The 126,635-nt window shown below is 40.3% G+C and overlaps 3 protein-coding genes across 8 annotated transcripts; all 3 read left to right on the forward strand.

Moving 5' to 3' along the window:
* The first annotated feature begins 329 nt into the window (after positions 1 to 329).
* htr2aa (5-hydroxytryptamine (serotonin) receptor 2A, genome duplicate a) lies at positions 330 to 78,102 on the forward strand. 2 transcript variants are annotated; one of them, XM_047601328.1, is made up of 5 exons: positions 332 to 855; positions 1,534 to 1,644; positions 1,926 to 2,405; positions 52,796 to 52,996; positions 75,369 to 78,102. In XM_047601328.1, the coding sequence occupies exons 3-5, from the start codon at positions 1,973 to 1,975 to the stop codon at positions 76,226 to 76,228; spliced, it is 1,494 nt and encodes a 497-aa protein (XP_047457284.1). In that variant the 5' UTR covers positions 332 to 855; positions 1,534 to 1,644; positions 1,926 to 1,972; the 3' UTR covers positions 76,229 to 78,102. The 2 variants fall into 2 exon arrangements, with proteins under 2 accessions (XP_047457283.1, XP_047457284.1); XM_047601327.1 differs by lacking the exon at positions 1,534 to 1,644 and having other exon boundaries at positions 330 to 855.
* Positions 78,103 to 108,809: 30,707 nt separating this feature from the next.
* Positions 108,810 to 114,603, forward strand: LOC125017742 (interferon-induced protein 44-like). The gene is made up of 10 exons (XM_047601211.1): positions 108,810 to 108,816; positions 109,099 to 109,135; positions 109,765 to 109,782; positions 110,022 to 110,063; positions 110,179 to 110,212; positions 111,323 to 111,524; positions 112,120 to 112,272; positions 112,576 to 112,744; positions 113,239 to 113,339; positions 113,427 to 114,603. Exons 2-10 carry the CDS (start codon positions 109,117 to 109,119, stop codon positions 113,586 to 113,588), a joined length of 900 nt encoding a protein of 299 aa, XP_047457167.1. The 5' UTR covers positions 108,810 to 108,816; positions 109,099 to 109,116; the 3' UTR covers positions 113,589 to 114,603.
* Positions 114,604 to 116,332: 1,729 nt separating this feature from the next.
* Positions 116,333 to 120,161, forward strand: LOC125017696. 5 transcript variants are annotated; one of them, XM_047601129.1, is made up of 8 exons: positions 116,333 to 116,567; positions 116,875 to 116,901; positions 117,073 to 117,116; positions 117,778 to 117,817; positions 118,201 to 118,308; positions 118,503 to 118,541; positions 118,632 to 118,817; positions 119,312 to 120,161. In XM_047601129.1, exons 2-8 carry the CDS (start codon positions 116,883 to 116,885, stop codon positions 119,581 to 119,583), a joined length of 708 nt encoding a protein of 235 aa, XP_047457085.1. In that variant the 5' UTR covers positions 116,333 to 116,567; positions 116,875 to 116,882; the 3' UTR covers positions 119,584 to 120,161. The 5 variants fall into 5 exon arrangements, with proteins under 5 accessions (XP_047457085.1, XP_047457086.1, XP_047457084.1 ...); XM_047601130.1 differs by having other exon boundaries at positions 116,413 to 116,567; positions 117,082 to 117,116; positions 117,781 to 117,817; positions 119,303 to 120,161; XM_047601128.1 differs by having other exon boundaries at positions 116,419 to 116,567; positions 117,082 to 117,116; positions 119,303 to 120,161.
* The last annotated feature ends 6,474 nt before the right edge of the window (positions 120,162 to 126,635 follow it).

Consider the following 126,635-nt stretch of genomic DNA (forward strand, 5'->3'; position numbering starts at 1 on the left):
CTGTAAGCCTGCGTGATGGAAACACCTTTTTAGTAGAAGAACTGACCAGCTTTTAGATTTAATGTTCATCATGACCACTAATGAGTGAAATACTGTGTTCAAATAAATGTTTGTGCATTAAATCATATTTCACTTTTCTGGAGGTTTGGTCAAAATTAGTGTTTTAATTTAGATGAAAAAGCAAACAGAGAGGATCATTTGTTTGATATTTATCTGAGCTATTATTATCATTATCTATTCACCTTTGTGTACATTTTCTTGGATTACTGGTAGTTAAACCAGGCTTTGGTAAATAATGGATCTGAATGCCAAAATAAAAACCCAAAAACAGTAACATTAGGACTGAAGTGAATTGTAGAAAGAAATGCAGTTGTGGACTTGAGCAAAAGAGGCATGAGAGTAAATATCCAGAGAGAACAGCTTCTGCAAAAGGGGAAGGGGGGACCAGTAAAAGGCACGCTAAATGACACAGAGAACAAGAGACTCTTGAGAGCAAGGGAGAGAACCAATACGGTACGACGGAAAGAGACACTGGGTAAAGAGGGAGAGGGAGAGAGAGAAATAAAGAGTAGGAGATCCCTGCGAGAGAGATGCAGAGAGAGAGAGAGAGAGAGAGGCTGCATGTGAGGAGGATCGTGAGGAGTCAAAGCAGAAAAGCATTCAGCTCCTGATCACCACCACCGAAGGCGACTCAACAACTTAACGACACTCTTCTGGAAACCCGAGAAACCACATGAAACCTCTTCAGCCTGCTGATGATTTCCAGAGAGACGAGGGCTTTCTCTCTTCCTCCTCCTCCTGTTTTTTTTCTGAAAGTGGCAAGACACGGAAACACACCAAGAGGCAAAGATGAAGGTTTGTGCAAGAATCTGACTTAGATTCTATTTGGAGAGTGACTGACATTTTCTGATGAGAACTTATGCAAACGGTTACGAGAGAAAACAAAATATGTATATAAATTAAAGGAATACTGTTTTTTCTGATCTGTTTTTTTTTTTTGGTTAAAAAGGGGAACACGAGGAATGTTTTCCTACTGAGAGTCAGCACTTTCTTATCAGCAAACTGAGTGCGTGAAGGGGAAAAGGAGAAGAGAAAGTTATTGACACACATGCACACACACACACGCAAGCACAAGTCAGATATTATCATGTTCATCATCCATCTCTGTCAGCTGCCGGCTCACAGGTGCAGGGACGAGTTGAGAAGAGGTGATGCTCGAGGATTTTCATGCACGTTTGGCAACACACCCACAGAGTAATTTGTGTAGGTATGCAAGTTAAGCCTTTTTTTAGGGTGAACATGCAAAGATTTGTTTCCTCAAAGCTCACAGAGTGGAGGTGATCCTGTACCAACCAGGAGGTGAGATTCTAATGTCCCAAACTTCATATGGACCTTATATTTCTAACATGAGCGCAGCCCCCGACAAGCCCAGAGCTCGAGGATGAGAAACCTTGCATCTGCCATCGCTCCGCTTCAAATGGATTCTATAATCAGAAGATGAGAAGATTTTTTTTCTTTTTTTTTCTCTTTCAGATAACTGAAGACATGTGAATGAAAATCAATTTGGCGTTTGGATGTTTCCAGTGACTGGACCACTTTGTTTGTTCGTCCCACGTGGCACACATTGAAGGCATTGTCCAGACGGTGTGTGCGTTCGCTGTTGTCCTTTGAGATCGAACAGCTGCTCTCTTTTTGTTAGACTGAATTCACCAGTCTGCTATTTCAGTTTCCTCCTTGTGTGGAGATCTTCTCTTGATCCTCTGACAGACAATTCAAACCTTCGATTTCCTCTGAGATGGTGGAATAAATAAGTGAATCACAGTTCCTTCCTTGAGGGGGGGAAAAGTGTTTTATTTATGCAAAGGAAGCATGTGAATGATGACCAGGCTTACATCTTTCTTATTCTACTCTGACCCATTTTTCAGGCAGTAATCCTGAGGCACTTGTTTCTGGCGTTACCAAAGCCGGCGCCATGAATCTACGAGGAGGCAACGTGTCGGAGTTGATCTCTAACACGGTCAGAGCAACTCTGGAGTCTAACCCATGGCCTCCTCAAGGAGTTGAGGAAACCACCTTCAGGATCAATAATGCCACAAACCCGGTGTGCCATGGGAACAGCGCAGTCCGTAATGGAGTCGAAACGCAGCTGGGGAACTGGTCGTACCGCAGCACCGGGTCCTCTCAGTGTCCTCCCTCTGAGCCGCCGGGGGAGAAGAACTGGGCGGCGCTGTTAATTTTAGCCGCCATCGCTGTCACGGTCATGGGCAACATCCTGGTGATCCTGGCGGTGTCGCTGGAGAAGAAGCTGCAGAACGCCACAAACTATTTCCTGATGTCACTGGCAGTCGCCGACATGCTCCTAGGCATCTTGGTCATGCCGGTTTCCATGGTGACCATTCTCTACGGTAAGCGCTGTGTGACAATTGATTTGGGCTTTGTTAAGTTGACATTTGGTGTGTTGCTGATTCAAGTCCAACAGGCAGGGACACTGTTTTTTGTTGTTGTTGTTTTTTTCCCCACACACGGATGAACAGTTGCATGACTAAACACATGGCACCTGCCTGCATGTTGAAGCCTTCATTTATTCTACATGGAGAGGAGAAATTCATTCTTTGCTTTAGGACTCTCTTTGTGTGTGGGGCTCGGATCACTGCTCTGGTCTGAATCATACATGTGGTGTTTAGATTTGAGACAATGCATGTGGCCACTGCTCATGTCAGAATCCATGCATGACTCTGATGGCAGAAGGAGAACAGCATTGTTGGAGGTGTTCAGCGTTGCTGTTGTTAAAAGTGATATATTTATGTGGAGTGATGCTTCAGCGCAAACAAACAAAAAAAAAAAACAACATGGAAAAACCAGCACATGCACAGAGATGAATGAAAAGACCCATTCTACCGTGACTGCAGCGTTAACAGCTCCTCATAAACTTTCATACATACTGTGTACATAAACAGTTGTGCCTGGAGAAGCGAGCTAGATCATGAACACATTTTTTGGGAAACGATTTGCTTTTTCATTGCACGTTTTGACCTTCCCCAATCCCACCACCTCACACTTATTATATGCACCCATTTCTTTCCATGTGCTGCCTTTATCTACAGAGCCACGCAGCACAACACAAACGGCAGCTTCATCATTTGTCTAAAAATCTGAACCAATCCTCCTGTGCAGGACCAACATCTGTGTGAAATTAGTGTGTAATTGCTTGATTCAGTCAGAGGCGCAGTGTTGCAAATGCTCCCCTCTTTGTAGCTCACACAAATACAAACATGCCAAATGCATCAGTGCACTTTCAGAGTAAACTGATGATAGGAGCAAGCTTAGGGTAGACACAAAGTCTGACGAATGATTCTCTTGGTTTAGAACACGCTGTGATGGCTCTACCGTATTATTGCGCATGGTATGCTATCACTAAGCACATGATTAAAAAACATTGATCCAGGTCATCTATTTACATTCTGTTTGATTCCCCAGAAATGTAGCTACACACCAGTTAGTAGCATGTTTCTGCTTCAGTATTTGCGGCTGCATCTCAGCCACCACAACGTTCTGGATCAATAAAGATGGAACACATTGGGGAAAGTTTAACTGAGGAGGTTCAGATATACAAATATTTGTATGACTCGTCTTCTGTGAAATTTCGCCGTAAGTTTCAGTCACCATTGTTGAAAGTGAAGCAGGAAGTAGAATCCAAAATGAACACTGAGTAGTGTCTGGGTGATGTTTTAGCAGAATGGGCTAGACTGTCTAGTGCATAAGTATAAATGACTCTCACCTTTGTAAGCCATGTGCATAGGGTATAGTTTATCTACAGTATATCCCACAGTATAAATCTCTACCTCCACATCTTCAGACAGTCCTCCATATGGCTTCTCTTTGTCATCATATTTTTCATATTCAGTCAGCTTTCAGACCTGGGTTGTAGCTTCTGTCATGTTTTGGATCTTCCTCAGAGATTTTCTCCCTCCCTGTCTCCCTCGAACTAATTTCCTTGCGTGGCCCTCAGGAGATTTGTCATGCGAAACCAGTCTCACGAGGCCGCATGGTTCCTGACAAGAACAAGCAGGAAATGTCAGATATTTCAAATCTATATCAGAATCAATATCCGAGCTTCCAAATGAAGATGGACAGCTGTTATTGGTTGATTTGAACAAAGGGAATAGATTTTTTAAACCCAGCCTTTTAAAAAGTGCAAGAATATTGTCAGGAGACAGCAGGTTGTACAGAATAAAACTGTTGACAGAGGAAGCAGTGGCATTTGTGTGGCTCAAACTAATAGAGAAAAATGGAGAAATACATGCACTGATCAGGCATAACATTATGACCACCTTCCTAATATTGTGTAGGTCTCCCTTGTGCCTTCAAAACAGTTTTGACTCATCAGAGAATGGACATGGGTCTTCTGAGGGTGTCCTGTGGTGTCTGGAAACAGAATGTTGTTAGTGGGGGCCTTTGGGTGCTACAGGTTGAAGGGAGGGGCCTCTGTGGAATAAAATAAAAGTATTCTTAAAGTACATTTATATATAGTATATATATTCTTTAGCCATTATGATAATTATGGATATATATTAAATATTGCTTGACGTTTTGCATTGCTAACAGAGGTGATTTAGGCTGACTCAAAGGGGAAGAGCATAACGTGATAATATTGGTGACTGTGGCTCAGTAGTGAAAGCAGTTCAATCCCCGGAATGTACCATCTACAACCAGTAGACAATAGTCTGAATAACCAAGCTAACAGACAATTGCTTTCATGAGGAAACCCGAATGCAGACATCTCAATACTAATGTAATGTAATGGAATAATCTTCCAGTCAAACTTTTCATCGTGACACCTGAACGTGGGCGGACACACAAATATTCAGCATGGCCACATGAGGAAAAGCAGCTTTTTGAAAGGATGTTTGTCTTGTTCTCGAATACAAGTTATTTTAAAACTATTTGTTCTAAATAAGTATTTTGGAAAAAACACGTTATTTGTACCTTCCTGAATACCTTCCTGAATACCGTATTCGGGTTTGGCTCCACCCCTATTCTAAGGATCTCAATGGGCGAGTCAATGGGATTTATCGTCTCTAGAACTTGTAGAAAGCTATGTGGACAGTTTCGTTTCATATAATCACCAATATATTTCAATCTTAACAATCGTTTTGTGGCAGTAGTCGTTTGAGATATTTCAGTACGGCACAAATAGGGATGACGCAAATGGTAGTAACCAGACCAAAAAGGAATGCAGATTTCAGTGCTTCATTATGGTGAAACTGAATTTTTAATTACTGTCCCCTAAGCTTTATTTTTTCCCCCAAGATAATTTCCCATATGCCGTCGCGCACATGATGTCAGGTCAGTTTTTCCCCTGCATGGATGGAAGTGAACCTCCAAATTGCCTGAGGTTGAACGATCAAAAGTTTGACTGTACTTCACCTCAAAAGATGCAGAATCAACAACCTGCAACAAGTGCTCGAAGGAGATATTGTGCTAGGACTCTAGGCACAAATTGACCTTGCCATCCCTAAACCCAAATCAATCTCGCATGAGTATGAGATTACAGTTAGCGTGAATGGATGGTTAAACAGTCCTACCAGACTCAGGCCCAGGGGTTTTGAGCCTCTACTTTAAGTGTCTGCCAACACTGTGCATGGTAAATCTGTCAAACTGTCAAAAAAAAAAAGATGCATAGAAACATATAGATATATGAGGTGTATAGATATGTAGAGGTGTGAAACTACCAAACTGACTACAGTGACCCTCTTCAAGTCTGTGCCCAGGGGCCCCGTTCTCTCATAATCCATCTGTGACACTCAGATGGACAGAACCTCCACAGCCCTTTGCCTCTTCTGACTTGTCTCTCTGTGAGTTCTGCTGTCATTTTTTCCTGGCAGTTGCAGGTGGCTGATGTTTAATGCAGCAGTAAGACTGACTTATTTCCTCTCGGTCTGTCACTGTCTGTCCACACTCTCACTCAGATAACCTCTCACATCTTCTGCCATCCTTCACCACTGCACCTTTCCAGCCGATCCAATCCCCCGTTATCTGTGAAGGTTGGGCCACTACATACATAAGAAGCTATAAGCCCTAGGTACCAAATTAATTTGCATTAGAAGGAGCGTGTTAAATTAGTCACAAGGAAGAGCATCTCCAAAAAAGAACGACGCGCAGCGCTTATAACTCGCTTTTCCTCGGTCTTTAATTAGAAGACAAAAGAACTCATTAGCTTCACAGACGCCAAGCACACACAGCACACTTATTTTCTCTTTATGTCTCATGGCCGTGGTGTTTCAGATTCTTTCACTGATTCACAGACCAAACTTGGCATCATTTCGGGGCGAAAGGGAGCAAAGATAATCCCACAGCTGCCAAATAAATGGTTGGAGCAAGATAGTGGTCAAGGGTGGGGTCGCGGGAGGTGCTTAATGATGAAGAGTATAGGTGAAATCAAGAGATAAGGCCGTGAGTGGTTATCACTGAGGTCTTGATTAGTTTGTGCTGCTGAGCTTGTTAAGATCTTATTACTAATGGGGTCATTAATGAGGTTCACATAAATATGCAAAAAATATTACAGGCATGGCTGCACTCGTTAAGGCGCCCCTGAGCAGTGTTCTGCAGATGGGCTCCACTGAAACCTGCCACCAGAACAATTCCATTAAGTCAACACAACAATATGTCTAATGATGCGTTCACGCTAGCAGTGACAAAGCAAGGGGGTGCAAAAAAAACACACAGCTCAAGCTCTAGCTCAAGTTTCCAAGCTGACACATGGACTGCACATGGTAGGTACCAAATATTAGTCAATATGTGTCTTAATGACTCAATAAACACAATTTGTTATATCATTTTTTTCCAATTTCTTTTTATAAGTGTATGGAGCAGCTCATTGTTCCAGAGAGTGTATAGATATACCGATCAGCCACAAATCACTGAGAGGTGAAGTGAATAACATCTTGTGACAATGCATGCCGTTGACCTGGCCTCCACATTTCTAGATCGCTGATAGAGCAGTGGTTTTGGTTTTAGCATGTGTGTTTCAGCCAATCAAAGAAGATCAAGGAAACATTCTCAGGTCAAATCAGGTTAAATGTGGTGAGCTAGGTCCACCTCTGCATTAACACTGAGCATAACTGCTTCATGAGGTACCATGAATAAGTGTCCTGATGTTGTCCAATGTGATAATGTTTTTGTTGACAAGTGCCTGAATCAGCACTTATATTCTAATGGTCTAAATACACATGTTTACATAATTTACCACTTAAAGGCATGGAAACATATATGGTGAATTCATTCATCTTGATTTTCTGCATGAAAATTAATAAATTTGAAAAATTGTAAAAATGTCTTCTTATGCCCTACAATAACTCTAGAGTTACTGTAGGGCATAGAGAACTCTAGAGTTGAAATTTAGAATTCCCAAGGATTTCAATGAGTGCCCTATAAAGGATTGAATGATGTGAAGGATAACCAATGAGCAATCCCAGACTTTTGGAAACTGTGGCTGCCTGCTGTCAGGTTTTAGTAAATGCCAGTGAACGTGCTTGACAGCGTTCTTTTCACATTTTGAACTTCACGGCCAGAATTCGAACTGTTGGTCTGTGAGCTCATCGGTTCCCCACTTTGTTCCAGACTGACATACTGGATGGATTGTCATGAAATGTTACCTCTGTGGACCAGGCTTACATCAGGTGCATCAGTTTGGGATCTAGTGAATTTGAAGGCTAAGTCAACACTTTGTGCTGCTCTTCGTGTTTTACATTTAGTTGTTCCTAAACTATTGTGTGTCTGTGTCAGGCTGCATCCTGCTGGGGGTGGCCGCTGCCATCAATGAGAGTCATTACGATGGGCTGGGGGTGTCTGGTCTGGTCTAGGTGGCAGACCCTCACACCGTAGCCTGGTGTGCACCTGACTACACGTCACAGAGACAGAGACCATAATAGCTGTGACTGGTCATTGTAGCGTGTTTCTGCTTTAGTATTTGCGGCTGCTTCTCCATCTCAGCAATTTTTGAATCGATTGTTTGGATCATTACAGATGAAACACGGGAACAGTTAATGGGGGAGGTTCAGAGATACAAGTATTTATATGACTTGTCTTTGGGATAATTTTGGTTTCGAAAGTATCAGTCGTCATTGTAGACAGCAGCAGAAAAGACACAGCACTGAGTAGCTTCTGCGTGGCGTTTTTACATCGGGAACCAGACTGACGAGCGCAAGTGTAAATGGCACACCCCAGTGTAGGCTATGCCCTGCAGAGACATAAACCGCACTTAAGTAACATCCACACGAATGAATACTGAAAAACCCTGCGCATGTCAGAATGAATTGTCCCAAGATGGACAATGTTATTTACTTTTCTCTCCTGTCAGTGGTCATAATGTCGTGACTGATCAGTGTCCAGAATTTAAAATGTATTTATGCTGTACATTGGTATATTCTTACTTTAGAATCTAATTCTTTCAACGTTTGTTCAGTTTTATTTTATGAAGTCTCAGTGGTTTTCCACCGTGAGGAAGTTCGGTCATTTCCCTGATATGAGGGTAGATAAAGCATGTCGCATACATCTCAGCTTACCGGTCAAGTCCTCATACGTTTTAGCTGTGGCTGACATCTGTGTCATCCTGACATGTTGGCAGGCAGCCCAGCAATGATTTAGACATCCAGCTCCGCTCGACAAACTCTGTTTGGCCAGAACAAACATTTAAAGTCTCCTGGGTAATTTAGGATTTAACCTAGCATTGTGGTCACCGTTGGTTTTCTATTTCACTTGAATTTGCAGAAGACAAATACATTTCTTGCCGCGTAGCTTTGGTTTATGTCGCCTCTTCCCTGCCTCATTTTTTTGCCCCGGAGGAGCTGTCAAAAGAAGCAGACTGATGCGAATTCTCACCTTACACAATCCTCCCGAGGCTCCTTTCAATGCTTTAAAGAGCATGAACAACTCAGGGTTTCGCTTGAATAGAATCTGCACCCATGATAGTTGATGATGTGCAGGTGTCCACCATCTCAAAAATCAAAATAATGATCATCACAGACGCCTCTGAACAGATGGTTCCTACGTGCCTGGGATTGTCTCTGGAGAAAATTCAAAGGCTGTGTTTATTTTCCCTAAAGAGATCGACAAACCGAAAAGAAAAAGAAATAAACTCAGAGTGAAAAGTTTAGGAACCACAGAGCTGGCAGAATCCTTCAGAGACAAACTTGGCTAATTGGTAAACTTGAATACTGAACAGAGAACTCATAAATAGAAAGGGTTGTGATGTTATTCTTTATTCGCTGTGTTGGAAGGACAGTGGGCTGAAGTGTGAATCCTGCATTGAGGGTGGAGCGGCATCGTCTTTTTATCTCAACATGACTTGATTACGGAACCAGCCTGGTGTTTCAGCAGTGCGTGAACATGTGTCAACACATCTCTAGACAACAGTTGTGTGGTTTTCAGGGGCAAAACGATCATCTGGACTTTCTGTCAAGGAACAGAACAGCCTGTTGACCAAATGGCGACCACATTTACTGACTGGCAGCTAAACCGAAATCCTAATCAACATCTGTGTTGACATGGATGAGTGTTTCAAGTAGTCTTTGTAACTTGCGGGGGTAGAACAGAGTGCAGTATTAATTACATGGAAATGTGAGTGAGTTCAGAGAAAGCGTGGGCGGCTCATCGATATCGCAACTTCACGTGGCTCCACTCTAGCAACATACTGATCAGACTCTAGCTCCAAAGTTGTTAGATGGTACTGCCCGTATAACATCAGTTTGGTTAATGCAAGGAAGTGAGGATGTGTTGTCCATATTTATATACAGCCTATGAGCGATACACATTTTTTTCATCTGCCTGTGACCTTCATGTTCTGAGCTTACAGAAGTAAATTATTTAGAGATATTGTGCCACTGCCAGTTATGATAACACTTAACGGAGTAGGAATAAATCAGTAATAACATGATAACCTGTGTCTGTGTATCTGTGGAATGATCCACAGAGGCTCATCCCCTCAACCCATAGGACCCAAAGACCCCCACTAACAACATTCTGTTACCAGACACCACAGGACACCCTCAGAAGGCCCATGTTAATTTTCTGATGAGTCACAACTGTTTTGGAGGCACAATATCTGTGTATGTTGTAATTTAGTGACCTTGTTTTCATAGAAAATATTGACAGTACCAGTGGCTTCATTTTTTAATTTTACCTTTACATTGCTCCTAGTAGCACCGTTCTCACAACTTGCAGGGGATGCTACTCATTAACCCCCGTACATAATATGCATAAAGTCTAAGTCTGTCTTATGTGAAATCTTAAACATTGCATGGCTGACATTGATCCATTGACGTGGATGTCATTAATCAGTCTTTAACACGAGTTTTTCAATTTTATTTTCAATCAACCGTTTCTGCCATCAGATTAAAAATGAAGCTGTGAAATTAACAGATGGCTGAGATAGAAGGGGGATGTTAGCGGCTTAAGTGACTTAAACTTAAGTGTATCCTGTTTGATTTGCTCTTAGAGACCTCTCAAGCAGCCTCTCCAATGAAAGCAGAGTTTTGGTGGAGCATAGGGCTACCCCATCTTTCCACTCAGGTCCTGGCTTTTGTAGTTCAGCTGCTTAGAAATCAATCCTTCTTGAGCTAAAGCCTCACTCAGCCTTTAGTACTTTCTGGTCACCAGAGGCAACAGTGACAAACAGAGGACCTGTGGGAAAAGCCTGAGCTCAGTGGATGCTTGCCGAGTCCTCCAGCTTGCCAGCTTCGATCCCCGCTCCTGTCACAGTCTCTCTGCTGCTCTTTAGAGCCACATCACCTAATCTCATATTGATTTGTCTGAATTTTAGGGTCGAATGCTCACTTTCTCCGTACTCTACCTCCCTCTGGTCTTTTGACGTCTATCACACTGTTAATATGTTTCCTCTCACTTTCTCAGACATTAACTCCACTATTCGTCCATCACTCCAGCCTTCCTTATCCTCTGTTTCCGTTTTTGATAGCTATCCTCTCAGGAGTCTGACAGAAAGAAAACAAACACTTGTGTTTCGTAGCCTCTGGGTTTTGTCCTCTTTCTGTTGTTATGGTCCGGCTCATAGACCATCACAAATTTAAGAAGCACATTGGGATTTAAATGAAAACAAGTAGTTTATTTTAACAAAATGAATTCAAAAGTAAACAATATCACTCAGTCTTACTAAATTGAACCAAAGAAGCTAGCAGAAAACATACTGCCAGTTCAACTTAAAATAGAAAACTAAACAAAGAGAACTCAAACAAAGATGATCAGCTCCTCATGACTCCAGGGGAAAGAACAGAGACCGAACCCCTCAGGAAGGCGGGTTTTATAGGGCTGGAGACAGTGGCCAGCTGCCTCCAATCCGGTACAATCAGCACCCTGAAACATAAACACACACACACACCACAACAACAACACCACCAAACCCGGGTGGGGCCCTGGGGCCGTCACCCCCCCATAAAGACAGGGTCCCAACCCTGGACTGTTACGATCTGTCAACAAACTAAACATTTAATTTACACAACTACTTATTATGTTTCTGTTCTGTTTTTAAATCATCTTATTCTACATCAATGTATATATTTGAAATCACACAATCACAAAAATTACACTTCTCAAAATACAGATTCACCTTAAAATTTGTTCACTTGTCCGCCATCATGTAGTTCCCATTTCATCCCAGCTACTGGTACCTTGAAGCAATTTAAGAGAGACACAGAAACATCCACAATGAAGAAACACGAAACAATTACTGGCATGGGGCTCTAGACAGAGCATCCGCAACTATGTTGTCTTTTCCTTTAATATGTCGAATCTCCAACGAATGAGACTGGAGAAACAACGACCATCTCACAAGCCTCTGATTTGGACAGCGTAAGGAATTTAAAAATGTTAAAGGGTTGTGGTACGTGTAAAAAACCACAGGCCCTGAACCCACATAAACTTCAAATTGTTGTAACGACCAAATCAGAGCTAAAGCTTCTTTTTAGCCTACCTGTTAACACCGCCGAATCATGATTTGGCAAACCATCCTCACACAATGCTTCACCACACGTTGGAAGTGTGTTACAAACACACACTGGATGCACAACACCCAACGACATTTGACAGGCATAACAATCTGGTAAATCGGATCACCAATACCACCATCGCCATGCGGTACCCACTTCCTTACCAGTAACTCATTTTGAATGAGATACCCATGTGCCCGATTTTTTACCTCATCGGCTGGGAGATCAGACTGGAGTAGTTATTCCAGCGTGGGATCGGTTCTCTGCTCATGCACCAATTCACGCTATCCTCCGTTGATAATGAGGAAAAAGCCTCCTGCGCGCGTCCCGTTAATACGCACTGCAGCAAGACCGTGCGGTCTGCATCATCCCAGCCCCGTGCATCTGCAACTCGCTCAAACAACGTAAAAAAAAACCTCAACCCCCTCTCATTAAACTTCGGTACCAACCGTAAACTACTCACAATATCACGCGAGTAATCCCCAGTCCGAGTCGACTCATTCATTGATTCAGACAACTTTCGCTCCTTAAGCAAATTCAGCTTCACAGCTTCCAACTCAAGTTTAGCTTTTTCTGTTTGCTGCCGTATTTGTTCCAGAGTCACCGCTTTATCAAACTCTGCCTTTTGTCGTAATTTTTCCAATTCCAACTCTTTTTCTGTCTCCAACTGCATCCGCAATCTTATCAATTCCTTCTGTTGCTCAAAACTCAAAGCCAGCTCAGGGCCAGGCTCCCCGAGTGAGCCCTGTGACACATCAGCCCCAGCCAGATTAGTTAAAACAGGTGAATTCTGCAATGGTTTAAGAACATTCATCTCATACAAATTTGCCTTAATAATAGCCCGAATATTATCTTTTACTCTTTTGTCACCTACCGACATTTTAAAATGCTCGGCTATTTTCAACAGCTGATCTCTGTTACACTGATCCAATAACGCCTCCGACGGAGCGCGCACAAAATCTTCCACTGATGCCATGATTTAACCACACCAGACAGTCTCGGGAAACAACAAGATGTACAACACTGCCTCCACTCATGCGCAACCCAGGGCTACAAACCTCAAAGTTGAGCGTCCCCTCTAACTGCCTAACCCGATCTACCTAACTCAACCCTAGTCTTCAGGGGTTACTGGCGGCGGGTACTTACGCACTAAAAACCAGTAATGTGGACAAAGGCGACCAGCACGCTGGCAACCCCGCCAACACTACGGACGTGCTCCCGAGACAACCGCTCCAACCACTTTCACCCCACACTACACATAAAGCACACGAATCCCAAGAGGGATCCGCGCTACGCCTACAGGGGAGTCATCTCAACAGGTGCATTGTACGCATAACAACGTGCAGTGCTCACTTCCCGTTGTCCCATGACTGTCCCACAAAAAGGCAAAATCTGCACTACATGCTTTACTTCCCCGGACCACATAGACAAGAAAAGTAATTAAACGCACTCCAAGTCCTAACATGAGCTTCCTAAACTGAGCGCTAGAAAGGGAATCCCAAGGATGACGTCACTTCCTGGGGAAACCATCAATCCAGCCACTTCCCTGCTGGCACAAAGAAAACGCGCGAACCCACAACAAAGCGCCCCAAAAAACATACATCACCGCGACCAAACACATGAATTAACACCACTCACAACCTATCCTCCTTTTAGACGAGCCCCCAATTTGTTATGGTCCGGCTCATAGACCATCACAAATTTAAGAAGCACATTGGGATTTAAATGAAAACAAGTAGTTTATTTTAACAAAATGAATTCAAAAGTAAACAATATCACTCAGTCTTACTAAATTGAACCAAAGAAGCTAGCAGAAAACATACTGCCAGTTCAACTTAAAATAGAAAACTAAACAAAGAGAACTCAAACAAAGATGATCAGCTCCTCATGACTCCAGGGGAAAGAACAGAGACCGAACCCCTCAGGAAGGTGGGTTTTATAGGGCTGGAGACAGTGGCCAGCTGCCTCCAATCCGGTACAATCAGCACCCTGAAACATAAACACACACGCACCACAACAACAACAACAACAACAAACCCGGGTGGGGCCCTGGGGCCGTCACACTGTGGACAGACAGCTGTGCAGGATGAGATTTACTAGAAACACTAGGCTCTGTCTCTTCTGTGATTCACTACCTAAACCAAATCCACATCTTTAAACCCTGTGCATGTCCGAATATTCAGCGACATAAAATAAGCCAAAAAACAGGAAATCCTTTTTTAATTGCTAACTAGGTCAGTTTTTCTTTAAAGCTCTCTCTCACCTGAGATCACGTTCTTTGTCCTTTATTTCTTTGTGTATGTGAAACAGTTATTTCTGCGGTACTCTGCATCCACATTTTGTCTTCTGAAGAATATCTAAACTCCTGTATGAACTCTTGTTGTAGGACACACCATCTGCAACCTCAAGAAAATCTCGCCAAGTACTTTTATCAGTCCTTCTGCTGCTACATTGTCCAGCTATGTCAAAACTAAAATGGAGTATAATACTTGTTGAGTTTGAATCAGAAGCAGAGAGTTGTTCATTTGTCTGTGTGATCATTTTGAATGACGACACAAGAAACACCTGATTGCCTCTCTGTCATGTTTTCAAAGTGATTTCATTGATCCATGGTACAGTACTTCCTTTGGTGCAGTGCTACGTGTTCCAATCCATAGCCTGTAAACAAGATGGACTTCACTTTGGAGGAACAGCTCCTCCAAAGTGAAGCCAAAGTACATAGAGCTCCCCCTGGCCAGTATAGGCCTAAAACATTATAACACAAATACATTATTTTTCAGTAATGATTTTCTCATTTTAGGTAATGTAATACTAATCCATACTCAAGTACCCATTGTTCTGATAAGTTTAGTTTTAGTTTATTATTTGACGCTCTAGAAACACAATGTGACATCATGATGACTACCAGTTGCCATGCCAACTGCTCTGTCCTGTAGGACTGTGAGAGTTGAACATTATAAGAGGTTGCAGATGCCTAGCCAAAAAGAAGTTGCCACATGGATTAAACTAATTTAGTTGGTACCAGTCACCTATTGGATAATTGAGCAATTGTGTTTCAGCTGGCAACAAGTTATTTAACACCAACTGATGCAATGAGTAGCTTCTCATTTCAAAAACAACCATGTCATACACACATCCCGTGGTTGTGGCAAAGATGTTGGTCTCTTTGAGAAGGGTCATATCATTGGCATGCAACAAGAAGAGAAACCATCAAAGGAGATTTAAGCAGAAACTACTCAAACTGGGTTAAGAACTGTCCAACACATTATTAAAAACTGGTAGGATAGTGGGGAACCATCATCTTCCAGGAAGAAATGTGGTTGGAAAAAAATCCTGATTGATGGTGATGGGCGATCACTTTTGGTGAAATTAAATTGAAATTAAATCGAAGAAAAACAACAGTAGAACTAGTGTAGGAGGTAAGAGAATTTCCACATGTACAATGTGAAAGGAACTCAAGGTATTGGGACTGAACAGCTCTATAGCCTTAAGAAAACCACTAATTGATGAGGTTAACTGGGAAAAAAAGACTTTCTGGCTGACTCTGGAGGGAGAATGGTGAGGTCATCGATAACATGGTTGCACCTGGCTCCACGCTTGGGCCGTACTGATCAGGCACTCACTGACCTGCACAGACACTTGAGAAAAGATATAAGATATTTTTTTAATTTAATGTTTCGTTTAACGTATCAATATCAGTTCAGAAACAGATATGCAAACAGACAATCAATAAGGACCAGTCAAGATGAGAGAGGTGTGATCACATCTGAGCCTGGAAGCAGACCAATGTCCTCACCCACTAATTCTCTTGAGGAGGGACATTGGTCTGGATTCCCTCTGTTGAGAATTGATTATGTATGTATGTATGTATGTATGTATGTATATGTATGTATGTATGTATGTATGTATGTATGGCCCAAGAGAAACCAAAGAGTCAAAGCGGCTTAGTGATACACGCCATTGCAATGGAATTGAATTTTCTTATGACAAAATAGCTCTGACTGGTTGTACGCCTATGCTCTCTATGACTACATTATTTCCCTTCTGGTTAGGAGCCAGCTGCCGTCCCAAGTGTAGTGCTTCAAGTGTGTTAGTGTTCTTGTTCACAATGAGAGTGAAATGGAATAGGAGAGTGAGATGTGGATTTATGCTGTGTCAGCAGCCTCGTAGCCTCAAGCCAGAAGGCAGGGTTTGATTTAAAAGTCAGGCTATGTTCACCTCTCCCTTGGTCAGGAACTTCAAGAAATGAGATCACAAATGTGAGAGGTTGAAATGAGTTTCATCTGTGGAGGGGAGAGGAGCTCCATCCAGAGCAGAGCTGCCAGGGCTTCAGGCCTCTGATCCTCATGGTCCACTAGTGAGTACGTTTTCTGGCTGGTTCTAACTAAGATCCTGGAGTAGAAACCAATAAAAGGATCATATCAGTCAAGTAGTCTGGGAAGCCTCAGGATGCCCCATCTTGACTACCAACTTTATCTCCTTGAACTGGGACCCCATTTCAATTCAGTTATTTCATTTTTATTGTATTTAACAGAGATATAACTATACGCAGACCAGGCATAACAGTATGACCACCTGCGTATTGTGTAGGTTCTCCTTTTCCTTTTGCTGCCTTTGTTATCGGGTAGGGGTGGTCTGGTCCAGGTGGGTGGTTCATGTCTAACTAACATCCACATGAATGAATACCAAGTCCAAAAGTTTCCCAGCAGAACATTGAACTGTTACACGATGATTACAGTTGTTTACTTCTCCTGTGTGTGGTGTTAGTTTTGTGGCTGATCAGTGTATAAACTATCAACAAATCAAACAATTATCAAGGAACGGGAAATAAGTGATCATATTTGTCAAAGAAGTCAAAAAAATACTGGATTAAAAACTCAAAGTTCAACCAAATCTCTCACCAAATCTCTCTCTCTCTCTCTCTCTCTATATATATATATATATATATATATATATATCCCAAAATATGTGGCTGCATCACAGTTTGCAGGAGTTTTCTACTTTGATGTATGTCTGGGATTTGCCTGCGTTACAACCAGGAAAGGTTAAACAGATCAAATGCAGTGTGATGGTGCTCTGGAGATAAGACTGTCTGACTGCCTCTGGACACATCTTAGTCTTTAACAGTGAGCCTGCGTTTTACCCTGAGAAGTAGGGCGAGTGTAACAAGTCTTACACAACTGTGAAAAAACTCCTCTGATGCTGGCTTGAGGGTCGCCTTGATGAGGCGGTTGATCGCCCTGAGCAAAAATAACCTCTAATTCTCCTCCGAAGAGTAGAAAGAATGAGGAAGAGATGTAAGCAAAGTGACTGAGAGAAGTGAGATAGAGAATCCTAAGCGGAAAATGGCCTGTGCTGCTCATCCATTTGTGTTCAACCGCAGTGAGATAGGAGATTTCTTTTTTGTTCTTTTTGTATGTGTGTGTGTGTGTCTGAGCTGCAAAGCGTAGCACAAAGCAGCCCGGACAAAAACAGAGCAGCGGCAGCAGCAGGCAAGCGTTCAAATCGTTAGCCTTCCTCCTTGTCTTCATCTCTTGCGTGACCACACGGAACAAAACCAAACAGATGCGAACAAAAGGACAAAGCTATTATCAGGCTCTGCTGGCCAGATGTGAGACAGCAGGGCAAAAAAGGTCAAGATGTGAAAAACGAAATGCCAAAATAAGAGCTTGGTGGCTAGGGGATGGGGTGGGGTAAGCAGGAGGAGGGGAGGCATGAGATGAATGCAAGAGATAAAAAGTTAAAAGCTTTAAATCGATATGGGATTAAAACTTACAAAATTTAATTAAAAGTCATCATGATGAAATTTCAGGATAAACTCAAAGATAATTTGATTAAAAAAAATACATGTGGTGTTCTGACATAAAAATGCGCCATAAAGTGAAAATGTGGTATTAAAAAAAAGTCAAAATATATGACTTTGTGCCCTACTTCCTGCTTTTAGTATGTTGTTGAGCCTTTAAGTATCTTGAAATATTATAATTAACCCATCACAAAAGCGAACTCTGCCTTTATAATGAAATATAATAATAGTAATATCTGAATAGAATCAGAAACTCCCTCATCAGATGTGGACGTCCACTTATGAAAACGTTTCTACTTGAGATCAGTGTATAATTAATGCAGAATATTCAGGTTGTATGATGACATACTGCTGTGGCAAGCTGTAATTTAGAATGTTTGCTTCAGTGTCAGGTCAGGGGAGGAAACTGAACTTTTCTATCCAAGCCCAGTGAAGTCAGCAACTTTCTTAGCTTCATGTGAATGGAAATGTGTGCAGACATGTTCCTCCAGGTGTCTCTTGTCTTCTCGGGCCTGGTGCAACTCAGCTAACTAGTTTTGTTTTCATTGGAGCATTGAACGCAGCTCCTCCACTCTGTCACGTATTCACTTCAGTGCTCTTTTGCCTGATAAATCATTTATTTATCTTTTTTTAAAATGGTTGGGTTTTGTTTTTCAAAGTTTTATTGTGGGAAAATGTTCTGCTAAATCAGTGACATCTTGAATGTATCTATTAGTGATTGAGATAGCACTTATGGTTACTTCATATGTCAGCCTGAAAGCTGAGGTCACACAGTTCAACTGGTTTCCCTCACAGAGTTAATTAGTATAGAGTCTGATGTATGAAGGCTGAATTTAGACTGTTTTGAGTTTTAAAATCCTCTTTTTCTAAATCTGAGAAATCTGAACATACTAGGCATGAGATGAACGACTCCAGGTAAAATACAGTGGTACGACAACTTGTATATCTTTAACAAATTGAGAAGAACAATTAAAAATACTGATCACTGCAGAAGGGCTCATTCCTTCGGTCACAACTGAGGCTCTCACAGTCAGTTTCAGCTACATAAAGTACTGCAGTGTGGAAGCCTAACAGCCTAACCATATCAGCTGCTCAGTAGTCATTCTAATAGGTATCAAACATGTTTTGCAGCATACTGGGGACCTATGGAAGAGTGGTTAGTGAAAGTCACAGGTCACATCCTCCCATGTCCATGGATGAAGTATCTGGAGCAAGCTCTTCCAAACCACCTCCAAACCTCCCCCTAAACAAATGAGTGCTCTGAGCATGCACGCTGCTGTGTGAGTGAATGAATGAATGAATGGGTTACATGCAGTAAAAAACTTTCCCTCAAGGGACCAAAAAAGACAAAAATATTATTATCATTATTATTAATAAATAAGGCCCAGAGGACTCTTTGCATTGTGCAAATCTGTAAGCAGGAGCTTCTGTGGGCAGCTGTTTTTTAAGGAGTCAGCCAATAAATTCGGTTTGTACGCGAACATCGCAACTCTTTGCCCCATTATAAAAGGCTAATTCTGGGGATAAATAAAATAAATCAAACTCCTGCAGCCTAATCCAAGCATAATAAATAACAGCATTCTGTGATTATATCATTTATTTAGAAGCACCCAGGCTCTGATTCGATGGAAACTGTTATGTTGCTTTTAACCTTTTGGAGTTCACGGCTGTTTCAGTTTATATTGGAGGAGAACAGAAAAAAATCAATTCAAATTAACAGTAGACATTCTTCTAAGATTCCAAGTGCGTGGTTCACTAACAGAGTGTTTTATGTAACCGCCAACATTCACAAGCTTCACAGTTCACAACAACTTTGAGCCAGAAACAACATGTCCTTGCTCTGGAGTGTGGAGTGGAGTATGTGCACTTGACGTATAAATAGATGCAATATGTCTGCAAACATTTTACAACAAAGAGACAAAAAAGAGTTTTAAAATACCTTTACCTACAGGGGTTTCAGATATATAGTACGTTATTTTTTGTCATATAAAAAGTAATGCATTAGAAATGACTTACCATCATAATTATGTGAGCCAGTTATGGATACTCAGTAGACAAAGAAATAAAATGTTTTCTTATTTAGGTTTAAGAAACCACAGGACACGTTTTCTACAGGTTCAAACCATATGGTGTATATAAATATGAACAACGCATCCCCACTTCCTTCCGTTGGCCAAACACCATCTTGTGTGTTTGGAGCCAGAGTCTGATCAGTACGGTCTGAGAGTGGAGCCACGTGGAGCCCTGATATCAATGACCTGACCACACTGCCACCTGACTCACAACACGCAATTTGCATTTTTGATCTGTTCTACCTGGGCTCAGTTCTACCTATGGCTCAGTAGGTAGAGTGGGTTGTCTCTGAACGGGTTAGCGGTTCGATCCCCCAAGTGTGCCATATGCCGAAGTGTCCTTGAGGAAGACGCTGAACCCCCAGTTGCTCCCAGTGCAACTGGCACTGGTGTGTGAATGTGTGTGTGCTTGTGTGAGCAAATGGGTGGATGTGTCTCTGACTGTAAAAGCGCTTTGAGTACCTTTGAGTAGGTAGAAAAGCGCTATATAAGAACAAGACCAATTACCTCCACTAGTTACAAAAATATTTTATCATACAGTATATTTAGTTATTTTTACAACTCTCATGGTACCACAGGACCACTTTACATAGAGCAGATGGTATGGCATCTGGCAACCATGTCACATCCTGTTTCTATAGCTAAAAATTAAAACTAGGCTAAAATTAGGACAAAAAAATGGACACTTGAACATGCATCAGCATCTATTAGCTACCTAAAATTACAGAAAAAATGACAGAAACCATGTATTTTAGTTTGGTGCAAGTCCCATTCACTAAAATGGCAGAGGATTAGCTTATGGCCTATACTGCAGCCAGTCACCAGGGGGAGCTCTACTTACTTTGGTTAACCTTGGAGGAACTGTTCCACTGTCTATATTCATACAGTTTATGGTACAAACCCAAACACAGTTGCAGTAAATTCGAGTCAAAGTCAAAATATAGTTCCCTTCTTTTTGTAACACAGAGGATCATACAGAAGAGTTTTAGGGCCATCCATGAGAAAAAAAAATTAGAGGAGGTAGATGTTTTTTCTGTTGAATTTTCAAGAAAAAAGTCTAAAGTAGAAAGTAGAGCTTTAAACAAGCAGTACCGTATGTGTATGGCACCGCAGGCTTAATTAATAAATATTAAGAATTTAACATTGTATTGTGATTATTTTTTCAGTTATATTGCTGATATATTATATTGGACTGATGGACATGCAACAGTGGCGTTGATATTGTCACACACTGTTGCCTTGTCCGCTGAGGGAGGTCTCAGGAGCATGTCCTTATCCGCCCATAGAGCCCTGAAGCCAGGCACGGACACAGTGTTGTCCGGGAAGTCGCAACATGCACACAGTTTATACCATCCGTACTCATGGGAGAATGTGAGGTCTTTGGCAGGATAGATAAACTGTGTGCGCTTATTGGGACCCAGAGGGAGTGGCCTTGAGCAGTGTTTGTGTTTTGTGGAGACCTGGCTGCATGCGACTTCCCAGATCACAGCGCGTCGGTGCCCGGCCCTATATGACACGTAGGAGCATTATAAAGAAACGTTGGAAAACGGCAGATAATGAGATTTAGGAGATGCAGCTGAAAGAACTTATTCACAGAGATCACTTTGTAAAAGACAAGCCAGAGACTCATTATGGCTAAAAAAAATCGTAACATTTTTGTATTTTTCACTTTTAATTGACCCAACTGGTTCTTGGCGTGTCTTAGAAGGGAAGTTCTTTTTATTTTTGTTATCACTGAGGAAGAAAAATGTCTCTTTCCCTAATAAACAAACACAATCAAAGCAGAAAGAAACAAACAAATCTAATTGAAATGAATTGGATTGTCAAACTTTGGCAAGTCGTGATTAATCTAACGGCTTAGTATCATGTGGCATGCATGTTGGGTGAAATGCGTTAAACAAAAGTAAGTACAGCTGGGTTTAAAGAGACACAAGTGCAGCTTTAGAACTCCCAACAAAAACACAAAATCAGAAGAATGCTTTAAATACACTGAATCCAGATAAGGTGCCAAAATTAAGTGTTTCCACCTCGCTGTCCACATTATCCCAGTCACGTCTGTGTGGACAGAGGACCAGAGGACCAGAGCATGCTGGAAGGATTATATATATCCCATCTGGCCTCTAAATCTTGCAGGAGGGATGGCAGCTTGACCTGGTTTGACTTACAGACTTTAAATCTGACTGTGTGTCAGAAAAAGCGAAAAGAGAAGAATGAAACCTGGATAATAGCAGGGAGCTGGATAATGAGGTTTCACTAGGAAGCTTCCAAGTGAGATAAGTGGGACTGTATGAATGTAAATAAAAACGCTGTGAAACGACGGAGTCAAGTTCAGTTTGTATTTCAGGTGATCATCGCTCTTTAAAGACGTTTAGCCTCTCTTCCTCTCTCTGTCTTATTTATTTAGTCATTAGGTGCCAGTTTAATGGAGCAGCATCACCTGTCAGTGAATTGTTCTTGAATGTAAATGATCCTTTATCTTTGTTTTCATGAGGCAGTGTTTAAATGTGTGTACATGTGGCGCTCTGTCTGATCCCGCTGTGTGCTCATTGTCAGACCCTTTTTCATGTGCAAAACAGACTCTCTCCCGGCTAATTAATTGTTTGTTTAATCCTTTATTCTCTCCTGCACTCTCTCTCTCTCTTTTTTACTCTGAACTGTTGCACAACAAAGACAATTAAGACTGCTGTGATAACAAAGTTCCCCACAGCAACAGAGTCACCCGCAGACTGATGAACACCAGTGGAAGCAGATGCACACAGGGAGGCGGTCAAGGCTGGATGAATAAAACTGAAGATGGAGGTGGAGGGGTCCTGCTGCTCCATTTACTGTACATGTGTTACCTTGTTAGCTCGAGAGGTTAGCTTTTGCTGACAGTGATAAAGATATTAAAGGTGTGTTTTTAAAGGACCTGCCTAAATGAGCTGCTGCAGGGGAGGTCACAATAGGAAATCTTCAGCTTACAAAACTACAACTACAAAGAGCCAAAACTGAAAGCTTTAATAATCTACCAGCCTGTTGGTGTAATGACTGAGTATATGAATACCTTTATGCCTTAATATTGTTACCTGGTCAGGATTTTGGGTTACTCTTACATTCATACGTGTCCTGACTTATTTTCTGTGAATAAACTGTGAGAAACTAGAATTCCCATACCTCTTGATGAAGCAGGATCACATTTTGCTGTTGTTTGTTTGAAGGAAATATAGACCAGGTACAGCGCTTCCAGACTCATCAGAGAATGGACATGTGTCTTCTGAGCGTGTCCTGTGGTGTCTGGTGACAGAATGTAGTTAGTTGGGGTCTTTGGGTCCTATGGGTTGAGGGGAGGGGCCTCTGTGGATCATCCCACAGATACTTGATTAATTTGGGATCTAGTGAATATGGAGGCCAGGTCAACACCTTGTGCTCATGTTATTTGAGTTGTTCCTAAAGTGTTTGTGTGTGTTTGTGTGTGTCATGTTGCATCCTGCTGGGGATGGCTGCTGCCATCAAGGAGTGTCCTTATTATGGGGTGGTAGTGTCTAGTCTGGTCTAGGTGGGTGGTACATGTCTGAGTAACATGGCAGATGTTTTACACATCTTATTTATCTATTTCTATTTTGTTATTATTTATCTATTTCTCAGCTGTCTGAGATATGGTGGCAATGTGATACAATGGATGGATTCTTCTGATGAAAAATAAAAAAAAAAAATAAAAAATATATATATTACGCTCTAATGAGACAGAGACTTGAAATATCAATAGTGATACCTGATGAATTACTGTATGTTTCCCTTAAGTGACTTTGAATTCGTCTTCCCCATCTGTGCTCCAACACAGCCGGAGGAAACTGATGTGATTAGATGAGACAGCTCCTTGAAAGAAAAATGACTCTGTCGTTTATCGAGACAGTGTTGCCGTAATCAAAGGAACACATTAAGTGCTGTTCACAGCATCACAGGGGCAGAAACACAGGGGCGCAAGCCAAAGACAGAAATGTAGCTCCTCTCTGTAGTAAGCACGGAGCCAGAGATAGTTTAAAAAAATAAATAAATAAAAAATCAGGGTTTATTCACAGTCACCTGTGAAAACTGAAGAAAAACAAAATAAGGAAATAATAATGAATAAATAAATACGCCAATGCACGGGTTGTAGCTTAATGCAATTAAACAAATACACCAAACACACCTCGTAGGCTGCACACTACCATGCTCATCTCAACCGCTCAAACATTTCCCAGTCTGCACTGAGTTTGTATACACTGCAAAAGGGACAAATTTGTGATGCATGAAACAACAACGCTAACGCTTGACTCACTATTGTCCATGCTGTCCATTGTTAACCTCGCAGTGTACCTCGCGGCGCACTTAAATGTGTAATGATGACATTGTCAATGCAATGACGTATGAGAGGGAGGGAAAAAAAACAGACAGAGCTCTCACAGCTGGAGGTCAGGCCCACGACTGCTGGCAGTCTGGAAGCCCATCAGCGCCCACCAAGGTGGGTCGATCCTGGTCAGAAAATCACGCAGCAACATGCTATATTCAGTGAGAAAGCGGCATTACTTACAGTCCTGCTCACCATTATTGGCACCCCTTCATTTTTTGCATAACCTCTACAATATCTTCAGAAATAAATGGAAATGTACCAAATTTATATTATCAGGATCTTTTAATTGGAGGTCCAAAGTAATTTAACAAAAAATATTTTTTTCAATTTACATATTGTTATTTCAAAGAAGAAACTGAAAAAAAACAGCATGTGCAGCAATAATGGCACCCCTCTTTAATATTTGGTTGCACACTCTTTAGCAGTGATGACAGCCTGTAAACGTTTCTTGTAGCCATCTATATGCTTCTTGCACTTCTTAGCTGGTATCATTCCCACTCTTTCTTTGCAAATTGTTCAAGCTCTTGAACATTTGCAGATTTCTTTTCCCCAATGGCAGATTTTAGCTCATACCGGATTAAGATCAGGACTCATTGCTGGTCATTTTAAAACAGTCCATTTTTTCCACTTCAACCATTCCTGTGTGCTTTGGGTCTCTGTCTTGCTGGAGGACCCATGATCTTCGACTCAAACCAAGTTTTCTTACACTGGGTAGGACATTTTGCTCTAAAATCTCTTGATAATTCTCTGATTTAATGAGTCCTGTGATATGGTCAAGGCCTCCAGTACCAGATGTAGCAAAGCAGACCCACAGCATTATGGATCCTCCACCATGCTTAACTGTTGGTAGGGTATTCTTTTCCTTGTAGGCTTCATTGTAAACAAACTGTCTGTAAACAAACTGTTGGTGTGCATTGCCAAAAAGCTCTACTTTTGTTTCATCTGTCCACTGAACATTTTCCCAGAAGGATTATGGTTTGTCCAGGTAGTCTTTGGCAAAGATTAGTCGTTCCTTTCTATGTCTTTTCCTCAGCAATGGTGTCTTCCTTGGCCTTCGCCCATGAAGCCCTGTTTGGTTTAGTGTGCGGCGTATAGTGCTTGTTGAAACCATGACCCCAGACTGTTCCAGGTTGGCCTTCAGGTCTGTGGATGTTTGACGTGGTGTTTTTTCCACCATTCGCATCAACCTTTGAAGACTTCTCTCGTCAATTTTTCTCTTCCCCCCACATCCAGGGAGGTTCTTGACAGTTCCATGCTTGGCAAACTTCTTAATAACATTGCGCACTGTTGAAACAGGGATACCAATGTCTTTGGAGATGGTCTTATACCCTTTGGAGGGCTTATGTTTGCTAATTATCGCACTTCTGATATCCTCAGGCAGCTCCTTTGTCTTCACCACTGTGACAAAGGACCAGGGGACAACAGATGGCTTTTTAAAAGACAGAAGTCATTCATTGGCTCATCTCACATGGGCACAGACAATTTATCACAAGTGGTTCTCATTTGCGATTTACCACAGGTGAGTCACAATGTGTTTCCATACAGATTTACAGCAAAGGGTGTCAATACCAGTCACACAGCAAGCTTCAAGTTTTTCTATTTTTTCCTCCTATTGTTTATTGTTTTAAATTGTTGTTTATCATTTGCTCTTTTGTATCAAACACGAGTTCTCTATAGAAAAGAAATATTTCACATGATTCATTTTTTTCAAAAGATATACCACATGATGTACTTAAACTGCACGGGTGCCAATAATGGTGAGCAGGACTGTATCCCTTGCCACGCACTGCCTGGTGGTGTACTGTTGAAAGAGGTACCGTGTAGAAACAAAAACAATGAGCCCTGCCTCAACTGAAACAGGTAGGTAGGAAGGGCTGCCATCAAGGAGTGTCATTACTATGGGGTGGGGGTGTCTGGTCTGGTCTAGGTGGGTGCTACATGTCTATGTAACATCCACAGGAAAAAACACTGAATTGTCACTTCTCCGTCAGTGGTTTTAATGTTGTTGCTGATTGGTGTATTTATATGTGTATAAATGTAATTGAAGTGCATCCTGTTAAACATAGTATGCAATAAAGGTTATATTTTCCCATGGACTGTGTTTAGTCAGTGGTCACTGTGGGTGGGAAACATCAATCACAGGCTCACAGCTCTCATCTTGGTGTTGTTACCAAGTCTGTGTTGTGTGTAGATTACAGTCATCAGAGTTGTTATTTACAATACATTAATACGTAGAGAGTGAGTAGTGAACTTTTAACATGCAAGAGTTTGAATTTCACTGGACAACATGATTAACCCTTTGCCCTTTCACTTTTTACGTGTCTCAGGAGAAGGAGCATCATCTTTTCTCTTTCATTTCATTTTATGATAAATACCATTTATATCACGGATGCTTTTTATTTTAATTTTTTGCACAAGGCGTTGACCTGGCCTGCAAATTTCTCTAGATCCCAAACTAGTCCCCACTAACAACATTCTGTTGTCAGATACCACTCGGGGAGTGACACATTTTCAGCATGCGGACAACTCACTTGGAATACCACACAGGGTAACACACACGTTAACAACAATAGAGTTACCTTTAAAAACAAGTAATCAGTTAAGTAATTAGATAGAATGCCTTTATTGTCCCTTAAGGGAAATTCATTTTCACACACTGTCACTGAGCAGCATCACCAACACTGAGCCACATGAATACATAATCAAAAAACAAAAACATCACCAACACTGAGCCAAAACGCAACAAAACACTAAGCAACATATATGTATACACACACCAGACACACACCAGGGGGTGCGTGAAGTGTAGATGACTTTTTGATTTTGTCTTGGCTACATTTAGCTCCAAAAACTTGTCGGTGCACCACTGAGTGAAGTGAAAGATGGATTGTTGTCCCTGAGCAGACCTAGGATTGCGGTGTCATCTGAATACTTGTAGCATGTAGTGATGGAAGAGGAGCTGATGCAAAAATTTGTGTAGAGGCTGTAGAGGAAAGGGCTGAGGACACAACCTTGCAGGGCTCCGTTGTTGGTAATGATGGTTGATGAGGTGACTGTGCCTGTCCTTACAGCTTGTGGTGTGTTGGTGAGGAAGTTGTGAACCCAATGTATGAGGAGTGGAGGGATGTTGAGGCAACAGAGTTTCTTGATCGTCTGGTGATGTTGTGTTGCGTTAAAGGCTGGGCTGAAGTCTCTGAAGAGGATGGATGCGAAGGTGCCAGGTGATTCAAGGTGTTGAAGGAGGGGGTGGAGGAGGCATGCTATCGCATCTTCCATCCCCCTGCTGGCCCTGTAGGCAAACTGATGTAGGTCGAGCAGTGGACTGACTACTGGTAGGATGATGTGGAGGATCAGCATTTCCAGACATTTCAGAGAGGTTCAGAGAGGCGTGGTTTCTTGGGTACCGGGCTGAAGTTTTCCAGATGTTGGGTATGGATGCTGACCTATATGAATCCCAGAAGATGGAGTGAAGGCTGAATTTTTGAAATGATTGTTTTGGATCGATAATGATGGAACACATGGAGGAAAGGTTAACTGAGGAGGTTCAGATTTCTGGGAAAGTTTCAGTTGTCATTGTTGAAAGTGAAGCAGGAAGTGAAAAAAAAAATTAACCTGACTGGTAAAAAAGACACAACGCTCACTAGTGTTTGGGTGCAGTGGTTACAGAGTGAGCCAGACTGACAAGTGCACATGTCCTGCAGTACCCTAAATGAGACTTTACGTCTATTTTTTTCTTTTGTTTTACTGGTAGTCTTCAAGAGTGCTTGATGTGCAATTGAGCAAGCAATGGGGATGAATGGATCTAAGTTTGAGTTCCTAAATCCTTGAAGGCACGCAGGAACAGTGTCTGTTAATTGGCGTGAGCACCATTCTCCTGTTCATGTCTCTGTCCTCTTGCTGCTGTGTCTCTTCGCGCCCTTAGTGCACATCAGGTTCACCTCTCACTGTTTCGTTGCATACCCAGCTGTGTTGCCACTTCACATAGCGTTTTTAAAAGTTCCACCTCCTCTCCAGTGGCTGTCTTTAGACTCAGAGCCTATATAATTATCATCACCTCCTGCTGTGATTAGCCTGGTGCTTCCTCCTAGAGAGACATAAGGTGACAGACTGAATGCCAAATGTCAGCACTGAACATATTTCATATTTATCCACAGCGGGATGTGATCTGGCTGACTGAAATACAGAATAGATCACTACATGCTTTCTTACTGGGGTAGCATTAAGTTACAAGTACTAACAGTTGTAATACCTTTTATTTGAGAATTTATCAACAAAACATTGATGCCCGTTACGCTGATATGTTGAATATAATGTTCAGAGGGACATGGTCAGTGATTCACTGTTTCTACACCTGACACGTCTAATATTCACTCTCTTTTAGCTCTGTTTTTGGTAGCTACCACCTCCTGAGGGACATGTCAGCCACTGCAGCTGCTAAATTCTCCAATGCATTCACCGGCTTGTTTCAAACTGTTCCTGCTTCTGCCATTTGGTCCTGGAAAGGTTGTATTTGTTGGCTTGGAACCTTTTCCATTTTGAAGGTGTCTCACATCGTTGGACATTATGGGTGGGACCTATGACCAACCCTAATGTACATACACAAGAACATCTGGAGCAGTGGCATTGAACCCACCACCACAGTATGTCCTCAGAAGTCCCATGCCATTCTCTGATGTGTCACTACTGTCTTGGAGGCACAAGGGAGACCTACACAATATTAGGAAGGTGGTCATAATGTTATGCTTGATCATGTATAATGTAAACACATACAGTACAAGGATTTTAATTATCAACCCATTCATTTCATTTGTACACACAGATTAGTGAGCACACATGGAGCAGTGGGCAGCCATACTTGGCATGCTGGACTAAGTTTTAGGTGTAAGATGTCTTTCTCAGGGGCACTTTGAACCAGTGATTATATCATTCCTATTCCAGTTTCACAAGTGTGAACACATGTATAATGGTATAAAGTCATTACATTCATCCTCAGTCTGTCCTTCGTCTATAAAAATCATTATTTCTTTACTTAGTATTCAGTACCTGCTTGGATCACTGGCTAGGAGCCAGAGTGAACCAGCCCGCTGACCTCCTCTGCCTCCCTCTCACTTTCTAATCACATTCACCTCCATTCTTTGCACCGAAACAGTTGGCGTGACACGTTAACATCAATTCCTGTGGCACAGCTAAGTCAGGCTCTGGATTGTTAAACATTTATCGTGCAGCATGGAGAGGATGCTTTTTAATTAATATAGGCTACAGCCAGGTCCAAAACACTGAGATTGCTAAGCAACATCCTAGAGATAGAGTTTTGCATTCTTTGCAAATGGTCTTGAAAGCTCTGAGGTATGTTTGTGCTCGTTATCCTACTGCAGTGTGAATTCTCCTCCACAAACAAAAGGGTTGAAACACGTCTCCTAACAACAGAGCGCTGCAAGGAATGTTTTCTGCATCTGGATATTGCGTCTTGCATATTTCCAGGAGCATGTTCCACTGTGGCTTCAGAGACGGTTCTCGTCCTCCGAGACTATTACAAAGCCTTCTTTTGACATTGCCTTTCTGCAGAATGTGTCAGGCAACAGAGATCGATGTATTGATCTTCTGATGGTGCTCTGGGTCCATCTGACCCGGTTAACACAAAGTGTGAAACCTTCAGTCTGAATGGTTTAATGTTGAGGAAGACCCCCTCTTTGCTCCTGGTAACAATCTGACTCCGGACTCTAAAGTTCTAATGTCATGTTTCCCTCTATTACAAGTACACTTAATCAGAAAACTGAAAACTGGAAGTACATCCATATTTATAACAGGTGAACAATGGCTGCCGGTTGAATCAGCTGAAGGAGCCTCTGGCGAATCGGTCAAAGTCATGGTGGCTGCCATCTGAGTCCTTAAGAAGGTTTGATTTATAACCTTGAAGTAGTGCTGAATTCAATTCAATTCAATTCAATTCAGTTTTATTTATATAGCGCCAATAACAATACAAATCGTCTCAAGAGGGCTTCACAAAAACCAGCCTGCAACCTCCAGAGCAAGCCTGAGGGCGACGGTGGCAAGGAAAAACTCCCTTTTAACAGGAAGAAACCTTGAGCAGAACCCAGCTCATATGGAGGGACCCATCTGCCGAAGGCCAGCCGGTTAGAAACAGAGAAGATAAAGAGAAAAGAAGAGCAGGAGAAACACGATAAACAAACTTCTGTCATAGATACATACATCAAGCGGAAGGAAACATGTAGGGTCTAGTAATATAACACATAGCTGATGATCTGTGACAGTTTGTGAGTATAACAGGAATTATGGGCAGGTTGGTGAATTATTCATCTAGGTAGGAGTGGACAACTGGAGGAGGCCATGATGACTGGGGCAGATGCAGTTTAGGAGCTTCACAGGTCTGATACACAGCACTCCAGACCATGAAGACTGGGCTGGTTGATGAGGCCACGGCAGCAGATGTAGCTTAGAACTCCACAGGTCAGATATTCAGCACTCCGGACCAGAGACCCTCACAAGATGATGGAGGGGGAGGGGAGCGGAGGGGAGAGAGTAAGACACAGTGGTTAGTAAATTATAAGAGATAAAATGATGAGATATTAGAGGACAGGAGCCAGAGAAGAAAGAGGAGAGGACATGTCCTCAGTGCATCGTCCCCCTGCAGCCTAGGCCTATAGCAGCATAACTAAGGGATGGTTAAGTCCAGCCCTAGCTATAAGCTTTTTCAAAAAGGAAAGTCTTAAGCCTGACCTTAAACGTAGAGACTGTGTCTGCCTCCCGAACCCAAACTGGGAGCTGGTTCCATAGGAGAGGAGCCTGATAGCTGAAGGCTCTACCTCCCATTCTACTTTTAGAAACTCTAGGAACCACAAGTAGAACTGCACTTAGAGATCGTAGTGATCTGTTGGGACAGTATGGTACTATGAGGTCTTTCAAATATGATGGAGCTAGGCCTTTCAGGGCCTTGTATGTAAGGAGGAGGATTTTAAATTCAATTCTAGATTTTAAAGGGAGCCAATGAAGAGAAGCTAATACTGGAGTAATATGATCTCTCTTGCTAATTCCTGTCAGTGCTCTTGCTGCAGCGTTTTGAATCAATTGGAGGCTTTTTAAAGAGCTACTTGGACAGCCAGACAGTAACGAGTTACAATAATCCAGCCTGGAAGACACAAATGCATGAACTAGTTTTTCCGCATCACTCTGAGAAAGGATGTTCCTAATTTTGATGATATTACGAAGGTGGAAGAAAGCAGTCCTGGTCACCTGCTTTATGTGAGAATTAAAGGACATATCCTGGTCAAATATAACACCAAGGTTTTTCACAGTAGTACTGGAGGCCAAGGTAATGCCATCCAACAAAAGCAGGTGATTAGATAATGAATCTCTGACATGTTTAGAGCCAAATACGATAACTTCAGTTTTGTCTGAGTTTAAAAGTAGAAAATTACAGGTCATCCAAGCCTTTATGTCTTTAAGGGACACTGGTTGGAGTTTAACCAGCGGATTAGTTTCATCTGGTTTCATGGATAAATATAGCTGGGTATCATCTGCGTAGCAATGGAAGTTTATGCTGTGCTTTCTAATAATATTGCCTAAGGGAAGCATGTATAATGTGAATAATATTGGTCCTAGCACAGAACCCTGAATCTTTTCTTCATGTCAAGAACTCTTCTTTCTCAATGTAGCATTCCTCTGATCCTCAGTTAGTTTTTTTTTATCTATTTTGCAAGTTAAAAAACAAAGAGCACAAACAATTCAATGTTCCACTGGGAAACTGGATCTGACATTCATGTGGCCACCCCCACCCCATAGTAATGACACTCCTTGATGGCAGCAGCCATCCCCAGCAGGATGCGGGCTGACACACACACACACACACACACACACACACAAAAAAAAAACTTAGGAACAACTCTAAAAACATGAAGAACAGCTCTAGGTGTTGACCTGGCCTCCAAGTTTACTGCATCTCAAACTAATCAAGTACAGGTGCTGGCCAGTAAATTAGAATATCATCAAAAAGTTGAATTATTTCAGTAATTCAATTCAAAAGGTGAAACTTGTATACTGTATACTTTCCTTCCACACATAGTGATATATTTCAAGTGTTTATTCATTTTCATTTTTATTATTACAACTGACAGCTAATGAAAACACCAAATTCAGTATCTCAGAAAATTAGAATATTCTGAAAAGGCTCAATATAGAAGACACCTGGTGCCACACTAATCAGCTGATTAACTCAAAACACCTGCAAAGGCCTTTAAAAGGTTCCTCAGTCTTGTTCTGAAGGCTCCACAATCATGGGGAAGACTTCTGACTTAACAGTTGTCCAAAAGACGACCATTGACACCTTGTACAAGGAGGGCAAGACACAAAAGTTGATTGCTAAAGAAGCTGGCTGTTCGCAGAGCTCTGTGTCCAAGCACATTAACAGACAGGCGAAGGGACGGAAAAAATGTGGTAGAAAAAAGTGTACAAGCTCTAGGGATAACCGCACCCTGCAGAGAATTGTGACGACAAACCCATTCAAAAATGTGGGAGAGATCCACAAAGAGTGGACTGCAGCTGGAGTCAGCGCTTCAAGAACACCACGAAGAGACGCATGAAAGACATGGGATTCAGCTGTTGCATTCCGTGTGTCAAGCCACTCTTGGACCAGAAACAGCGTAAGAAGCGTCTCGCCAGGGCCAAGGATAAAAAGGACTGGACTGCTGCTGAGTGGTCCAAAGTTATGTTTTCTGATGAAAGCAAATTTTGCATTTCCTTTGGAAATCAAGGACCCAGAGTCTGGAGGAAGAGCGGAGAAGCACAGAATCCACGTTGCATGAGGTCCAGTGTAAAGTTTCCACCGTCAGTGATGGTGTGGGGTGCCATGTCATCTGCCGGTGTTGGCCCACTCTGTTTCCTGAGGTCCAAGGTCAATGCAGCTGTCTACCAGGAAGTTTTAGAGCACTTCATGCTTCCTGCTGCTGACCAACTTTATGGAGATGCAGATTTCACTTTTCAACAGGACTTGGCACCTGCACACAGTGCCAAAACCACCAGTACCTGGTTCAAGGACCATGGTATCCCTGTCCTTGATTGGCCAGCAAACTCGCCTGACCTTAACCCCATAGAAAATCTATGGGGTATTGTGAAGCGGAAGATGCAATGCGCTAGACCCAACAATGCAGAGGAGCTGAAGACGACTATCAGAGCAACCTGGGCTCTCATAACACCTGAGCAGTGCCACAGACTGATCGAGTCCATGCCACGCCGCATTGATGCAGTGATTGAGGCAAAAGGAGCCCCGACTAAGTATTGAGTGCTATACATGCGCATGCTTTTCATGTTCATTCTTTTCAGTTGGCCAACATTTCTAAAAAAAAAACATTTTTTTCATTGGCCTTTTCAATATTCTAATTTTTTGAGATGCCAAATTTGGAGTTTTCATTAGTTGTCACTTATAAATATCAAAATTAAAAGAAATAAACATTGGAAATACATCGGTCTGTGTGCATTGCATGAATATAATGTACAAATTTCACCTTTTGAATGGAATTACTGAAATAATTCAACTTTTTGATGATATTCTAATTTACTGGCCAGCACCTGTATCTGTGGGATGATCTGCAGAGGCCCCTCCCCTCAACACATAGGACCCAAAGACCCCCACTAACAACATTGTGTTACCAGACACGTCTGTCTGTTCTCTGATGAGTCACAACTGGTTTGGAGACACAGGGGAGACCTACACAATATTAGGAAGCTGGTCATAATGTTATGCCTTATCGGTGTATATAAGAAAGAACAAACATTCTATATAATTTAGTCAACTGGCTCGACTAACACCTGAATCTGCAGTTCCAGGTCAGGCGCTGAGCAGTTTTCCTCACATTGTCACTTTTAATTTTATCCACGCCTCACTTAATTTATTTGCCATACTTTATCTGCTGTTTTACTTTTTTTTATTTTTACTCATTGCCCTTTATATTATTTTCCACAATTCATCTCACCCTTTTGTTACTGGCAGCAGGCCTGCCATTGTACATTGTACATAATACGCTGCTTTTTGCCCACCCACTTTTGTGATTTTATTATTTTTGTGATTTTATTCTCTTGCTCTTATTTTAATGTAACGCTCTTCGCCCTTGTAATTGCCCTTCGGGGATGAACAAAGATTTTTCTGATTCTGATTGTAGCTTTTTTTGAAGTTTGACAGACTTAAACAAATTGTTAAATTTATGGGACTTGTCTTGCATTGGTATTATCTCCCGTTTTAAAATGAATTCAACACAGGAGTAGTTAGCATTCAGCAACAACAGCTCACACTGCTGGGGTTGACAGTCACTAAATACAAATTGGGCTTTGGGTAAAAAGAGACTTTCCAGCTTGAAAAAAAAAAAAAAAAAACAGCTGACAAATGAAGACACCAGGTCACAGAATTGAAAAAGCCATCATCATTCATCACTGAGGAGAATGAAAGAGAGACAACAATAAGAAAGTAACAAAAGTCTGACAGACTCATCTGGGTGTACTGGAGTACCGTATTGTAAGAGAGCTTGTGTTGACATGGAAATGATGTGTCTAGTTCATGTTGTTTCTTGTTATGGCAAATACCAACCAATAGTAAATAATGTTTGTCTATTCATTCAGTGTAATGATTCCAACAAGTATAGAATCTAGGACGTTCATGATTATAGGATGATCCCTGAAGAAGCATATTTTTGCGACGGGGAAACATTTTGAAACTGTTCCTTTCCAGAACATTTCTTTGAGACACCTTTAATCTAAAAAGAAGAGGTTTTCCTCTTGTTGAAGGGAAACATTATCATATGCCGATCAGGCAAACATTATGACCACCCTTATATTGTGTAGGGCCTTTGGGTGCTGTGGGTTGAGTGAATTTGGATTGAATTTGGCAAAGTCAACACCTTGTGCTCATGTTATTTGAGTTGTTCCTAAACTGAATTTTGTGTGTGTGTGTGTGTGTGTGTGTCTGTGTCAGGCTGCATCCTGCTGGGGATGGCTGCTGCCATCAAGGAGTGGCATTGTTATGAGGTGGGGGTGTCTGGTCTGGTCTGGGTGGGTGGAACATGGTCTGAAAGTTTCCCAGCAGAGCATTGTATTGTCACAAGATGGTCAAAGTTATTTACTTTACTGTCAGCGGTTTTAATGTTGTGGCTGATCAGTTTACATGTTAGTGGTTAGTAGTGGTGAGAGTGATCAGACTTCAAGCAGAAACTGCACCTTTTTCTAAAAACAGTGAGCCTGAAGCTTGTGGAAATTATTGAGAGGCGTTGTTCAGTGTTTTTATTTGATCGTTTGTCTTCACAGTACAAAATACAGAAGTGGCTCATTTTCTTTGGTGAGGTCACAAAGAGGGAGGGCAGCAATCAAAATAACACGGTGAAATCTGACAAAAAATGTCACCCACACTGAATTGGACAGGTGGGAGTGAGAGTCAGGTGACTCAGAACAGTATAAGAACTGGTGTGAATGGAAGATGAGGTGAAGAAGTGAAAACCAGACCGAGCTCTGGGAACTGCGATGCAGAATAACACCAGACTTCACTAATAATAACACTAATCTTCTGAGGCCAAACTGGTCCTGTTGTTAGCAGTCCTCTCAGCTATGCTCCCACTCTAGAAGGAACTACTTCTGCATTTGTGTCATTCAATTTATGAATTTACTGTTCTCTTCATTCCTCACCCTCTTCTCTTCAGCTCTCACTTTGTTTTAATCATCTGCATTGTTTCGTCCTTTTCTTTCTGCCAACATCATCTTGTTATTTGGATTTTGACTCCAGCTTTTACGGAAGCATATGAACATAGAGATGATAGCACTCTGCCTGGCAATCTGCCTGCCTTCTCTCACTCTCTCTTCCTCTTGCGCTCAGCTCTCCATTGTTCGACTGCCAGCTTCTGTCCCGTCTTGTCTCCCGTGCTCCTCATCCCGCCACCTCAGGAGCCGGAGCGCCCATGAAAATGAATACAATCAACTTATTTTATCACCACAGACACACTTTGGATGGGGCTGAGGAATAATTGCGGTACTTCCCATCCAGCTGAGGCTGTCTTTCAGCTCAGCCGGTTGCTGTGGCTGTCTGGGACGGGACAATTAGAAAATATATTTGCAGATATATTTGCAGCAGAGCCTCTTCTGGGGAAAAAAAGAAAAAAAAAAGAAAAAAAGGACGCATCTGAATGTAAAGCTGTTTGACAGCTGAGTCAGCGTCCGGGAGGGTAGTGATGGAGGGATAGTCCAAACAGAAGAACCCATGGCTCCAGTGTGGAGAAGTCCCTGAAAAGTGAACAATTAAAAGTTTATTTGAGTTTGCAATTTTGACATTTACTAAACAAGATTTTACAGAATGCGGTTTGTCTGTGGAAGAAAATTACAGGAGATCAGCTCAGTCTTTGTCCACTCCTGCAGTACAGAAAAAAAGAACAGAACAAGGTATTTACATCACTTCAGATGAGAACAAGCTAACAAATATCAGTAGCGTGATAGGCAGCTGTCACAGTGACGTGCCTTTGGTGTGATCAGTATAATAAGTTAAATAATCAAGCTAACAACACTGACTTCAGTTTGAGAAACAGCCACAACTGCAGTAAGATGAAAGTGATTTAAAGCTGTCACTTACAATCACAGACTATAATAAAAGATAAACATAGATGATGCATCACCTCATTGTGTTCAAGTAAAGTTGAAATATGACAATAAAAAACAACTTTTTACTAGAGACCTGGTGGTGACGTGGTGCTGAGATATTTTCTTTTGTACCAGTGTGAACCCGCACTTCTTGAACTGTTATTAGCTCCCTGAACATTTCACAAAAAACTGCATGTTGCCCAGCTAGCAATTCTAAAGAGCTGTCAATCACAACCTCCAATTATATATATATATATATTTTTTTTCAACACAAGTGTTGGAGAAAAAAAAATCACTCTTCTCTATGACAAGAACTGCTCAACGTGAAAATACAGCTTTTTTAACGCGAAAGGGGCAGGACTTACGACTTATACTGTGAACAGCCACCAGGGGGCAAAAAAATATATATTTTGTTTCTTTTCGGTTTGCATAGATGAAAACTCTCAATTGCTGCAGAACTGCATTTATTTTATAAGCTCCCACAGTTATTTATTGACCTCCTCAGTCTGAGATGTTTGGTTCCTACCTGTCTCTGTTGGGACAAATGGGGGCGTTACTATCCTCAGCAGACAGACAGACAGCCCTGTGCAGGTTTGATTACGAAAAAATAAAGTAGTGTGTACTGTTTAGCCGTGTTGGAGGGGATTAAACTGTAAATTGCACAGTTCAGGGTTCTCATATAGGATTAAGTCATATGAATATGACAAACCAGCTTTTTTAACATGATCAGGACTTGTGACACATCCTGCAGACAGCCACTAGGGGGTGAAAGATATTTGGTTCTATTCAGCTACATAGACAAAAAACCTTAGTCGTGTCACACATTACTTTTTATGTTGTACAATATTTTAGGAATTAGTAAGATTGCATTTATTATATAAGCACTTCATTATCAGCTCCTGCACTTTATTTATTATTTGTAACATTTCTGTAGTTATTTTTAACGCGCCTGCTGGTGTTGCAGTCCTGAGCTGACAGACAGACAGACAGGCTTCTGCAGGTGTAACTGGGAAAACAACAGCATGCATTCTCTTGTTGGAGGTGATTAGAGTAGACAGCCTAACGCCAAACTGCATGCAACTTACGTATCACCCACAGTACAGAGAAGGATCATGTTATCCTATATAAGATTGACTCATATTTCAAATATATATTACTTTCAAGTCTTTCAGGGGAAAATAAAAAAACAAACACAAATTTTGTAATTTTTAAAATGTTTACAATTGCACATGAACCCGATGAAACAAACAAACTAAATTTTATTTCCAGTGGGGGTATTTCTCAGTTTAGACAGGCATGTTTGGTGTTATTTTGCCCACAGCCCAGTGTAACTTCTCATAAATGCAAAGTGATACCTCCTTGCACAATAATCATTAATCACAGGTCCGTGTTCGTGATTGCGACAGCTGTGTTATTGTCCCAAGTTTTCACCGCTCGTTGAGTGTTGATGGCGTTGAGCGTGGAGGGACAGATGAATCACCTCCATCTGAACCCGCAATGCTTTGGGACAAACGCAAGATTTTGAGAACATCCATCGGCTTTTGTTGTTCACGGCTCCTTGTTCCTGTTTTTTTTTTTTTTTTGACCACAGTGAACGAAGTTTCCAGGAGAGTTTGTTCTGGCTTCACAAGATGGAAACTTGTCTTGGAAAACTACTGAGCTCAGTGTGCATAGTGTGTGTGTGTGTGTGTGTGTGTGTGTGTGTGTGTGTGTGTGTGTGTGTGTGTAGGGGGTGTTTAGAATAAGTCTCCACAAGTTAATGTAATTCAGTAACTCTGTGTGTGTGTGTGTGTGTGTATGTGTGTGTGTGTGTGTGTGTGTGTTCTTGGCTTCATTTTCTGACATCTGGCAGAATCTCAGACGAAGTAAACAAGTCAGACTTTGGGGGAGACCGGAGAGTCAAACTGAGCCAATGCTGGTTTTGAGAGTTTGGGAATTTGAAGTGTTTTAATCCCGCAGTGTGTTACCGTGACTCTCTGGCAAGTGTGTAGCCTTCACGCATACGTGTGTGGGTTTGTGTGTGATCTGCTGTCTTCGTCTTTGCTCTACCGACTCTCCTCCTCCTTCTGCAGATTTCAGACTCTTCCTTGAGTCTCTTTCATCAGATCGACCTTCCTGTGTGCGACTCTGTGCATGTGGGAGCTCATTTTCCTGCTTTCCACTTCCTTTCGCTCTTCTTCTATCAATTATTTTCAGATTTCTTCGGTTTACGAGAGCACACACACTGAAACTTTGCACTACATTTCACTGCTTTCACTCTGTTGAAATGCTGCCAGTGACAATATTCTTTTTTCTTTTCTTAACTGGGACTCATCATCATCTCATTTCATTTATAAAACAATGAACATTACCCCCTGCTGCTTCATGTCCTGGCAGAAAACTGCATCTGTCTGCAGATTGTGGCTGCAGATTGAATAAAATGTTTGTCTTTTGTCTTTGGAGTGGTCTGTTTTCGGGTCTTGACAGACAGTTATATCTCAGATGCCTGAGCTGTGGCGTCTGGCTCCATCACACCAGGAATCTTCAGATCCATTCATTTCAGGAAACGAACTGATGAAGCAGATTTGTTTCCGTCCTCTCTCTGTGTTTGAGGACTGTGCCAGTGTTTCAGTTAATGGAAAAGAGAACATCCATATTTACTATATACATAAATGCATCCACAGATATATAACAGCAGTCAGTCGTACTGTAGTCTTTCATATAGATTAGAAATGAGTTACAAAACGGGACCATGGAACTCGAGCACAAATCTTGGAATGCAGACATACATTTCAAAAAAGAGAACACAAACAGTGGAAGCAGCATATTATATAACCAAGATGATGCTATACAGACATAAAAATGACTCAAAACTTCAGTGGATTCCCAAAAGTAAACAAAGAGAACCTTTGCTTTTGTTTATTCAAGGTCATCTACATATCTGTGAGGTGTAAAAAAGTGAACCCTTGTTTACAGCAGCAACAGCAACTGAATGTTTCCTGTAACTTCTGATCAGTGTCTACAGCAGTTTGGAGGAATTTAGCCCATTCCTCAGAGCAGAACCACTTCAGGTCTGAGATGTTTGTTGGTTTCCTCACATTAACTGATTGGTTCAGATCCTTCTACAACTTTTCTGTTGGTTTAAGATCAGGACTTTAACTTGGCCATTCCTAAACATTCATCTTGTTCTGCTTTACTCATTCTTTTGTACAACCACTTGTGTTCTTGGGCTCATTGTCTTGCTCCATGGCCAGTTTCTCTTCACATTCAACTCATGGACACATGTCCTGACATTTTCTTTTAGAGTTCATTGGTAGAATTCAGAATTCATTGGTTCTGAAGCTGGAATGCAGTGTTGGTTCATCTCCAAACAGGATGCCTCTCATTTAAACCAGACTTTTCCACTTTAGTGTCATCTGTCCACTGAACATTGTCCCATTAGTCTTCTGGCTTGTCTACTTGATGTTGATTATACTTCAGACAAGCAGAAATGTTCTTGAAGGAGAGCAGTGTCTTTGTCCATCACACCATGGTTGTTCAGTGTTCTCCTGATCAACATTAACATTAGTCAATGTGAGAGAGGCCTTACCTGCTTATAGAAGTTACCTGAGTTCCGTTGGGACCTCTCAGACTAATATTGTTGGTGAACCACTCCTGTGGAGGGTAACAGTTGTCTCCTCCATTTGTTCTCAATCTGCCTGACTGTGGATTTGTCGATTCCAAACTCTCTAGAGATGGCACCTCTTTTTTTGAGCTCCTTAGAAAGCTCCTTTTCTAACTAAATGGCTCACTGAATGGAACCCAAGTCTGGTTACATGATTAGAAACACTTCTGAACTCTTATTTGGCTGTCAACCTATAATTCTAGCGGTGCACTTAAGGATACAGTCAGGTCCATAAATATTGGGACATCGACACAATTCTAATCTTTTTGGCTCTATACACCACCACAATGGATTTGAAATAAAACAAACAAGATGTGCTTTAAATGCAGACTTTCAGCTTTAATTTGAGGGTATTCACATCCAAATCAGGTGAACGCTGTAGAGGAATTACAACAGTTTGTATATGTGCCTCCCACTTTTTAAGGGACCAAAGTAATGGGACAATTGGCTGCTCAGCTGTTCCATGGCCAGGTGTGTGATTCCCTTATTATCCTTATCATTTAGAAGGAGCAGATAAAAGGTCTAGAGTTCATTTCAATTGTGCTATTTGCATTTGGAATCTGTTGCTGTCCACTGTCAATATGAGATCCAAAGAGCTGTCACTATCAGTGAAGCAAGCCAAAACAATCAAAACAAACCCATCAGAGAGACAGCAAAAACATTAGGTGTGGCCAAATCAACTCTTTGGAACATTCTTAAAAAGAAAGAACGCACTGGTGAGCTCAGCAACACCAAAAGACCTGGAAGACCAAGGAAAACAACTGTGGTGGATGACAGAAGAATTCTTTCCCTGGTGAAAAAAAAAACCTTCACAACAGTTGGCCAGATCAAGAACATTCTACAGGAGGTAGGTGTATGTGTGTCAAAGTCAACAATCAAGAGAAGACTTCACCAGAGTGAATACAAAGGGTTCACAACAAGATGTAAACCATTGGTGAGCCTCAAAAACAGAAAGGCCAGATTAGAGTTTGCCAAAAAACATCTAAAAAAGCCTTCACAGTTCTGGAACAACATCCTATGGACAGATGAGACAAAGATCAACTTTTACCAGAGTGATGGGAAGAGAAGAGTATGGAGAAAGAAAGGAAATGCTCATGATCCAAAGCATACCACCTCATCAGTGAAGCATGGTGGTGGTAGTGTCATGGCGTGGGCATGTATGACTGCCAATGGAACTGGTTCCTTTGTATTTATTGATGATATGAATGCTGACAAAAGCAGCAGGATGGATTCTGAAGTGTTTCAGGCAATATTATCTGCTCATAATCCTCCAAATGCTTCAGAACTCATTGGACGGCACTTCACAGTGCAGATGGACAATGACCGGAAGCATACTGTGGAAGCAACCAAAGAGTTTGTTAAGGCAAAGAAGTGGAATGTTATGCAATGGCCAAGTCAATCACCTGACCTGAGTCCGATTGAGCATGCATTTCACTTGCTAAAGGCAAAACTGAAGGGAAAATGCCCCAAGAACAAGCAGGAGCTGAAGACATTTGCAGTAGAGTCCTGGCAGAGCATCACCAGGGATGAAACCCAGCGTCTGGTGATGTCTATGTGTTCCAGACTTCAGGCTGTAATTAACTGCAAAGGATTTACAACCAAGTATTAAAGAGTGAAAGTTTGATTTTTTAATTTGTCCTATTACTTTTGGTCCCTTAAAAAGTGGGAGGCACATTTACAAACTGTTGTAATTCCTACACCGTTCACTTGATTTGGAAGTAAATACTCTCAAATTAAAGCTGAAAGTCTGCAGTTAAAGCACATCTTGTTTGTTTTATTTCAAATCCATTGTGGTGGTGTATAGAGCCAAAAAGATTAGAATTGTGTTGATGTCCCAATATTTATGGACCCGACTGTATGTAATATTGTAATATTGGAATGAACTTGGAATGACTTTTACCTGCATACTAATACTGTCTGCTCTAAAACTTCATCATGCCTCGGCAGAAGCAGCGCTTTAGTGCTAAATTCTGGGAACAAAAGCTTCACACAAATGCAAATATGAAGTCAACAAATCACTTTTATGCAAGTTCATAAGACAAGTAAAACCTCTGCCAGGAGTTAGAGTGATGACTACTGTGAGGTAAATGATAAAATTTGCAGCAGTTGCAGAAGGACGCACTGATGAGCAGCAGAGACATTATTATATGATTCCACTTAGAGCAGAAAAGTTGAAATATTTAATAATTTGTCTCTTGATTTTCCATTTTCTCTTGCCATATTGCCACACATGCTATGCTACAGACTACGAGAAACATTAGTCACCTAAATTTTCTTGTAGGCTAAAAACTTAATACGATTAAAAATGCATGAGTTCAGTTTTTGTGTCTGTCAAAGAGGCGTTAATAAACCAGCAGCTGGCATGCAGCATATTTCAGGTAAAATTAACTGTAACTGAGAAAAAAACTTCCTTCAGCAATTAAAGAAAACCAACTCCAGACACATGAGACATGTGGTCAGCACAGAGCCGCAGCTACAGGAGCTTTCACTTGTTGTTGTTTCTGAGTCACAGAAGACCTTGAACTCGACAGCCATAGAGTAATGTCACATGAAGGCCTACATTGTCTGCAGCGTTCAGTCCACACAGTCACCCAGATTTCACCTCCCCTAGAGATGCTTGAAGTGATCGAGCTTTTCGTGTCTGCATCCATCAGCAAATCGATACTCTGCTCTTGGTTCTCCTGCTGTTCCCACTCTCTCGACAAACCACATCAAGAAGCTCAAGAAGGGCTTAGAAGCCTGACCCACCGTTCACCTTGATAGTTACACAGTGAAAACATCCAAAATTATCCTGCTGTCCCGCCTGGGGCCTCAGGCTCCACGTTTCATATTTTCTATATTTTTGCAGCAAATCTCTGACAAAGCCTCTTCCTAAAGTAAAGTGAATGACTGCTGATATTTCACTGATCTCCATAGCCACTTCTGTTGGGTGAGTTTGTTGACTTAGAGCATAGATCTTCAACAGAGAGTCCGTGACACCCAGGGGGTTCACGGAAGTACTGCAGAGGGGTCGCAAAATCATTTGTTGATTAGATATTTTTATATATATAATTAAAAAATAATAATAATAAAGCTTCATTATATACGTGTAAAAATAAATCCAACATATTTTAGTAAAGGGATAAATGGAGACAAAAGACGTTATCTATCAGTCAGCACTTCACTCATCCAGCAACACAGGAGATGTCTCACTAGGTGAGACATTTCCTATAACAGGAGCTAACAGTGCAGTTTGCTCCCATCAGTCAACTTCTGAGGCCAAAATGGATCACTAGAACAAAGGATAGAAATAATAATAAAAAAATAATATTTGAACCTGTGTATTATTTGAATAGCTTAATATTGAATTCAGAATGATAATAATATATATTTATAATTTGCACTAGGCTGAGTTTAATATAGGACACAAATAGTAGGTAAGGGCTCCATCGGATAGGGTCATTGGCCTGAAAAATGTTGAAGACCCCTGCTATCGAGGGAGGATTGATAGCATGAGAAATCAGAAAAATTACCTTGGAACATGTGATCTGCGGGATGATCCACAGAGGCCCCTCCCCTCAACCCACAGGATCCAAACTACTAAGAACATTGTGTTATCAGACACCACAGGACACCCTCAGAAGACCCATGTCCATTCTCTGATGAGTCACAACTGCTTTGGAGGCACAGGGGAGACCTAGACAATATTGGGAAAGTAATGTTATGTTATGACATAATGTTATGCCTGATCTAATCTGGTACCATGCACATCCTGCAGTGCTGAAAAAGTTTTCAATATGTCCAGTCTTTGCTGGAGGGTGGAAGTTCTACTTTATCACTGAGGGATGTAAATGTGTCACTAGCAGGGGCTGCGTATCAAATTAGTTGAGAGTATGTCATTTTGCAAACAAATGGTTTGGGAGATTCGTGGTATTTCCACTTGTCACATCTTGCAAAGGTTTCGCTTTTCTCTAGCGCTCTCAGTTTTCAGACCTGAGCGAGGTGTATCTCCTGTACACGTGACATAATCTTGTTGTCTTGTGAGATATAGCAATATCTGATTATTCATTGTTTTACTGCTGCAGGCCACAGAATATTGGTCATTTTGCTCTTGTTTCATTGACTTTAGAGGACTTGACTTTAACAGCATCACTGCATTTTCACACATCCCCGTGCATCATCACTATCTTGTGATCATTGATGTCTGCAAGAAAACGGTGTGAATGAAACAATCAGTATTCATATGTTGCCAGCCTGGAGCCTGATTGATATCAGAAGTCACTTTAACAGACTTAGTCCACATCTGTTCACCATAATGGGATATTACTTAAGTCCCTCTGAGGAGAAGACCTCAGTATCCTGAGTAGACCAACTGATCTGTCTATATTTAACCTTAGGTTTGAAGCTATTTACAGTAAATCAGATTAAATTATCTTGTGTCACCTAAAACAGAAGAAACTCCAATGTCTCCTCGTGGATTGATCTGTGGTGCTGACCTGACTACATCTAATTGGTGTCATTTACTGAGAAATATTGTCACAGTCTGAGCTTCTCCGCTGTGGTCAGACTTTTTCTGAAATTGCTGCGATTACAAGCTGGGGGCATCTGTAACATCAAACTCCCGTTGGCTCTTTGAGAGAAACAAGGCAGAGGTGACAACGCCAGAATGCGTTGAGTATAAAAAAAGTACAGTAAGAGTTTCATGACGACAGCTCTCTCTCTGCAGCAGCAAACGTGGGAGCAAATAAGCACATCTCAGCAGGTCCTGAGGGATTCTTTTTTGTATTTTATTTATAATTTCTTTTGTGTGTGTGTCTGTGTGTGTGTGTGAAGTGGGTTCATGGGGGAAATCTCTCAGCTAGTGATAATTCACTGTGGTTCCAGGTCACTGCCATCAAAAGTTGCAGAGCCAGTAATAATGTGATAGTTTATCAGTCCCTGAGGGGTAGTTGTCTTTTCTCTTTGTGGTTCTCAATGGGAAAGTGAGAGCGGAAAACCAGCCGCTGAGCAACATCCTGGTTTTATTTATTTATTTTTTTAAGGTAAAAACTAACTAGGGGGTTGGGCACAGAAACCCACCCACCACCCGCCTTGGTGGATGTTTTATGTGTCCAAGACCAACCAATTCATGCAACTACATCGATCAGGCATAACATTATGACCAATTTCCTAATATCGTGTAGATCTCCCTTGTGCCTCTAAAATAGCACAACTATTTTGGAGGCACAGATTCTCATCAGAGAATGGACATGGGTCTTCTGAGGGTGTCCTCTGGTGGGAACAGAATATTGTTAGTGGGGGCCTTTGGGTCCTATGGGTTGAGGGGAGGTGCCTCTGTGGATCATCCCACAGATACTTGATCAGTTTGGGACTGATTTAGAGGCCAGGTCAACACATTGTACAATGTTCAAGTTTTTTTTTTTTTTGTTTTTTGTTTTTTAAGTTGTTCTTGTTGTTATTTTTGTGTGTGTGAGTATGCGTCAGAATGTATCCTCTTGGGGATGGCTGCTGCCACCAAAGAGTGTCGTTGTTATAGGGTGGGGGTGTCTGGTCTGGTCTAGGTGGGCGCTACATGTCTAAGTAACATTCATATGAATGAATACCAGGTCCAAAGGTTTCCCAACAGAACACTGAATTGTCACAAGATGGTTAATGTTATTTACTTCTCTTGTCAGTGGTTTTAATGTTGTGGCGGATCAGCGTATTGCACTTTACATATTTAATTTCATGTAGAAATCGTGGTTCAAATATAAAATAAACCAATTTTCCAATTTGTTTATTATTATTGTAATTGGGAATATTTATGTCTGTAAAGAACTTTGAGAGCTGAGCTATGTTCAGTAAATCATTCATTCATTGGACATTCATTCATTAATTTAGTAATCTAGAAGCTTAAGCTTATTTATGCTCACTTCTTAGCATACATTACATCAAAGGTGAATTCTCCCAGAATCTATTTCTAATTTAAAATAATAAGAGGATGTAGGATGTCTCTGTAGACATGATGTGTCACAGAGGAGCCAGACTTTCTCTGATCAAAAGTAAAACATTGTGAAGCAGTGAGTGCAATGACAGGCGGCTCTACACTCCAGCAATTAATAGCATATGAGAAAATCATAGTTTTTAAATGTGTGAAATGGTTTGGTTACACAGTAATTAGCTTTGTTCTGACACCCAGTTTGAAAAAAGTCCCATTTTTCCCATCACTTTCTCATTAGCAAAGTTTGGAGTACAGAAGAGTCAGCTTCTCAGTTTAGCTTGGCGCTTTCACCATTTCAAAATGACAAATGTAGCCGCTGGCAGCTCATATCAGCTGTCTGGTAGAGTTAAGACTGCAGACAGACACCAACCTTGGAATTCTTATAAGGTCAAGGAAGTAGCTCTCTGCAATGCTGCTGTAATCATAAGGATTCACATCCCTTTGGTCTTCCTGTTCTAACTAGGGAGGACATCAAAACCTAGCCAGAACAGTTGAATGTAATGAATCTAACAGACTGTGATGCTGTCAAGGGGATAAGATGAGTTTTAATGCATGAAGATGGTTGGACTGGTGAGGACAGTGGAGGATCCTGTCAAATCTCTCAGAGGCAAAGTTGGACATTTGTTGCAACACAAAAAGTAACAACAACTTGTAGTGTTTCATTCAAGCTGCTGCAAATCCAGCACACAGAGCAGAGGTCCTGGAGCTGCTAGAGAGGCCAATCAAAAGAAAACACGAGGAAGCGCATTAGAAAGGAAACCAATTAACTTAACAAAATAAAACAGGAAACTCAAAGCACATTCATAAATAAAAGACAGGGACAAAGAACCATGACAGAAATGTTGCTTTCAAATCAGTGTGATGATCTGCGAAACAGTATTGGGACCACCCATCAGAAAAAAATGGGAGGAGGAAGATTTTTGTTCACCGTGCACTTTTAGAAAAAAGTAGAAAGTAGACCTTTAAATTGGCAGTACTGTGTGGTACCGCAGATACTCATGGAATAGTATTGGGGCTTAATTAATAATTAATTTTAAGAATTCCAAATAGTGATTGTTTAGAAAGTTGAAATTTTGAGGAAAAAAAGCCAAAAAGAATTTGGGAGAAAAGTCAAAATTTTGAGAGAAAAAAAAAAAAGAAAAAAGCTTTTTTCTCAAAGTGCATGATGGACAAAAAATACACCTCCTCTCATTTTGTTTCTCATGGGTGGCCCTAATACTCTACTGTAGATGATCAGTTACCTTCTCCTTGGAAACAAACATGTGCCTCACAAGTTTGCTCAATAGAGAAAGCACGGCCAACACATTGAAACGCTCCAAACCCATTGGGTTTTGAGGAATATCTTGAATGGTAGTTTAAAAAAACGGTTACATACTGTAGGTTAGTTCAAGAGTGCTGGGACCCCTTCAAATTTCAAAACTGCTTTAACATCAATGACAACCGATGGAGTTCTGGTGAGGCGCAGCACCAACATGGCTGCATAGCTTTTGGCTCCACTCTGCTAGGCTTCTCTACCCCCATGCCAAAGCCGTCATTTATCGACTAAACTTCACCATATAGTCTTGGAAAGGGCGATTAATTAATTTGTCACAAGACCTAAGACAAAATCATCCTCGTTCCGTGAAACATCTAAAAAAGAATGCAACGGAGTACAGGATGAATGCGCAAGAACACAAACCACACACCATGTCTGAGCTGGAGATCATCAAACATCTGTTGCAAGGGAGAGCAGCTGATGTGAGGAGCATGAAAGCAGGCCTGGAAATGGTACAAACCACTGTGGAACAGCTTACCATAAATACATACATACCCTGTCCAGGCCTTCATTACTCAAACCAGGGATAAGATAACCTATGATAACCCAGCCTTCACTTTCCCACAGGAGACATGGCAGGCCTTGCATAAAATCATGGGCTTAAATCCTAATTTTACACATGAAATTATTATTATTATTTTTTTTTTTTTTTGGCATAATAATAAAAATAAGAGCCTCGGGATAGGAAAAAAATGTTCTCATGTGATGGTTGAGTCAAGTTGGGAATTGTTTATATTAGGGATTTATTTGATGGAGACCAGCTGCTCTCTTTCAACTATTAATCAACTAAGGGGAAAGTACAAACTCTTAAACAAGGATTTTTGGAAATACCTGCAGTCAGTGGAGTTGTATCCTGGCACACCTTAAACAAGTACCACTTAGAACAGAAATACAGACCAGGCTGGAACATGGTGGCCACCTCAAAAGGAAAACATGATGCTCCTACAACCTTCTGAGGAGGTGTCAACCATTCCGTTTTGAGGTGGTTAGGAGATTTTGAGGTTTTGAGAGATGCTGGGAGAGGGATATAGGGAGTAAGATTCTTACATATGTAGTATTCATGCCCCATGATAGCTTTGCCTGAGATTATCTCCGTTATTAACACTGCGATATCCTCTGCAGTGGTACAGCAACCACTGCTTTGTTTATTTGGTTTGCTACCGAAGGGAAGTGGGCTAAATGTCGCATGATCACAATCTCGCATTGTGCAGGACAGCACTTATTACTCGAATCCAATGACCGAATGGGGTTTTTCTGTGTTTAGTTTGCATGTACTCCCTGTGTCTGTGTGGGTTCTCTCCTCCTGTGTCCCATCTTGTTTGGTTTAACTACGCCCAATGTTTCTAAAATCGGTCGTAGATTGTCTATCTCTCTGTCTCAGTCCTGAATAAATGAATGAAAACAATGTCAGCAATTTGTAGCCATATGGAAATTAGTCAGTCCAGCAGTACCTCTTGCAACATGCCTCGCTGACTGGACAATTGGTCCAATCAGCAAGGCATGTTAATGGCGCTGATTGGACAACACATAAATGAATCTTAACCCATTATAGGACACATTTTAAATTGTGTCCCTGTGCCTCTCAGCAGGGGCTTTTCCTCCTCGAAGCCAGGAGAAGCCAGACTTTTACCAGACTGTACCTGACATTAAATAAAAAACACTCTTCTTAACAGTTTTGGCAGTTCTCTGTTCTGTCACTTCTCTCTTCCACATTTCTTTTATCTAATTATTGACGATGTGTTAGCCTTACAGTAACCATTCTTCAAGGTTTTCCAGTGGCTCAGAATTTGTTCCATGCTTCGATCTGTCCTGGCTTCAGTGAATTTTTGATGGACCTTTTTAAACAGTTCAATATTTCTATTTTTCACACACACACACATCTAAGTGTGTGCTAATGTCTAGTTGTTTTTAAAAGAAAGAGTTGTTATTATTCTAAACAAGCTCTCTGCGGTGCTGCAGACCAGTTGAGGAAACGTCACTTAAACATCACTGTGCATTTCTGTCAAGACAGAGCATGCTCAGACAGAGCAAAGCCTGACTTCATTCCAATTCACTGTTTACATGAATTTCGATCGGTTTGGGGCAGTTTATTCCGATTGATCTGTTTATATGGAGTATTTTCACTGGGTTTGGGCTTCTAAATTAATTGTAATCGGAATATTTGGCTCCACCTAAACCCACCTTGTGATTGACTAAGACTGTGCCAAGGGAAGCCAACCACCTGTTGAGATTCATCTGTTTACAGCTAAATGACTTTAAAACCAATTAAAGCAATAAAACCAATTGCATGAAGAGGGTTGGAACACTCCCCATAATGAAATCCAAATGACGTATAATGAATGCTATTTTTATCACTATCAAATCTGCACTGTGCATTAAGTTGCGGTTTAGCATTTGAGTGGGAGGTTCAGTAAATAGATTATTTCAAAGTCAAGTCAAGATGACAATGCATGTGTCCATGTGTGTGAATGAGGGTGAGAGAAAATACGTGTGTTGGTGTTCAAAGTGTCGGTTAGATAACAAGCATGTGTAAGTCCTGGCAAAAGGAAACTGGGCGCTCTAATAACTCATTCCATTACATGGAATAGCGACATACATTTTTGTCTCACTTGGCTTCCCTAAAAAAAAAAACACGCCATGCCACTGCCTCTCAGTGAGGATTACAAGCATGTGGTTTTCACGCAGCCAATCAGAGAAGATCAAGGAAACCTTCTGAGGTCAAATGTGGTCTACAAGGTCCACCTCTGCATGAACACTGAGTGTACCTGCTTCATTAGGTACCATGAAGATGTGTCCTAATGTTGTCTAATGGTACAAAAAAATCTTCTTGTGCCCTACAATAACACTGTGGGGTGGACATTTTGAATTTCCAAATATTTCAATGAGTGCCCAACCTTCCACGCTAGCAAAATGTTTGGAATGACAAGTTGATTCTGCTCCTTCAATGATTTGCTGGGCCAAACAAATTGTTTGGACCGGCTTTAAGCGGCAATGGACGGAAGAGTAACAGCAACACAGTCATAAACATCCTCTTAGCTGTGGAGTTTCATCTGTTTACAACTAAATGACTTTAAAACCAATTAAAGCAATAAAACCAACTGCATGAAGAGGGTTGGAACACTCCCCATAATGAAATCCAAATGACGTATTTTGTCACACTACTTTCAGATTTTCTTCTTAAGTTCTTTTTATTTGCTGATAACCTGATGGACAAGGCCAGACAGAGAAGGAACATGAGACAGAGCTTTTTTTTATTTTTTATTTTTATTTTTTTTCACTTTCCATAAAAACTAAACAGAGACTGAAAGGAAACTCAAGTGCAGGAGAGGTAGAGGCCATGGAGAAGAAGAATGAATACTGTTTATGACCCATTCCTGAACATAATGAGCTGGAGACAAAATGAGAACGGCAAGGGTAAACAATGTGAAAGAGTCAAAGCAGGACAAAGAGAGGGAGATGGAAGACTGAAATACCCTGAGTACAAGCTGACCGTCTGACAAGGACGATGGCATAAATGCTATGAGAATAAAAAGTCTCCCAGTAAAGAGGGAAGCAGAGACTAGGAGTGGTGACAACGGTGAGGAGGAGGAGGAGGAGGAGGAGGAGGAGGAAGAGGAGGCGATAGAGAGTCTGGCGGTGGTCATGGTGACACTGAACGGCATGGATGAGTCATCACCTAAATAATAAAAGCAAGGATCGGATCGTCCCTCACCTGTCGGACAGGGTTGTCAGGAGGGGAGGAGGAGGTAATACTCCATCATGACCTGGAATATGAAGCCGCTCATGATGAACCAGTGTTAAACCTGTCGGCTAAAGGTCTGTATCTGACGACACCTGTCAGGATGGATGCTGAGGCACAATACACTGGCTTTGAAAAATCTCCCTAATGCAAATGGACATTCATTTTTTACATTTACCTTCTAACACAGACTTTAAATTGACTTTTATGAGCATATTCACTGTTATTGGAAGTATAGCCAGCCCAAAACACCAGAATCACAACACAATGTTATGTTTAATGCATAAAATAAGAGATAATGGCACATATAAAGAACTGAAAGTCCTAGTTTCCTTGTTTTCCTGCTTTCTATGCTGTTTGAACTGGCTTGTGTATGAAATGGCCTCCATTCTCACCTTCATGCAACAAATATAAAAAGCTTCCATTCACTTTAATATTATTCCAAATGTTGTATAATGTAATTCCCATCAGCACCTGAATGGTTTCAAGACCAATTTGCTGGCTTATATTTAGAAATAGCTTCAGCAGCAGCAGCATGATGGCCATGAGGGAGACATGCTGTGGGAGTGTGTTTGAAACGTGACAATACGCGCATGTGTGCAGATGTGTAGTCGCAGCCTGTGCACCTGCAGTTCAGACAGTGTTGAGGTCTGAAAGCCTTCAGCCGTGCTCCATCTGTATGGCTCAGTGCATTTGTCACCGTGTGGTCGCTGTGTAATTAGCTTTTCAGGGTCCATGAAAGCCACCACAGACTGCAGTTACATGACAACAAACAGTTTCCAGTCAGCTACAAGAACAAAGATGGTTCATTAGTTTCATTCATCCCTAGAAATAAGAAGCTATATAGCAATATGTACCACGTGCATCCTTTGCACACACCATGCTGCTAGTCAGTCCTACATTTACCATCACCCTAACTCATACCCTGTTAGTCTGCTTATTAGTCGGCGCTTCTCTCTGTTGTTGTGCAGTGTCTGTTCTGTAAGTACATTGTCTCCCAAGTGTTATAAATAGTATGTTGTCTGCACTGTTGCGTGAACTTCCACATATGCCCTTTGTGCGCAGTCCCTTGTATTTTACACTGACCATCTTGTGACAATTCAATGCTCTCTTGAGAAACTCATGTGGATGTTACTTAGACATGTAGCACCCACCTAGACCAGACCAGACCCCCCCTCTTTGATCTTTGACCTAGATAAATCCATCCAATCAAAGCTTACTTCGTTCAACAAATCTTTTACTCAATATCCATCAATGTGTTCTCCTCTGCAGATTATGACTGGCCCCTGCCGTCCGATCTTTGCCCCATCTGGATCTACCTGGATGTCCTGTTCTCCACAGCGTCCATAATGCACCTCTGTGCTATTTCTCTGGATCGATACATTGCCATACGAAACCCCATCCACCACAGCCGCTTCAACTCCCACACCAAGGCCCGCGTCAAGATCATGGCAGTGTGGACCATTTCTGCGGGTGAGTGCAGACACACAGAAAGAAAAGAAAAAGTTACAACATACTTTCTTAGTTTTTCACTGTTTTTTTTTTTTTTTTTGTGAGCAGTGGGAATATTCTGGTCCTTGTGACCATACGGTTGTCTCTCAATGCAATGGATTTACAGTAAGAAAACAGAAAAAGCATGCATTTATAAGTTAGTTGTTTCAGTAAAATGAAAAAAAAATAAATAAAAATAATAATAATAAAACACACAAGTAATTTTCCAGGACAAAGTTATGAAGATAGAAAAATCTAAAAGTAAATAGTATCCATGACACTGAAGGAAGATAAAGGCCCTTAAAGCAGATAAGATATGAACAAAATAGAAACTTGAAATCTACACTGTGAAATTTACATAAAAGAACAACAGTGATATGGTTTATTCACTGACATCAAGGACAAAAAACAACTACAGCAACAATGTCCGCTAATGGAACAGAACAAAGCTGAAAATCTAATAACTTTCAACAATGAAATTCACCAAGAATGGTTGATGTACAGCCTTCTTCTCTCTATTACCACAGGATGTTTGGTGAAATTGTTAACTGACTGCTGTCCAGAGGATTTGGACCATTCCTTTTCTAGCATTAGCGAATGTCTTTTCAAATGAGTGTACATTGCAGTAGTACTAATTGACATCACGTTTCACATTTAGTTAAGTATTTCCACACACTTAATGAAGTGCTGCTAGTTTTCTGAAATGACCCATTGTGCTCATCATCTGTCCTCTAAGTGGCGTCCATGTTGCTGTTGTTATGTGATCACTGACTAGTCATTGACTTCCTGCTTTAAGCATCACAGCTCTGCAGTGAAATCGACTAGTTGACAACTAATATTTACCAGGACTGGGATTAATGCTGTAATCAACAAGATGACAGTGCGTTTACATGCATGTGAAGAAAAAAAAATGATTCCCTTAAACGGACTATAACAGGAGAACTTAAGTGCATGTGAACACGTTACTCCGATTAAAATTGGGGTTCTCATTATCCGATTGAGACACCCAGATAATGCGATTGGAATCGGAGTTTTCATTGGATAATACGTGTGCGCATGCTCCACCACCGCTGCGCTGGCGTGTGACCCCGGAACAAAAACGTCCAAGAAAGCCGGTCGCAGAAGAAGAGAAACGGAGCCGTCTGAGGAATAGTGCAGATCTTATCTGGTTAAAAATGAACTATTATTCGTCTGGTTGTTGTTTGAAATCCACCGCATGAACCACTCTTGTTTATTATGTCACGTAATAGGTCAACCCGGAAATCGGGCCGTATTAACGTGGTATTATCCCGCTGAAAAGACACGTATCGCCACCTAGTGTTGAGGAGGAGAACAGTTATTCGATTTTCTTGCGCTGCATGTAAACTGGGACATTGACATCATGACATTGGGCGCGTGGAGTTGAATTAGTTTACAACATAATTGCTCTGATTAGTTGGAGGACTACACAGGAATTTGTTCTCTTTGTTGAAACAAGCGACATAATGAAATCCTAATGATGTGTTAGCAGGCTCTTATTTAGGATACGACTTCCTAGACTGCCATGCGTCCTTGAGCTATGATTTGGTTAAATAAAATAACAAGAAAGTCCACAAAAAGACTTGAGAGAGGACACGATACTGTGTGAGAGAGAACAATCCACCAGTCATGCTAGTACGAGGGCAGTCAGATCTTCATGAGATGCAATTTTCTACATTAAACAAGTGACGTTTATGAGTCCATCTCATTTTTATGGAGGACAGGGAACAATCAGGTCCTGATAATTGGCTTCTGCTTGCTTGGCCCATCTCCAGCTGTTCAGGTCAATGGACCTAGATGAGCAGGAAATGTAATGATGGACCGGCAGTGATGGAGGTCGTGGGAGAGGGACAAGCAGAGTTATTTGCACTCACTGGGTAAAAAAACAAGAAGAAAAATCAAGACCAGCACAACAGTTGAAGCATTAAAAACCCACCATCGGTTATTGTTTGAATTATTCAGACGCTTTCCTGATTAAACTGATTAAGATGAGGTATTGAAGTAGAAATGTTGATTTTTCTCTTGGTGGCAGTGGTCCCAGTCCTCAGATTGTATCACATTAATAGATGGCAGAAACATTACAACTTGCTGTCAGTACTGTTTGGATTCCTGAATGATTTACAGCAAACTGAATTACTCTAATTTTGGAAGATAAGTCACAAAACAAATGCTGGTCGTTCAGAACCGTGAGTCAAATGCTAAACACAAATACAGAGGTGAGTGATTTCCCCCTCAATAAATGTACTGTGATTTTCTCTTGCAGTTACAAATTAAATAATATTTTGATACAGCATCACCTCCTGAGAGGTCCAGCAGAATATAGTCAATATGCATTTAATAATAAAGAGACACAAAAGTCTTGTTCACCCCTGTCATTAACATGGGCAATCCTAATGCAACTGTCAAGCTTTAAGTACCTGTGGTTACACCTGGCATTTAAGTTCACCTCCACATATGTCACCACCCAGCAATTGAGATCATATCTCACTTTGAAGGTCTGAATCTACCTACCTACTCAAATTAGCAAAACCCTACATATGCAAGGGCCCCCCCAGTCATCTTTGCTGTGACCCTGACATAATAAATGGTTATTAAAATGCTCGTGTAGTTGAGAAGTCAACTACAAGGGAAACAGACTCACTTCCGTGGTGGAAAATTAATGAGACAATATTTCCCTCTCTGTGCACTTTTTAATATTTCTTATTACATTGTTGCTTTTGTTTACTTCTTTGCTCAACTACTATTACTGACTTCATTTTCCATTGTTGTTGTGCTGTTGACATTGTTCATATTGTATGCAATTTTGTCAACAATGCAAACCATTGTAAGTTACGGTATTTCCAAAACCACGTACTTAACACGTAACAGATCGCTCGAGATTCCACTCGATTCTGAGGGTTAATAAAGGTCAGAACGAGGCGCTCATGAATACTGGTAAATTCAGGTAATTCAGACACACACAATATCAGCCTATCTTCTATTTTGGCTTTCTCTCAGCTGACCGCTAAAACAATTGTATTTAGTAAAAGTTAAAAGGGGAATTATTTAAATTTTGCACTGTTAAGTTGTTTTATCCTGCAATTAGTTAAGAAAAACAGTTTGTTTGCCTAAATATTTGTCCTGTATTTTATCATAATCATAATCAACTAATTAAGGGTAAAATTATTCTACTTCACTTAGAGTTTGTGATTTTGCATCGTTTCTGTACTTGAAGCTGTTTTTCTTGAAATGAGAGTTATTGGGTCGTGACCGCCCGTTTGGCCCTTGTCGGCCACCGTATTGTAGTGCTAACAAAACAATCTATTTGTGTTGGAGTTAAATTGTGTTTGCTGTTGTCCACATCACTGACAAAAGGCACAGAGGGAAAGTATATCTAGTTACAGCATCGGTTAAGTGTCTATCATAACGAAATGTCTTTCCAATTTCAGTATAATCTATTGTAAATTATGTATATTGTAATGTATATTGTAATGTATATTGTAAATTATTGTAAATTCAAATGTTATGAGGAAATGATCAGACAAAAGAGGGTTATGAGCAGAGGTGGGTAGAGTGGCCAAAAATTGTACTCAAGTAAAAGTAAAAAGTAGTCATCCAAATAATTACTTGAGTAATAGTAAAAAAGTACTGAGTAACTGTTATGAGTATCGTCTGATTTATTTGTTAACACAAGCATTCAATCAGACAGACAAAAATAGCCATAGACAAAATTGCTTAAATTAAAATATTCCAAGTAAATTCAAGCACTTCAATAAAAAATAAAATCAATAAAATAATAAAAAAATAAATTAAGCGCAAGTAACACAAATTTCCAAACCTTAGTACTGTTTCCCCAGGCTCTGCATGTTTCCTCAAGTTAGATGTTGAGTTTTTGAATACTGACATTTCAGTGAAATGTCCGTTTGTTTAGGTAGACACGGAAGGTACCGCATAATGTAGCTGCTGTTTCGCACTTCTTGTAAGGCAAACATGCTTTCAATATGAGGCCAGGATGTTCCTCTTCGTCTGTGTCTGCATTGCCGACTGTTGATTTTGACATTTTTCATCCGTTTCTCTTTTTTGTTTGCTACCATCGTAAATTGTAAAGCTAACCCGCAACCCGTCCCGCCGCTGAGATTGAGCATCGTCACGTGACGAGACTGCACAGCTACGTTTGATTGGTGAAACACAGTCATGTGGTAGAGCCTTTGACGGAAGTGTCGTTCTCTGTCAAAATAAAACATTAAAATGAGGCGTACATGGGGGAAAAGTAACAAGCTCATTGTAGCCTAATGTAGCGGAGTTTCTCCTTCACAAATCTACTCAAGTAAAAATAAAAAGTGATATAAAACTACCCCTAGAAGTACATTCGTTTCAAAAACGTACTCAAGTAAATGTAACAGAGTAAATGTAACTCGTTACTACCATCTCTGGTTATGAGTAAATACTGTCAAACCATCAGTTTCTATGCCATATGTTAGGACAAGATCTAAGGTGTGATTGAAACTGAGTTGATCTGTTTACATTCTGAGAAAAGCCCATTGAATCTAATGAAGAGCTAAGACTGACACTGCTAATATCAACATGGATGTTAATGTCGCCTACTATAATGACTTTGTTCTAAGCACTAAATCACAAAAACTCAGAGTAAGGAGCAGGTGGGTGATACACCACAACAAAGAGAATTGGTTTTTGTGTTTTCCATACTGGATGAGCAAGACTAAGAGGAAGGCTTTGTTTAGGTCTAGGATTAATGGATAAATCAGAGTGGAAGATTGCTGCCACTCCTTCTCCTGTGCTTTGAGGAATGTGATAGTTACTATGACTGGGTGGCATAAACTCATTTAAACTGACAAAATTATCCTGCAGCCTTGTTTCAGTCAAACTAATCAGCCTAATCACCTAATCAGACCAGGCTTTCCCCAGAAAGACTTCCAGTTATCACGGTAGACCGTCGTTGGCTGGGCACCACCTAGATAACCAGCAGAGGAATGACTAAACATGTCATCACTGGTCAGATTGGGCAGGGGTCCAGAGAAAACTTCAGAATCCGACATTGTTTTTGCAAATTTACACACCGATTCCACATTAAGTTTAATGACCTCCGATTGGCGGAACTCTTGGTTATTACTGCCAACGTGAATTGAAATTGCACCACATTTACCCTTAGCCTTAGCTAGCAGTAGCAAAGCTAACAGACCAAAGTTGATTAAGTGGAGACGAGATGTAAGATTCACAAGGAGTTATAGAAGACAAGTGTTTGAGTAGACTGAAAACAAGAGTTCATCACTTACAGACAAGGACAAGGTGATTTTAAAGAAGCTAAAACTGTCTGCAAACAAACACAGCAGTGCAGAAACAGGAAATGATGCAATATGGTTACTCACATGACGAACGCAGAAGCATGACGACAGAATTAGTGCAAAGAGACAAAATGGTAACAGAATAATGAATAACAACAGAGACATAAATCCTATAAAAGCAACTATTGAAACATGCAAAAGACAAATTACACACAATATGACCACAACAAGGCGCCCAGATAATCCCATCATATTGCTGTACTGTTAATATGTGTTTGCATGGATGTCTGCAGAGTGAGTGGTGAGATTTATTTCCTAATTAGGCTCGTAACTTGGCAGATGCATTTTAGGTAATTTGTCCTGTGAGAGAAACTGGTAGGGATTAGTTGTATGGCTATGGGAAAAAAGAAAAAAAGAAAAGAAAGAAAAAAAATCTTTCCGTATCAGATAGTGGAGGAGGCAATAGCAGCTGCAAGACAGGGAAAGTGAGATTACAACAAACAGATATGAGAACACTTAATATTAACACAAAATTCAGCATTGGGATCGCAATAAATCTGCTGAAGTCTCTCAATAAGTCATACAAGTCAAATTAAACACATTCACAGAAAAAAAACTGAGCATGAATAAGTGAGCAGAAGCTATCCACTGTAGTCAAAGTCAAACCTGGTGCATGTGGAGACGAGGAAGGTATGTATTAAAAAAGTGCAAAACAAGCCAGGAGGGACTTTAGAGCAAACTAAAAACAAGAGGCAGAGTCCCTCTCAAACCCCTTCTGTCAATACACCAAATAACCCACTTGCCGGGTTTCCTCCAAACGTTATTGACCAAAAACAAAGGCACTAATTCATTAAGAGTGAGTTGTCAGGCTTGCCTAATGCCTCCGACCTGGTCTGCAGACCCTGAGGTCTGTGTTTGCTTCCTCTGGCTTTCACTTCATTAGTCCTGTAATTCTGCACGGTGGCTGCTAATGACCGACTCCAACCGGAGCTGCTGATATCTAATTTAGCCTTCCTTCCTGGTCCAGATCACAGCTACGATAGCTGGGAATTATTTGCTCATCATTTACACTATCTTCCACAGTGTATTTCACTTCGCTGGCATCCAGTTTCTTCTTCAGATACATTTGTCTCTCCTAGGCATTGTTGTCTGGCTCCACTGAGACCACTCAGTTGTTTAACTGCATCTACACTGAACAGTGGTACAGAAAAAGCCATAATAATAATAATGAGATGGTTTCATAGCACTCACCTCACTGGAAAGAGACAAACAGATCATGCTCGGGTTCAGACTGGGAAACTGTTTGATAGAGAGAAAGGAAATCTTTTTCAGACATTCATGTTCCCCTCAGGAGAAATGTTAATAACTTCTGTGATCCTCTGACTTCCCCTCAGGTGCCATCAACATTTTAATTTGACCATTAGTTTGGATTATGGCCAAATAGCTGCAAATCAAAGGAACTTCCCATCAGCCTCTGCCTCTTCTGTAGAAGCACATGGCACATTTCACCTTTTTGCCTGACCATTTCTCTTCTTGGTATCCTTCCTTTGCAGTGGCTGATGAATTCCTGACTCTCTCTTCTCCCTCTCTCTTCTCTTATACCTTCATCTTTTTTTTTTGTCTTTCTCTACCCGCCTGGCCTCAAGCAGATGGGTCCACCTCCATATAAGCTGGGTCCTCTTTGTGTCTCCTTGCCTCAGTGCTTACTTCTGGGGGTTTCGGGCTCTTGAGACAGCTTCTAAAAGCTAAAAATGTACAAGATCTGCATATGTACAAATGTACAAGAAACAGGCCTGTGGAAAATCAGCTTAAAAAACAAGGTTCAAAAAGATTGAGTTAGAAAAAAAAGTCAAAAGAACACAGTGTGATAAAAAATATACTGCTGAGGTCGAAAGGAGATCATTTTATTCCGTTAACAGGGTTTTCTCTCCACATAGTTTAGTTTGCTTTATACAATAGTTTTAGTGTCCTCAGTTCTCTTAGAAAACTGCAAACTAAAACAACCCACAACCTGTGGCTGCATGGATGGTGCGCCGCCAGTCTAAAAGCAGAGTTTCTTTGTAAATGCTCAGCAGCAGATAAAGTGCACCTCTGTAGATAATTGCCAAATCCAGCGTTGTGTTCCTCAGATAGCTCCAAGTTCTAGACAAACGTCTTCTCCAATTTGTTGAATTTTGATGTTCTTGGTTCCTTTTAGCAGACTAATCTAGGTCCCTCTGACATGTTCATTTCATTTCCCTTCTTCTTTACTTTCATACAGTTTCTTGGCTGTTTCCTTTTCCTTTTTTCTTATCCATCACACAGCATCATCAGGGAAGAGGAGCTTGATTGCCCCAAATTAATTCTGCAGGCCAGACAGAAAAGTACTGTATGTTCAGCCAAGTACAGCAGCGCATACTCATTTACTTACTGTGTAATTCTGTCTTGCTTTTTTATTTTTGAAAGTGCAATATCCACACTCATGTCATTGTGGTACGATGCTTGGTTTTCCAGACCAATTCCTCCCACTGGAGTTTGTCTGTATTCATGATATTCATGGATGCCATTCTGTGTATTCAGCCTTCTTACCACTTTCATCATTAGTATTAGTGGTAATCTTTGATTAGCTCCTTCAAACCTGACGTTTATTGACATACACTGTAGTTTGTCTTATCTATTTTTTTGTATTTTGCACTGTTGTTCCCTGCCTCTGTAACTCCTTTCCCTATAGTCCTATCTTATTTTATATTAATGTTTCACCAATAATCAAGATAAAACTGCCTCAGGCTTGGATCAGAACAGACTGACCTGATTAGAAGGAATTTTCCATCAGGCTGACGGGGTGGTGAAAATCTGCTCCTATTAACGATGTAAACACACAAACTGATCGAAGTGTTTGAAAGTGAGCCAGCAAGTTTCCCAGCAAACCGACCCAGGCAGGGGTATGATTCAGTCTGGACAGCAGGGACAGAACACGCTGAGAGAACATAATCCACACAAGAACTGTGGCGAGTTCTCCAGGACCTGTAGGAAAAACTGTCTACCTGAACACAGAAGAGAATTGGTGCTGCTTCAGTGTTGTGTATTTGATTTAGATCTGGGCTTTCCTATCTGCTATGCTTTGTATGAATTGTTTTCATAGTTAATCACACTGCAGCTTCAGACAGGTTTAGTTCAGAGGAGCATTTTATGTGATGCTGAAGCACTTTGATTTGACTATTTAGCAGATGAAGATGCACCAAGTCTGCATCAGTGGATCAGATCATTTAAAAGCAAAACTGGAGCATAAGAGAAGAAGCTGATTAGTTTGTTTTTTTTCGGTTTTGGTTTTGTTTTTTTTTGGCATGGCAAAGTGCAAGACAAATGGTCGAAACACGTCCTGTTACAGCCCCCGAGAGAATTTAGGACAGTGAGAATCTCACATGGTTCCTTAGCTGCCTCGACCCTGCCTGCTGGAAACACAGCTCATAGGAGGACAAATTTCCATCTTGGAAAGTCAGTCTTGTGGAAAACCTTGACTTCTAGCAGCTGTGGTCACGGCCGGAGCGAAAAGAAAAGAAAAGAAAAGAAAAGAAAAGAAAAGAAAAGAAAAGAAAAGAAAAGAAAAGAAAAGAAAAGTCATTAGCTTCAAAAGTTGATAGAGGCTCAAAAGCAAGGGTGTCAAACTCATTTTAGGTCAGGGGCCACATATTGCCCAATTTGCACAATTTAATCTCATGCGATCCAGGCCAGTAACGTAACAGCAAAACAGAAAACTATAAACAATGACAATTCCAAATGTTTCTCTTTGTTTCAGTGCAAAAAAAGTACAAGTACATCATGAAAATGTTAATTTAATGAAGTTTCCTTTTACAACATATTTTATGAACAACCACAAATGAAAAATAAAAAGCAATTTGCTTCCATCTGCTATTTAGTTCTCAGTCTCAGTATTGTTGTTATGTCCACGAGTCTGAAGACAAATTGGAATATAGGTCACTTTATTGAAAAGTTGTAGATAATATCTTCGATGTAGTTTCGCACTTTGCAAATTCATCCTGCGGGCCGGATTGGACCCTCTGGTGGGCCTGTTTTGGCCCATTCTCTAAAGGTTTGACCAGGATCAGAACAAATCATCTCTGCCAGTGCATTGTCTCTCCATCAATGTATGCTTCACAGGAGAACAGTGGAGCAGTGCACTGTGGACTGTCCAAAGTCAGATTTAAGAGACTGTGACAACAGATAACTGTGCTTACTGATTCGTGTTTGGGTGTCACTCTATGCAACGTTGCAGCAGCTGTACAAGATCAATGACAACGCAAAATAGACTCTCAGACCTGAGAAACATGTAATGACTAAAATGACAAAAACATAGATTCCGTCTTCTTTATAACTGACTAGCTCCTGGTCAAAGGTGCTAGACGAGTGAGAAAAGTTACTGATCCCCTTAATGGACAAATAAAAGTGTTGCATCATTTTTAAAACCTTCACACAGTTCTCCAAATGCAGTAACATTAAAAAGATCATCCGTTGCATCTGATGTTAATGCCATGGCGGGCAGCAGGTCCTGCCCTCAGGCAGCCTGATCGCACCTCGTTGCAGCGCTACGCTGCCGCCCACGTGCCCAATGAGATCATTTCAGGGTGTAGTTTCCAGACCCCTGATTTAATTTTTATTTACACACACACACAGCGCTGTGGTTTTCTCCACGGATTTGTCAGACGAAGTGGCCCTGTGGTTCCGTCGTGGGAGTGATTGGCGCCCGTTGTCATGTCACGGCTGCTAAAGTCGCGTCGTGGTTACGCTCTGATCTGATTGGACATAACACGCTGATGCGGAGGAAGGGGGTGAACAGGCACACGCTGGCACGCATGAATGCACCTCCAGAATTACATAATCCAGAAATGTTTCACGCGTTTCTTCACACATGGGTAGCTCTACTAACCATCGCAGCACACTCGTTCTCTCACTTCACTTCCCTGATGCACTTTATTAACTTTTCGCAAAGTTTAAGGTCACCCCCGCTACTTTCGAGCATGAAGAATAGTCTATTTTTCATCTAAATCATTTGCACGTCCAGTTAAAATCTTCTTGATAAACCATGAGCTCATTTAGCAGGTTAATTGTGGTTTAGGACAGATCCTTGGGGTCCTGTTGGTTGCAGGTTGGGGTCTCCATGAGTCTCCACAGTTGTTGCAAGCCATCCTGCAGGGTGCATCATGGTGGGCTGTCTTGGACTTCAGCAAGATTTAAGTGGGTGTAATTCACATTAAGTATGAGCAGTACCTGAATTTAAAACCATATCTTGACCTTGTCCATTGTTAAAGCTTTATATTCTGATGATTTGATCCATTTTCAGTACAGACCATGTTCATTAGAATGTCTTCCACTATTTTCCTCTTCGTGTTTTGAATGAAAGACAAAATAAATGCAACATCAGAGCTCCTTTGTGAGGCAGAAGTGCTGGCTGCCTCATCTCGTGCTTTTTCCAATGTGGTTTATTGCCAGATCAACACACCAATCAGCCACAACATTATGACCACTTACAGGGGATTTGAATAACACTAACCATCTAGTGACAATTTAATGTTCTGCTGGGAAACCTTTGGAGCAGGCATTTATGTGGATTACCCCACTACCAACAATGTGTTACCAGACACCACAGGACACCCTGAGAAGGCCCGTGTCCATTCGCTGATGAGCCACAACTGTTTTAGAGGCACAAGGAAGACCTACACAATACATTCATACCTAATACATTACCTAGACTATGGAAAGTTAGGACAAGAAATACAAGTGGGTACAAATATTGTATTTCATGATGACAGATGACAACAGACTCTGCTGTTGAAACATTTTGGTCGCTGCTTTAACATAACTTCAGTATAGTCTCCATTTTATGATTTTAGTCCAGGGGTGGCCAAATGAAGAGTTGAGGACCTTCAAAGGGCTACGCGTTACAGTAAATCTGTGGAATAGTGCATTCAATATTTGGGGCTGATACAAGAATCTGTTTGGTAGTTGTTGTTGTTGTTGTTTTAAATTTAGGATTTATTTGGGCTTTGTCTCTGGAACAGTCTTAGCCCATGAACGGTGTAACAGCTGTCGAATGTTGTCTAGTATGGATTATTATAATTTCCCTTTGAAATGTAGCAGAGCAAGTATTAAAATTCTTAATGCATATTCATGCAATAATATAATATTTTGTGTATGATAAATTGTCATTTCATGACAGAAGAGCATTAACCACCTGTGTGTGAGTCATGAAGTAAAGTATTGTTTGTGTGCGTGTCTAATGTAAACATGTGTATTTAGAGTGTGTATATCTGTGTATGTGCAGGCAGAGAGATGAGGCTCAGTGTTTCCCAGAGGGAGTCATACAGTGCTTCATCCAGAAACTGGATAGAGACCAACAGATAAATCAGTCTGTTTGGCCATTTGGCCCCAAATTCTCCGTGTAAAGCAACAAAATGGGCACAGTGTGCATGTGTCTGTTGATCTAATGCACATCTGATAGCACTACATTAAGAATTTGATTCTTTGTTTATCAGTTAGAAAATCCAGGAACCATTGTTGGCCCTGAAGGAACATTTCAAAGCATGTGAAGGATTCCTTATTCTCTCTTTAGTTATACTATAAATATCAGTAACAGAAGCACATCCAAAGACACAAATACATCCTTTCACAGAACAATAAATGTACTGATTTGAAGCAGCAGAGTACAAAAGACATTTTGCTGCAGTCTGATTAAAAAATAATTAACTGAAAATGACTTATTTATTCCCTGTCGTTGTGTGCCACAGCTCGGTCTACGGTGTTTTTCCCATTTTCTCTCTTGTGATCATTTACTTGAATCAGCACAGGTTAGAATCTCTTCAGCAGGAAGTAAAACAAGTGACGGAGTCACACAGATGTCTCCCATCAGACTTCATGGAGTGGAAAAGTGAAAACAACAGCACTTGTAGGAAATGGTCTGTAATGAATGTGCTTTGTGTCAAAAGGCGTTTCCACTTCGCTGAATCAGTATCTGTCACATTCACATTCAGCACCGTGGAGTCAGACGAGTGTTTAAAGATGTGTTTATCCTGCAGAGACAAACAGAGCAGTGTCACACGTCTCAATAAGGAGTTACAGTTTGTTACTGCTGGTTAGTGGGAGACAGTTATTACCCACAGCATGGCGTCTCTTCTTCATCGTTAGTGGTTACCTTTCTTTCCTCAGACTGAGTGAGATACCGAAACTCAAACTCAAGGTGTTTTCATTTCAACTTTATTTTTTCCTTCAGTTCAGTATCTGTAAACCTATCTGCTTTGGTAACCTCAATGTGGAACACGGATGTACAGAATCAGAAACCTGTCATGCTCAGTTTACCCATTTCAAAATACAAAATACAAAGTAATATGCTCTCTCTTAGCAATTTAACTCTATATTTGGGTGCAACTTCATAGATTACATAGGATGACATCATCTGTATCCTAACCAACAAAGATGGTTGGAGGATTAAGTCACAGTCTATTTTGGTTTCATAGACTTTACGCCATTGACGTGAGCATTGTGCATTGATGTGTTGACATCGTTCTGTAATTACGCTGTTAAAGACCAGTGAGAGTCACATGTGTTGAGTTTCTCTGTGTACTTCAAACAATGGTGACTGGAAATGAGTGAGAAGACAGAAGATGTCTGGGTGGATGGTGCGTAGAAGGAAATTAATTTGTGTCTGCGTCACTGTGTTGTTACAATTCTGAGGAGGTGAACGTCAGCCTACTACGACACAGGATGTGGAGCAACACAGTACAGCATACCTACAGTGTAGAGCTAATATAGAAGCACAGATCTAGCTGTTCACTGCATAAGACGGCAACACAAAACTCTGGAAAATGGTGCAGGACTAAAGTGCTCAGGCACAAAAAGTTTAATGAGCAAAAGTTGACAAGTCTACAGAAGCTGGCGGAAAAATACTAGAGCATAGGCTGCCCCTGTAGTAAAAGGGGGAAGGCAGGTACTTTAGGAATTGTACTTCAAAAGTTGACAAATTGTTGATAGCTGGTTTACAGGTAACTATCACAGAGGTGAAATGAAGAAATGGTGTTGAGTTTCAGAGTCCTTAAGTAGTGTTGCTTGATTGGATGACGAGAAGTACGTTGTTGCACGAATGAACTTCAGGTCTGTTACACTTCCAGCACCCATTATTTTATATATATATATAATAATATATAATAATATAATCTCAGGTAGCTTCCAGGGGTTGTACAGACTAGTCGGTTTGTCAGTTTCACTGCTGTGTCATAAAGCTTGAAGCATCGTGACTAGTCATTGATCACATGACAATAACAACATGGACGCCTCCTAGAAGACAGGTGAGCAGTCCAGTGGGTAAATGCAGCAAACTAGCAGTGATTCATGAAGAGAGAGGAAATAATTCACTAAAGATGAAGTCTATTCTACTATGATATGTCTGTCCTGAAATACAACTACTACTGCAATGTGCACTCATCTAAAACGACATCAGCTAATGCTAACAGAGGTCACAACAGTCATTTAACAACTTCACCAAACGTCCTGTGATAACAGGGAGAAGGAGGCTGTACATCAACTGTTTAATAAAGTTATTAGACCTTTAGCTGAAGTAACCTCGCACCACCCATCTTCCAACACACTGTAAATGTTACCGATGATGCTGAGTTGCAGCCTGTTTTTATACAGGCTATGCACATCTGCAGCTCACAGTATGTAGCACATGAGTTGCCTATTCTCAGTGGATGTGTTCAGGTCAAGAATATAGATTTCATTACTTTCTGCTGTGTTTTTATTAGTGACATCATGAGAGACTAATCTGCGTCAACTTGACTTGCACCACATAACAGTCTAAAAATCTGAATTTGTGCAACCCTGTCATAGTTTCTCTAGTCTCAAGAGCACTCACCAATGTTTAAATTCTAATTGTTCTCCCATAAATCTGAGGGTTGTTGCATCACATCCTCACTTGGTAACCGCGCTGCTATACTTTGGATTTGTTTTCCCCCTTGTAAAATAGTAACCACAGAGAACATTTAGTAACATTCAAGACCCTAATTGTGCATTCACAGATCCACTTTTGAACTTGGCTTCCAGGCAAACTGTTGACAGCAGCTTTTAATATAACATGAAGAAATGAGAGTGGTATCAATCTAGATGGCCAACTCAGCAAGATGTTGATTTCATGCACGTGGATGCATGTGGAGGGAATCCAAGTTAGTAATTTTAAGAACTATTGACACTGACCTGGAAAAAAGCAAAATGATCACAGGGTTCCATTAAAAGGAGTCTAGCAATAAAAAATACAACTTGGATGCTGCAATTTCTTGGAATAATAACAACCAACAGTAAATGCCAGAGCTGGCTCTCTGTCACCAAAAGCACATTTGCCAAATTTGTAGCCACTTGTGATCCAAGTGTCTTTCAGTACTGAGAATCAACACACTCATACAGCAGGAATTAATGCTCCAAACAAACCTTTTGCTCATTCAGCCAGGCAGATAAAGCGCAGAGCACTGAATGAAGGTTGGCATTCATGTCAGAGTAAAATAATAATAAAAAAAATCATTGTGTAAGTTTGCGTGCATAATTTTTTTGTTGCTTGAGTCTCAAGGGTTTATTCTGTTGGTGTGGGATTTGAATTCTCCTTCCTCTCCTCCTCTTTCCTTAACCTCCTGCTTTTCATGACCCAGAAACCAATGTCTTCCTCATCAGAGCGGGAAGACAAGCGAAGTAGTTCAAATTGGGTCAGAGCATGGTTTGGATCTGGATTTAAGATTAATCTGAATTTATCGTAAAAAAAAAAAAAAAAAAGTTATTTTTTTATTTTTTTAATTCTGTGTACTACAAACAATGGCGACTGGAACTGAGTCCAGCCTCTTACTGTCATTAGGATAAATGGTCTTGTATTTTGTGCTTTTCCAGATATCGGTGCTAAAACATGTTACATTCACTCACTCATTTACAGTAGGATTTGGGATGCTCTAGACTAGAAGATGAAAACCTGATCACAGTATGGAAATCACATTTCAGGAACCATTAGGTAGTTCACTTTGGGCCAGTTCACTTTGTTAGCGTTTGGAAGGGTTTACAGTCCATTTTCTCAGTCAAACCTGCATTAGTGGCTTCACTTTATAGAACTTTATAGACATGTGCAAAGTGATTCTGTTGGTTGTGGAGTGTTGAATCTACCAGAAATATAACAGAAGAAGAAGAAGAATTTTAGCTAAACTTAATTTACTTTTTCATCTTCACAAAAACTTGATTGAACAACTGGTTGTTTTTCTACCTTCATCTTTCTGTCCCTCCTGGAAACTCATCACACCAGCTGACATTTATCCCACATGGGACAAACATGATATGACAAGCCTTTAATACCATTATACAAGAATATACAAGGAGGTGAAGAGTCCCAATAACAGTGCGTGGTTTATACATCTGCGTCAAGTCAGAAACATGCTACTACCAACCCTGACACTTGGTAGTAGCATGTTTACGCTTTATTATGAACAGGACCGGTGACAAAGGCCAGCCTTGGTGAGTCTAACCCTCACCAGGAATGGGTCAGACTTACATCCAGCTACATGGACCAAACTCGTGCTCCTTTCGTACAGCAAGGAGTCATTCACCCCATACCTGGAACAGGATGTCTCTGGTAGCACTCCTACGGGATGCCTCTGCCCAAAACATATGTGGACTACAACAATAGCCCCAGTTAGTGTCAGCAGCTCCCCGTCCCCACCAAAAACAGTCTACCACCCCTGAGGTGCCAGATGGTTTGCCAGAATGACAGCTGACCAGTCTTCTTCCATAGTCTCACTGAACTCCTCTCACACTCCAATTCTTTCCTCAGTGACTGCCCTGGCCACGGTACACTTAGCCATCGTTATCCGTCAGTTGGTCTACGGAGACCCATTCTAAAGCCTGACGACTCTCACCACGTTTGGGGTCCACCAGATGGTTCAGGGTTTATCGCCTCGACCTGGCCCCAAGGATCACCCATTTGGACACAATGTCCCCCACTGCTCATGGGAAGCGTTTGAAACTCTGTTGGAGGTGGGAGTTGAAGACTATCTTGACAGATTCTTCCACCAGGCGTTAACCACAGATCCTCACTATATGTTCAGCGTCTGTCCTAGGGTGGGAGCTGCTGTTCGGTGCATAAGAACAAACAACTGTTAGGACTTGTTCCCTGGTCCAACAGGGAACAGGTGCTTGATTTGGGTTGTCCAGTCCAGTTTATTGTCAAGCCACAGCCCTAGGTATTTATACGATAAAGGTACCCAGATTTAGGCATGTAGAGGTGATCAAGACAACTTGCTGAAGTTTGAATGGGGAAGAAAGGGGATTTAAGTGACTATGAATGCAGTATAGTTGTTGGTGCCTGTTGGGCTGGTCTGTGTATTTTAGAAACTGCTGATCTACTGGGATTTTCACACACAACCGTCTCTAGAGTTTACAGAGGATGGTCCGAAAAGAGAAAATATCCACTGAGAAAATGCCTTGTTGATGTGAGAGGTCAGAGGAGACTGAGCAGACTGGTTCAAGATGATAGAAAGGGAACAATAGCTCAAATAACCACTCGTTACCAAAAAATAAACTGGTCTGACAAGTATTGTTGCTGACCATGTCCATCCCTTTATGACCACAGTGTACCCATCTTCTGAAGGCTACTTCCAGCAGGATAATGCACCATGTCACAAAGCTCATATCATCTCAAACTGGTTTCTTGAACATGACAATGAGTTCACTGTACTCCAGTGGCTTCCACAGCCACCAGATCTCAATTCAATAGAGCTCCTTTGGATGTGGTGGAATGGGAGATTGGCAACTACGTTTTACAGAAATTGTGTGATCACCCTAACAGACAGAGAGACACCCCTGCAGGAATAACAGAGATAAAAATGATAATAATGCAACACTTTTCTCACAATATTAGCCATTGTTACATTATGAGTTATTATTACATAAAGAGCAGTACCAGTAAGGCTCATTATGTAATAAGTTACTACATTATTACATTATGAGCAAAGCCGTTATTACATTATGAGCTAATAATTTTATTACATTATGAGTCAATTATTATGTTATGAACTTTTATTACATTTAAATTATTACATTATGAGCCATTATTACATTATGAGTTGCTACACACGCTTAATGGTGTAGCCTGATGATCTGCTTGGTGGTAGCGTATTTCTGCTAGTGTATTTCCGAATAAACTGATAAATTTCTTTTGGTAGTCTTTTCATTGAACAACCATCGGTGCATTAATACTTTTTTATTCTTCTTTGAGCAGGAGGAAAACTTTTTCTCTTGCACATTCCTCCTAAATGGCATCATAGTTACTCCAGGCACAGTCAATTGAAAGAAATCACTGCATTTACTACAGGACTGCTGTGTAACAAAAATCTATTTAACAGTGTGTGAGTCATTTTTTTGCACTCAAGGTACAGGTTGATCCCTGTCCCTCTGAAATGCTGTCTGAGTGTTTCTCCTTATTTCCTCTGTTAGCATTTGTAAGGCAAGTTTCACCTCTCCCCTTCATCTCCTATGTGTTTCCCTCCGCTCTGATTTCTACCTCTTGATGTTATTTTACCTTCTCTCCTACTTCTGTCAAGTTTTATTCCTTCTTCCTTGTCGTTGTGTGTCTCTTGGGAGAGGCAGAAGAAGAAGACCAAAAAAAAAAAAGAAAAAAACTGACAAAATCTACAGCTTGAATTCCATGATTCTTTGTGATGGATGCTCGAGGATCTTAACTGAAGAGCATGGAGAATATCAACAATGTCACCTCGACAAACAGTCTTTGATCACCTGGATATGAATGCAGACAGCAGTTTAAGGCTTCTAATTATATTTTCTGTCTCATCTGTCTCTATTTTTATTTGTGCGTTTCTTCTCTCACACCTTCAGTCCGTCACCCAGTGACAGGACTGTTCGACTGCAATGATGAAAAACACATTGGAGCTGTGACAGAAAGACTAATCACCTGCATCTACAAACCCACATATTCACAGCATACGGCCTGTATTCATCCTCATTCATTTTATAATGAAGAGCCGGATAGCACCTCCCAGCATATTATCATCACGGAGCTTAAGAACAGCCCAGCAGAAGACAAAAGAGTGTTTGTCCTAAGGTTCAAGGTCTACTCGTCACCTATGAGCCATCCCTTGAGTTTCTTTCAAAAGTGTCAAGAGACCCCTGGGACCCCTACAGACCACAGCTACCTGCAGCTTGCTGAAGAAAATCAAATAAAGGCAGTAGATGCTACAAAATTTTATAAACAACTTTAACACCGATGGTTATTCCCTGTTAAGTCTTTCAGGGAGGACAATGTTGTGACAATCTTGCAATCTTTCGGGTCGCAATACCACTAGTAACCATTAGGTGGCAAAACGTCATCTCATCTAATCTCATCTCATCTCTGACTACCACTTATCCTCACTAGGTTTGCGAGGATTTCAACTAACAAACATGTCTTTAGAGGAAACCAGAGTACCTGGAGTAGACCCATGGAAACACAGGGAGAACATGCAAACTCCACACAGAAAGGCCCAAGCCAGACTAATTACAGAGCCAACATTATTAACATAAAATAAAAGTATTCCTTATAGTTGTGTCATTGAGTTCATTGGTGTTTATTTAAAGTGCAACAGATCCAGCAGATCCAGAATAAATCCAGAATATAGAGCAGTGGCTTTGGATGTGATGCTGTGCAATGAATTCAAACATTTACTGTTCTTTACACTACGTCTTTACACAGAATGTAATGTTTCCAATGTTGATCATCTCCCTTTCAAAGCAGTAAAATGATTTAATCCTCACTTACTGAAATCAGACTCATTACTTATTGGTTCCCTCTTCATGGAAAGCATGGCAGGTCCATTCAGATGTTCCTGATCCATGTTGTTTTGTCTTGAATATCTTGATCAATAACTATTTGACTGCCTCGATGTACACAGGCAGCATGAGAGGCCAGTATGAAGCCAAAGGCTAAAATGTGGCACATATTACATGTAGCAGATATATCTCACTCACTTTGGGGGTTCTCTGCCTTTTTGCTCTATTGCCACCTACACCCATCAGCCACAATATTAAAATCGTACAAAACAAAGTACACAACTTTGAGCATCTTGTGACAATTCTCGTGTTCTGCTGGGAAACTTTTGGACCTGGCATTCATTCATGTGGATGTTACTTAGACACCCACCTAGACCAGACCAGACACCCCCACCTCATAGTAAGGACACTCCTTGATGGCAGCAGCTATCCCCAGCAGGATGCAGCCTGACACAGGAGCACAGTAAAACTGTTTAGGAAAACCGCAACTTTTTGGGACTGAAATATATATTTTCAGTAAGATGACAGAAAAATTGTAAGTAAACAATTCAAAGTCTGTCAATTTTCCTTGTTGGATGACATTCTCGTACTTGGTACAGAACCAACTTTAGAACCAGAAGTTCTTTGTGTTGTAGAGGAGCAACTGTTTTTCTCCAAAGTGGTGCAGTAGGTGATGAATTCCCACACATGGAGAAAATAAATGGTACAGGATTTGTTTTTCTATTTATTGTCTTAATTGCTAGATGGCTGATCCCTTTAAAGTGGGAGGATGACAATGTGGCTTCCCACACTCTCTCATTTATCACAGTTCTGTCCCATATGTTCCAGAAATCTGTTTAAAAATTACCAGATTTACAGTATGTAGCACATGAGCTGAAATTACAAATGTTGTGAGCACATTCATCAACACATTAATCATTTCTATACTTTCTTTCGGTTGAATGTGAGGCTGACTGGGATGGAAAGTGATGATCTGTGTAATAAAGTGTACAAGGCTTCATACTGCATCACTGTCAGCACGTCCAGATTTAATGAGAATTATCAGTTTTGACCGCACTGCCTCCACCATGCAGCAACAATTTCAGTCTGCCCTCACTATTCATGTCGATCTCCAGCCCTCTCACCCTCTTCCTCCGCCAGTTCTATCTCCGTCTTTTTATCTCACTTTCCTGCTACTTGTTATGAGTTGGTAATGAGAACACCGCGTGAGGAAGATTGCTCAGTTTATCTCCTCCCACCCAAGCCCCGCTGATATCATGGATGGGTACCTTACCCTTTTCCAAAATAGTTTTTGCACATTTATTTTTAGATTTGAATCATGTGTCTGCCAGAGCTACTGCAAACATTTTATTTAAAAAAAAAAAAAGAAAAATGAAAAACAACAAGAATGGGAGGAAACCAATTTATAGAAAGGTTATTTTGCCATCACTCACAGCTCAAGAGCGGACTTTTTCTTGTACCCTCTACTTTTAGGAAAATGATATAGGCACAGAATTGGACGTAATAAATTGGTGAAAAGAGTACAGAAATGCAAGCTGAACCACTGTAGTGAAGTGAGAAAAGGAAATGCTGTCAGGCCTCAGTCCACACAGGAGAGGTGAAGGCAACATTCTCACAACATACTCACACAAATAGTTTTATTTTTACTCATAAGAATTTCAGCTCCCGCCGTCATGCAAAATTTGACACATTTAGAAGTGAGTTGATACTGTTAAATTGCTGTGTCTGCCTGGTGATATATTTGACACTGCTGGACACCAGTGGGACAAAACCCACGCCAATAATTTACATATAACCAAATTGAACTACATGTTAACAAAAAAATGTTGGTCTTTTGAGGACAAATTTAAGTTGAATCATGAAAAAAAAACACTCTCAAAACTGAAATTCTCTTCATCTATTCATGTCCCTCAAAGGATGCAACTTAACCAGTATTTCCATCATAGACTACAGGAAAAATGGTCACCATGACAGCTTCTCAAAAGAGATAGATAAACAGACAGATAGGATAAAGGACGGTTTAAGTTAATGTAATGTTGATGCGTGTTCAAGTGACCATTTTTCTGAGAATTTTTTTTCACACAATAGAAACAGGATGTGACATCATGATGATTGGCAGCTGACATGAACAACCATTCTGTGAAGCAATCCCATAGGACTGTGAGAGCAGGAAATAAACTAAAAAACAAATAAGTGTATATCCAACATTTCTTTGTAACTGGTGGAGGAAGAGCAGGGCGTAGTATTAATTAAACACAAACACCAGTGGGTCACTGATAATGTGGCTCCACTCTTGGACTGTTCTGATCAGACTCTGGCACCAAAGTCACAAGGTTTTGCTCCCTGTATCTCCAGGCAAAAAACGTCAGTTTGGCCAATGCAAGGAAGTGAGGACACACCGCCCTTTTTTCTAAAGTCTATGTGGAGATCCAGTTGGGGAGGTTAAATATTTGTTTATATTCCAATATATTAGCCATGTTCTCATTTGAGAAATCATCCTCGACCCCACTTTGAGTTGAGTTTGCCAAACCACATTAATCAAAATAAATATTTGAACAACTCTCGATCATAGATTTCATATCAGTCATCTCTGTTTCAAACCTGCACAAGGACAATGAGCTCATAAAGAACTGCCTTTATCCACAAGAAGAACAGGGGGTCCTGCAAATTCTTTAAACTATGCATAAATAGTATAAACCCTCCTGACCTCCCTGTTGTTACATGACTAACGAAGAACATTTGCACCGCATTATTGCTAAAATTAAATTAGTCAAATCAGAGCAGTTAACATTGTTAATTAGTCACAGATTTTTGTCTGCTGCTTGGAAATGAGCATTTATATTCACACGGAGCTGATTAAATGCCAGCGTGTTTTAACATGAGGTGACACAACAGGGAAGGGGGGTTTGCATTTGCAGCAATTAACATTGTTTGTTGTTGCTTTGATGTGTAATTGTCATTCTGTCTGTAATCTGTGTGAACTGATGGCTAAAGATCTGTTTGTGTTCTCCTCTCCCTTTCTGACTGTTGAATATAGGACCTTATTGATGGATTGCTTCTTTTAGGTATCTGAACCTTTTTCACCATTGCACAAAGTCATCCAATTTTCCTCTCACCAGCTGGACCCAATCTCCTCTCATAGAGGGTCAAACAAACACTAATATTTACATGATTCACAGGGATTGTTCTCAGTTTGCAATTCTCTTCTCATCTCTCTACTGTTTCCGTCCTCTCCTCAGGGATCTCGATGCCAATACCCGTGTTGGGGCTCAGAGACTACTCCAAGGTCTTCAAAGACGGCAGCTGCCTGCTGACGGATAACAACTTTGTGCTGGTGGGCTCCTTTGTGGCCTTCTTCGTGCCCCTCACAATCATGGTCGTCACCTACTTCCTGACCATCAATGCCCTGCAGAACGAGGCCACTCTCTGCTTGGACCAACTGGTGCCGCGACCCAAATGGAGCACGACGTTCACCTTGAGCTTCTTGCCACAGACCTCGTTGTCCTCGGAGAAACTCTTCCGGCGCTCAATAAGCCGCGAGGCTGGGGGCAGAGGAAGCAGCGGTGGACTAGGCACGGCACGTGGTAGTGTCTCCGGCTCACTGTTTGGGCGCCGCACCATGCAGTCGATCAGCAATGAGCAGAAGGCATCCAAGGTCCTTGGGGTGGTGTTTTTTCTCTTCGTTGTAATGTGGTGCCCATTTTTCATTACCAACGTGTTGGTGGTTGTGTGCGACCCGGCCGTGTGTGACGCAGCAGTCATGGGAGGACTCCTGAATGTTTTTGTCTGGGTTGGATACTTGTCGTCTGCAGTCAATCCGCTGGTCTACACACTATTCAATAAAACATACCGCGCAGCATTCCTGCGATATGTCCGCTGCCAGTACCAGCCGGAGAAGAAACCGCTGCAGCTCATACTAGTGAACACTATTCCACCGCTAGCTTACAACTCCACGCAGCTACCTCTCTGCGAAGTTGGAAAGTTACGAAATGGGGTGGTGCCCTCTTGTGAAGAGGTGAAGGAATTCTCTTCACCTGGGCAGGAAAAAGGGTGCAGACAGCACAAAAGCCACGGAGACAAAGATGAGAGCTGTGTGTAAGAAACTGATCCAAAATGTCAAAACCTTTCACCTCTCTGGTCACACTGTTGGTGCGGGCAAAGAGTTTGAGAATTAAAGTGCCAAAGACAAAGTGCCTCAGAGTCCGAATTTTATAAAATACTAAGGTAATCAGTTCTCCTGCCTGGGAAGCAAATTGAAAATATAGTACAAGCCTTTGTACTCCCAATTGCAATTCTAGTCACCCCATCGATTCAGCTACCGGCTCATCCACTGGGTCTGAATCAGCTGAATGAAAACACTTTTTGAAAACACCATTTACCGAAAAATAATATAAATAAGCATTTATTACTTGGATTAAAACCCATGGTTTTGGTCTCATAGCTCCTTCTGCACACTGCCAGAAAATTAAACTGTCTTGGAAAACATATCATTTTCTTTTTAACCTAACAATATTAAAAAATATGTTGAACCTGTCGACACATTGTCAATACTATTTACACATGGCAGCAACAAAAAGTGATATATTTCGTAACAGCACTATCGGAGAAATTTACCATGCGTGCGCAGCTGCTGTGACCTCAGCTACGCTTTCATTCTGCCAGCTTCTTGGCATCAGTCAGCTGGCTTCTACCTCCCTTCCATACCTTTGGGTGGATCAGCATGGATTAAACTGGATTTTCTGCCCCCTTAACAGATGATAGTCCTGGGGAGGGAGATCCGGGATGAGCCTGACTCATCGAGAATACAGACACTTGCAGAGGCCAGATAAAGCTGCCAAAAAAAAGTGGAAGAATATCCTCCCACTTCTGGTATTTTCTGCTGAAAATAACAATGGAGGAGAGCAGATGCAGGGATGTTAAAGAGAGACAAAGTAAACAAATCTATATTTGAATTTTGTGCAGATATATGTGAATAAGTGTATATGACTGCTGAGGTTGAAAACAGTTTAGTCACAACTGAGACGATTGTACCTGATATGATGCAGTATGATAACTGTAAAACAAAATGACATAGGGTGGAAATGAAGAGGATATAAGTACACAGTTATCGGTGTAAAAGTCCAAATTTTTATTGTGTTCCAGATAAATGATCAGTACATAACAACACGTGTTTTCCCAGGTGACCTGTCCAGAAACATAATGCTGTTTCTGTGATCTTTACCAATGGTGACAAATGGTCTGGTGCTTGGCTGACATATGGTCAATTATCTTAAAACCTGTTAATACAGAGAATACAGAAGGCGAATCAGTGCACAAAGGGTCATCTCGTAGCATGGATTTCAGACCAGAACTGTACACTCAACACTTGTCGTATGCTTGTTCTCAAGGCTTTACAATGTGCAAACAGGCCTGTTAATATGACATGGACTGTCAATTCATTGACTGTTGAATTTGTGTCATTTAACGCTGCCCTGTGGAGTATTTGACAAGTTGTAATTGCATACAGGTTTTTAAATGTGTTTTCAACTTTGCTTTTTACCGCCCTTTCAGACACATCGCAACGTTTGTTGGAAAGTGTGAAACCAGCAAAGAGATGTGAAACACAATGTTGTAACACCAAAGATCACAGTACTTTCAGCTACTTTTGTGTTACTTTACATAAGCAGTTAGTGGTTAAAAACTCCATAGGGCACCTTTAAGCGGGTCGCTGTCTTTTAATATTTCACCCCACCAATGTTGCTTGGTATTCATTTGGATTATGGACCTGGAGATGTGCAGTGCCACTGTAGTAAATAAGATAAAAGGCAGTGTCATCGGCAAAGAAAAATGATAAAAAGTAAATTAAAGTCCAACATTGGCAGTGTTGTCTGCCAATAAACAATCCTGATTTATTGAATACATATTTCCTGTGTGTGTATTTGTTGTTGCTATGTTGTTGACCTCAATAAAAATGACAGGGTTTTTATACACAAAGATGATGTCAAAAACATAGGTGTTTTTTTTTGTTTTTTTTTTTACTTTCATGACCATTACAAAAAATGCATAAAACTAATTCACACATCACTTTTATAATAGTGTTCTACAGGGAAAATGCTTTTGAGTCACAACAGGTTTTTTTTTTTTTTTTTTGGTTTTTTTTTGTTTTTTTGCAGTACCTCAGGTCTGACCCCAAAACAGCTCTGGCTCTGTTAATCCACCGTGACCACAGTGACCACAGATCACAGTTAACTAGATTTTAAGATCTTACCTTTTATATAATTATCACAGTATAATTCTGAATCAAATATATCATTCAATTATTTATCTCCAACCAAACCCAAAAAACAATGTCATATTTTTATAGTGATTTTACAGTGTATATTTGAACAGTAAAAGAAAAGACGAAAATTGGTTTTAAATGTCTTTATATAGACTTAATTGGGGCTGGGGTAAAAAAACAAAACAACAACAACAACATATTTTCGTGCATTTTGCAAATTATTTGGGAAAATGTGCATTAAATAATGTGAAAATGCCTGCATCCACACAGCAGGAGACGCTGCAGAAAGAGGCTGACAGGAGGCAACAAGAAGTACATCTTAAATGAATGAATAAAATTGAATGTCAAGCAGAAATATCCTATTCTGCCTAACTTTACAACAAAGTTACAAAGTAACATGGTTTTGAAATGTGCAATGTAACACGAAGTTCTCTTCTAAAATGCTGAATAACCATTTACAGGTTGGAGTAAAAAATTATGAATTTTACAGGCAAACAATCTTCTCCTAAAAAAAAAAATTGTTAAATTCCCCTACTGTTAATCAGGAGGAGTTTGAAGCATTTTAAATCAATGGCCGTTTCATTGTGGAGCTGAACTCTTCACATATAAGGAGAGAGCTAAAGGTTGCTCCGCTTATATTAAGAGTTAAACAAAGATACTTGTTGCACTAAATGTCAAACAGACTGAGAGTCTACTTGAAGCTTATTTACTGAGGCCACAGCTGGTATTTACGAGACTCAGAAAGAGGAAATACATTAGCAGGGTTGCTGTGTCTGCTTAAATGAATGCCCAACTGAATGCCAGGTAGTAAAAACGAAACAGGATGGAGGGTTTACTGCCAGATTAAGATTGATCCTAACCATAACCCCCATACTCAAAACAAAAACCTTTTTAATGTTAACTGTGTCGATCGCTAAAGATGTGTCCCATATACAAATTATTAAAACCACATGAAGGTGAATGTAAAAGTGAGCGTATACCTTAATGCTGGCTGTAGCCTTCATCACTTAGGAAATCTGGTCCACTCTATAAAACAATAGAATAAAATAAATAAAAATCATTATTTGGACATAGCATTGATCCAGATTTCAGAGTCATGCCCCAGATGTTTTTCAGAAATTCACAAATTGATATGCTACACTGATCTGGGATATTGTGTAGGTCTCCCTTGTGCCTCCAAGACAGTTGTGACTCATCAGAGAATGGACATGGGTCTTCTGAGGGTGTCCTGTGGTGTTTGGTAACACAGTGTTGTTAGTGGGGGGCTTTGGGTTGAGGGGAGGGGCCTCTGTGGATCATCCCACAGATACTTGATCAGTTTGGGATCTAGTGAATTTGGAGGCCAGTTCAACACCTTGCGCTGTTCTTCTTGATTTTTTGAGATATTCTTATAGTGTTGTGTGTGTGTGTCTGTGTCAGGCTGCATCCTGCTGGGGATGTCTGCTGCCAGCAAGGAGTCTCGTTTCCAACGGATGGGGGTGTCTGGTCTGGTCTAGGTGGGTGCTACATAAACGCCAGGTCTAAGGGTTTCCAAACAGGACATTGAATTGTCACAAGATAGTCACTGTTATTTACTTCTCTGCCGTGGTTTTAATGTTGTGACTGATAGATGTATTTCACTATGAATAATGTTAAACAACAAATTTGACATTTTGGGAGACCTGCTTTTCACTTTCTTGAGAGAGAGTTTCTGTAGATCGTACTTCCTGGCACTTTCACCACTGAACTGATGCTTACATGAACGCCAATCAGATTATGTTATTTCTCACTGTTTGTTGGCGACGATATAGTTCAAGAAATTACAAAAGGATACAAAAAAAGTCTTTAAATGTGTAGCCATGTTGATGACCAGCTCTGCTGTGTAATGCATAACTATTCCACTATTCTAACTAATATAAATTAAGAGTATAAACAATGATGAAATGCAGGATTGTCAAAACCGAAGTCTCCTTCAAAGTCAAATGTTTCAGAGGTGTGTTTCTTTGTAAATGCCGCCATGGTGAGTAGAGGACTGGTCTGACCATCTTGATTGGCTTTATTCTGTTGCTCCTCCTGGAAGCTTACAGGTCCAGTTTGGCTCATTAATGGATCTGGGGCCACTCAGATGACATACCAGGCCTCTGGTTAGTCCTGCAGGTGCTGCAGTGATGTGAAGACCTTAACATCTTTCTGATGACGTCCGTAATGTAGCTCTGGTTTGGAGGTGTTTCCTTTTTTCTTTCCTTTTCTTTTAAACTAGTGTCTATTTTGGAATTCGATGTTTAATGGTGACAGTCATGTTCATTTTTTATGTCAGCTGTATGGAACAGTTTTTAAATCACCTCCTTGTTTTGAAAATCAAAGTAAAACTGGAGGAAAACTGGAGATAAAGTGTGGTAATTTTTATTCGTCAAAGACTCCATCCATTCATCCACCCACACTGCATCACCTCATACCGACATATCCCTCAGACATACTTTAAAGTGAATAAATATTCACCCTCACAGCTTAGGTGTCCTGCCGTGGCTTGTTGTGATGCGATGTAATGTGATGCTGCATCACACACCTGACAGCCAAACACTCACCATATTCGCATCCACAAAATAAACTGGGTCAGGGAAAGAGAAATTTGAGACTGTTCATGTGTAATGCTGCAGTGTCGTTACTGTAAAGGCCCTGTTCACAGTCATTTCTCAGCAAATTTATTTTACTATTGCTGGTTGCTTCAGCCATGAAGAGTATTTTTTCTTTCTATCTATTTGTTTTTATGTTTTCCTTGGAGCATTTGAACCAAACAGTGACAGAACAGAAAAAAAATCTCCTGATGTGTGCAGAATATGCGACCATGTAACAAACAAGAGTCGATTAATTGATAAAAAAAAAAAAAGAAAAGAAAAAGAAAACAGGGAGAAAAATGGAAATGAACATTTTAGTGTGCAAGAACATCTGGTCACATTATGAATAAAGAATAAATACCAAATCACTAGAAAGGGTTTTAAACTTAAAGTTTGAATTTTAAACATTGTTTAAATATTCTTTAAAATTCACCAGAAACATGAAATTATCTACAACAATTAAACCCTAAACACTGTACACTGTAATGTATTACTTTTTTATCACTTTACCACTGGGAATTTGAAGTGAAAGCTGTCTGGCTTCTACAGTGAAACAAATTACTTTCTATCGAATTTATTACTATTTACTGTATGTTAGTGTCTGATGCACGTAGTAAGATGATAAAATGAACTTGGGATTTCTTATATTCACCAATCAGTCACAACATTAAAACCAATGATGTAATGTTCTGCTGGGAAACTTTTGGACCTGGCATTCATTCAAGTAGATGTTACTTAGACATGTAGCACCCACCTAGAGCAGACCTGACACCCCCACCCCATAGTGATGACACTTGATGGCAGCAGCCATCCCCAGCAGGATGCAGCCTGACACAGACACACACACACACACACACACACACACACACACACACACACACACACACACACACACAGACAAAAACTGTTTAGAAACAACCCAAAAAACATGAAGAACAGCACAAAGTGTTGACCTGGCCTCCAAATTCACTAGATCCCAAACTGATCAAGTATCAGTGGGATGATCCACAGAGGACCCTCCCCTCAACCCATAGGACTCAAAGGACCTCACTAACAACATCCTGTTACAGGACACACTCAGAAGACCCATGTCCATTCTCTGATGAGTCACAACAGTTTTGGAGGCACAAGGGAGACCCACACAATGTTAGGAATGCCTGATGTGTGCCTGATCGGTGTAGCATACAGACTGTTTGTGCTGTCCAGCAGTGGGCTACATGTTTTAACTTTTGGAGACAGCTGCATATACAAATATATGAAAACAGGGCCACAGCCGAGGGGCCAGTTAAAATTTCTTGACTTTAGCTGTTTATTTCACATGCAGCCCTGACATCAGAGATACTGTACTCTTGTACTGTTCCTTTGATTCATCCCTAATGATTCTTTCACAAGCAAAAAGAGGAAAAGAGAGAAAGAGAGAGAGAGTCTAATACTGTACTAATGTGCTTCGCCCCCAGCAAGAACAGTCCAACCATCCAACTTATCTTTGTGAAGAATTTATCGTTGCCCCATCTGTCTTCTGCTCTTTAAAATAGCACCAGCCAAGAGCAATTCAGAGCATGTGCACCCACACACACACACTTGGGCTTATAGTGCAGATTCTGAGGATGTTCACATGTAAATTTTAGGGAAAGTTGTATATACAGTGCTTGGACAGCTGACTCGAACGCTGTTTCATCGAGGTCAGGGAAATTCCATCATTATTTCTTCATCAGTTGAGCCAGAAAAACATCCGGTGGTGTTTCCTGGTCTTGCACGTCAAAAGAGCCCTCAGTGCAAACGAAGCAGGTCATCCTCAGTCTGCAAAAACAAAATGAATTCTTGATAAACTTAATAACAATGCTGAGCTTGGCAACATATAAAAGTCTGGACAAACAACAACTGAAGTAAAACAAAGACAGCAACAATGTGACAAATGTGAATGTTTGTGATGATAAATGTAGTAAGAAATAAGTAAGTAAATTATGCCAGCGACACAGCCATGCTGGGGACATTGTGAAGCACTTAATGTAGATCATTCACATATGTGTTGCTTCTGCCTTGTTATTGTACAGTTTTTTGGTGACAGCTCATTTAATTACAATTCAAAAAATTCTGGGATATGCTACACCTAAATCATGTCATTTTGTTAGGAGCTTGCAAAAAATGAATCATAAAGAGGTCATACAAACCAAACCCACCATTATGTTGTAATATTTCACAACCCATTAAAAACTTAGCTTTAAAAATAGGCCTGATTGTCAACAAATAAACACAGTGGAGGATAATCTCAATATTCTTTCCATAGTAAAGAAAACCCCCAACATCCAGCCAAGTGGCGACGACTCACGAGAAGGTAAGAAAGTCATTATCCATGTCAACCATAAGGAGGAGATCCAGGTTTTGGTCAGTGTCCATAAATACATGGACCCAGGAATATAACAGGCATGGTGTTTACCGTGCTTTTTATTGCAGGATGAACTCTATAGGATTTATGAAAGCTCTAAAGTGTCTCGTAGTTGTAACGTCTGGTTCAAACCAAACTCCTTCGTATCTAACTTCTTTAATTATACACCCCAGCACAAACTCTCAGATCCTCCTCAGGCGCAAAACTTATTGCATGGTTATGTTGAACATGGTAAAAAAGAGCAAGGATCTCAGGGCTCATGGCAAGAGTTGATTAGAAAACATAGGTCATGATTTTTCATATGTCATGATGGCAATTCATAATAGAGAAAGTAATAAAAGAAGGGAAAGTAATTCATTTGTGTAGGTTAAAAATGTTAAAATGACGACTGATCATCTGTTCTGTGTTCAACTGCTTTGGCCTTGCAGATATGGAAATGACAACAGTAACAGCGACCACAGTTACAGCGCTGTCTGTTTGTGCCGGGGAGCTGATGAAGGCTATGAATCTATAATCCTCTGGGCGGGTCGTAATCTATCAACCTGCATTCTGTGTGTGTGCAAATTCACGGTCTGTGAAATGTCAGTCAGCATGAATGCTCTGCTTGGTGCACCTGCTTCTCCACACACACACACACACACACACACACACACACACACACACACACACACACACACACACACACACACACACACACATCGCTAGCTTTAAATACACACTTATATCCTCCTTTTAAGCTTGCTCCATTTCGGACATAAATTATTCAAACAGGCGATCACTTAAATATTCTGCACACTCTGGCTTACACTCCTGAAAACCTGAGAAGAGGCAGCCATGCAGGGAAACATGCAGTAAATACTTCAGTTAGGAACCCTTGGTGCCTAAAAACATCAGCCAACTAATGTTAACTGAGCGGATGAAGAAGTCCAAAGCACAAAATCATAAACGCGCTTCCAGGGGTTCATTCTGGAGGTACAGCCACTTTCTGAGAGGTTGTTATCGGCTGTAGAAAGTTGAGTTTTTAAGTGGTTTTGGTGAGCGCGGGGTAATTAAAGGATTCCTCTCAAATCCCCCCGGAGATAGGCGTAGGCAGAAGAGGGGATTAATCACAAATCAGAGGGGAAAGGGGGAGGAGAGGGAACAGGAAGAGGGAGAGATGAAAAATAGAGGGGGAGGGGGGGTTGGAAGAAGGCAAAATGTACCGTAACAAAAAACACCAAAGGAGTTGTCAGAACACAGAGAGGAAAGGAGTGACAGTAGGAAAAGAAAAAGAGCAGAGAGGGGGCGAGGGAAAGGAGAAACAAATAAGGCCACATGATAAAAGGAGGACAGTAAAAAGGTTTGAAGAAATAAAAGCAGAGAGAAGGACGAATGAGGGGGGAAGGTGGAAGACATAAACAACAGAAATGATGTCTGACAGCTTTTTAAGCCTCCCTCCATCTTTAACACGTCTTTCACCTCGTTCATCCCCTCGTCCTTCTGTCACTCCTCTCTCCTCTCCCACAGCGTGAGCTGTCAAGCGGGGAAAAACAAACTTTATGTCGTTGCTTGAAGTATCGAGCAGATGTATAAATCAGTCTCACTGTCTCCATGTGTGAAAGTAAGAAGAAGGAAAAGTAACACACGCTGCTACGTTTGCTTTACTTCAGTGTTACGACCAAACTGCTCAACAAATTTATTGTCAGCGAGTCGGAGGTGACCAGAAGCAAAAGAAAAGCAGCGCCTGCATTGCCTAGCTTATGGTTTGATGGTTTTACTATTGTAAATTGACATATTGCTTCCAAAGCAGGCTAATACAGTCAGCCACAACATTATGACCACTGACAGTAATGTGAACAACATTGACCATCTTGTGACAATTCAGTGTTCTGCTGGGAAACCTTTGGACCTGGCATTCATGCGATGTTACTTAGACATGTAGCACCCATCTAGACCAGACCAGACACAAACGCTTTAGGAACAACAATAAATTCAACATGACATTAGCATGCATGTAAAACTGCAGACATTTATTTTATAGATCCTTTGAGTTTGTTTCCTTCTTGCCTGCTGCATGTGAGGGACACACAGGTATTCGTGGTACCTGAGGACATCGGCCCTGGATCGCAAATAATAATATGAAAAAGTTAGTGGTCTATCAGTCAGTGTGGTTTAATACATTACATCTCTGAGTCAGACATCTATGTATATTGGCTGTTAGTCTTTGTCTGTATTTTACTCCTGCGACTACAGTGCTATTATCAGATCAAACGTATTGAAAGTTAACGTAAAACTGACTAAATACTGTACTGAAAAGATGGATTGCTTTTAATCCATAGAGGTCTTGACATCAGTTGTTTTTCTCTCAGTCTTCCGGTCTTTGTGTCCACTGCCTTTCTGACGCTCTGTGAGAGGCCTCTATTACATCTTGAAGTCACAAAGTTGGCAATTTAACGTGAAGGCTTATCTCTCAGCTCTTTCTAACCTAAACAATGAGCGCTTGCACAGCTTTTACACTGATGACAGATAAATTTCATTTCAATGCTCCTGCAGGCAAAAAAACAATCTCCAAATGAATTTAACTTGGCTGAACACAGCAGAGCGTGGTAACACCATTGGCATTGTACCTAGGATTAGGAATTTATCAAAAGCTTTTTTAGGTTAAATACTGACTTTCAGGATCTTGCCACACTTTCAAGGAATCCCTAGAGGCCATGTTTTGTAAGTGGGTAAACAACAAAACTAGAGCAGCAGATATCAGAGCAAACCAGGGTGGTTTGTTGGCAGGGGAAGATACCGCAGAATTGATCCTGGACGTTTCACTCATCTACTGCCTCTTGATCCTCCCATCGCTGCCTCCTGCCAAGGAGATAAAGCAGAGATTATATTTTATCTCTGCCACGGCCTGCAGGCCTGGCAGGTTTCAAATTGATCGTCATCTGCATGTGTGGTTTTACTTGATGCTTCACTCAGTGTTTATTTACAGCAGCGTCAGCCCTCTGCAGCTTTCCATTCAAACTGCGTTTGGTTGAGTGTTTTTTGTTTTTATCAAGACATATTGAATAAATTTCACGGGGGAGATACAAATTGATTCTGACCTTGTTGCTCATTGACTATGTCAAATTAAATAAAACATCTTACAAAAAGTCAGAATTATAAAATAGAAAAAGTCCCAAATATGAAATACAGAGTTAGAAACACATGAAAGGTCAGAGTTAAAAGTTACATGTGATACCAGGTTCCTCAGAGTGACACCAATCAAACCCAGTCAGTTTGATCCAGTAACCATTAAACACTTGCAGTAATTAAAAACTGGTTATCACAAAAAATGTGGATGGCGTTGTGACTGTAAGTCATACTCTAAACTTCTATTATTACATATCTCAGAACACACATTCCATACTTATATGAGTAGCCTCTTCTGTAGAGTTGAGCGCGTGGTGAAATCAAAACTGGGCAATGGTGCTGGGTAAACTCTTTTTTCTTTTCCTGGAAGAAGCTCAAAGACATTTTTGTGTTTTAATTATCACATTTTCATGTCATTTTCAAAATTTTACACCTCCCCAGAGGGACCTCCACGCCAAAGAATGCTGCTTTTATTATCTGAGCAACAAAAATAGTGAGCGGCACAAGGGAGGAGGAGGAGGAGGTGGAGGAGGAGGAGAACAGAATGACATTAATACAACTCTAAAACACAAAAGAAAAAAGAGGCAGCATGGAAGCATGGAAATTGCGTGTGTCTTAAAAGTACTTTTAGTTTTAAAAAGTTTACTTTAATTCAAGCTCCACTATACACAATAAGACCACTGCTGCAAGGCGGTACCAATGCAATAATATTTAACAGATTTACAGTATGTTTATTGCTCATACCATATGTTTTGCTTATGTTATTTTATTTCATTTTACTACAGTTTTACTTTTATTTTATTAATTTTTATTTTTTAATTTTACTCCTAGCTACTTGGTTGCTAGTGGAAATGCCATGGTCTGGTTGTCTACGTAACCCCCCTTATGTTTAATTTACACCCCAAATATTGCAGAACATGAAAATCATTGATAGTATACAAACGGAGCTCGCTCTTCTTGTCATCACTGCTCTCTATTCGAAAAGAAAGTACAAGAAAAAGAAAGTACAGTTGGTGGGAATCAAAGACGTGCGTATGGTGAACATCCGGTGCATTGGTCAGTTTGGAATTTTATTTTACAGGTTAGAGTAGAGTTGGGTGGGTGAACAAAAACTGGGCAAGTTTGGGACAATATTGCCCGTTGCTTATGTTTTAAAACTGATTTGAAACAAAACTGAAGTGCATTTACCAAGACAGTGTGTGTGCACAGAATGTGTTTGTGTTGCCTTCTAAAGAGTAGACAATGAGTAAACTGACTTACGTGACATCAAATGGCTCCGTAGTAGCCAGATGTGAGTAGCTGTGGTGCAATTTCTTCTTCAGTTCACTGCTGGACGATTCCTATGCTTCAACTGGATTCATGTTAGGCTAAGTATATGATATTTTGGGAGGTTTTGTTGCGTTTTGATTTTATACAGCTTCTGGACTCGAAACCAACACCTGTACTTTGCAAAAATGTCAGTATCAGTCGTTCCCAGTAGTCCTTCACTAGATCAACTTGTCGCTTCACATTTTTTTTCCTTCTGTCATCTCCACAGCTCACTGCATTTCATTAACATTTTAAGGTCTCTTGTTGTCACATCGCTTCACATCTCCTTCTGTGTGTGTACACCCCAGTAAACAGAGTGTTGCATTGCTGTCAGCTTCAGTTTATTTCAGTCCCTTATAATGTATGTTGGTACTGATTAACCCTTTATAGGATGAGGAACCAAGGCAACATGCTCAGGTCACGTGTGGTCTTCAAGGTCCACCTCTGCATGAACAATGAGTATAACTGCTTTAGTAGGTACCATGAAGAAGTGTCTTAATGTTGTCTAATGTGATTATGTGTATGTTGATAAGTTCCTGAATCAGCGCTTCTAATGGTCTAAATACATTAAAAACTGAGCCTGAACATGCTTTGTAGCCTAATCGCCTCATCAGTCACGGAGTTCACCCATTGTAGAGAAAAGTTCAAAATTACTCAGGAAAATTGTAAATACTCAGAAATAGTGAAAATTAAACTTGACTTACTTACTTAGTATTTTTCCTATATAAAAGTTTAACAAACGTCAAAGGGAGACATTGACATTTACCTCATAATATGGAGAAATCAGTTGACATCCAGTTCTTCCTTTTAATCTGCTGCTCCCACAGCTTTCTCTGTTTTTGTTCACTGGGGAAACGGTGAAGTTTCCGCTGAGTTTTCCCGATCAGCTGTAGTGCTCAGCCTATGGCTGAAGCATATTTTAACTTTTAATCCAGTTTTATTCTCTGTTATTGCCACTTCTCTATGTGAGGATATTGGTTAGATGTAATAACATGGTGCCTATGAAATGGACGTGACCAGCTCAGAACCAATCAGCATAGAGAGATAGCTCGGACAGTCCGTTCTCTAGTTGACCAGACTAGGTAGGAAAATTGTTCATTCAGATAGGAGTGGAAAACTGCAGGCCATGAAGACAAAAAAGTAAATGTTCCTCTTTCCTTCTCAGAGTGCTGTGTTTTTGTCTCACTGCCCAGCGGCACACTGACCATCATCTTCCTCTCGCCTGCAAAGAACCCCCTGCCCCCGATGAGAGAAGGCACGATTACACAAATCCAGTCATTTTTGCTCTTAATTTATCCACAATTCATAATATTATGCACAACGTTCCAGTTCAACTGAATAATGCCTTTTGCAATCCAGCAGGCCCACACACTGGCTTTCTACTAACTACAACAATGTACTGTATTTAATGAAAGAGGAAACAAATAATGAAATGAAACAAAAATAAATTAGGAATGATAGATGGAAGTTAGAAAAACAAGAGATAAGCACAGCAACAAAAGAGCCAACAGTAAAAGCCAGATTTTTGGGACATCTCTGCGGAGTAATGCTGTGCCTTGGCTGTTCACAATACAAAATATATAAGTTAAATTGTTCACCAAGAGTTTCAGTCGACACCAAACCAAAGCACAAATTAAATTAGATAAATGAGTATAAGGCAATTTAGTTTCTTTAATAAAAAACAACGGTGTGTATAGAGCTGAAAATAAAACTAACCCAATATAATGGTAGGGAAACACTAGAATTCAGCTGATGTGACTGCTCCCACAGACAGAAGTTGTCATGGTGACTCTCTTTTGAGTTTTGTTTTCTGCTGCTGGGATACGTGGGATAATTGACTGGCTAAATAATGGGGAACCAAAACACAGGTAACAGGTAAGGAGCACACCAGGAGAAACTAATCCTATAATCAAAGTAGGAAAAAGAGAGGACAGGAAGTAAAGTGAGACACCAAACACCAAGAAAGAAACTTCTAAAATTAAAAAACAAAAAACAAAACAAACTAACAAACAAAAAAACTGATTGAAACACAGCACATTTTAGGCCAGTTCATGGTCTTCATGCTTGCTTCATATACTGTAATGAGTCATCATGCTTGTAGTTCTACATCCGTGGCCCTGCTCTTGGTAAATAGTATGGTAGATGTAGACTGAATTTTAGCACTGAACATCTAGGACTGAACACCACAAAAACAAAAGAAATCATGATGGACTTCAGGAGGAACAGAACTCTGTGGAGAGTGTCCATACGTTCAGGTTCTTGGGAGTCCAGATCTCTGATGACCTCTCCTGGACAGACAACATCTCTGCTCTCACAAAGAAGGCTCAGCAGCATCTCCACTTCCTGAGGGTCCTCAGGAAGAACAGCCTGGACAGGAAGCTGCTGCTGGCCTCCTACCACTCCTCCATAGAGAGCCTTTTGACAGACTGTGTATCCACATGGTACGGGAGCTGCATCGAGGTGGACAGAGCGAGGCTTCAGAAGACAGTCAGGGCAGCACCACCACGCCACCACCACGCAGTGCCTCAGCGGAGCTCACAACATCACCAAGGACAGTTCACACCCCGGTTCTCAGCTCACATACATCAACATAATGTATGTGCATGTATGTGTATGTCTGTATGTGCAATGTAGACTTTCAGTGACACTGATGCTGCTGTTCTCTTTATTCTGTTTTAGCCTATGCAATACATTTCTACCACTGCTGTCTGTCTTCATCAGTAAAATATATTTTTACATTTCTTTTTATATTTCTTTTCATATTTTCTATATATATTCTCAATATTTTTAGTATTTATGCTTATTGTTTATATGTTTGTTTTTGGGACACGGCACACAGCCCTGTGGTGAACTTGTGCTCAGTGTCTGGGTTTAGGAAGGGTGGAGGCCAAGTCTCATAGCCTGGGGTCTGTTGGATAGAAAGTCTTTGATCCAGGAACATGTGAGAATGTCCGGGATGATTGTGTTGAATGCCAAGCTGTAATCAACAAACAACATCCTGGCATCGCTCTGCTGTTGTTCCAGGTGGCTCAGCACAGTGTGTAGCGCGATGTCGATGGTGTCCTCTGTGGATCCGTTCGCCCGGTATGCAAACTAATTGGAGTCGAGTACTGGGGGTAGACAGTCTTTGATGTGCTGGAGAACCAGTCTCTCAAAGCACTTCATAATAACAGGTGTGATGGCAACAGAATGGCAACATTGAGGCTGGTTGTGGGGGACCTTTTTGATACAAGTCATCCCTGGTGGTGGATTTTCATGGCAGATGTTACTTAGACATGTAGCACCCACCTAGACCAGACCAGACCCCCACCCCATAGCAATGACACTCTTTGATGACAGCAGCCATCTCCAGCAGGATGCAGCCTGACACAGACACACACACATGAATGGTTACGGAACAACTCAAAAAAAGAAGAACTGCACAAGGTGTTGACCCCAAACTGATCAAGTATCTGTGGGATGATCCACAGAGGCCCCTCCCCTCAACCCATAGGACCCAAACACCCCTACTAACAACATCCTGTCACCAGACACCACAGGACACCCTCAGGAGACCCATGTCCATTCTCTGATGAGTCACAGCTGAGGGTGGTCATAATGTGACCAGTGTATATGCTGCCTGTTAACCAGTTTATTCTGTTGTATTACCACTGTGAAAATAAGCAGTAAGAAGCCAAGAAGCTTGTGTCATTGTGGAGATGTATAGTGTATATATAGTAGTTAAATCTACTTGGATGTACATTTATGGTATTAACAGTTTGAGGAGAAGATCTCAGAACAGCTGCTTGTTGGGAAAATGTTACGCTTTAGCTGAAGCAGATTTAGATCAAATAAGATTAAAGCGTGAGAGAACAGCAACGACATGTGGGATGTTTTAGACTGTAGATAAATCAAATCAAGGGCATCAGGAGATAAGGCAGTGGGAAAAATAATGGATAAAAAAAGATACCTCCTCCTTTGAGTTCAAGAGTCCCTGCAGCGCTCGTGTGGAACTAACAAACAGCCTGTGTCCTGAATGATATCTCATTCTTCTTTGCCAGAGAGACATTACTTCCCAGAAATTGTTGACACGTTCTTACATAACAGAAAAACACAGGCATGTGCTTGTTTAAAAAAAAAAAGGATTTTTATTTTTTGTTGCAAAAAAAGTTTAAAAAAGAAAAAACAAAGATTTGAAAAAAGTCCGGTAGCGTGCATCAAATATTCCAGTATAAAACATGCAGATTCTTGTAAAGGTAGAAGTTAAATGAAGACATCAAATTGCAGGGGTTTCCATCCAGTGACAGAGGAAGGTTTTCCAGAATTGTTTAATGTGTGTTTTTTAACACATTTTGACTCATTTTGCTGATGTTTCATTGTCCCTTTGCATCCTTTTCACACCAATGAACCGAACAAGCATGTCTTTGGACCCTACCCCTGCACTGTAACACACCCATTACACCCAAGGACTGTCATAAAGACTCACACACTGACTATCTCTCCTGTCCACATTCCCCTCAATGAGCTGAACCCTGTCCACTAGAATGTGGAGCTTCAAGTGATTCATTTACTGGTATTGCTCCACCTCATTCACCGTGTCCTATAACTAGTCTGGCTTATAGTTTGTGTGTTTGTTTTTGTATTTGTTCGCATCTTGACAGTAAAATCAAACTGTAAATTAAGCGTATGTGTTTCTCACATTTCAGATATAAGATGAAGATTAGATAAAAGAGGAAAGTGTGCCACCTTCAGCACAGCACCGTCACACTCCATTAACTTCCAGAGGAATTTTCCACTGAGCTCCTCCTCCTCTCTGGTGTCTGTATGATATGAAATTCAGACACTCTGGCATCCACTCTTTTTCTTTTGGTGATGAATTAACATGGAGAGAGAAAAAAAATTAAAACTAAACACTGAACGGCTCTCATAGTTTAATGGCCTGTGCTGCTGCTGCTGCTGCTGCTGTTATGGAGTTGGAGTTATTTCTTGTGACAAGCAGCGCAAATGATGGATGGGAAATGAAGATAAGCAAATTAGTTTGGAGCAATCCACTTTGTTAAGACAACAGACGGAATCACAGCAGTGTGTGGAGGACACAATTATACTCCCAGTTAACCATGTTACCCCCTGTGACAAAGATCAGAACAGTTTCAGCCCACAGTGTAATGATTTTCTTTATCTGGACATGCACAGGCTTGGAAATGTTGTGAATTAGAAAGTCTAAAATAATGAACACTGGCCACATACTGTTAGATAGTCTTATGAACTCTGTCATTTTGGGTCACTTTCTGTTCCATGTGCCATAATACTGAGTGTTAAATCTTTTCAGCTGTTTTTGGGCATGAAGTTTCAGAATTTCTCTTTCTGTTCCTGTTTCCCCTGTGTTTTTTACTTTTACTGAACTTTTTTGACGTCATATGCTTTACAACTGCTGCATTACCAACATATAAAATACAATAGTTTTACCACACTAGATTTCTGTTAAATTTTGTTCTGTTAAATCTTTTGTTTCTGTTAAACTTTTCATGGGGTGATGGTGACGTAACATGAGAAACATCTTCTGTCCACAGTCAGTGACTCAAATTGAACCACAGACTTAAAATTGAGGACAAATAAGGATTAGCTGATTTAGCTGACTTTGTCTTTCCTACGAGTCACTGCCCACCCAGTAGCCTTGGCTCTGTCTTTATTATATTTTATCCAGACGGTTTTACCTGGTGCATATTTGGGGATGAAGACCACTATTTTACCCCCTTGTAAATGTGAATGTCTTGCTTGGAGGAATATGAAGAGCAATTTCCTCATTTGGTTCAAGATTCAGACTTGATCTTTGGGTGGTCTTTATCCTCAGACAAGTCCTCCTTATTTCACTGTCATGATCTTAAAATGAGTTCCAGAGCCTCCAGGGCTGTCACCCTTCACTGCTGCTGCTCATTTTGTAAAGCGCTGACAGGGAGACAGTATATAAGAAGGGTTAAACAGACTTTTTATTATTCATTCTGCTCTAGTGTGCCTTGCATTAGGGTAGTTCTCTTGTCCTGCTAAATGTGACACCATGCCCCTTTCTGTGTCTGTAATATAGAGTTTTTGATCTAAGAATGAATTCTCTGTAATGAGCAGTGAACAGACTGAACACTGATCTCTCAATATTTTTGTTCAGCATCACAACAGCTAAGCTCCACCTCTTTGGGACACAGATGCCAACCTACGCATATAGCCCATGCCAGTGTGAACCTTTTAACTTGTGTGCTCATCTGTCTTGCTCGCTCTGTAACAAATGTCAGCACTGGGTCTTTTCCTTTTTGGGAAGAAAAGGGGGATGTATATGACTTTAAATACATGTTTTGAGGCGTCATCTAGTAGAAATGATGTGTCGTTTTAAAAAGGTGTTCCTCCTGTAGGTGTGACCGACCTGACGGGGCCACACCCCCGATGGTCTCAGGAGGATAAAGTATAATGTGTGGGAGAGCATGAAAGCTTCCTCATCTCGATTCATGGTCCGGGATAAAAGACAAAATGAGGTTCTGTGCTGGAGAAGTCCTATCTAGCTTCAAAAACACAGCATCAAATTTACAGAAACATTTGCTGAATGTAACTAATAAAGTAAGTGATCTGTAATCCACACTTTTTCAGGGCTAATGTGGCGACACCGGCTGCCACAACATGTTGTTAAATTTCTGGGGAGGTGCAGGTCAGGCTATGGCATTAGGGTCTGCATAGGGTCACTGTGACACAGAAACATAAAGTTAGAAGTTAAAGCTTGACATCAAGCGTCATAGTTTCAGAATCACTTAGGTCACAGGGCTAGGTGTCCTTCCTCCTCCTTGTTCCTGTTTCTTGATATTAATTTCTAACAGTCTCTTCTTATTAATTAAAGTGAGACTCTTAAAATTGTTGCAAAATTACTCAACAATAAACAACACATACATGTGAGCACTGGAGCATTTAGCAGTTAAAAGCAGCGGTGCAGTCTGGGCCACAGGATGAATTTGTTTGAAAGTGTGAAAATCACGTTGAAGACAATTCCTCCAGTTGTTTTTTAAATAATTTGTCATACTGTTTTAGTCAGATTGGTAGTTATAACGCTGAGACCCTAAACTTAACTGTAGACGGTAGCAATGCACTGAACTTGCACTTATTTTCCTTAAGAAAAATTCAAGTTGCGTTTGTTAGTTGTGTGCTTGTTAATGAAAAACTGCATCAACACAGGAACTGTTCCCAAGTGTTGGAAACACTCAACTATTGTCCCTGAACGACCTGCGCCCAGTGGTCCTCTCCTCCTAGGTGATGAAGGCTATGGAGAGGCTCGTGAGGCAACACATTCTCACCCTGACCGATTCACAACTTGACCTGCTTCAATTTAATATCCAAACCCCAAAGGTGTCAATGATGCTAAATTCTTCATCATCAACACTATCCACAGACACCTGGAGCTTCCCAACACCTCCGCCAGACTCCTGTTTGTTGACTTCTCCTCAGCCTTTAACACCCTGAAACCGCACATGCTAGCAGAGAGAATCCACTGGGACTTCAACTTGAGCAGCCAGCTCATCCTCTGGATCCTGGTCCACTGGCTCCCCACAAGGCTGTGTGCTTTTTCCGCTGCTCTTCATTCTGTACACCGACGAGTGCAGATCAGCGCACCCCAACTGTGGTGAAGTTTGCTCATGACACAGTTCTACTACACATTCATTGACACATATGACACAGTTCTCCTGTCCCTCCTGTCCGGTCCCTCCCTCCACCATGGTCCCGCTCTGCAGCAGTTTGTAGAGTGGTGTGACTCTTCCTGTCTGGAGCTGAATGTCAGCAAAACGAAGGAGATGGTGGTGGTGGACCTACCCCAGCAGCCAACAGGAACTGGCGGCGGCTGTCACTACTATGATCCACGGTTCTCCTTTCGAGACAGTCGAGGAATACAGATACCTGGGAACCATCCTGGACTGCCAACTGAGGATCTCTTCCAACACTGAAGGGATCCTGAGGAAGTGCCACCAGAGGATGTACCTACTAGGGAAACTGAACTCTTTTTCTGTTAGTAAGAACATCTTGCTGACATTCTACTACACATTCATTAAAAGTGTTTTAACTTTCTCCATATGTTGCTGGTATCATTCCGTAACTGTTCAGGATAGGAACCGTCTGCATAACGTTGTCAAGATGTGTTCTAAGATTATTGGACTCCCTGCTCACCACCTGAGCACTGTGTACGAGCAGCAGGCTAGCAGCCTGGCTCGTCGAATTCTCAAGGTCTCAACCCGTGCTCTGTTTCCAGCATTTGAGCTGCTGCCGTCTGGACGCAGGTTCCGATGTCTGGCCTGTAAGACCCAGAGGAGGAGAGCAACCTTTGTTCCCAATGTTATTCTCCTCTTTAACTCTAAGAAGTCTAAGACAGTTACAGTAACTTAAGTCCTCCTGTGTTACACCCAAGTGCAATATCACATGTCCTTGAGCAATAATACAATGTCACTTTAACTACAATGTCACTTTAGTTTTATCCATGCCTCACTTTATTTATTTGTCATACTTTATCTGCTGTTTTACATTTTTTACATATTGGCCTTGATATTATTTTCCACAATTCATCTCTCTCTCTCTTCTGTTACTGGCAGTAGGCCTGCCATTGTACATAATGTGCTGTTTTTGCCAACTTTTGTGATTTTGATTTTTACTCTTATTTTACGTACCACTCTTCGCCCTCCTAATTGCCCTTCAGGGATACATTTTTTTTTCTGATTCTGATTCCGATTCTGATCCATCACTCCAAGTGGAGGTGTATGTTATGCTACTGTTTTTCTCTCTCCTCTTCGGTAACCATTGGGACATGTCTTTATAAATACAATTAACTGAGGCTGCCAGCCTCTCAGGGCAGGCTGGCATCAAGAATGCCAACTTAATTTTAACGCTTACTATGCTAAGTATGCAGGATGCTGCAATAAAATCTACTCCATGTCAGCTACCTGTTTTGTCAATATTTAATTGCATTAGAATCTGTCTAAACCATAGACATAAATATGGACGGCAGAACTGCTCCTCAGTAGTGAAGCTTAAGCAAGTGGAGCTCCTCCTGGTGACTGGCTGCTGTATAATTCATAAGCTACTGTGGCACCTGGAATAAGATTTCATTATGCTTATTACAGCCAGTTATCTTATTGTACAATTTGTTCAAACATGTATTATTGCACTCGCCAATAGGTGGCAGTATAAGCTTTGACATAGTAGTAGCAAATCATATAGATGGAGAGTGTGTTGTGATTGAAAAAAAAGATGCTCTTGGTTAGTGTGTGGATGTGTGCGCCAGGTGCTGAAGTACCTGCAGCTTGTTGTAAGTTTTACCTGTCCCACCGGTGAAGTAATAAACTCTATGTTTTTTACACCACATCAATGTGTGCAAGCGGTGTAACACTACTACATCTGTTGTTGAGAATAGATATGGGCCTTCTCTTAGTGGGGGTCTTTAGGTCCTATGGCTTGAGTCTCTGTGGATCATCCTATAGATCCTCGATCAGTTTGTGATCTACCTTGTACTGGTCTTTATGTTTTTTTTTTTTTTTAGATGTTCCTGAAGCGTTTGTGTGTGTGTGTCTATGTAAGGTTGTCTGTGTCATTGCTATAGGGTGGGGGTGTCTGGTCTGGTCTAGGTGGGTGCTACATGTCTAAGTAACATCCACATAAATGCCAGGTCCAACAGTTTCCCAGCAGAACACTGAATTGGCACAAGTTGGTCAATGTTATTTACTTATCCTGTCAGTGGTTTTAATGTAGTGGCTGATCGGTGCATTTGGTAGCTACAGGGAGTTTAGTCTTTTCTCTTGATACACGCTGTTTTGTAAAGCTCTTCATTTTACTGGATCTCTACAGAAAAACAACAGAGGGGGAGGATGCAAAGTTGACGTGACCTATGACCTATTAGAGCATTAATAGTTTTGCCACCATGTGACCTGCAATACGTGGATCAAAAGTCTGTGTACCTATATTCCTATATACTGTATTCCCTCAAGTGACTTGAAAGGAAAATGATAAAGGAAAGAAAAGTAATCTTTCTAAGCTGTGACTCAGCCCCTGGTTTCCACAAATAGTCTTTCTATATCAGCACTCATCACTCATGTTGCCTCGATATTGTGAGTCAGTGGTCGCGGCTGCTTCCGTCCTCCACGCACTGTCTGTCACAACTTTTCGGAGGGCCGGTGCAGGTTCATATTGGACCGTTTTAAAATTCTTGGCCATTTTGGGGAGTTAAAATTAGCTCGCCGGCACTCAACGGCTCCTCATTCAGAACTTATTACGCCCTGAAGCAGAGTGGGAATGTTGACGAATGACGACGACACATTTTCCAGTTAAAAGCATATTCTCACAGCAGCTACAGCAGAAGATGTGAATGTTCTGCGGTCTAACGTACAAAAAATGCTCCTGAAACCAGTATAAACCAGTCTTAACAATAAAACCACTGACAGGATGAATATTTTCACATGAAAAACAACAAAATACCTAACGGAGACGTCTTTTAAAAGCTTTTTGATCATGTCAGATTTTGTTACATTAAAACATTTCCAGCATAAACAGGTGCAGGTCAGAATTAGTTATTTGGTGCTATCGAAACAGGATGTGACATCATGATAAATACCAGTTGCCATGCCAAGTGCTCTGTGAAAACAGTCCTGAGGGACTGTGACAGTATGAAAACATAAACAAAGGAACAAGTACAGTGTGTAATCCAACATTTCCTTGTACCTGGTGGAGGTAGAGCAGAGCGCTCCACTCTTGGACTATTTTGTGCTGACCCTGGCTCCAAAATCACAAGATGGCCTGCCCGTATCCTGGGGAAACAGCGCCAGTTTAGCCAATAACAGGAAGTGGGGACGCATTGTCCATATTTATGTCCAGTCTATGAGTGTGCATCTATTAGCTTATGACAGAGTCTTACACCTTAGCAGGACACATCGCTGTCTCTGTCTCTGAAGGTTAAAATTTAACCAAACTGTCAACCAAAGGAAGTTTCTTGATGAATCGTGAAGTTCCTCTACAGTTGGATTTGTTTCTAGAGAGTGACCTCCTATGGATTTGGACTCATTGTTGATGGTTTAGTCAAGTCAAGTTAAAATGTGCGCACATAGTGAGGTATCAATTAAGAATCTATGTGTTTCAATAGGTGACAACAGTAGTAGCTATATATCAGCCACCGGGGCTGGGTCAACAAGTTTCTGATTACTTGCTCTTTTTGTTTGAACAACCCATTATGTTGGGTGTGTTGTACTGTCCCACCCTACCTGCTTAACTACCTTATCTTATCTTTAATTTTCCCCTTTCTTATCTGTTCTTATCTGTTTTTGTGTTCTTTCAGTTTTACCCCAAGTAATACTGAAAGAATGTCATGTGATTTAGACATGTTTGATGTCTTGAACAGTTGGTAAGAGACAGATTTAAATATAGTCACTACTGAAAGTGTACGATATCATTGGCATCTGAGGACTGTGCTGATGTGTTCTACCTTCTCTTTCTTAATTGCTCTTCTCATTTTTTGTATTTTGGTTTTAACGTCATCATGTGATCATGTGACCACTTATCCTCTAGAGCAGGGGTGTCAGGGGTTCTTTCATTTTCTCTTTTTTTATCTTGTTTATCTGTTATTTTGTTATCTTTGATATATACTTTTGTGTGTTTGGCCCAAGTCCCATACACTAACAAGGAAGAAGTGGAGTTTATGACCTATAGTGCAGATGGACACCATCACTTTTTAACAGCAGTTCAGCCATCCATCTTTATACAGTCTATGCTTCACACTCATTGTCCAAAGGCATCTACAATAATACAGTAGAATTATTTAAAATGTTTTAATATCACAGCCACAGCAAGGTACACCACATACACCCAACCCAAGTTTTTAACGCACCATAACTTAGGCGACTATCCAGGATCGGGCAGGGTGAGTGTGGGGTACAGGACAGTAGTGTGCTGCAGTCCTCTGACCCACCCGACCCTCCTGCTTTCCCCCTTTCCTAATGTACCACACCACATCCAGGGTCACAGGCTCGAGGGACCTAGTCCTCCGCTGGTAGGGGCTCTTGGGCCAGTGGTCTGTGGCCCCAAGGCGGCTGGTTGGGATAGCTACTTAGATTCTCTGTTGTCCTCATGGCTGGGCTTTGTCTCCCGGTGCTATATGGCGACGGGTCTGTGGCGGCTCCCTAGGGGCCTTTGTCAGTCCGCATAGGTCTGCGCCTCCTAAATGATCAACATATACTCTATCAACCTCTTCATATATAACTTTTACTGTAGGTAATACAAACATGAAATAAAAATCTTACTGGCAAAATAGTTAAAACATGACTTTAATTGTAATTAGGTTATTTTTCATTTCACAATAATGTTTTCACATTAACACTGTAAAACAACTGCTGAGACATTGTTTTCACCTATCAATTTTGCTGTGTTTACACAAATGTGATGATCTTTACATTAAACTAAATAGAGTAATTGTCAGCTGCTGTAAGGAAGAACTCCTTCTGCTTGATAACACTATTTACCAGCTACAGACATGTGGATCTATGGATGGAAGGATGATAGATGGAGCCAAATCTGTGCAGCCCTCTGAAAAGAAATGACAAAACTTTAGAAGATTATCACAAATATTTAATTATGCATCAGGATTTATTAAAAAGGAAGAATCATCTCCGAAAGCATGTTTGTTAAAGTGTTTGACAGAAAGAGCTGTGAAAAAGTCTGGAACTCGAGCTCATTGTGTCAAACGTTTCAACAAACGTTTCAACAAACGTGTCTCATCAAGAGAGATACCAAAGAAACACCAAACAAAGACCAAATCTCAGAGTCATAAATCCCCTCATAGCAGTTCTAATGTTCTAATATATTTTATATACTGTATATATTTTTGATGTGATGTGGAGTAGGCTACATAGGCTGACATCTCATTCTCCCAACCCACTGACTTAACTGACTGACCACATTTAGCAACGCCATGACTTACCTTATTCTCCTTATAATCATCTAATCTGTAAATAGTTAAACTGTTTCACTGTAGTTAAACTCAATTCAAGGTCAGACTTCAGTTTTGTTCAGAATACGGTGTTCTCACTTCAGTGTGAGTGACCGCATGATAAAAGATAACAAAAGAAGAGATAAAGAAAAGTGAAAATGAAAGAACATATAAGGCAGCCAAGTGGGGTAAATAAAAAGAGTTACAGCAGCACATGTTATCGCTAAAGTAAAATAAAATACCACAGGTAAATCTGCCACCATGTTTAGTTTAAGATGAACTATTATTCCAAATATTAAGTCACAGGAATCCGTCAGCTTTTCATTTCATCTTGAGGTGATAAAAGTTTTGATGGTGTTCTGTTATAAGTGCTCTTAGAAATGCTGCAGTATGTTGTTTCAGAGAGACATAAAGCAAAACAAAAGGAACTGTTAAAAAGGCAATGTATTCAAACAAGATACTAAGTACTGCAATTGGCATAAATCTCTTCTGAAAGCTGCTGCACCGGTTGAAATTGAAGTGCCCCGTTTTAAATCATAACCTCCTGTTTTTGACGGTAGGGCCGGGACAGGACAGCTTCTGGGTCGGAGTCCAGAACACCTGTTAGTGACGCATGCTCTAAAGCACAGGTATCAAACATATGGCCCGCGGTCCAAAACTGGCCTGGAAGAAGGGTCTAATCTGGCCCACAGCATTAATTTGCAAAGTGTGTAAATTACAGAAAAGACTGAAGTGTTTCAATGAAATGTTCCTTTATTAAATGTAAAAATTCTCATAATTTCCTTGTTTTTCGTTGGATTAAAACAAACGGAAACAATCTGGAGTTGTTGTTACGCATATGTTATCATGCTGTTATGTAACTGGTCTGGTCTCGCCCACTTGAGATCAAATTGAGCTGAATGTGGCCTCCGAACTAAAATCAGTCTGACACCCCTGCTCTAGAGGATGAGTGGTCATTGGTAATAGATGGATGGATGATTCTGTATTGAGGCTGCAAACTTAAAAGAAGGCATTTTCACTTGTTTGAATTATGTAAAAGAAAAGAAGTGGTGTAGTTTTGAATACTACAAAGACCACATCAGGCCTGCCTTAGATCTTGGTATATTCTTCCAACACTCAGACATAAATTTGAACATTCACGTTAAAACCAAATACAGAAAAGCATTTAACACTTCAGTTCAGTTTTTCTACAGTGCATATCTGAACTAACCCTTGCCACAGGGCTCGGACTGAGGTCTCTCACCCAGCTCTTTTAAATAAGCAGTTAAAACTGTTTATGTTTTATGTAGAGCACTTTTTTTGTGAATGATGCTATAACTTCCTCTGGCTTACAGTTAAAGTACATAGATTTTGATTTGAGTCTTACAAACATCAAATTTATACTAAATCGTGCAAATGCCAATGATATCGTACACTTTCAGTAGTGACTATATCCAAATCTGTCTCTTAACAACTGTTTAAGACATCAAACATGTCTAAATCACATTAGACTGACATTCTTTCAGTATTACTTGGGGTAAAACTGAAAGAACACAAAAACAGATAAGAACAGATAAGAAAGGGGAAAATTAAAGATAAAATAAGGTAGTTAAGCAGGTGGGGTGGGACAGTACAACACACCCAACATAATGGGTTGTTCAAACAAAAAGAGCAACTAATCAGAAACTTGTTGACCCAGCCCCGGTGGCTGATATATAGCTACTACTGTTGTCACCTATTGACACACATAGATTCTTAATTGATACCTCACTATGTGCACACATTTTAACTTGACTTGACTAAACCATCAACAATGAGTCCAAATCCATAGGAGGTCACTCTCTAGAACAAATCCAACTGTAGAGGAACTTCACGATTCATCAAGAAACTTCCTTTGGTTGACAGTTTGGTTAAATTTTAACCTTCAGAGACAGAGACAGCGATGTGTCCTGCTGAGGTGTAAGACTCTGTCACAAGCTAATAGATGCACACTCATAGACTGGACATAAATATGGACAATGCGTCCCCACTTCCTGTTATTGGCTAAACTGGCGCTGTTTCCCCAGGATACGGGCAGGCCATCTTGTGATTTTGGAGCCAGGGTCAGCACAAAATAGTCCAAGAGTGGAGCGCTACCTCCACCAGGTACAAGGAAATGTTGGATTACACACTGTACTTGTTCCTTTGTTTATTTTTTCACACTGTCACAGTCCCTCAGGACTGTTTTCACAGAGCACTTGGCATGGCAACTGGTATTTATCATGATGTCACATCCTGTTTCGATAGCACCTAATAACTAATTAAAACAAAACTTCACTTGAATACAGGGGCAGACTGGCCATCTGTGTGATCTGGAGAATCACAGAACGGTCGGTACTCCTTGATGGCATCATCACCTGTTTTTTTCCACCCACTAATCTACTGTTTCACACTCCAGTACAGGAGGTGGTAGCAGTGCACCTTTAAGTTGGATGCCAGCAGCCCGCCGTACCCGCCAATTAAGGAGAAGAAGAAGAAGAAGAAGAAGAAGAAAAAGAAGAAGAAGAAGATGAAGTGGTGTAGTAGTAGCAGCAGCAAAGACATTCAAGCATATTTGACCTATGACCATAGAAACAATATGGATAATGCCGCTAAAAATGGAAAGAAAAGGGTGGGGCTGAGAAGGCGAGGGGAAAAATGCGACATTTAGAGAGAAGCCACTAAATGTCGCAAATTAACTGAAATGTTCAGCAGCACAGCCAGCAGCAGCACCACTGAAGTTCAGTTTAATATTAGCAGCATCCAACATGATAGGGCCACCTGTGATGATGAGCTGGTTCCACAGATTAGGGCTGATGTTAGGAAATGTTATTCAGGCTGTTACATTTTTACCTATTTCCAGTTCTGCTGCTCAGTACAATGCAAAAAATTAAATGAAATGATGATTGGAGTAGTTAAAACAGCTAAACTTAAACATTTTAGCTGTAAAATGTCACATGCAGTAGTATATTAAGGAAAATGTTGTGCTTTCACTTTTTAAAGTTTTGGTAATGTTACAGTTAATGCTTACAAACTTTGAAGACTTTGAATACAGAAGTTACATTTGTAATGGTGTATTTTAATTAAAATGTGGTATTATTATTTGTGGGGTAAGATTAATTACTGCATAAATTAATTAAGATTATTAAGTAATAAATTAATTTTAAGATTGCACAGAATAGATTATAATTAATAATATGTAATATAATTTGGATGCTATAGTATCGTGAGCCACGATTGTTTTGGACTGGGCCTAGTCAAAGTCCAAGGCCATTTTTTAGTCCCAGTCTGTCCCTGCTTGAGTATGCATCAGTGTTATATTAACTACCTAAAATGACGAAAACATATTGCACCATTACTAAGAGCACTTATAACAGAACACCATCAAAACTTTTATCAGCTCAAGATGAAATGAAAAGCTGACAGATTCCTGTGACTTAATATTTGGAATAACAGTTCATCTTAAACTAAACATGGTGGCAGACTAACCTGTGGTATTTTATTTTACTTTAGCGATAACATGTGCTGCTGTAACTCTTTTTATTTACCCCACTTGGCTGCCTTATATGTTCTTTCATTTTCACTTTTCTTTATCTCTTCTTTTGTTATCTTTTATCATGCGGTCACTCACACTGAAGTGAGAACACCGTATTCTGAACAAAACTGAAGTCTGACCTTGAATTGAGTTTAACTACAGTGAAACAGTTTAACTATTTACAGATTAGATGATTATAAGGAGAATAAGGTAAGTCATGGCGTTGCTAAATGTGGTCAGTCAGTTAAGTCAGTGGGTTGGGAGAATGAGATGTCAGCCTATGTAGCCTACTCCACATCACATCAAAAATATATACAGTATATAAAATATATTAGAACATTAGAACTGCTATGAGAGGATTTATGACTCTGAGATATTTTTTAATAAATACTGATGCATAATTAAATATTTGTGATAATCTTCTAAAGTTTTGTCATTTCTTTTCAGAGGGCTGCACAGATTTGGCTTCATCTATCATCCTTCCATCCATAGATCCACATGTCTGTAGCTGGTAAATAGTGTTATCAAGCAGAAGGAGTTCTTCCTTACAGCAGCTGACAATTACTCTATTTAGTTTAATGTAAAGATCATCACATTTGTGTAAACACAGCAAAATTGATAGGTGAAAACAATGTCTCAGCAGTTGTTTTACAGTGTTAATGTGAAAACATTATTGTGAAATGAAAAATAACCTAATTACAATTAAAGTCATGTTTTAACTATTTTGCCAGTAAGATTTTTATTTCATGTTTGTATTACCTACAGTAAAAGTTATATATGAAGAGGTTGATAGAGTATATGTTGATCATTTAGGAGGCGCAGACCTATGCGGACTGACAAAGGCCCCTAGGGAGCCGCCACAGACCCGTCGCCATATAGCACCGGGAGACAAAGCCCAGCCATGAGGACAACAGAGAATCTAAGTAGCTATCCCAACCAGCCGCCTTGGGGCCACAGACCACTGGCCCAAGAGCCCCTACCAGCGGAGGACTAGGTCCCTCGAGCCTGTGACCCTGGATGTGGTGTGGTACATTAGGAAAGGGGGAAAGCAGGAGGGTCGGGTGGGTCAGAGGACTGCAGCACACTACTGTCCTGTACCCCACACTCACCCTGCCCGATCCTGGATAGTCGCCTAAGTTATGGTGCGTTAAAAACTTGGGTTGGGTGTATGTGGTGTACCTTGCTGTGGCTGTGATATTAAAACATTTTAAATAATTCTACTGTATTATTGTAGATGCCTTTGGACAATGAGTGTGAAGCATAGACTGTATAAAGATGGATGGCTGAACTGCTGTTAAAAAGTGATGGTGTCCATCTGCACTATAGGTCATAAACTCCACTTCTTCCTTGTTAGTGTATGGGACTTGGGCCAAACACACAAAAGTATATATCAAAGATAACAAAATAACAGATAAACAAGATAAGAAAAGAGAAAATGAAAGAACCCCTGACACCCCTGCTCTAGAGGATAAGTGGTCACATGATCACATGATGAAATTAAAACCAAAATATAAAGAATGAGAAGAGCAATTAAGAAAGAGAAGGTAGAACACATCAGCACAGTCCTCAGATGCCGATGATATCATACACTTTCAGTAGTGACTATATTTAAATCTGTCTCTTACCAACTGTTCAAGACATCAAACATGTCTAAATCACATGACATTCTTTCAGTATTACTTGGGGTAAAACTGAAAGAACACAAAAACAGATAAGAACAGATAAGAAAGGGGAAAATTAACGATAAGATAAGGTAGTTAAGTGGCATAAATAAAAAGATTTACAGCAGCAGGTAGGGCGGGACAGTACAACACATCGTCTATAAAATAAAATAAAACAAAATAAAATAAAATAAAATAAAATAAAATAAAATAAAATAAAATAAAATAAAATAGCACAGAAACACAAATAATGGGTTGTTCAAACAAAAAGAGCAAGTAATCAGAAACTTGTTGACCCAGCCCCGGTGGCTGATATATAGCTACTACTGTTGTCACCTATTGAAACACATAGATTCTTAATTCTTAATTGATACCAGTCTCCTGGTTTTTTAGACATTCCAATATTCCTCTCTCAGTCTCGTGGTAGAGCACGTCAACATCCAGGACAAGGTTCTCAAAGGTTCCAGACCAGTTCTTCTCAGGAGTTGACTAGTTCACTTTGCGTGTGTGGTGCATCAGAACCAGAATGACTGGTTTATCACCTGCTGATACTAGAAGAAAGGAAATGAAAAGGAGGTGCGGTAAGACCTGATTCCTGTACAGCAACCTTCAGGATGAAGAAACCCCTAAATGTGGTCATACTCTGAAAACTATAAACAAAGCAGTGATGTACTTTCATGTGTCTATGCTGAGATTTATAAATGACAGCTTACACTATGTGACCAAGCTTTGTGTTACCTGATGTACCACTCACAGCTGCATCCACATCTGAACTAACACGACTGCTGATTGGACAGAAAAGAATGATGACGTCACATATCTGCTGGTCTGTTCTTTCCAGCAGTAACTCCTCACAGTTCACTCGTCTCAGCAGAACTTGATCAGCCCCAAACGTTTCCCCTGTAGTGACTGTGTGGACCTTAACTGTGCATGAAACGTGAAACACGTTGGCAGATAGACCATTGGGATCTTTTGGTGACCATAAATAGTCTATACTGGTTGATTGGCTGGTGGTTAACAAACCAAAATCATGGATGCATAGGAAAATCCTATCTTTTTCTACATTGATTCATCCCACGGTCTAAAGACTCAAACTGATATTGTCCACTGGACCAAGCCTTTATGAAACCTGTCTTGCACAACATACTAAGCCTTATTAGACTCTGCAAACTTGAATCACAGTGGTAAACACAATAAATAATAATAACTGATGCTACATTGATCCCCGAGGGGAAATTATGATCCTGTTGTTTGACCCCTCTATTGCAGCCTTTGACCCCCAGGCTGTACCTCTAACCATTACTCCTTCTTACACTTGATATCTTTAGAATCTGAAATGACTTGAAAGCCTCCAGAGGCCTTCATGTTGTTTTTTATATGCAAAAACGTGGAAATAAAACTGAAGGGTGCAAACACATTTAAACAGCACTCACACGGATCAGGCATAACATTATGACCACCTTCCTAATATTGTGTAAGTCTTACTTGTGCCTCCAAAACAGTTGTGATTCCTCAGAGAGCGGACATGGGCCTTCTGAGGGTGTCCTTTGGTTACTGGCAACAGAATGTTGTTAGTGGAGCGAGGGGCTTCTGTGGAGTGTTTTTGTGTGTGTGTCTGTGTCAGGCTGCATCCTGCTAGGGATGGCTGCTGCCATCAAGGAGTGTCATTGCTATGGGGTGGGGGTGTCTGGTCTGGTCCATGTTCAAGTAACAACCACATGAATGAATACCAGGTCTAAAAGTTTCAAAGTAGAACACTGAACTGTCACAAGATGGTCTATGATATTTACTGCTCCTGTAAGTGGTCATAATGTTGTGACTGATCAGTGTATATGGATAGATTAGAGGATGAAGTTTGTGGTGGTATTAAACTGTAATGAATTAAATACAAAATAAATAAATAAATAAATAAATAATCTGTTATATAACCTAGTCCACTGACAAAAATGGGGAGGTCTGTTATGTTACAATACTTTTTTCCCTGCTAGTGCAGCCGTTGAAATGGCTGTATTTAAAAACAGCAACTGACTTAAGTTAAAAGGCACACCTTTTAATTTGTGTTTGAAAGGTGTTTTCTTTATTGTACCCAGAGTTGAACCAGTGTAGCTGTACAGTTTCAAAGATTTGGTTTTACAACATCCTAACTGTAGTTGTAAAAGATTATAGCATTCGTGATAAAGATGTGTAAGAGGCATGTGTAGTCAGTCTAACAAATAGAGATGCTAAGATGTAATTCTCTCCAACTAACTTTAAATGTCCTCCAGTAATGAGCCCTTTGTGACATTTGAGATAAGACAAGATAAGATACGATGACCTGCAGTGTAATTGTCATCCAACTTTCTATTCTGCTACTTTAATGTAAATACATGCTCAAATAAATTACAAGAGATTCCATACACAACATGTTCTAAAATACAAAACTCATGAGCGTAAGGTAAGCAATGTAAGCTGCATTTTTGCTTCCGTTTCAAAGCTGCACTCCAGCAGCGACTGCTTCTGCTGCAGAGGAGAAAGTGAAGTGATGGTAAGTGCCTCTCTTATACAGTGACCTCCCACTTTCACTTGCAGTAATTTTCTGGATTGTAGGGTTTTTATCTAAGTCAGACAGTTGAGATAAATGCAAATGTAAAGTAAATATCAGTCAGGAATCAAGAACTCACTATTTTTGTGTGTCTGTGATATTTCCTCTAAACATCAATCCGATTCCACAGTATTCCTTCATAAACTGCACGTGATTAATCATGTGATTTATAAAAAACCCTCTCATAACTAACCCAGGCTTCTTGTAAATCATGTGGTTTATGACCACACGCAGGCTCTCTATATAAGAACCACCCTCTCCTTTACTGCAGCTTCACTTGAGCTGCATCACCAGGTAGGATTTGTTATCGTCAGTGTTTCTTATCAAAAGTTGCAACAACTAAAGTACAAGTGTGTTTCGTGTGCTGAAGTTCAAATGTCATATGTACATATTTTTTTTTTTTTTTTTTTAAATATGTGTAGATTTTAATCAGTGCTTTATTTTAGTAAATGATTGCACTGCTTTGTTTAAACATTGATTCACTTTTCCATTATTTTCTGATGCCGTGTTTGAGTCTGAGTTTACTTTCAGTTGCTGTCATTGGTGATTATATATTTGTTTTTTTTCTTTTTGAAGTTGCATCTTTATCACACCATGGGGGGAGAACAATCAAGTGAGTTAAAAAAAAAAAAACACCTGCATGACAGTTCATTTTTAACCTACAGCATTCAGTATCAAATGAGGCAGCAGGAGCAATGTTTTTTTTTTCTTTTCTTTTTTTAGCCTCAGAAGTATACTAGAGAAAATATTGCATTAGTGGCTACCAAGGTGCATGGAGGAGGAAAAAGAATTTATAGAAAGATCCAGACTCCAACAGCACTTGTACAATATGCAACAACAATTATTATTTACTTTAATACAGTTGTCGCATATACTGGTAATGCAGCTGGAGTCTTGTCTACTTATTTTAACACTTATTTTTAACACGACTGTTTATAACATATCATTGAATTCTTCTTTAGACCAATGCAAGCCTTGTACATCTTTTGCTTGCATATCATTATGAATATTACCACTTTATTTTATTTTCATCCCTTACACCTGTTTTCTTTTCTCTTTTATTTACTAGTGGTGTATTTTTTATGTCCAATTGAGCTACTATGACCAACCAATCTCCCTTGTAATCTATAAAGTCTAAGTCAAAGTCTAAAACTCTTGTACATGATGGTGAATGTGATGTGACTCCATAAAAACATAGTTCTGTCATATTTATATACTGTTTTTTTCTGTTCTTCTTTGTAGAACCAGAACCTGTCACCAGTAAGTTAGAACAGGAAATCTGTTAATTACGTATTAAAAGCCTATTAATCCTGTATCAAATCAATATATAGACACACAAATTTTAGTACATGAATACTGAAACATGTAGATATCAAATCATCAGCTGTTTTCCCTTTTAAAATCCTGACTCAGATGAATAAATGTCACTTAAAATGAAGAATAAACAAATAATTGAATGAAATCTAAACTTTCATGTTAAACAGTTTTCTGTTTTTCAGGAACGGTGTACGTAGAAAAACCTGCTCCACCTCCACCACCTAGTAAGTTACAACATAAACATAGTTACTTATTCATAGGTTCACACATTATTCAACACTTTTCATCAATTCATTCTATAAAAAATTCTACTCCTTTGAATACATTTGTTCTTCTCAGTGTATGACGAACCATGGAGAGTACTGCCTTGGGGGTGAGTCAATACATCAGATGTATTCTAATTCATGAGTCACACAGCAATCACCAACAAGGACAGATAACTGTAGTGTATGGTGGTCTTCCTGTCCCCCTTCCTTTTTCTGGGTCTGTGGAATGTATTCATTATTTAAAGGTTAAAAGGTTAATTATTCTGTAAAATACTGGCCGTAAGGGGTTAGGGTCTTGTTGTTCATTAATGTGGAGTTTTTGGAGAAAGGATGCCATATGTAAGGAGAGTGTTGGAACTGAACAGCAGGGAATTCTACAATTGGTACCTGAAGGTTCCTTAGATATAGATTTTTGACATTGTTCTTTCATGCAATAAACCTTTTTTAAATGCAAGAGAAGACTTGTCAGCGGTGATCACTTCTTTTCTTCAGCGCATCAATACACAACATAACTCTTTTTGATCTCTGGACTGGACCTTCAGAGTATTACCGTGTATATGCAGCCATGAGATTAACATAGAGGAACAAATCAGCTTCTGGCTTCTGCGATCTCAGCTGTCATTGGGCGAGAGGTCTGGTACACCCTGGATAAGGTCTCCAGTCTATCACAGGGCTAACACAAAGAGACACGGCCAATTTGAAATCACCAATGAACCTAATGAGCATGTCTTTGGAGGGTGAGAGGAAACCCGGAGAGAAACCCTGCAAACACAGGGAGAACATGCAAACTCAGAAAGACCCCAGTTGGTCAATGGATTTGACTATAGTCTTGCTGTGCAAATTTTAGTTGCAGGCACAGCCAATGGAGATGTCACTTCATTGCTGGTAATTCTTTCATTTCAGTTTGGTATCTCCACACTGTAGGCCTTACCTGTGTCTATTGGATGGATTGCCACAAAATGTGGTTCAAATGTTTATGTATACCACAGGATGAATTGTTATAACCCTGGGAATTGTCTAACTTTTAGTGCAGTACCATCATTGGGTCAGTGTCTCAATTTCCAGCACATTTCTTTGACCAAGTACTTGTATGTATGGCATTCCAGCCTCAGCTAGATTTTGTGTCACATTATGTGTGGTAACATGAGGAAAAGAAGCTCTCACATAGCTCTGATTTACACTCACGACTGTTCTTAGTCTTACATCTATTTCCACAGAAACAACATCAGTGGTCTCAACTATGTGAAGGATTATCAACCTCAAAATGATGAAGTTAAATTCATCAGAGTCTTGCTCTATGGGCCAGTCGGTGCTGGAAAGTCCAGCTTCATCAGTTCTGTCAGCACTGTCCTACGAAGGAGAATAGCCACTCCAGCAAAGGCCAGCTCAACCACCTCTGACCAAAGTTACACCAAAAAAGTAGGTAAACCCTCCTTTATTCATTCTGCCTTGATGGGTTTTGCATCATTTCAGGGCATTTCAGGTGTTGTTCAGTTAGAGGACAAGATACTGCTGGTCTAAAAGGTTGGTTCATTAGTAACATCCATGAAAGCATCAGTTACAACACACTCACATGTGTTTCTATGTACTTTCATACATCATATATGACAGAACAGTTCAAGACTGATTGCAGTGAGTTCTGATTCTTTCTTGATTATTTGGTTCCAGATCTATAACTTCAGCATCAGTATTGTGTGTTTTTCACCCAAATCCAGATCATATCTAGAGTTTACTTATCAGAAGGAGATATGAGGGGAAGTATCAACAAAAAGGATTTGGGACAAAATACAAATAATTTCAGCAAGAGTAAATAGCACTTATCTACATAGTTCACATCGAGTGAATACGTTTGAAAGCTTTACACCATGTTGAACCTTATAACAAGCCTTTGGTTTGCCTCAGTTGATGCAGCCCATCTCACATAACCAACATTATCACATTCTTTTAAATATTTGCTGTAGTACAGTCTTAAAACAAAATCCTAAATGATACTTTTTGTCCATGTATCTTTTAGTATAAAACTCATAAAATCCCGAAAGAAGGTAGAGGAAACTTTTACCCATTTGTCTTCAATGACATCATGGGTCTGGAGGACGGTTCTGGAAGAGGAGTCAGTGTGGAGGACATCAAACTGATCATGAAGGGACATGTGAAGGATGGATATAAGGTACTTTTCTTTTTAAATTTGCTTTAAAAACAAATAAACAACAATAAAAAAAAAAAACACTTGGAACAGTGTTCTGCTACTTTGTGTGGTGCCCAGACCTCAGCCATAAGGGGATGCAAACCTGTGACCTTACAGTCCCAGAGCTCTTTCACTACTCAATATTCCACAGCTCCCCTAGTTGTAACACTATTCATGTTTGTTCACATTTTTCAGTTGAACAAATCCATTAGTCCATAACAGGGCAAATCTATTTGTTAATGTGTATAAGTGATTATTTATTTGGATATTGACAATATTTTTCAGTTCAATCCTGTATCTCCATTGTCCCCTGGAGATCCTCACTACAACCCTTCGCCATCTATGGAGGACAGAATCCATGTCCTGGTCTGTGTGCAGTCTGCTAACGCACAAGAAATTCAGGGTTCAGTCTTACAGAAGCTGAAGGACATCAGAGAGGCAGCCAGCGACTTAGGTAAGAGCAGAAGGGTGGGATCTTTGATGATACAACTGAATTAAATCCTTTATTTTATTTTACAGCTAAACATAAATGATGTATTTCTTGTATTTCTTGGGTCTAATCTTTCTGATCACACATACTGTAAAACCACACTGAAAAGCACATTATGATGCAGTCAGTACTTCTGCCTCATAGAGGAGAGCACTAGTGAGACATGGGTTCATACTTATACTGCTGTTACTCTTCTTCTACACTGTGTCAAGCATGCAGGCTTATTTGTTTTGTTAGTTTGTTTTGTTTTTCTCTGACTGAATCGTAAAAATGGCAGATTGTATATCTAAGCTTAAAAAAATTCTCAGAACTGGACTTTCCTCCTATAGGCATCTGATTGCACTGCATAGCATATATGCATACATATATACAATATATATATAACACCACCAAACTGACAGTGAAATGTCTCTGAAACTGTGAAATGGATAAACCACACTATTTCTTTGTTTTCACAGATATTCCCCAAATTGCCGTCATCACCAAAATTGATGAGGCCACCGAGGAAACTGAAAGGGATCTGAGGAACGTGTACAAGAGCAAGCATGTGAAGAAAAAGGTGAGTTTCAGCTGGACATGTTTAAAATATAAACTGTGGTCCGCGAACTGATGTCAAGATTGAACTGAAATATTTTTTTAAACATAGATGACAGACCTGAGCGCATTCCTGGGAATCCCAATGAACTGCATCTTCCCTGTGAAGAACTACAGTGAAGAAACTGACCTGAAAGATGACCTGGACACTCTGATCCTGAGTGCACTGAAGCTGATACTTGACTTGGGAGATGACTTCACTTGTGATATGTAATCCTACAGAAACTAAAACTAAAAAACTAAAACCCACAAATAAATATATTTAGTTAATTGAATTGAATATCAAGTGCACAATGTAAGGATTGTTTTTAAGATTCGTTTTGGTCAATCAGCATCAGATGAGGCAGCAGGAACAATGAGTGATATTATTTCATTAACAAGAGAACTGCATCCTGTCTTAGTGATCCTTGGTTTGGGATAGTTTGTGAATAGTGCTTACATATTAACATCGTCATCAGACTGAGCGTCTTCTCTACTTTATCATCAATATTCTCAAATAAAAATTAAAAAAGCACAAGAAATATGTACCCACACGACACAGCACACCCTCGCACACATTACACAACCTACTATGGTTTGCACCTGTTCTGTAACAGTTGTTTTGTCCTGTAAGTGTTTGTGCTCAGTACTATTAAAAAACAATGAATTAATAAAGTTATTTTGCTGTCAATGCTGTTTACAACAGATGGGATAGAGGACCCTAAACAACTTTGCTTCTCTGACAGTGTTCAAGTCAATAGGGCATTTAGACAATGTGTGTGACTATGCCACTGTTACTTACTACTTACACTACCAGTCAAAATTTTGGACAAACTTTCCCAGTGAATTGAATGAGAAGGTGGGGCCTTAGTATTATCAGTTCCCAATGGAAAAACTAGAACGGGTCTAGCTTCCCAGCTATGCAAACTAACCAGTCAGTAGAAATGTATTTTAATTATATCAGGTGAATGTGTTCCACCAAATGTAGAAAAAGAGTTATTGCAGTGTGTGTGCAGACACTGTTACTGGTGGATCACTTCTTTCAGGCAGCATATTCAGCACAGTTCATGGTTGTATTTGAACCAAACAGCAATGATGGGGGACTAACGTTTAGTCAACCATATAGTCTGTCATGGAGATATCTGATTGTTAACTGCTCTCCATTAATACTGTGAACTTCACCTGGTCTGCAGGGATGTGCAGTCAGTGAAGGCAGTGTCTGTCAGTGTGCAAATAAAAAATAAACAAACAATGATGATCATATCAAATGAATTAATAAATAATAATTGAATATTTGTCTATTGGTCTGTTCTATAAATATGAATTCTGCATGATTCGACCATTTCTTATGGTCAAATTGCTGAATTTGCATATTTCATGTTCAAAGCCAAATCTGTCCTTGAGTGGCCAAATGTTTTTAAAGCAATCTGGCTTTAAATGGAAGTAAACTGACAGTGAGATAAAAAATAGAAAATAAACCAACTGCAACAGCGCACTTTTAGAAATAAGAATAACAAGTTTTATTTTCATTGTCTGGTAAAGACCAACTAAATACAGTTTGACAGCGCTTTAGTTTCGGAAGCAATAAAAATAGAAAGGATAACGGCATAAAGATAAAAAGCTATAGCAGTTATATACAATAAAATACAATAATAAGATACAATAAAAGCATCCAGTAGGAAGGACTGGCGGCACTTTAAAACTGTGAACATTAAACAATAGTGCAAATGTGTCTATGAAGTGTAGGTGGACTTGACTGTCATCTTCCAGTTAGCCTATTGGTGCTTTCCACCTCAGAGTACATGAAGAGCCGCAGCAGAGCAAGTATGAACCCATGACTCACCTGTGGTTTCTGTGGAAGAAGCACTGGCTGCTGAACACAGCAACAGAATATAACCGTGGAAAAGTGAATTCTTTCAGCAAGACTGGACTCTGAACATGTAGGAAAGCAGCGTAATCATTTGCTAAAATACAACACTGATTAAAGCCTACATGATTTAAAAAGATATTGCAATAATTGTGTGTTTTATTAAATTCAAAACCTATGGGTACCATGTAGAAGTGTCTTAATGTTATGTAATGTGATAATGTGTCTGAATCAGCAGATAGATAGATAGATAGATAGATAGATAGATAGATAGATAGATAGATAGATAGATAGATAGATAGATAGATAGATAGATAGATAGATAGATAGATAGATAGATAGATAGATAGATAGATAGATAGATAGATCACAGAACTGCACTGAATCTACCTGTCACCTTTTTACTGTGTACCCTGCTCACCTTGCACATATGACACATTTCTATGGTTGCTGCCATTATTAGTACTATATACTGTTCTTATTATTATATACTGTTATTATACTGGTATTATTATACATTATTATTATATATTATATGATTATATTATATGCTATATATACCATACTACTATAATATGCTATTTAGTTACAATAACATTACCATCATATCATCAGTCTTACTGAGATCATCAACCACTGCACCATATCTACCTATGTATCTTGTGTTTTTTGCAATATATAATATGTACACGTGTATAAATATATGTATATATATATACACAATATACACAAGATATGATATATATATGATATATAGTATAGGTATAATATATGCATATAAGTACATTAGTTTTATCTAATGGTCTAAATAAATGTTTACATTTGTTTACCACTTAAGGACAAGGGACCATAACTAGATTGACCTTGAGTTTGTAGATTAAAACGAAAACTTTTGAAACAAATCACAAAGTAACACACTACAATAACACTCTAGGGTTGAAATTTGGTAAGTCCAAGTATTTCGCTGAGTGCCCTATAAAGGGTTAATCATTGCAACTTTTTATAACTTGATAAGAAACACTGACGATAACAAATTCTACCTTGACTGCCATGACTCAGTTCAAGTGAAGCTGCAGTAAAAGAGAGAGTGGTTCTGATGTGGAGGGCTTATATGTTGTCATACACCACATGATTTACAAGAAGCCTGGGTTAGTTATGAGAGGGTTTTTTATAAATCACATGATTAATCACGTGCAGTTTATGATGGAATGACTTAAATAAAAACCCTACAATCCAGAAAATTACTGCAAGTGAAAGTGGGAGGTCGCTGTATAAGAGAGGCACTTACCAGCTGAGCAGCTTCACTTTGTCCTCTGCAGCAGAAGCAGCCGTGGCTCTAAAGCAAAGGTAGGAACCCAGAAACTCAGAACACTAGTGTTGTTGGAGTGCAGCTTTGAAATGAAAATAGTATAAGTTTTGTATGTGTGTGCATGCAATCTCTTCTGCTTTATGTGAAGACTGTTGGATGTAGGCACATATTGTTTGCTTTTCTCATTTCACAGACAAACACTAAAACACATTGGCAACAGGTCGCAGATAAGGAAGCTGCTGTTTAGCTGACGATTACTCGATTACTAATTAGGATATATTTGGCACAAATAAGTCTTAAGAATCTTTTCTCTGCTGTGTCTTTTTTTTTCTTCTTGGTCCTCAGATTAAATCATGGAACAAACATTTCCAGGTAAGACGCCCAATCAGATCACGTTGAAATAATCATTTTTATTTCATGTAATCAACGTGTTCTTATACTTGAGTTACAATAGTGTCACTGGACTGCATTTCATGTTTAAACATCCAGCCTTCAATATTTCACACATTATATTCATATATAGTTGATATACTCAAGTGTCAGTTTCCGCAGGTGGCCACATTTCATCTGGACAATCAACCCAGCAGGTTAGTTAACCTACTCCACCACACCTGTTAAGACTCATTTAAGGTGCCGCTTGACTAGACCCCGTGACTTAAACATGTAGCCTATACAGGTGTGAATTATTTATGCTTGTGTGCTCGTCAGTCTGGCTTACTCTCTAACAACACCACCCAAACACTAGTCAGCGCTGTGCCAGTTGGCTTCTTTCTTTGGGTTATTTCTGGGGAGGTGCATGTCACCTAATACTTAAGGGTCTGAGCTGTCACCATAACTACAGCATCTGCACTCATGGAACCAAGGTTACAACAATATGTGTCTTTAAGATAAGATCATGATATAAAAATCACTCGATTGCTTCCACCAGGCTCAATGAGTGAGATAGAGAGTGAATGAAGAGAGGAGAGGTTGTAACTAAGAAATGAGTCCTAGAAACATTATTTTATTGTTGTTAACTTACAAATGAGTATACCCACACACATTTAGCACAGGACCAAAGTTTAAGCTCTGTTCCTTCAACATCACTAATGGACTGTTCCTCTGAATCTCAGTTATTCATGTCTATATATATATTGCATCCATCTATGTTTAGGGCTGTTCTACTGTCATTCACTGATAATCAACAATGATAAATTCCTCCTTAAAACACTCAACACCCTCATGAATATGTATGGTCTTAACTTTCAGCAGCTGAATCAACAGAACGTTCCATCTGAACTTGTGGCTGGTATGTACCAAGTCATTAATGTTACTTCTATTTTAAGGTTTTAAATTCAGATTTTAAGTTTCCACTGTTGTGAAACACACCTGAAGAGTCTAAAGAGACTTTTGGACCATGAAGTATTATGATTGTTGTGCAAATTGTCTTTAATAAATCTTAATCTTGACAGCCAAAGATTTTTACTACATTTCTCTGATGATTGTTGAACTTTGTCTCAGTCAAAGATCATGAAACATACAACAGCCTTTAAAAACTGTTACGCTCTCTCTCTCTCTCTGTCTAAAACAAAAACAAAGTGGATTTGTTTGATTGTTCTTAAAGATGTTTCACCACAATATGTCATGACCTGAATGACTGAGAATATTTATAGATGTGTTCTTTCTCTGTAGCTGCCAACACTTTGAAGAAGTACTATGATCAGCGCCACACAGACCCTAATATCCAGAGCTTCTTTGAGGATTTGTTTGCAAGAGCTCTGGGCCTTAACGCAGATACAGGTGTGTTCAAGAGTGAAGGAACTCTCACGTGACTCTGAATATCATCAGCTCTGTGATCAAGCAATTTACCTTGGACCATAGCGTGCCTTTATGTACCAGTGTAAATTAAAATCAGTGCAGTGCATACTGTATACATAGGGTTAGTCAAGTCAGTACATGCTGAATACTGACTGAAGTTTCTTTTGCTGCTTTAGCTTCATCGTCAAGAAGTCAGAAGAAGTTCAGCCGTGGAGGTGAGAGAGCGTCTCAGCTGAGATGAAAATGAAGATCACAATGATTCCATCTTCATGCTTTGTCTTTTATTTTGTTGGATGGATGCACAGTTAAGGTCCACACAGTCACTACAGGGGAAACGTTTGGGGCTGATCAAGTTCTGCTGAGACGAGTGAACTGTGAGGAGTTACTGCTGGAGAGAACAGACCGGCAGAGATGTGACGTCATCATTCTTTTCTGTCCAATCATCAGTCGTGTTGGTTCAGATGTGGATGCAGCCATGAGTGGGATGTCAGGTAACACAAAGCTTGGTCACATAGTTCTATCTGTGTTTGTGATGTTCTGGCCATTTTCCTTTCATTAGAAGGAGGCAATGTGAGAATTCACTCCCATTTTTCTGAGAAAATCCAAGCGCCTACTCTTCTCTCTCTCATCACAGCGGCCACAGTTTTCAATGTCCATGCGCAGAACAAACATTACAGAAACATTAATTGAACAATATGTTAATTTTCCGAGTACAACCAGTTGTTGCCGAGATATAAGCAGTTGTTCAGGTACAATATCAGGTACAATATTTTTACCTATCCTTCACTCGGTGGGTGGTGGCAGCAGTTGTTGGCCCTGGTAGCTGTGGCAACAGAAGTTTGACGAGCAGCCACATGAGGGGCCTCACACAGTCTGCTAAAAAGGTTTTGATCCCATCAGACCTTAACAGGAGTTAAGGTCTGATGGGTCTCTAGTTTCCCTGTAAACAACCTCCTTTTCCTTTTCTTTCTTCTTGTATCAGCAGGTGGTAAACCAGTCATTCTGGTTCTGATGCACCACACACGCAAAGTGAACTACTCAACACCTGAGAAGAACTGGTCTGAAACCTTTGAGAACGTTGTCCTGGATGTTGACGTTCTCTACCACGAGACTGTGAGAGGATTATTGGAATGTCCAAAAAACCAGGAGACTGTCAATCAAATACAAAGACAGTTACTGAAATACAGTGGTACTGTCTATAGGTCTGAGAAGTCCAGTATCCAGTCCACGAAATCCTCTTCGTGTTGCATTACTTAATAACACACTTGTGATTGTGACAGTAGCAGCATTGCTGTTCGAGTATTTGTTCAGCTGAGCAGCAACAATAACAAAATATACAGTCTAAATGATAAATGATCATTATGTTCTTTATTAGTGTTTCGTTTCATCTTTGTAATTTGTTTACATTTTCTGACAAATGTAAACATTAAAAAAAATTATTTTTTCCCATAAATGCAGCTGTATTCCTTATAAGGGAGGGAGAAAGACACCACAGTGTTAGTGTAGTTGTCAGTGACATGTTGTCCTGTGTCCCATCGAGCACTGCTGCCCAAATCAAGCTGACGGCAAAATCGCCACCAACTCTTCTCATATATTTTTATATAAAGGCAGTGTTGTTTTCGTCTTGTTTTTTTCAATCTGCAGACACTGCAGTGTAATTTTAATGCGATTCTGGGATAAATTATGAGTCCTGCCCTCTCACATGAATTGGCAGACAACTTATCTCAGGAACACATGTTCACATGTTCAGTCTTAGTCTTAGTGCTGCTTTTGAACATCTGTCTCTATTTCACTTTAATTTGAAGTTTCAGAAAATAAATGTTGTTTTTCCAATAGCCAAACACAAGGGTCTTGTATTTTTTGCTTAAGCTATGCTGCCTCTTTTATTTCTCTGTAATGACAAAGGTCTAAATGATGAAGGACATCACAGCAAGCTGATATCCAACCCTGGACAAGAACATGGACAAGTGCACAAGAGCTAAGAGTGCTGTGTCAATGCAGCCTGTAACATGGATTCAAACTTCTGCTACATATAGTGTATAAACTAAATCAAACTAGTTTAAAGTGAGAAAAGTCCTGATTACTACTACTACACAATGATGCATTCAATTGCTGCCAAAACTTAGTTGCAGCTTGACTTTTCGTCAGCTATAACTATGAAAGATAAAAAGGATTAAAATGTGACAACACTAATTAGCATTTTTGTCTGATAAAGACTAAATCAATAATTGGCTTAACTGGCTGCATGCAATGACTACTGGTTACGTGTCATATCTCAAAGCATTCCTTACTTATAGGTTATTACACAATTCATATTCATTCAACACAAATGAGCAATGGGTGTACCCAGTGGTTTGCAAAAAAAGCAAATGGACAGACAGACAGATAGACAGATAGATAGATAGATAGATAGATAGATAGATAGATAGATAGATAGATAGATAGATAGATAGATAGATAGTTTGGACACACTACGAAAATAATAAAATAAAACTAAACTAAACCAAACATTATATTGCAATGACTTTACTGTCAAGACTGTACTTGTGGTTCCTAGAGTTTGGGAGGTAGAGCCTTCAGTTATCAGGTTCCTCTCCTGTGTATCCAGCTCCCAGTTTGGGTTCAGGAGGCAGAGTCCCTCTCTACTTTTAAGGTCAGGCTTAAGACTTTCCTTTTTGACAAAGCTTATAGTTAGTGATGGAGTTAACCATCCCTTAGTATCCCTTATTAATATAATATAATATAATATAATATAATATAATATAATATAATATAATATAATATAGTGAACTCTGTAAATCATGGCAGGCATCACCACAGCTGTTTAATTTAAGTTTAATTTGTCAGAAGCTTATCACTAAGTAGAGGGCGCTAAACAGTACTTGGCCATTAACACTACCACCACTACTACCACTCAGTGCGTTTACATGCACGTGAAAAAAAAAAAAAAAAAAAAAAAATTATTGTCTTAATCGGACTATAACAGGAGAACTTAAGTGCATGTAAACACGTTAGCCCAACACAGCCCAGATCTTACCAGCACCAGAAATAGCGCGAACATTACGTACAAGATTAAAAAATGTACAATTATCCGTCTGGTTGTTGTTTGAGATGCCGGTCCGCCGCATGAACGACTCTAGTTTATTATAACATTAGTAGTATTAACCCGCTGAAAAGACACGTATCGCCACCTAGCGTGGAAGACGAGAACAGTTATTCGATTTTCTTGCGCTGCATGTAAACTGGGACAAGGACTGTAGTCAGAAAGTCGAACTTTGAGCATAACTCGATTAAGCTCTGCATGTAAACGCACTGAAGTCAAGTCATGTGTGAAACGACGGTTCCGTGGGAGAGAATACATCTCGATTCTTTGGTGACTGACAATGGACCTCAATTTATCTCAGGTGAATTTAAGTCATTCCTTAGGCTGAATGCAGTCAAATATGTCAAAACTCCAGCTCATCACAGCTTCAAATGGGTTGGCTGAAAGACTGGTTCGAGACTTTTTGAAGTTTTGAACCACTTTTTGTAGTTTGCTAAGCAGTTGGTGGCATGTCACTGCAGCAGCGCATTGGGAACGTTTTATTTAGCTACTGAAACATGCCACACACAACTACCAAGAAAACACCAGCAGAGCTGTTTTTGAAAAGACAGGTCAGTACCAGATAACAGAGTGTATTCCAAACCAGTCAGATAGCAACAGAAAGTCAGGTCTTCCTCTGTAGGTCAGACAGTGCTTGTAAAAAACTACAGGGGAGGGGAGAGGTGGTTGGATGGTGTTACTGACATTACTTTGATGATGTTTTTGTGTTCTAACAGATATGGTGAATGTAAATGGAACATGTGTGAAAAGACATGTACATGAGATGCTTGATGCAAAGAAAAAGCATGTGACACCAGAACAGACTGTAACAAACAAATTTCCTGACAGATGAGAACCCTGTGCCTCAATTTCTTAAATGGTCATATGCCACCATCTAGTGGACATATGGTGGTAACAGATAATATTATACTGTCTCCTGTGGAATCGGACCTTTCCAGAAATGGTCGACATGACTTGCTGACTGATTTCTATTGGGAGTTACAGATGTGCACACCGGCAATATGGAGAAAATATTAATGTCCAAAGTTTGGGTCATGTGTTCATGATCCTCCTGTAGTGGGAATCAGAAGTACTTTGTTGCCATATTCCCTTTGAAGATGTAAAAACACAATTTAGCACACTTTGGATGTGTTGGTAATTCAAATGACCAACTGGAGAATCAGCTTGGTACAATTTTTACTAAAACCTTCGAACATGTGTGCTTTGTGGCATTTCTAAACTCCTGGTACTGTGATAGTCGAGGCTGAATGAGTTCAGTATCACCTCTGTGCTCATCATGATCATGTTATTACGGGGGATTTCTACAGTCTAATCAATAATAAATATTAGGCAAGTTTTCAAATATACATTTCTTCTTTACTTAACACAAATTAATCATAAACCTTCAAAGAAGAACAAACAAAATAACTTGATTCTAGTAGAAGTTGTCTCTGAGCCATAGTTAAGGCTAGACTTTTCTGCTTACCATTATTATGAATCATCATTATGTTTACTTAGCATTGTCTTGCTGCTTTTTCTTGCTTTTTCTCTTTTTATTATTTTATTTTTATTGATTATGATTATGAGCACCATTGCTATGCATTCTACATGTAGTGTGATTGAGTTGTGTCAGGGAGGGGTCATTGAATCAGAGCACATTACCACTGTAAGCTGCAGTTGAAGGCTGATAAACTTTACAGTGACGGCCTGGAACCAAAGTTATGTCCTGTCTTGCTTGTTGATACACAAAGTATACAAAGGAAAACTCTGAATTCTGAATTCTGAAAGATCAGATTGATATTAGTTTTCAAATCACACAAATGGTTCTAAATCAGTGGTTACCAAAAACACTAAAAAAGAGTCATTCTCAAAATCATCCTCACTTTTGCAAAGTACTGTTCAGATTTTCCTCCACCTATCACCCATCCATAGATGCACGTGTCCATATGTAACCGGTGTACAATGTTGTCAAGCAAATACCTCAAATAAAAACAAATGTTCTAAAAACAACAAGGTGTTAACAGTTTTCCCTCTGGAAATAACTGGAGATTCAAATCAATTATCATCACATGTTATGTCTTCATTCATTTTAATAAGACACTTTTACATTTTGTTAGACCTTCATCATCTGAAACGTTGTTCCATAATTACACATTTTACTTCAGGTATGTTTGTTTTAACTCTACACTACACATTTATATGTGAAGATGAAACAAAACACTAATATAGAACATAAGTATCATTTATCATTTAGACTGTGTATTTCATTATTGTTGCTGCTCAGCTGAAAAAATACATGAACAGCAATGCTCCTACTGTCACCATCACAAGTGTGTTATTAAGTAATGCAACACGAAGAGGATTTTTCGGAGAACGTGGACTGGATACTGGACTTCTCAGACCTATAGACAGTACCACTGTATTTCAGTAACTGTCCTCGTATTTGATTGACAGTCTCCTGGTTTTTTGGACATTCCAATAATCCTTTCACAGTCTCGTGGTAGAGAACGTCAACATCCAGGACAACGTTCCCAAAGGTTTCAGACCAGTTCTTCTCAGGTGTTGAGTAGTCCGCTTTGCGTGTGTGGTGCATCAGAACCAGAATGACTGGTTTACCACCTGCTGATACTAGAAGAAAGGAAATGAAAAGGAGGTGAAGCTGGACTCCATGACAGGAGGAACATGATATTATCCTTAGATTATCTGTCATCTGAATTAAACTCAGTTTTTGTGTAAAAATGATTTGCATCTAGGTGGTTTCAGAAGAGCTCTGTCCACAGTGAAAGACCGGGACCAGTTAAAGCCTGAAGCCCTGAGATGTTTCCAGGCTGTTTGCCCCTATTACCTAGTCAGAGTGGGCTTTAGAAATCTCAAATTCAATTAAATTCTGAAATTATCCTGCCTAAGGCCAGCCAGGTATAAAACGGAGAAGAGACGTTAGAGAAGTGAGATAAACATGTGATTAAGTCAAACAGCAAGTTACAGTTTTTCTCAAAACACTTGCTAAAACACAATTTCTGAAACCTTGTTTCATTTCCTCAAAACATTAAACACAAAATCTCAGCTTCAAGCACTATTTACAAAACAGTTTTATTTGTGCTCAAAATCAAACTTTCACCTCAAAACAGTTTTACCTGTGCTCAAAACCAAACACTGCTCTCAAATCATAAACAAAGTGATCAAAATTATATACACTATCAAGCAGTCAGCAAACCGTCCAGGTGGGTCAGCTCTCAGCCAGCTTCTTGTAACGGCTTTCTTAGGATTTTGAACAGGTATAAGTCTTCTTTACCTATTACATCATCTGGTATCAGTCCTTGATATATATACTGAGGATCATTAGGAATATTATATCAAAAAATTTCACCCATGGCTCTGAAATCTCCCTCCCAAAATGGTTGTATTTTCATACATGACCAAAATATATAAGAATGGTTGGCATTCAGTTGCCCACAGTTCCTCCAACAGTGTTGTTGTTGGCTTAATTGTTTATTTTTAATTTTTGGTGTAATAAAAAAATGTGTTAAGTTTTTCCAACTGAACTCCCTCCATTTTTTAGAGCTTGCTGAAGTGTGTTGGGTCTTAAATAGGGACTGCCAATCTCTCACAGACAACTCAATATTGACTTCTTTTTCCCATTTCACTTTTATATACATTGTATTTCTTCCCTGTTGCTTCAATAAACCTTGTACAGTTTAGAGACAATTCTTGAAGGAGTTTGCTTGAACGCATCTGTTAACACTTCAATCACTTCATTCCCTTCCAATGAGATTTCCTTCTTAATTTCTGTCTCATAAAAGTGTCTTAATTGAAGGTATCTATCTAAATCTCCATTTTTGCAATCCAAGCTCATTTTTAAGTTGTCTAAATGATTTAAAATGTTGCTTATCTACCAGTGTACATGTAGCTGTTATTCCTTTATCTCTCCACCTTTCAAAGGTTTGAACCCAGTGGAGTGATAAGGCCAAATCAACAGCTTACAGTCTCCTGTTAACTTATACTTTTTACCCACATCATACCATATTTTAAGCGTTTCTCTCATGATCGGGTTTTCACCCTTAAGATCATTATGTTCTTTTCCACTTAACCTTGACTGTGGAGGGGCCTGACCCAGGCTCATCTCAATGTCCTTCCACCTGGCTTGATAACCCGGAGAGCACCAACATACTATGTATCTTAACTGTGCAGCATGGTCGTAAGGTTTGGCAAAGCCAATCTTCCACTCTCTCTGTCTAGATGAAGGGTCTTGAATCTTATCCTAGGCCTGGCTCCAGCCCAGATAAACCTGGATATTAGCTTGTCCCATGCTGAGAATTGTGAATCTGGTACTGTAGTTGGGAGCGATAAAAAAAAAAAGATATAACAACCTAGATTCAACTTGACTACCTCAATGCTTGAGCTGAAATCCATTCCTAATGTTGACCACTTTGCCACATCTTTTTGAATTTTATTGTTTATTAGTTTGTAGTTTGTCTCATAAATTCTGTCGAATTCTTGAGTTATTATCACTCCTAGATATTTTATTGACTTAGCATTCCAATATAATTTATATCTCTCCCTGATTTCTTTATTTGACTTGTAGTTAAAGGTTAGGCTAACACCTGAGTTTTAGACATATTCAATTTGTAGCCCGACATCAATCCAAATTTTTCCATTATCTTAACTGATTTAGTAAGCATTATATCTGGGTCTTGAAGGAAGTGATTATATCGTCAGCAAATAGACCTATCTTGTGATTCCTGTCAGCCCGTCCTCTTGTCTAATTATTTGAGCAAGTGGCTCTATGAAAACTGTGAAGAGGGCAGGGCTAGCACAACAGCCTTGTTGCATCCCTTTGTACAGTTTAAAAGTGTCCGACAGGTTTCCATTAATTTTAACTCTGGCTGATAGGTTAGAATACAGTGCCTGTATGCAGATGTCACGGGTTGACTATGGGGGAACCGAGTATGGGAGGCAGGTTACCAGGGGAAGACTTATCTGGTGTACCAAGATGGCTGCCTTCAGGGTCCCAAGTGCTGCAGGTGTGCAGGGACTGGACTGTGTAGCAACTGGGCCACAAGCTGTGTGTGGGCGTGTTTTTATATACCTTCAGGTATTGAACTCAAGGGGTGACAGACCATATAGGAGACTGGGAGAAGAGCTGGCCCTGAGAGCTGAGGCCTGAGAGCTGGAGGTGTGATGGAGCCTGGAGGAACGGAGATGACAGAATCAATGCAGAGCTAAGTGC

The sequence above is a fragment of the Mugil cephalus genome, chromosome 12 (assembly GCF_022458985.1).
Source record: "Mugil cephalus isolate CIBA_MC_2020 chromosome 12, CIBA_Mcephalus_1.1, whole genome shotgun sequence".
Lineage (NCBI taxonomy): Eukaryota > Metazoa > Chordata > Actinopteri > Mugiliformes > Mugilidae > Mugil > Mugil cephalus.

What these genes read in the sequence shown, in the direction of transcription:
- LOC125017696 (XM_047601126.1), top strand. An exon ending in CTGGACAATCAACCCAGCAG is followed by an intron (nt 117,117 to 117,777) that starts GTTAGTTAACCT and finishes CTTAACTTTCAG; the next exon opens with CAGCTGAATCAACAGAACGT. An exon ending in GGGCCTTAACGCAGATACAG is followed by an intron (nt 118,309 to 118,502) that starts GTGTGTTCAAGA and finishes TTGCTGCTTTAG; the next exon opens with CTTCATCGTCAAGAAGTCAG.
- LOC125017742 (XM_047601211.1), top strand. An exon ending in ACCAAAGTTACACCAAAAAA is followed by an intron (nt 111,525 to 112,119) that starts GTAGGTAAACCC and finishes TGTATCTTTTAG; the next exon opens with TATAAAACTCATAAAATCCC. An exon ending in GCAAGCATGTGAAGAAAAAG is followed by an intron (nt 113,340 to 113,426) that starts GTGAGTTTCAGC and finishes TTTTAAACATAG; the next exon opens with ATGACAGACCTGAGCGCATT.
- htr2aa (XM_047601327.1), top strand. Translation starts at nt 756, where the DNA reads ATGATTTCCAGAGAGACGAGGGCTTTCTCTCTTCCTCCTCCTCCTGTT. An exon ending in CATGGTGACCATTCTCTACG is followed by an intron (nt 2,406 to 52,795) that starts GTAAGCGCTGTG and finishes TCTCCTCTGCAG; the next exon opens with ATTATGACTGGCCCCTGCCG. An exon ending in AGTGTGGACCATTTCTGCGG is followed by an intron (nt 52,997 to 75,368) that starts GTGAGTGCAGAC and finishes TCCTCTCCTCAG; the next exon opens with GGATCTCGATGCCAATACCC.